General features: G+C 45.8%; 8 protein-coding genes across 15 annotated transcripts; 4 read left to right on the top strand and 4 right to left on the bottom strand.

Moving 5' to 3' along the window:
- The first annotated feature begins 4,081 nt into the window (after positions 1 to 4,081).
- Positions 4,082 to 5,527, top strand: MYMX (myomixer, myoblast fusion factor). Its single transcript, XM_023503014.2, has 2 exons — positions 4,082 to 4,578; positions 5,201 to 5,527. The coding sequence occupies exon 2, from the start codon at positions 5,227 to 5,229 to the stop codon at positions 5,452 to 5,454; it is 228 nt and encodes a 75-aa protein (XP_023358782.1). The 5' UTR covers positions 4,082 to 4,578; positions 5,201 to 5,226; the 3' UTR covers positions 5,455 to 5,527.
- Positions 5,528 to 7,612: 2,085 nt separating this feature from the next.
- SLC29A1 (solute carrier family 29 member 1 (Augustine blood group)) lies at positions 7,613 to 38,270 on the top strand. 4 transcript variants are annotated; one of them, XM_031964768.1, is made up of 14 exons: positions 7,613 to 7,927; positions 18,743 to 18,857; positions 20,197 to 20,278; positions 22,182 to 22,263; positions 24,782 to 24,978; positions 26,065 to 26,204; positions 27,696 to 27,830; positions 27,956 to 28,053; positions 29,168 to 29,246; positions 34,535 to 34,629; positions 34,959 to 35,067; positions 35,495 to 35,580; positions 36,311 to 36,513; positions 37,634 to 38,270. In XM_031964768.1, exons 3-14 carry the CDS (start codon positions 20,250 to 20,252, stop codon positions 37,743 to 37,745), a joined length of 1,365 nt encoding a protein of 454 aa, XP_031820628.1. In that variant the 5' UTR covers positions 7,613 to 7,927; positions 18,743 to 18,857; positions 20,197 to 20,249; the 3' UTR covers positions 37,746 to 38,270. The 4 variants fall into 4 exon arrangements, with proteins under 4 accessions (XP_031820628.1, XP_031820627.1, XP_003769133.1 ...); XM_031964767.1 differs by lacking the exon at positions 7,613 to 7,927 and adding an exon at positions 11,389 to 11,489; XM_003769085.4 differs by lacking the exon at positions 7,613 to 7,927 and adding an exon at positions 15,545 to 15,563.
- A 20,182-nt stretch (positions 38,271 to 58,452) lies between these two features.
- Positions 58,453 to 64,711, top strand: HSP90AB1 (heat shock protein 90 alpha family class B member 1). The gene is made up of 12 exons (XM_012549073.3): positions 58,453 to 58,756; positions 60,426 to 60,572; positions 60,898 to 61,104; positions 61,193 to 61,352; positions 61,475 to 61,608; positions 61,760 to 62,065; positions 62,329 to 62,494; positions 62,609 to 62,799; positions 62,934 to 63,081; positions 63,183 to 63,451; positions 63,738 to 64,071; positions 64,322 to 64,711. The coding sequence occupies exons 2-12, from the start codon at positions 60,426 to 60,428 to the stop codon at positions 64,429 to 64,431; spliced, it is 2,172 nt and encodes a 723-aa protein (XP_012404527.1). The 5' UTR covers positions 58,453 to 58,756; the 3' UTR covers positions 64,432 to 64,711.
- SLC35B2 (solute carrier family 35 member B2) lies at positions 64,541 to 69,805 on the bottom strand. Its single transcript, XM_031964766.1, has 4 exons — positions 69,729 to 69,805; positions 69,060 to 69,253; positions 68,790 to 68,944; positions 64,541 to 66,415 (listed from the first exon to the last, which is right to left on the bottom strand). The coding sequence occupies exons 1-4, from the start codon at positions 69,737 to 69,739 to the stop codon at positions 65,477 to 65,479; spliced, it is 1,299 nt and encodes a 432-aa protein (XP_031820626.1). The 5' UTR covers positions 69,740 to 69,805; the 3' UTR covers positions 64,541 to 65,476.
- Positions 69,806 to 71,671: 1,866 nt separating this feature from the next.
- On the bottom strand, positions 71,672 to 80,517 carry NFKBIE (NFKB inhibitor epsilon). Its single transcript, XM_031964765.1, has 6 exons — positions 79,791 to 80,517; positions 77,109 to 77,211; positions 74,159 to 74,381; positions 73,720 to 73,808; positions 72,744 to 72,983; positions 71,672 to 72,346 (listed from the first exon to the last, which is right to left on the bottom strand). The coding sequence occupies exons 1-6, from the start codon at positions 80,129 to 80,131 to the stop codon at positions 72,281 to 72,283; spliced, it is 1,062 nt and encodes a 353-aa protein (XP_031820625.1). The 5' UTR covers positions 80,132 to 80,517; the 3' UTR covers positions 71,672 to 72,280.
- A 10,456-nt stretch (positions 80,518 to 90,973) lies between these two features.
- TMEM151B (transmembrane protein 151B) lies at positions 90,974 to 96,691 on the top strand (the record flags this gene model as incomplete). The annotated part of the gene is made up of 2 exons (XM_031968619.1): positions 90,974 to 91,425; positions 92,725 to 96,691. Coding segments are annotated over 2 exons (1,557 nt in total), but the record flags the coding sequence as incomplete, so codon positions are not given.
- A 308-nt stretch (positions 96,692 to 96,999) lies between these two features.
- TCTE1 (t-complex-associated-testis-expressed 1) lies at positions 97,000 to 113,059 on the bottom strand. 2 transcript variants are annotated; one of them, XM_003769114.2, is made up of 5 exons: positions 112,750 to 113,059; positions 104,785 to 105,039; positions 100,740 to 101,308; positions 98,498 to 98,947; positions 97,000 to 98,056 (listed from the first exon to the last, which is right to left on the bottom strand). In XM_003769114.2, exons 2-5 carry the CDS (start codon positions 104,939 to 104,941, stop codon positions 97,850 to 97,852), a joined length of 1,383 nt encoding a protein of 460 aa, XP_003769162.1. In that variant the 5' UTR covers positions 104,942 to 105,039; positions 112,750 to 113,059; the 3' UTR covers positions 97,000 to 97,849. The 2 variants fall into 2 exon arrangements, with proteins under 2 accessions (XP_003769162.1, XP_031820623.1); XM_031964763.1 differs by having other exon boundaries at positions 112,757 to 113,059.
- A 947-nt stretch (positions 113,060 to 114,006) lies between these two features.
- On the bottom strand, positions 114,007 to 131,541 carry AARS2 (alanyl-tRNA synthetase 2, mitochondrial). Of its 4 annotated transcripts, none has more exons than XM_003769087.4 (22): positions 131,066 to 131,361; positions 128,075 to 128,266; positions 127,265 to 127,410; positions 126,563 to 126,730; positions 124,554 to 124,698; positions 123,311 to 123,456; positions 123,033 to 123,141; positions 121,756 to 121,794; positions 121,493 to 121,604; positions 121,066 to 121,193; positions 120,418 to 120,568; positions 119,686 to 119,858; positions 119,168 to 119,281; positions 118,857 to 118,997; positions 117,504 to 117,641; positions 117,290 to 117,399; positions 117,008 to 117,116; positions 116,711 to 116,833; positions 116,366 to 116,476; positions 115,698 to 115,781; positions 115,311 to 115,421; positions 114,007 to 114,765 (listed from the first exon to the last, which is right to left on the bottom strand). In XM_003769087.4, exons 1-22 carry the CDS (start codon positions 131,321 to 131,323, stop codon positions 114,601 to 114,603), a joined length of 2,973 nt encoding a protein of 990 aa, XP_003769135.1. In that variant the 5' UTR covers positions 131,324 to 131,361; the 3' UTR covers positions 114,007 to 114,600. The 4 variants fall into 4 exon arrangements, with proteins under 4 accessions (XP_003769135.1, XP_031820620.1, XP_031820621.1 ...); XM_031964761.1 differs by lacking the exon at positions 131,066 to 131,361 and adding an exon at positions 130,766 to 130,806 and having other exon boundaries at positions 114,601 to 114,765; XM_031964762.1 differs by lacking the exon at positions 131,066 to 131,361 and adding an exon at positions 130,542 to 130,641 and having other exon boundaries at positions 114,601 to 114,765.
- Between the last annotated feature and the right edge of the window lie 8,103 nt (positions 131,542 to 139,644).

Raw genomic sequence — 139,644 nt, 5'->3', positions numbered from 1 at the left:
CAAAGGTCATTGTTGAAAAATTATCTGTGCATATGTTTTGAAAATAAAAAGCTTTAATAAAAATGTAAAAAAAAAAGAAAATTGCTTTAATAAACTAAGTACAGATATTTTATTTAGTACCTACTATGTACAAGGCACTGGAATTATAGAACAACAAAAAAAAAACCAACCTGAAGTTGAAACATATATCAGAAATAATCTAAGTCAGTGTCAAATCTGTCCTCTACAATATCCTACATAGGTGGTCATTTAGACTTTTCCTTGAAGAACTCTAGTAACAGGAAATTCACTATCCATCTCACCAAACTGCTTAATTTATGGACATCTCCAACAGTTAGTCAATAAACATTTATCAAGTGCCTTCTAAAAAGATAAAAAAAAAAAAAAAAAAAAGCTTACATTTTAACTAAGAAGACAACACAGAAAAAGGATATTAAAAAGAGGGAGAAGATATTTCAGCATGAGAGGACAGTAGAGAAAGTCTGGTGGAGTTAAGTTAGCAGGGCTGTGTTACTCCAGTACAGAACATAGTGTTTGGCACTAGTATGTCACTAGTAACTGTTTGTTGATTGGTCAATTGTCTTTCGAAGAAGAGAGTAATGAATTTGATGACCTCTAAGATTCCCTCCTACTTCTTTTTTTAATTATTATTATTTTCTGATTATACATGTCTATTAATTTTTTAATACTTTTTTTCATGAATCATAGTGGGAGAGAAAAATCAAAACAAAAGGGAAAAACCATGAAAGGAAAAAAATACAAAAAAAAGTGAACATAGCATGTGCTGATTTACATTCAGTCTCCATAATTCTCTTTCTGGATGCAGATGGCATTTTCTATCATAAAGTTAATTGGTTCCCTCCTACTGCTAAAACTTATTCTACATTAGTGTATTCAGAATTCCACCTGAGAGCATGGGAATAGCTCACCCACATCTTATCTTGGTCATTCAATTGGGCAATTCCTAAAGGAGCAAGTAAGCTGATTCCCAGATAGTACTAAAAATGGATCAGCTCAAAAGTTTCCTGCACTGTTTTCCTGACATACTAGGTCAAAATGATTTCTCTTCACATAGGTCTTTCAGGGCCCCTTTATTATACTAATAGTCTAATCTATTCACTATATTCTGTGTTGTGATTTGTGGCTGCTGAGTCATTTCAGTTATGTCCAACTCTTCCTGACCATTTGGATTTTTCTTGGCAAAGATACTGGAGGGGTTTGCCATTTGCATCTCCAGCTCATTTGCCAGGTGAAGAAACTGATGAAAATAGGATTGAGTGACTTGCCCAGGATCACACAGCTAGTATCTGAAGCCAGATCTGAACCTGGGGAAATGAGGGCTGATATTCCAGTTATTTCTCCACTTATCTTGTCCCTATTTTGTGATATAATTACTTTATCATCCTTCCTAAATGCATCCCTTTCTATTCATTCCAAAGTGGGCAATTAATAAGTAATTGTGAAATTAATTGCTGCACTTCGGATCCTTCCTTTCAAGCTCCTTGATGAGTTTCCAGTTTTTCTTCAAGGATGCCTTAACATGATCTTACCTGCATAAAAATGAGAGAGGTGGAAGGAACACTGTGTGATTTGCCCTGAAATCAGCACTCCCCTGGAAGCGGCCCTAATACCATATGTGGAGATGCTGTATACCCTATCCCTAGGTAAAGTACATGTAGCTCCCCATGATATTAGATGTTGGAAAGGACCTTAGAGAGAGCAGCTGACAGGACTGACTATATATTCCTTCTGTGCTTGTCTAGGCAAACCAAATCCTCTAAGTAGGGTACAGAAATATCTGTAGGCTAGGAAACTGGGATGCAGAGAAAAGAGATAAACAAGTGTAATAAGTTTCATTTTCTGGATTAAGGCCCAGGGACTTCTAGCAAGTATAGAAATATAAGAACTGGCAAGGACCTCAGACAAAGCCCATTGATTCCAACTCTCCTCATGTTATAGTTAATGAATTGGAGGCCCCGAGACTTAAGTGACTTTATCCAGTACCACACAATTAGTAAATGTCTGGGGCAGGATTCAAACATCAATGTTTCAGACTAAAAGTCTAGCTCTCTAATCACTAAATCTTGCCAAGTTTCAAGTCTCTTCAAATATAAAAAAGTATCTGCTTGGTGGGGCAGGGAAGACAATCTCTAAAGTAGCATCCATCTCTAAATACTTTGATCTTAGGGTTTTGTCCAAGGTCATAAAATCTGTGTGATTCCAGAGTCAGTATTTTTCCTCCCACATCCATGGCTTCTTCAATGAATACCTGCATGCCAACTATTAGTAAAATACATTCCCATAAAGAAAAGAATGTTATATACATATATATGGAAAGTAAGTAGATATGAACTTGTGACTAGCACCCATGTTTCTTGATTATCCTGTCTTTCTAAAATAAATATTTTATTGAAGTACCTTTTTTAGTTTTTTATAGAAATGTGTCCAATATTTTTTCTTTTGCCTATCCTTTTTGTCCCTTAGTTTTTTAAAGTTTTAATATATTTTTTCAATCACACGTAAAATCAATTTTTAATACTCATTTTTTGAAATTCTGGATTACAAACATGCTCCTCCCCTTCCTCCCTCCTCTTCTCCCTGCTTAAGAAAACAAGTAAAATGATATACATTATTGCAGTCATGCAAAACATTTTTCCATATTGTTTTATATATATATATATATATATATATTTTTTTTTTTTTTTTTTTTTGGTGTGGCAGTTAAGGTTAAGTGATTTGCTCACAACAGCTAGTAAGTGTTAAGTGTCTGAGGCTGGATTTGAACTCAGGTCCCCTTGACTCAAGAGCCAGTGCTTTATCTACTGGATCATCTATTTGCCCCTTGTTTTTCATTTTCAAAAAGGATTAGTGACATTACAGGTGACAACTTGGGTGAACTGGATTTAAGTGAGGCAGATTTGCACAAAATTGTCAGCTCATTCTCTCAGAATCAGGACAGTGGCAGGATGAAAGTCAAAATGATGGCCCAGGATGCAGTGATTGACCTTGGTGTCTTCCATGTCTAGCCAAAGTCCAAACTTTATTAACCATTGAAAGAAAACACAGATGGGAGGTCTAGCTAGATGGTGCAGTGGATAGAGTACAGACCTGGACACTTAATACTTCCTAGTATTAACTCTGGGCAAGTCACTTAACCCCAGTTGCCTGAGCAAAAACAAACAAACAAACAACAACAACAAAAACAAAAACAGATTAAAAAAAGAAATGTAAAAAGTTATGTTTTGATTTTCATTCAGATTCTATCAGTTCTTTTTCTGGAGACAGATGATATTTTTCATCATAAGTCCCTTGGAGTTGTCTTGGCTCCTTGTACTGCTGGGAATCGCTGTCATTCACAATTGATCATTGCATAATATTGCTGTTACTATATACAGTGTTCTCCTGATTTTGCTCATTTCATTTTGCATCAGTTCACATAAGTCTATTGAAGTTCTTTTAAAAAATCTATCATTTTCCAATGAAGATTCTGTCACTATCATAAAATCCTTCTTTGATATAAAGGACAGTTAAACAAAACAGTTCAAGACATTGGTCATATAGACAAGGAATGTCTCATTCTATGCATATATCCTCCACCACAACTTGTGTAAATAGCAAGCATCCTTTACATTAGTCCTCCAGAGTCGGAGTTAGTCATTGCTTAAATCAAAATGCTATTGTGATCGTGAAGTCAATTGCTTCCTTGATTCTGCTTACTTTACTCTGTGCCAGTTGGTACAAGTTCTTACATTTCCCTGAATTCATATTTGTCATAAGATTCCATTACATTCATATCTTGCTTGCAGCTTGTTTAGCCACTCTACCCACTTCATTCCCTGCTTTTTGTTAAAACAGGAAGGGTGGCCATAAACATTTGGGGTATATATTATACCTTTCCTCTGTCTTTGATCTTCTCAGAGTATATTAATCAATAGTGGTATTGATGGGGTCAGAGGGTAAATATTCAGTGTTTTCTTTCTGCTACAACCAAGTTCAAGCTGTATTTTAGAAAATTCATGTTTTTCTTCACTTGTCTTTCCTTTGAAAAATGATGATTGTCCTGTCTAGGTCCCTAAGAGACTTTAAGAGAATATTTACTTAGTCTCTACTTAAACCCCCAAGGCATTCTTTCTAAGGGCCCGGCAGAATAGGTAGGAAGTAGAGGAAATTGAAGATGAGCAAAATCCCTCTGGACTGAAGAACAGTGTGCAACAGCATCCAGCTGGACCTCCTTTCCTTGTAATGCCAGCTGCTACCTCAGTTGTGCCTCCCTGCCACTCCCCACTTTCCCCAGCTGTCTCCCCTCCATTAGTCCCCTCCCTATCAAGTTTGTCCCAGCTGTTGTGGGTGGGGCAAGGCTGGTTGGTGTTTCCTCTGCATCCATCTTCCATCCCCTAAATAGAAATTATTTTCTGCCAAGAAGAGAGCAACAAGATCTAGATAGAAGACCCTTCATTTTTTCAGAGGAAAGACAAGCACAGAAATACATGAACTTTGTGAAATACAGCTCAACTTGGTGTAGTGGAAAGAATATCGAATACTTATTTTTTGACCCCGATCAATACCACTACTAGACAGGTGAGAACCTGCCCTGATTTGCTGGGGATGGAAAGGGTTGGAAAGGGTCGATTCTTTGAGATGGGGAGGGCAAGGACCAAAATGAGGGGCAGTTATGGAAGACTCTTCTGTCTTGATAAACCCAATGCACAGAAAATATGGTTCAACAAGAGAAGAGGAACTAGGGAGGAAGCTAAAATGTGTTTAAAGAGGGAAGGTGGGGCTAACTGATAATTGGGGAGGTTTAGTAGAAGGAAGCCTGGGTTGAGAAGATGGAAAAGGCCTAGGGTTTTGTCCTTTTTAAAACTATTTCCTGATGCCAGGCAAGTAATTGAGAAATCTTTGGATCACAATTTTCTCCTCTGTGCAATTAGGAGAAAACTGCATGTCCTTTCTCCCTCAAGAAAAACCAAAGAAGGGAACTGAAGGAAAGTGTTTTGAAAGTATATGGGGGAAAAAAAAAAAAGAGCAATTTCTAGAATTGGACATTACCAGAAGGAGTATGGGTGACAAGATTCTCCTTTCCTCCCCCAAAAACAAACCAAAAAAGGCTCCCTTTCTGTAAAATAGAGGTGTTAGAAATTGAGCCATAATGGGCCTGAGAGGAGTGATCTAGGTCATCCTACCCTTTCCCATTCCACAGTGCTGTGTCCAGCTGGGCCTGCTACCATGCCTGTCCCATTGCTCCCACTGCTGCTCAGAACTCTGCTGTCCCGCCTGCTGCTGCCCACTGCCCGCCTGGCTCGCAAGCACCTCGTGCCCCTGCTCCGACGCCTGGCCCAACGCCTGGGCTCTCAGGAGACTCGCCAAGCTCTCCTGGGCTGTCTTCTTTATGTTCTCAGCGTCCGGAACCAGCCGGATACAGAGGGAAATAAAGTAGAGACCAAGGGAGGCTAGATTTGGGGTGGGGACCCCCAAGACTGAAAAGCCCAAAGGGAAGCTCTCTTCTATCCCTGGGCTAAGAAGGAAGGGAGGAGGAGGAGGAGGAGGAGGAGGAGGAGGAGGAGAGGAGGAGGAGGAGGAGGAGGAGGAGGAGGAGGAGGAGGAGGAGGAGGAGGAGGAGGAGGAGGAGGAGGAAGAAAAAGACCTTTCCAGGAAAGGGACCTTGGAGTCTTCAGATTGTCTTTTTTCTTGAGGTGAGGGTGGGGTGGGAAGGATGCACAGAAAGGCTCCCAACAACACTGGCAATTCTGGACTCCAGCTGTCCCCCCCACTCCCCCGCAGAAATCACTAAACTCTGGTCTCCACTCTTACTCTGCTCAGTGGGGGTGTCGCCAAGAACTGGATTGTCCTGCTTTATCTGGTCTGATTGATTGATGAAGAGGCGAGATTACATTAAAGATTAGAAAGGTGTCTTAATTGGGGGTTTCCCACACCCCGACTTTAGTTTTCAGATAATCCCTTCCCCCAGTTCCCTCTGGCAAAGGCATGTTGGTGGGCTGAGTATGTGCCTGGTCCCAGTGCAACCTGTCTGGTTCTGAGTGCTTGCTGCCTTATCTGTCCAGTGGAAAATGAAAAACAGCTAATTAATTCTGAATCACCCGTGCCTCTTTGTTCTCAAGCCTTCTTTCGCATTCTTTTTCCCCCTTTCTGGATATACTCCCTTATGAAGGCTGAAGGAAGAATTCAAAGTCTAGATTCAGAATATAACCAGGAGGGAGGTCTGGGATTAGAACTCAGGGCACCCACCTTTGTCCTTGTCCCCAGATCCAAGGGAAACAATCTCTTAATTCTGCTCAGACAAATGGCAAGGAAGGGGCTGCTTCCACATTCTATCCACCACCATCCATCCTTGCCAGGACTTTCTTCATTGTGTCTAACCTTATTTGTTCTGCTTTTCTGTGAATCTATTGCCTCAGACTGAGAGTTGATCAGCCTAATTGGGAGATCACTGACCTAATCCTTCATCCTAAATTTTCACTCAGAGGAAAGTGGATTCAAAGAGAGTAGAGTCAAAAATAATCTGCTTTGAGTGAGGGGATGGGTGTCTTTCCAATGAACTTGTAGGGAATCAAAGATAAGACTCCGAGTGACTCTCAGCAACTCCTGGGAAGGTCTCAGATTTGCCAGACTGGAAGACCAGTAAGATTTGGAAGACAAAGAGGATTTTCCCAAGGAGAAAGAGAGGCCACAATTTCCTTTCCTAAAAATAAGAGAAGTAAAAAACAAAGTCAGCAAACATTTAAATTATTAAGGATTTACAGTATTCCAGGTACAGTGATAAGCATTGGAGATAAAGACAAAAACAGGAGACTCTGCTCTAAAGGAGTCCCGCATTCTAACGGAGGGGAATAATGTGCAAAACAACTCTGTACATACAAGAATATATACACCCTAAATGTGAGATAATCAGAGGGAAAGCACTGATTGAGATTTAAGGGTGAGGTGTTGAAATGGAACAGATTAAGCTTTTGAGCCTTTGAAGGAAGCCAAAAGTGGAAGTGATTAGGGAAAGCATTCTAGGTAGGGGAGACAACCTGTGATGAAAAGGCAAAGTCTGGTCCTTAAAGAAGTGAGGAAGCTAGGCCAGGCTGAGCCAAGGACTTTGGATGGATCGAGGAACAATGGGAGGAGAAGAGGAGGAAGGAGGAGGGGGAAAAGAAGAAGAGGAGGAGGGAGGAGGAGAAAGAAGAGGAGGAGGAGGAGGGAGGAGGAAGAGGAGGAAGAGGCTGAGGAGGGAAGAGGAGGAAGAATCTAACTTTTCTGGGAATAGGGATCCTGGATTTTTGACACAAGGCTCCCATAGAGGATACAGGCTTGGGGATATAGGTAAGGACAGATATCCACAAGTATGAAACTGATATCAAGACGTAAAAACAAGATTGATTTCCACATAAATTTCAATAATTTGCTTAGTGTAGAATTCAAAACTCTTCCCCCAGTTTGCTACAAGGAATTGTCACCGAGCTGGAGTCCCAGCTACTTTGTGTAGCAGATACCACCCCAGGAGCCCAAAGCTTCTTCTCTAGGGGACAACTTCTGCCCCTCAGGCCCCGCAAGGGCCGAGGAGGGTCACGGCGGGAGAGGCGTCTCCCTAACTTCCTCCAAGGGAGCGCTTCCCCAGCGTTGCCAGCCCCCGGGCACTGCGGGCCTCGGGGCACAGCGGGGAGTGCCAGCTCTCCCTCAGGGAGCGTTCCCGGGGCCGGCTGACCCCTCTTACTCCGGGAATCATTCTCGCCTGCTAGAACCTCAGAGAACCCGAGCCTGGACCCCTTTCGCTTTGGGCCCCCGCGCCCAGCTCCGTCCCGACGATGGGAGCGCCCGGTTAGACTGACAGACTGGCTCCTCTGCCGGCGCCCAAGGCCAGCTGCGCACCGCGAGCCGCGGCCTTCCTCCCTCCAACCCGGAGCGCGGGGGCGAGGGCGGGGAGGTGAGTGAGAACCCCCGCCGCCGCAGCCCCGGACTGGCCCGGGACGCCCCTTCCTCCCCGGCCCGGCAGCGGCCATGGCGGCCGTGCTGGCTGCGCGGGGGGCAGCTCCGAGCCTGCGAAGGGGCTGAGAAGAGCCGGTTCCCTCCCGGCTGCGGCCGGGGTCGCGGGGGAGGGGGGGAGGTGTTGGCTGGACGCCGGGCGGGGCTGGCTGGCCGCTGGGGACCAGCTTGGAGCCCAGGAGGCGCGACTGCCAGCAAGGAGATGGAGATGGAGATGCAAGTGTCTGGGGGAACAAAAGGAGAGGTTATCTGGGGAATGCAAACCCAGGTAACCTGGGGGGAGATTCGAGGGGCTTTTGGAATGTGTATGAGAAAGGCCCTCCCGAAAAAGTCGGGGCGGGGCAAATGTGGGGGCTTCGGGAACATCGGGGCCAAGGAATCTAGGGGGCCTGCCTGGCCCTTTAGGAAGAGGAGGGGAAATAGGAGTATTTATGCAGGCTTGGAGTCAGGGGAGGAGGCCAAGAGCACAGAAAAGGGACTCCTTCCGCATCAATGTGCGCCCCCCGTCCCCGCCCCTTTTCCAGTGGTCCAGAGGTTGGGGCTGAGGGAGTGGTCAATGGTCTGAGAAAAAAAAAAAAGGGTAGGGCTGCACACCTAAGGAAAGTGGGAAGGTGGGAGAGGGGGAGGGAGGTGAGAGAGCAGTAGGACAGCAAAAAGAAAAAAAAAAAATCACCTCCCCCAGACCCCTGTCTGCACATACTTATTCACACTATGAAAATCGCACGGACATCCAAGAATAGTCTCCAGGCTGGCACCCTCAACACAAACAGGACAGACACAGTCTTCACGGACTTGCCTGGGGTGTGCAACAGCACACGCAGAGCCTGTGACTTACAGGCAGGGTCACTTAAGTCACACATTCCCGAGCTTGGTAACTTGGTCACCTGCACAGAAAGGTTTATAGGCATTGAAGGGGAAAGGTGCCCGGGAAGGACAAAGAAAGATCTGGAGATAATCTCAATCTATCAGGGATGGGAATCAAAGGCTTTAGGGCCAGATTAGGGACGTTGGAGATAATCTATAGCCCCTCCCTTGCCCATCTTCAAGATAAACTGATTTACCCAGTGCCTCCTGATAGGTATTCTTCCCTGCCTCCAACCTCCACAAAACCCACTGCCAATCACCTAAGAGGGAACCTATAGTGAGATGGCGAGATCAGTATTGATTACTGTGAGGTCCAAAGGCATGTGCTTCTTAAGTGTGGTGGACACGGGCTAGCATAGCAACAGAGGGTTTCCACTTGGGACAGCCTCGGGCCTCCCGGGGCTGCCCACCAGGGGGCACCTGTGTCCAAAAACCACCTCTGCAGAAGGCCAGTTTCCTGGGGAGGGGCTGCGGGGGGAGGAATTGCTGGCTGGGTGCCTAGGTAGTAGAGCTGGGTTAGTGCCCAGGTTGGGCGGGATGATGGGCAGCCCTCCAGTAATAACAGCCAGGGCGGTTGACAACCACCCAGCCCTAGGAGAAGGGGGGCTGGTTTACAAAAGAATAAGCCTCCTCCACTCTGACCCAAGACAGTGACCACTTCCCTCTCCTTCCCTTCCCACGCCGGGCCCTCTTTAGACACAACAGCACTGCTCACTGGCCACACCTATTTGCACGGAGGTCTAAGGAGGGGGTCCACGCCTATGAGTCTCCTAGAAAGACAGGATTGTTCTTTCCCTGGGGCTTCCCACACAGGCTGAAGCCAGAGCAGATGACCTTTTAAAGTCAAGGACGTGGGGACCTTGGTGCTATATTATGGAGAATCCGGAGTATTTGTGAATCTATATCTATGCAAGTTTGCTGGGCCTCTGTATCAGAGAAAACATTTGGCACAAAAGATTGAGTGAATAGAATTCCTCCTTCCTTTCTTCCATTAAGGGTGCTTATGTTAGAGAAGTTTATCTCCCTATCTTGGGCTGATTATCTCTGAGGAATTCTTGGTGGTAATTATTATTGTTAATTAGCTTTATCTTACCTCCCTAAAGAGCTGGCGCTTGAATGAAGGCAGCGGGACAATGGTACTGAAGTAAGCTCTAAACATCTTCCATCTCTAATAAAAATAATAGCTCTCATTTATATAATGCTTTAATGTTTGTGAGGCAATTCAAACACATTATTTTATTTGATTTCCCCACCAACAACTTTCTGGAGCAGGTACGATTATTACCCTTTTTGTAGGTGCAGAGAGTGAGGCTGCTCCTCACTCGTTCCTGATAAATACTGAAGGCAGGATTTGAGTTCAGGCCTTCCTGATTCTATACTTTATTATAAACTATATCCCTCTTCCTAAGCTCTTGTCAAGAAGTTGGGGGATTGTTTTCTCAGAAACTTCCCTTATGATCCCATTATCCCCAGTAGGACTCTTACTGTCTGCTGGCTAAATCTAGTTTAATTGATTACTCATTAGCACTGAGATTGGGGCCAACAGAGGGCCTTGGATTTTTAGGACCTCTAGGACCTCCAAAAGACATCCCAATCTTTTTTCACCCTCATTCTCAGTGTGTCTCATCATGGAAGCTAATATGGGATAAAGTGTGAGTCCAGAGCAGCAGCGGGCTGTAATCTAGAAACTCACTGTGACATTCGCCCAACCCGTGTAAAAGTGTGGAGAAAGAATGTGAACAAAGATAATGGGATGTGGTTGAGGGAGTCCCATGTGCATAGAGAACCAAAATGGTATGAAAAGAGTGATCCTGCTCAGGAAAGGATATAGTTACGGGAAATATAAATAAGGGAGTTCAGCTTTGAGGGTCGAAGAGGATGGGGGAAGAGAAAATAAAGCTGGGGAAAAGACGGGAGCTTAGAAAGGAAAACGGTGAGTGCTGGGGACGCCTTAGTGTCTATGGGAGCAAAAGGGGTTGAATCTGGAGAATAAGGGTAACGGAGGGGAGAGAGCAAGTCAGTTAGATCGTGCTCTAACATGCCTACTATGTGCCAAGCCCGGTGCTGAGGGTGGGGGGTGCACAAAAGGCTCCTCCATCCCCCGAAAGGGACAGCTCTCCAGGCTGGCTGACTTTCCTTCCGAAAGTGGCGAACCTGCCAGAGGCGAGACAACATTTAGGGTTTTAGGGCTTGGGGGTTTCGGAGGAAGGCTGGAGGGAGGCTCTGCGGCTCAGGAGGGGGGCACGACAGCAGAAGAGGGGTCTCCATAGAATGGGGTTTCCGAGCGCCCCAGACCGTGCAGACGGAACATTTTCGTGGCGGGAGCATCGGGGAGGTGAGGGGGGCACAGTGCGCATGAAGGAGAGGCGGGGGAAGGACAGTCCCGGAGTTCTGGAGAGGGGGTATCGGGTGTCGCGAGGAGGGGGATGGGGCTGGCTTCCCGGGCTTTGGGAAGGGGGCTGGGGCTGAGCTTGGGGGGAGGAGGCGGCGGAGGGAGAGGGCCGGCCGTGTGGGGCGGAGTTTCTCGCAGTGGGCGGGACTTGGGGAAGAGCTGCTTTGAAGGGGGCCGGGGGTGCGGGAGAGAGGCGCGGGCATCGCGCGGAGCCGCAGCGGAGCTTTGCAGGAGCCGGACCCGGCAGGTGGGTTCCCGGCGCGCACGCGGGGAGGGGCAGGCGGGGCACTCTGGAGAGCGGGGGCCCGGCACCCCCTGAGCGGCCCGCGAGCCCCGGCCCCGCCGCGCGGCGGGCCGGGGGGCTGCCGGGGGGCTGCCGGGGGGCGCGCGCGGGGATTTCCGCCCCGGGGCGTTTCCTGCGGCCCCCCGCCACCCCCTGGGGCAGCCGAGCACGTGGCGGGCGGGGGGGCATCGGAGCCCGGGGCACCGCGCGGCGCCCCGGAGGGCCCGGGCTTACGGCGGGCTCCGGGTTCGCCCCGCACCCGGCCGGGCAAAAGGCGGGGGGAAGCCGGCGGGCGGCGGGTTGGCTGCTGCGCCCGGCGGGTTGGTGAGAGGGGCCCGAGCCTCGCGTTCCGGGACGGTCTGGGACAGTTCCCGTGCGGCTTGGGCAGTGCCCCTCCGCGCCGGCCGGGTCCGCGAGGCAGAACCGGCTCTGCCCAGAGCTTTATCGATCAGCAAGGGCCAGGGATGCCCTTTGGCCCCAGTTATAAAGTGGAAGAGGCCGGAATCGAACTCTGCTTTCGGTGCCCTTTTCTGCCGCCCCCCCTTCGCATCCCCCCTGCCCCGGCGGCCCCTCCTCGCGATCCAGGCGCAGGTGCGTCTGCTCCCGGGGGTCTGGGTCCGGGTCTGCCCCCGCCGCCAAGCCTCGCCGACAAAAACCGCTTTTCCCTGACCCCTCCGGCGAGAGCGAGGGCTCGGCCTCAACCCCAGCCCAGCCAACTCGCGGACGGCCCCCGTCCCTTAAGCCCGGCGTTGCTTGCCAGGCTCTCCTTTCTCCCCTTCCGCCTTACCCTCAGCATGCTTACCCCCGCCCGCCCCGCTTCTGGAGAGGAGGAAATGAGTCTCTGCTTCTTTTATCTCCAGACGCTCGGGCCGGCCACCTTGTCTCCACATGCTATCTCATCTTTATCTGAGCCAACACGTTTTTATCTAGGCTCCTCGATATTCTTAGATGCTTCGCCTAATTGTCTGAAATCTTCCACTAGATGCCCTTTGAAACCCTGGCCGTTTTCTCCTTCGTGTACTCCAGCGTTACTAAGCGGGGCTCTCTTACATTCTGTCTCCCAGCCCCGAGCACAGGGCTCCAGGAAGAAGGGGCCAGGGCAGAGCGCAGCCCCCCTCTTCCCTTCCCTGGCTCCCCCAAAGAAAGCCCCTCCCCAAGATCTCCTTATCGCAGGTCAGTAGTGCGGCGCTGCTTTACCGTTCCCCCGGCCCTAATCCTTGTTTTCACAAACCCTCTCACCTACCACTAACCCGTCTCTTCCCCGTTTCTGCTAATTCCTAGATCAGCACTTCCCACCCAGTCAGCACTCCCCGGTTAAGTTCCAAATCCTGCCCTGTCTCCGTGTTCGCATTCGCCAGCCCAGGTGTAGGTACCCCTGTGTGTTTTCTGAAAGGTTTCCTCGGCCTCTCAGCTCCTTCGGAATTGGGAAGCCGGTGTTCTCATGGCCTTCCCACCTGCTTCGTGTCATTGGGAAGTTTGTAGGAGTCACGGGGAACTACTGGGAGGGGGGGGCATCTTTCTGGGCACGCTGGAGCGGACTCAGAATGCAGGGACAGAGGGACTTGGGGAGGAGGAGTCTGCCCTGTCAGAGGCTGACTCCATGCAACATCTCCCCTCTGTCAAGTCTCAGGCTGAGGGAGCCCAGATGCTCCTGGCAGCATCTGCTCTGTTTTTGCTGTCCTCTCCCTCCCACCCTGGCCTGCTTGGCTGCTGGTGGTAGGGGCGGATAAAGATACAAACAGTTCCTGGGACTTAGATAAAAGCAAGGAAGAAGAGGCTAGGGCAACTGGAGCTAATAGATGATACTGAGAAGCGTGGCAGGATCGGGCTACTAGGCCTGAATTTTTTGGCTATTTGTAATGTGGAAGAGAAAAGGAGGGGAGTCCAAAATATATGCTCCCTTCCACACTTCATCCTTTCCAAAGACAACTCGGCTCTGCCTGTAAATCTCCCCTCCTTCTTTCTGCCATTGTGGGTGGGGTGCAGGGATTCTTGACTGAACCTTGCCTCAGGTGGAACTGGTGGAGCCAAAAGATTCTCCCTTTCTGCCATGTGATGGGAAAATCTGACATTCAAGCTAGCCTCTCCAGAGCAGCGACCCTTCCCTCTTAAACCTGCTCTAGTTTGGCTAAATCTCTTCCTTCTGTAAGAAGGACTCAAGTGTCTCAGATTTGATTCTTCTACCTATTCCGGGAATAATTCTAATTTTAATAGTTAACATTAATAGAGCTGAGCACATTATAATTATTATGTCATTTAATCCTTACAACAGTCCTCTGAGGGAAGTAGTATTATTTTCTCCATTTTGCATATGAGGAAATTGAGGCAGAAGGGAAGTGACTTGACTAAGGTCATATAGCTAAGGCCAAATTGAAGCTTGGGCATCCTTGACTTCAGGCCCAGTGTACTACCTAGCTGCTAAACCAAGACCACTTCATCGAGCTTCCCAAGATGCAGTGGGAGGGATCTTGACACCTTGGACAAGAATATTTAATAAACGTTTACTATGTGTCCAGACACTGTGCTAAGTGTTAAAGATACATAGAAAGTCAAAAATCAGTTCTTGTTCTTTAGTAGCAAACAATCTGGGAAAGGAGAAGGGAGAAGATGCAAACAATTATGCATAAACAAGAGTGTACAGCTTACATTGGAAATAATCTCAGAGAGAAGGTATGAGCCTTCGGGGGACTAGGAAAGGCCTTTGCCCTAACATTTAGCCAGTGGGCAGACATGAGGGGAGAGAGCATTCTAGGCATTCCAGGAGTCCAGTTAAAAAAAAAATTGTTTGAAGATGGACAACAAGGAAACCAATATTATTGTATCACTGAATAGAGGGGGAAAGTAGTAGGAGAAAACAAGAAATCCAGAAAGTATTCTAGTTGTAAAATGCTTTAATGCCAAACTGCACTTTATAGTTGATCCGAGAGGTAATAGGGAGCTACTGGCCTTGGTTAAATAGGGAAGTAATGTGTTCTTATCTGCAATTAAGAAAGATGACTTTGGCAAACCATGAGAGAGAATGAATTGGAGCAGGAAGAGACTTGAGGCAGGAAAGCCAGCCAGCAGGCTATTGCAGTAATTAATCCTGGTGTGAAGGTGAAGAGGCCGTTTGTTGCCTCATCCTTTTCCACAATAATAGCTGACATTTATATAGGGATTTACGCTTTGCAAGACACTTTATGTTTGTCGTCTCCTCCGTCTGTGAGGAAGGAATGATTATTTGCATGAGACTTGCATATGGTTATTGGGATTTCCCTAGTGTTGCGGTATTCTTGGCCATTTAAGGGAAATAGTTAGCCTTATGGAAGCAGTGAGGTCGTACGGTGGATAGAACACTGGTCTGATCCAGAAAAACTTACCTTCCTGGGTCCCAGTCTGGCTTCAGATGCTTATTAGCTATGTGGCCTTGGACAAGCCACTTACCTCTGTTTGCTTCAGTCCCTCGTCTGTAAAATGAGCTGGAGAAAGAAATGCCAACCGCTCCATTATCTTTCAAGAAGATCTCAAATGGAGTCACAAAGAGTACTTTATAGACCGAGAAGTTTAAGCCACAAGGTTGTGAAAACTCAAATTTAGAGGGGACCTCAAAAGTGTAGGTGAGGAGTGAGAGCCAGTTGAACATCTAGTCCACACTAGACCTGAGCAGGAATCCCCTCTAAAACTTCTTCAACAAATAGTCATTTTGCGTTAGCTTTAGATCTCCAGAGAAGCAGCCCATTTTACTAGTATATGACTCCCTGAAACTTTTCCTTATCTCAAGCCTAAAAATGTGTTTCTTTCTAATTTTACAATCATTGTTCCTGGTTCTGATCTCTGGGAGTCAGAAAGAACAAATCCATTCCCTTTTTTTTTTTTTTTTTTTTTAGTGTTAAAATTATTTATTTTTATTTTATTAGGATTTATTAAGATTAAAAATGATACAAAATTGGTTTTTTTATTTCATTCCTTAAATTTACTGTACATATTTTCTTCCCTTTTTTCCTTTCTTTCTTTTTTAGGTAATAGGGTTTAAATAATTTGCCCAGGATCACACAGCTAGTAAGTATCTGAGACTGGATTTAAATTTAGGTACTTCTGATTCCACGGCTGGTGCTCTATTCATTGCACCATCTAGCTGCCCCCTTGTATATTTTCCAGGCAACAAAAAGGACCTTTTTTTTCCCTATGGGTGATGAATATAGTCTAAAGCTCCGTTGCAGTTCAGAGAACACACAAGTACAAATCTGTTCATTCCCTCTTCTATATAAGAGCCCTAAGTCTTCTTTTTTTCTGGTTAAAATATTCCTGTTTCCTTCAGTTAGTGACTGACATGTCCCGGGAGCCCTTCATCATCCTCATTGGCCTCCCTCTTATTCTTGTAAATTGTATAAACTTCATAAATGCTTATGAAATGGAATCTTATAGATGAGGAAACTGACTGGCCAGGATGTATGGGGGGTGGTTCAGGGAAATTAGCAGGAGGTCCAGGGGAAGAAGCTAAGCAACAGTACACATTTTTAGTGCTTGAGTTTGCAAAAAGCACTTTTCTAACCACAGGCCCTGTTTGACAGGTGGTACAAGGGTTATCTTCATTTTCCTGATCAGTCAGTGAGCCCTTTATTAAAACACCTGTTTATGCACCAGGCATGTATTAAACCCTGGCATGAGCTCAAGGCTTTTCTAATTGTCTAATTGTCCTTCTCTGAGCGCTGGCCAGTTTCTCCACAGCCTAAAATAGGATAACGGGGCAGCTAGATGGCACAGTGGGTAGAGTGCTGCACTTGGACTTAGGCAATGCAGATCTGGCCTCAGATACCAGCTGTACTGATCCTGTGTACCTCAGTTTCCTCATCTGCAAAATGAGCTGGAGAAGGAAATGGCAAATCACTGCAGAATTTCTGCCAAGAAAACCTGAAATAGGGCCAGGCACAACTGAAAAGACCCAATATTAACAAAAAAAAAATTGCAATATGATGATAATGACCAAGCTCTTCAAGCCCTGATCTGAAGGACTTTATAGTCTACAGGTCCTGGGCCAGTGTTTCTCATGTCTCACAACTGATAATTGATAATGAGTTCTTCAGAGACAGAGAAAGTGCTGTGCTCTATAAGAAAAGCAGCATTGAAACAGGAAATGTTCACATTTAGACCTCCCCGTCCCAAATATTTGTATGGATTCCTTGTGCCTGACCACAATGGTGGAGATTTATGACCTCACATTGGTCTGGTGGCCACAGTTGGACACAGCATACATTATTTTTTTTTTTATTTAATAGCCTTTTATTTACAGGTTATATGCATGGGTAACTTTACAGCATTAACAACTGCCAAACCTCTTGTTCCAATTTTTCACCTCTTACCCCCCACCCCCTCCCCCAGATGGCAGGATGACCAGTAGATGTTAAATATATTAAAATATAAATTAGATACACAATAAGTATACATGACCAAACTGTTATTTTGCTGTATAAAAAGAATCAGACTCTGAAATATTGTACAATTAGCTTGGGAAGGAAATCAAAAATGCAGGTGGGCATAAATATAGGGATTGGGAATTCAATGTAATGGTTTTTAGTTATCTCCCAGAGTTCTTTTTCTGGGCATAGCTAGTTCAGTTCATTACTGCTCCATTAGAAATGATTTGGTTGATCTCGTTGCTGAGGATGGCCTGGTCCATCACAACTGGTCATCATATAGTATTGTTGTTGAAGTATATAATGATCTCCTGGTCCTGCTCATTTCACTCAGCATCAGTTCGTGTAAGTCTCTCCAGGCCTTTCTGAAATCATCCTGTTGGTCATTTCTTACAGAACAGTAATATTCCATAATATTCATATACCCCAATTTATTCAGCCATTCTCCAACTGATGGACATCCACTCAGTTTCCAGTTTTTAGCCACTACAAAAAGGGCTGCCACAAACATTCGTGCACATACAGGTGCCTTTCCCTTCTTTATAATCTCTTTGGGATATAATCCCAGTAGTAACACTGCTGGATCAAAGGGTATGCACAGTTTGATAACTTTTTGAGCATAGTTCCAAACTACTCTCCAAAATGGTTGGATTCGTTCACAACTCCACCAACAATGAATCAATGTCCCAGTTTTCCCACATCCCCTCCAACAATCATCATTGTTTTTTCCTGTCATCTTAGCCAATCTGACAGGTGTGTAGTGGTATCTTAGAGTGGACACACCATACATTAACCTGGATATAGTGATGTCATTTTGGTCCCCTCTGAGTATGAAGGACAACAGTCAACTAATCCTAAGAGTGGGGAGATGGGGAGAAGAGGCAAAGACTATGGACAAATTTCATATATAGAGAATATGTACAGAAATAACTACAAAGTAATTTGGAAAGGGACAGAGGCATTAGGCATCAGAGAGATCAGAAAGGTTTGGTATAGAAGAAATGCTCAAGTTTCAGAGGAAATTAAATGCTCTGAGAAATGAGCAGGGGCTGCATACCAGGTGTGGGAGACAGCTAGTGCAAAGGTAAGGAGGCAAAAGATAGAAGAACCAGAAAGTACTGGAGAGTGTATGGGGAGTGAGTAATGGGGAGTATACTGGAGAGGTAACAAGGGACCAAGTTATGAAGAGCTTCAAATGCCAGGGAGAAAGGAATTTATATTTGATTCTTGAGGTATCTCAGTGGATAGAGCCCTGGGTCTGGAGTCGGGAGAACCAGAATTCAAATTCAGCCTCAGCTATGTGAACATGGGCTACTCAATCCACTAGAGAAGGAAATCCCAAACCACTACAGTAACTTTGTGGACATTCTAGTCCATATGGTCACCAAGAATCAGACACAGCTGAACAACAGCAGCTTGAGGTAATGGGGAGCCACTGGAGTTTAGGGACATCTGGTTATATGGGCAGATGTGAAGTACAAGTTTTAAGTGATTTATTACATGGAGTTGTACAACCAAAAACTGCCAGGAGGTGGGATACAATGTCAGATTATCTAATTCCAAACTCAAGATCCGTCGCTACCCACTTTCCATGCAACAGTTCCTAGTATATAATAAGTCCTTAATGATTATTGGCTAACTGAATGTAAGTCGTTTGAAGAAAAGGTTTGGCTGTTGTTTCTTGACACCCTATTTGTGTTGCTGCAAAAGTCCTTATCTCTCCTGAGGAGAACCAAAGAGTATTTGTTCCATTATCTCTTCTGCACACCTAGTCTTCCAAGAAAGGGGCCTCTAACTTGTTTCTCCTTCCCTTTCCCATATTAGGCTAAGAGTCTGCACTGACCCAGCTGAGAAAGCCTTTCTTTGGACACAGATACCTTGTGTTCGGGCTCGTCTAGAAGGGAGAAGAAGGCTGCTGGATCCCAGGCTCCGACCCCAGGTGTGTACCCAGCCTGGGGCTGTGTTGGGGTGGGGGTGGAAGAGGAGGTAGGATTCTTTCCCCCAGGACAAGCTGATCCAGACCTCGGAACCTGACCTCATGATTGGGACAGGCCTTTGCATGCATGGCCAAGCACTGTGTTTCCCTCGTTTCTCCAGCAGCCGACGAATGGGTCCATGCCCCCTGCTGCCACCTGTTCATCCCGGGTCCATTCCAAGTTGGGGGAGGGAAAGGCGAGCTCTAAAGCAGAGAGAGACCTTTTAGGATCTAGAAAGCTGTGACAGTTCCCCTTTCCCCACTTGCTACTCTTCTTCCCCTTCACCTCTTAGGGCCATGGTAGAAAGAGGAAGGGGAGAGGGGCCTGACTCAGTAAGGAACTGAGAGAGCAGCTCTGGCCAGGTGGGGGTGGGGAAAGTCTGTTTTTTTTTAAAGGCTTTCTGAGGGCAGGTCAGCGAGATAAAATAAAAATTTGGAGGCCAAGATAATCCTGAGATGTGTGAAATGTATTCAAGTATTTGAATTTGGAGGAAATTTCTGGAATGGGGAGAAACAAAACCCTGAGGGTGGGGGAGAGAACAGAACAGTGTTAGAAAATTAGGCTAGGAATCACAGAAATTTAACTGGGAACTGAGTGAGAAGGACAGGGGCTAATGGAAGCCTCAGTCTAGAAGTAAGACCCTCTTAGCACCCCCTCCCTCCCAGGCCCAGGAGATAGGATCTTTGGGGGTGGGGGCCAAGTCCCTCTGAGAAGAGAATTGTGTGGCTGTTGTCTTTTCGACCTTCTTTGTCCTTTAGCTTCTCGGTCTGTTTTGTAGCTTCCTTCTGACTCCTTCCCTCCCATGTTATCTCTCCATTGGGTCTTCTTTATCTTGCTTTCTCCCCACCTCCTCCCCACGAGATAGGGACCTATCTCCCTGGTCTCTTGTCCTTCCAGCCTCCTTTCTCGCCTGTCGCTTCTTTCTCTTTCCCTTCCAATTACCCCCTCCCTTCTGCTTCCTCCCCTCCCGTTTCCCGGCTACAGACTGCTCCAGAGCTGGATAAAAATAGCGGAGGCAGTGGCGGGGAACCAGGTATTGCCACAGCTTGGGGAGGAGGTGGGGGGGCGAGCTCCCGCGACTGTTTCCTTCGGTGGCTGGCTCAGCTGTTCCCAGGACAGGGTTCCTTTTGAAGGGGAAGTAGGTCGGGCAAACTAGGGACCCTTTGGGAAGTGGGGAAGGGGTCAGACAGGGACAACTCCGACAAAAAACAGTGAAGTTGGGAGTCAATCTAGTGCTTGGTCTCTGTGGGAGAAGGAAGGGTCTGGAGTGGCGGGGATTTACGCCTGTTCTGTCCCTCCAAGGACCCTCAGACTGACAGAGCTGGAAGCCGCGTGAATCCAAGGGCTGCACTGCCATGACGACCGCTCACAAGCCACAGGACAAGTATGGGGGACTCCTGAGAAGGTTTCCGATGGGGGTGGGGGCGGGGGCAGGGAGAGCTGGAGAAGGGCTGGTGACGGGGCTCCCAGGGCCCCCGCTGTCCACGGGCTCTTCCTGCTGGACACCTGTGAGTCATTTGAGCCCAGACCAGCGGACGAGGAAGAAATCCACCATCTGAGCTGTTTACTGGGCGTTTGGGCAGTGGGTGACAGGCATGTGGAATGGCCTGGGCCTCTCCCCATTCCGTCACAGTTTCCAGCCTGCTGCTGGCTCCCCTCAGCCAGCCTCCCTTGGCTTTCGGCCTCCCCCAGTGGGGAAGGATATTTGGCAGCTCCCATTTCTCCCCCTGCCAGCACATCTGGAAAACTTTCTCACTGCTACCACCACCACCACCACCCTTCGTGACTCTCTGGGACCTCTTTCTTAGATAACCTCCCTCCCAGTTGTTTGTCTTCCCTCTTTCCTCTTTCTGGATTCTCGTTCCCCTTCCCTCTATCTTTATTCACTCTTTCCTTTATCGCCATTTCTTATTGCCTCCCTGCCTTATCTCTAGACTTCCTAATCAAATTTCCTACCCCACTTTATCCCCCTGCCCCTTTTATGCCTGTGCCCCCTGCTCCATCTCTGGTCATTCTCTGCTCACCCTTTGGGGGATCCCTCTTTCCTCTGGCATCCCATGGATCATCGGGGACCCATCATTCTTTCTCACCCCATCATCCTGCTTGGCCCTCTTGGTTTCCAAGTCCAGCCTCCCTGCCTTTTGGTTAGGAAACAACTCAGACTTTTTCCTCTTGGAGTTCTAGCCATGATCCCAACCCTACCCCTGTGGTTCAGCCTGTCCCAGACAGTGGTTGATATGGGGGTGGGAGTATTGCAGCCCTAATGTGAGTTGGAGAATAGCCCTTTCCTCCACAGACCAGGAAAACCTTGACTGTTAACCATATTTAACCTGGTAACATCCTATTGCCCAACTCCCTGGTCCCCCCGGACAGTCTGACCAACAGAGCTGGTTCTGGGTGGAACAGAAGGCAAACCCACACCCTGACCTCCCGAACTCATTTCTCCCACCCACCCTTTCCTGCAAAGTCTAGGCAGAAGCACCAGGGAGCTTGGTTTCCCTAATTTTACATCTTTTGTAGGGAACCGTAGATATTCCCCTTCCCTCCTACCCCCCATAGGCAGCAGCATAATCATTTCCAGCTGAAAGAGGAAGGAGGGTTATTTGCTGTGTATTTTGTTTTCTTGCTCCTCTCTCCCCCATCCTCCTCCTTTTCTTTTTCTGTCGAACTGTATGGGATAGAACTGGAGTTCCCAGCCTTTAAGGTCCCTATGGGCCAGTGGGGGCTGGGAACCAAGGCCCAGATATAGTGTCAGCCTGTGTCGGTCCCTTGGATGAAACTTGTCTTTCCCTGGATTTAATACGTTATCTCCCAGCTTTCTGTAACCAGGCAGAGAGAATCTGGGCAGGCAAGAAGTACAGGTGATAGGCTGAGTACATTTAGGTGTTTACCTTCCTGAAAATACCGAGATCAAGTGCTCTGTTTTCCCATTGGACTCCTCACAAAAGCTCCGAGCACTTTTCCAACCATTATCTCTGTCTTTATTCCCCTCTAAGGGAACCAGGAAGGCTTCCCTCGTTATCTCTCTTTATCTCTCTCCTTGTCCATGGGGGGTGGGAAAGGCTCAGTCTTTATTTCTCTTTCATGTTTATCCCAATCCACAGAAGACAGGAAGGGCTTTCCACATGGCCCCTTTCCTTGGGAAGGGATCATCTGGAGAGGAGACAAAGCCAAGGGAAGAGTCTGATCACTCTCAATAGACTGGAGGGAGCTGAGGGTAAAATGAGGACGGGGTAGGGTCCAGAGACATCCCTCTCAGCCATCCCATCTCTTTTTTCTTCCTCCAGGTACAAAGCCGTATGGCTTATCTTCTTCATGCTGGGCCTGGGCACCCTACTGCCATGGAATTTCTTTATGACTGCCACCATGGTGAGACATAGGAGAGGGGAAAGCTGGGGCAGGGGACAAGGGGGTGGGCACCTTCTCCAGGGGCACCATGGGAAGTCAGTGTTCAGTAAGGCACTTGGAGGAGGTGATTTGAGGATGTGGCTGGGTAACATGGCCATCCTGGAAGAAGGAGGGTGCTCCTATCCACTGGGATAGGAGAAGGAAGAGGCAGTGTTGCTGAGCAGTAGAAATTACCCTGGACACAGAAATGTGGCAATTTGAGTTCTAGTCTTTTTTTTTTAATAGCTTTTATTTTTACAAATACATTCGAAGATAGTTTTCAACATTCACCTATGCAAAACCTTGTATTCCAAATTTTTTTCTCTCCTTCCTACCCCTCCCATAGACAGCAAACAATGTTTGTTTTACAATTATTCTAATGAGTTCTAGTCTTGACTTGAGCAATATCTCAGAGACTTGGTTTCCTTCTCTGAAAATTAGTGAATTAAACTAGATCAGAGATTCCTTGGGGGGAGGGAGGGAATGGGCAGGGGAAACAGTTAAGATTAAGTGACTTGCCTAGGATCCCACAGCTAAGTGTCTGAGGTCATATTTGAACTCAGGTTCTCCTGATTCCAGGACTGGAATTACCTAGCTACCCCTTGGATCAGAGTTTCTTAACCTGGGTTCTTTGCATTTATTTAAATAAATGCTATTTAATTAAATAAATACTGATATATATATATATATATATATATCAGTAACTGTTTCAATACTTTTTTTTTTTTTTTTTTTTTTTGCAATCCTATGTATTTAAATGCATTTTATGCATTTAAAAAACAAAACAAAACAAACAAACAAACAAAAAACATTGTCCCAAGAAGATAGGATAGAATTCACTGATTGCCATCGGGTCCTTAACAGGTAAAAAATTAAGAGCTTCTGGCCTAGATGATCTCTTTAAGGTGTTTTCCATGTCATATTTCTGTGATTGAGGAAGTAAGTTTATGTGTAGCCATCATTAAGACCTCTGAAATTCATGCTGATGTGGTGACCCCTAGTTTCTTGCAACTCCGACATGCTCTAGTGACTTGGAAAAAGCTGATTTGAGTTCAATCCAGGTGATGAAGTGGACTTTTTGTCCAGTGACCAGCTCACCTCCCCCACCAGAAGGCTCATTACCAGCTACATTAGCTACAGCCAAAGACCAAATAGAATATTAGTTTTGAAGTCTGGAAGACAAATTTGAATCCCACTTCTTTCTGACCTGGGGCAAGTCTCCTCATCTAAAAATGTGACTAATTCCAGTTCTCTCTTTCTCTGCAGCAAATAAAAAAAAATACAACAGGGCTTCATGTGGCCTTGTTTCTGCCTCTGGAGAGATTAGGAGAGGAGATGTTCAGTTTTATAATTTCTGTACAATTTTTTTTTAACTCCACCCGTGATTCATTGGTTATAGGAACCTCCCTTGCTGATCCAGTAACTCATTTATAAGGAGCTGGCTAGGAGCTTGGAAGTCACTTACCCCCAGGTTACACAGCCTCTGTGTCAGAGGGTGGGACTGGAATCCAAGTCCTCCTGACTCAGCTTCTTGCTCTATAAATCACCTCACTATCTGTCTAGACTGCTAGATTTGTTAAATTGTGCTCTTTGTTTGTTTGTTTGTTTGGCAACATAGCTAATATGGAAATAGGTTTTGCATGGGGGGAAAAAAGCAAAAAACCAAATGTCAACTCTTGGTACCCTATATTTGTGGGATCTCTGCTCAAAGCTCACTAAAAGGAGAAATGAACTAGACTTCCATGTTAACCAGGAGGAAGGCCTCCCCTGCCTGTTGGGTGGATCATCTAAGAAGGATTTCTGGGAAGGCAGGAACCAGAACCAAAAAGACAGGGGTGGATTATAATCTGTACTTGTGAAAGAAATAACAATGCAGGTGAATGAAGACATATCCAGGGAATCATACATAATTCAAGCAGTCTCTCCATTTTAGACGTGAGGAAGCTGAGGCTCACAGAGGACGTGATTAGGGGTCACCTAGCTAGGAAGTGGTAGACCCAGGATTTTGTGTCTGGGTCTTCTTCTGATTCCAAATCTAATACTCTTTCTACTAATAGTTTCCTTCTTCTTTTATAACTTAGTAGTTTTCAAAAGGGCCTTGGGACCAAAGTAGCTTTTTTTTCCTTTAAAAATTAATAAACCAACATGACTTTCATGGTAATGTTTTGCATAGCTTCACATGTGCCTTCTTAAAGAGAGGTGAGGATAAGAAGGAAGGGAAAGAACAAATGTAAGAAATTGTTTTATATGTAACTGGGCAAATAAAAATATTACATATTTTTAAAAGAGCTAGCAAAAAAATTAGTGGAGTTACTTTTTTTTTTTTTTAACATATTTTTGCAAATCTTACTATTGTCTAGCTTACTACAAGATAGCCTAATTCTCATCTGCTTCTGCTTTCAGTCACTTGTGAATAGGCTTAGGTTTGCTATTGAGTCTATGTGCATGTGAATCCTCTAATACCTGTTGAATATTCTTCACTGTCCACCTCTCTCCTCAGTACTTCAAAAGCCGCTTGGGCCCACCCCAGAATAATTCAGTTTCTTTGTTGGAGGAAAACGGGAACCTCCTGGGTAGCACATCTCCACCCCCACAGGCATCTAGTTTCCTGGATTCCATTTTCAACAATGTCATGACCTTATGTGCTATGCTTCCCCTCCTGGTCTTCACCTGTCTCAACTCCTTCCTGCATCAGAGGTAATTGAACCCTTCTATGATTCATTGCCTTTCCCTCTGCCCTAACTCCTTGCTTCAGAAGTGGAAAAGCACCCGCTCAAGCTCACCAACGTCAAAGAGCAGCTCTGAGATTTTGGTCCAGGCCTTCCTTCTGACAGCCATCATCACCTTTTTGGTTTTCTGTGGGATGGCAAAGAGGTGGGAAACTTCTAGGGCAAAATGATGTGTTTTTTCTCCCATGTGTTGGATGTTTTTGCTCAGTTGTTTCATTTTATAGCAAGAGAAGATTCAGTCTCAGAAGGGGCTTAGAAAATTTTTCTTCTCAGAAATGATTATGAAATAAAGACAAATTACAGTTATATCTTCCACATCATGACTTTCCCCCATTAATTTATTTTGACTTGACATCAACAATTAAATGGGAATTTGTTGGGAGTATCTCGGAAGCCTCAGAGAACACGCAAAGGCCAACAAATGACCAAAAAAGTTTAGAAATTCAAATGCATGTGTAGTATTGGATACTACATTTAATCTAATAAATGGGGGGATAGTATCATTTAATAATATAATAATTCAGGCTTCTTCTCTGGTATGAAAGGAAAGCCAAAAATTTTTACACAGATTTTCCAGATCTCTGGGGCATTGTGCCCTTAACCCCCAAGATGTGGAAGGAATGACTGTATATCAATAATTTTTTTTCTAAGTAAAATGAGGGAATTGGAATCATTTCCCTTTGATAATGGTTTAAGGTTTACAGTGTCCTGCCTACATTATCTCATTTCATCTTTATAAGAACCCTATGATATAAGTTACTTTATTCCTATTTTCAGTAAGGGGGAAATCAAGAATCAAACATTGTAGATATTTTTGACCTGCTTAGTGATTTCCAAGTGGTCCCTTTAGTTTGAAATCCTTTGAATTTATTTCTTGCCCACTCTCCACCACACATTTCTTTCCTGCTTATCTTGAATTCTTTTCATCCCCTTCTTCCCTGCTCAATACCCCCCCCCCACCACCACCACCACCACCATGTGACCCTGAGGACCTATAATTTCCCATCTCAGCTTTAGAGAGAGGAAACGTTGATCCTCCTTTTTCCTTCTGCAGGATCCCCCAGGCCCTGCGGATCTTGGGCAGTCTGGTGGCCATCTTGCTGATGTTTGCCTTGACAGCTATTCTGGTAAAAGTAAACCTTGATCCCCTGCCCTTCTTCGTTCTCACCATGATCAAGATTGTTATCATCAACTGTGAGTTCTCTGGGTGGGGAGGGTTTGGGGAGAAGAGAGCAGGCTGGGGAACCTAGGGAGTTGACAGAGAGCCAATGGACACTTTCTTAGCTTAGTTTTTCCTCCCTACCTCATTGGTTAATATTTCTTCCCTATCCATTTGCTATTCCATATAGAGATAAGCATTGTAGAACATTTATAAAGGGATTACAACGCTAAGCCCTGGGAATATAATCTTATCTAGCAAAAGAGTTTCTGCCCTCAAAGGAGCTTATATTCTAATGTAAAAAGATACACAAAAGGGGAGCTGGAGAGGGTTTGGTGGGAAGTGCACTGTGTGGAGGTGCACTTATAATACTTAATACTTCTTATTAGAAGTGGTATGGAAACTTGGGTCCATGCAAGATGAAGTAAAAACTCCCTGGAATCTCTAGACCTGAATCCACAGCACTTCTCTTTGCAAAGTGGATCTTGGGAAAAGGAGCCATTTTTTCCTTAGTCCTTACTATTTGTTATTGAGTTGTTTCACACCCCATTTGGGATTTTCTTGGTAAAGATAGTGAAGTGGTTTGCTATGTTCTTTTCCAGCTCATTTTATAGGAATGAGGAAATGTAGCAAACCACATTAAGTGACTGGTTTAGGGTCACACTACTAGTACGTGTCTGAAGGCAGATTTGAACTCTATTATCTTTCTAACTTTGGGCTGGGCCTTCCATTCATCCACCCACATATCTGCCCTTCCCACAGTATATCTTCATTTTCCCAATTATTTGAATTGATGCCGCCTTAGATTTCCAGACTCTGAGAAGCAGTCAGTAATCATTTATTGTTTACTGTGTATTGTCCTAAGTGCTGGCTTTGCAAATATGTGCAAAAAAAAAAAAAGACAAGGTTTTACATTTTATAAGGAAAGACTGGAGAAGACTGTATTCAAAAAGAATATTGAAGGACCATAGTAGGAAAGGCAGGATTCCGGGTTCTCAAGACATGATGGAGATTACAGGGAGTGCTGCCTGGTGGGAAAGGGAGAAATGTTTGCTTGGGTTTCCTCCTGGAGAGAATAGTTATGGGGTGACCAGGGGCTTTCTCTGTATCCTCCACAGAATAGTTATGGGGTCACCAGGGGCTTTCTTTGTGTCCTCCACAGAATAGTTATGGGGTGATAGGGGCTTTCTCTGTGTCCTCCACAGAATAGTTATGGGGTGACCAGTGGCTTTCTTTGTGTTTCCACAGAATAGTTATGGGGTCACCAGGGGCTTTCTCTGTGTCCTTCAGTCTTTCACTACCCTTTGTGACCCCCTTCTGAATTTATTTGCCTTTCCCTGGTCCCCTCTCCACTATTCAGTTCAATTCATCAAATATTTACTAGGTCGTCACTGTCTGCTAGGCTCTATGCTAACACTGGGAAAAGAAAGGCTGTCCCTGCCCTCAGAGAGCTTGCAGTCTTCCTCTTATCTCATCAGAGGGACTTCTTTCCATGCCTTTCCCTGCCTTTCTTGTGTTCTCCTTAGCATTTGGAGCCATTCTCCAGGGCAGCATGTTTGGCCTGGCTGGCCTGCTGCCCGCCAGCTACACAGCTCCCATCATGAGTGGCCAAGGCCTGGCTGGAACCTTTGCTGCGCTGGCCATGATCTGCGCCATTGCCAGTAAGTTCTTTCCACCTCTTTGTGACTCCCTAGAAGTGAAGGGGAGGGGAAGTGGGTTTAGGGGACGGGTTGGGGGTGGAGGCTCCGCAGGGATCATTTTTCTCTTTTTTACTCTACCTCCCTAGGTGGTTCACAACTGGAGGAAAGTGCTTTTGGATACTTCATTACTGCCTGTGGAGTCATTGTCCTTTCTATCTTGTGCTACTTGCTCCTGCCTCGCCTGGTAAGATAAAGGGAAGGAGTCAGTCCTTTGGGGGATCCTAAACAATAGTGACAGTGTGGTTTGGAAGCTGGGTTTGGTATCTGGCCACCTAGGTTTGAAATACTGACTCTGCCACTTAAATCAATCACTTCTCTCTGTGTGTATCAGTTTCTTGATTTGTAGTAGTAAGTAGTATAACAATAAAAATAAATAGCTAACTTCTATGTAGTATTTTTAAGGCTTTCAAATATTATCTTCACAATAACTCTGGGAGATAGGTATTACTATTATCCCCATTTTACAGATGGGGAAAATGAGGCAAATAGAAGTTAAGTAACTTGCTTAGCATCACACAGCCACTAAGAATATGAGCCTTGATTTAAACTCAGATTATCCCGACTTCAGACCCAATGCTGGCTATAAAATATGGGGATAGAGCTGCCTACGCTCCCTATTTCTTCTAAGAACTGTACTTCTCCTCCTCCCCTGAAAAAAAACCCTATATACAATCCTCCCCCTTTAGTACCATTCTGCTTCTAAACCAGTGATAATCAAACTTAAATAGAAAGAAGACCTGTATTAGCTGCACAATCCTGGCTTAGAAAGCCACAAATTAATATTATCTATATTGATTATTTATTTCATTAAACATTTTTCAGTTATATTTTCTTCTAGTTTGGGCTGTGAGTTTGACACCTCTGCACTATGTCCTTCCTCTCAAAGTAATCAGCTGCCCTAAGGGAATGTCTGCCAGCAGACAAATGATCCCAAAGACCTTTCCCTACCTTGGTATTTTCGGAAAAGAACAGTATGTTTGTCCTCCTTCCACCACTGCCCCTGGGGTACAAGGACACTTATGGTGATGCTGCCCTCTCCTGTGTATTACTATTCCAGCTCCTCCAAACTTTGGAAAGGACAGAGTGCATGTTGGTCAGTCATTTCTCAGTGCTCTTACATGTAAAAACAAACAAACAAACAAACTTATTCCCTTCTTTCCCTAGAAACATAAAACAAAATAAGGGGGTTGTATTAGAGCACAGTCCTAGATCTGTAATCCTAAAAGTAGATGATTGGAGAGTTAGAAATTGGGGAGAAAAATCTCAGTCTGAGGTCTCCTTCTCTTTCTCCCTGCCAGAAATTCTACCAATATTACCAGCAAGCGAAGATGGGGCTTCATGGGGAGCGAGAAACCAAAATGGATTTGATACGAAGAGGTACCTGGGTCCCAGAGGAGTGGGAGGGAGGATACTCTGAGAGAATACATACCCAAAGGAGAAAAAAGGGATTTTTTTATTTGCTAGGTGCTGTGAATGATACAGAAAAAAAAATATATAGTCTCTGGGCTAGGTGATCACAGAAGAAATACAAAATATGGCTGTATTCTCTGCTCCCAGAAGAGACTGAAGCAGCTAGATTAGCTTGAATACTGAGCGACAACAGGGCAAAAGCCAGTCTGTGTCTGCCATAAATGCTCTACCAATATGGCAAGCCCTTAGGGAGTGTGCAGAGTGTGGTGGTGGGAAATTGTCCCAAGAGAGAACAAATCAGACCATGTCTGAAACAGCAGCACACAGCAGGTGAGTCAGGCCTGTGAGTGGCTGCTAAACCTATAGTTAGGGAGGCCCAAGCTTAAAAACAAAGGAAGAATTAAAAAAACTCAAGAGATGGTTTCTGGGCTAGGTGCTATGAGGAAAATGTATGACATGATCCCTGCCCTTGAGAAACTTATCATACCTGGGAATACATTTATGCAAAATAACTTGGGGGAAAAACAGTTATATGTTGAAAATTGCAAGATTCTGACTGTCCATACAAGGAGTCTTTAGAAAAAAGGTCTAGAAAAAAACCATCTTGTAAGGCTCAAACTTGGATGCTTTTTCCTACAAAAGTCTTCCTTGGATTAAAGTATTCTCCTTACTCAGAAACTCACGCAGCTCTCTCTAGTGTGGGCTCATCACATAAAAGTGTGTGGGACAGTGCTTTGCGTACATGTGCTAGACTGTAATCTTCATCAGGGCAGGGATCTTGTGTTGTCTAAATTCTGCGCATGCCCTGGTTCTCCCTTAGCAGGGCTCTCTTTGTAAATGAAACTTTTTAAAGAAAGAAAATGGGACTCCTCACAGATGTTTGTGGTTGTATTGTCTAAGGCCTCTGGGAATAGGTTGAACTTGAAAGATTGGTAGGGTTTATTTGGAGGAAGGAAGGAAGGAGGGAGGGAGGGAGGGAGGGAGGGAGGCATGAGCTAAAGAAATTGAATGAGGAGAGGCATAAATTATAAATAATACTTATGTAGTATTTTATTTATTTTTCTATTTTATTGAAAAACCCTGAGTAATAGGGATGGGCAGACAGATATGGGGACTGTGAATGAGTGAGGACTTAAGGGCCCAGAGAGGGGAATTCAGAGCTATAAAAGCTGAGACTTGAGTCACATATGGCAGCAGACAGTTAAAGCAGGGATCAGGTGGAGGGAAAGCTGTAGAACACTGACTGAGGGGAACACCAAAGGAGGAGCAGGAAAGACTTGAGTAGATCTGGAGCTGGGTCCTAGGTGGGGGGATCATCTTTGACTATCCCTGCCTCCCACAGGACCTTGGTTTGAAAGTAAGTTTTAGGCTCAGGGCAATAAGGGTAGGTATACTAGAATATTGATGGGGAACTAGAATTAGAAAGGTAGAATAGAATAAGGCAGAATATGAAGAATACAAATCTCAGGTGGGGAGAGAATATGAAAATCTGAGAACTGCTTCTGAGGGAGGGGGGGAAAGCAGCAGAAGGACCTGGGTGTTGCTTACAGGATGGCATCAGTCCCAGGATTGGAGAATTCAGTTATCAGAAAGTACAAAACATGAATAAAGCCCTAGAAATCAGCCTGGTCAGTGTTGGCCAGGATTTGGCAACTGGGAGGTTGCTACCTCAAAGAGAAGTGCAGTCTCCAGCCTCGATAGGTACTATGCCGATCACTCCGTGGATAGTCCCCCTAGGGTCCAGAGTCCATATGCTTCCCTGAGTGTTTAGTGAGGAGCCCTTTGCACATGGCTCCCATCTCTTGGGACATGTGTAGGTAAGTGACATCTTGTTTGTATGGCTTGAAACATCAAACGGAGGCCATCCCACCAGCATCTCCTGCAGGACTCCAAAAGACCACTAGTTCACCTACTTCCGTGATAATCTCAGGGACAACATAGTCTGAGGTCCCACAGAAGGTCCAGATCGTGTTTCTGGAGTTGATGATGTTCTTGTCCATCCAAAAAAACAAATCCATGATCTTGATGTATCCATCTGTGTCCAGCATCACATTATTCAGCATCAGGTGCCCGTAGGTGATGTCCTGGTTGGGCAGGAAGACAAGACCAATGGCAGCTTCCCTCAATAGGACCTGCCCAGCTGCTGAATATGGTATATGAAGTCCCTGTAAAACCTGTCCAACTGCTGAACCCACATTCAGCAGGAGTGAATGAGATCCAGGTAGGATTTGCCAGCTGCTGAAATGTGGAACAGGAGCTCCTCGCCCATCCATCACAGACTCCCTTACAAAGTGTAGACCTCAAAGGTAGAAGAGAATATAGTCCCCGTGGAGCAACCCCCCAAGGCCAGGATGGGCTTCTTTACCCGATGCCTGCACAATCACACCCTTCTTTAGGATCTCTTCAGATCTCGGATGTCTCCTCAGCTAGCATCTCTTGTCAAAGCTATCTGTGATGAGAACCATAATCATAGTGGAGTTGGAGATGGCTGAAAGGGGCCAAAGAAGCATCCATTGGAATCATGGGGTTGGGGGAGGGACCCAGACATACTCGATGCCACAATGTGTAGCATTTTAAAGTTCAGAAGGATGATTTCCTCACACCACAGTGAAAAGTAGGTAAGATTTTTTTTTTTTAACTGAAGCTATGATTCCAACGGTTTTCCTGGTGAGGAATTTCCTCTACCAAAAGCAAATCCATTCTTGCTTTGAAAATTACTGTCTTAGTGATGATTCACTTGAGGCATGAAGAGAATAAAGGAACTTGCCAAACATCATACAGCTTTTATAGAGCAGATGTAAATAGGTCTTCTTAACTTCAGTGAAAGTTGGCCCTTTATCTGCTAAGGACTAATGGAGTCAACTCAGATAGAAACCTGATCATTCACTTAAGAGAAATTACCAATTAACATTATCTGTTTTGTATTGTATTTTTTCATTTTATTGTGTTAAAATATTTATCAGTTACATTTTCATCTGGTTCTGGCTCATTCAGGAATTTTGCTGAGGTCCTGAAAGTTTGACACCTCTGCACTAAGTAACACTTCCTCTTGAGTAGTGCTACTGTCTTTGATTTACTTCTGGAGGGAAACAGAAGCTCAGAAAGAAGGGATTTCCCCAAATTCACAAAAGCAAGGAACTCAAGAATTAGCAGGGACCTCAATCGGTAGTTAATCCAGCTCCTCCACTTTTTACCCTGTTCTCACATCTGAAAATTGAGCACTAGATAGATGACCTAAGAAATCCTCATCTACCGAATGGTCCTGAGTCTCCCATTTCATTTTCGAATAGCTCAGATTATCAGGAGGCTTTTCCTGACATCAGATTCAAAACTGACTTTGTGTGACTTCTTCCATCCATTGCTTTTAGTTCCTGCCCTTCGAGTTCAAACAGAACAAGTCTAGCTCTTTGCATCCTTGGATATAGCTCTCTTCTGTCATCTGTCATCTTGGTTGATTAATCTCTCAAAAATATGTTATTTCCTCTCAACCATCTTCTCCTGGATACATTCTACCTTTTCTTATCTTTCTTAAAATACATTGCCTGGAATCGAACTTGGTACTCTAGAGATGGACTGGCCAAAGGAAGAAAATTGTCATCTTCATCTCTTTGTTTTGGACATTGGACTGTGAACCCTGAAATGACAGGAGTTGGTTCTTGGGCTTTCTTTGTGTCTCTGTCTTCCTCCCCAATTCCATGATGAGAACCACGATGACGATGGTAAAGTTGGAGATGGCTCAAAGGGTGATTTCCCTTCCAGATCCTTTTGGCTACTTCAAGTCTCAATCAAAATCCTACCTTTTCCAAAAAAGAAGCCTTTTGAAAACTTTAGACAGCCCTTGGTGCCTTGCCTGTGTGATTATCTCCAATTATATCCAGTTTATGTTATCTGTAGCTGATTTTTAGATAATTACTTGCATGTTAACTCCCATTTGATTAGGAACTTCTCAAGGGCAGAAATTGAGGTGGGGGAATGGGGAGTCTTTATATCCTTAAGGCTTTGCATAGTGCCATAGTAGGCATTTAAATGTTTGTTTACTTGATTTGGATATCATGCATCTTTTAGTGCTTTCAGTATTATCAATCAATAATCATTTATTATCATTATGCTTTATTATGACCTTTTTGTTATGTCACCAGTTATGTCACATATCAAAGACTTTAGAGCTTGAAGGGATGTAGAAGGTGATAATTTGTTTGGAGTTACACAGCTAGTAATAGCTGAGGTGGGATTTGAATTCTGGTCTTTGTGAGTCCATTTAAACTCTGTTCTTTGTGGGTCCAAGTTCAGCATTCTCTCCAATAGACCATAGAGTCCTTTGACTCCAAGTCCTATTCTCTTTCCTCTTTCCCAAAGAGGAGTAGAAGTATAGTATATTTGTAGGACACTAAAGAGACTTCTGACTAGAGTAGAGGGGGAAGGAATAAGGGGAGGTTGAGTAAAATACTCTGGTACTCTAGTTTTACTTCACACGTGTATATGAAGGGCATTTGGTGGTAGAAGGTCTAGGCCTGCAATTTCATGTCATTTTAATAGGAAAATTCCTTATTGAGGAACTTCCCTTTGCTAATTAAGATCAATAACTATACTACAATGACTATAATCTTAGAGGACTGGCCTAGAGGATAAGTGATTAACCCATAGCCAAAGCCAGTATTTGTCACAGGGAAGATCTCAGACTTCTTGACCTAGGCCCTGCTATCTCTTCACCATAGTGAGCTCCCTCTCCAAGTGTTTTATAGGGAAATATCTCTAGTAGGAAATTAAAGAGGGGAGCCTAGAGGAAGCAAGAGGTAATTTCAGTGTCTTAAGTGATGGTTGGTAGCTGAGGTTCTAGGGAATAGCTGAGAACATGGAGGTTAGTATCAAGTGGGACGATGAATTGGTTGTCTTTTAGGGACCATCTCAGGTTCTCTCTACCCAATGACCTGAAATCTTGCTGATGGCACAGGGTAGGGGTAAGGTCTGAGAAGTAGGCTCCACTTGGGAGATCATTCCAGACAGTGGAAAGAACACTTGGCTGGAGTCGCATGATGAGTTCAAATTCCACTTAATATCTGTGTTACTTTGGGAAAGATTCCTGAGCTTCAGTTTCCTAATTTATAAAATGAGTGGGTTGGGGGGCTGGGAATTGGACTAGAGGGCCTCAGAATTCCCTTCCAGCTCTAAATCTATGATTATATAACACTATAAAAGAGAATAAGTTTATTTTTCTCCTAATTCAGGACCTTATATTTATCTTATCTTTTTCCCAGGAGAGAACTCTACCAAGACTGCAGGAGGGATATCAAAGCCCAGCCCACAGACTACTTCCTATGAGAAAACTTCCATCATAGCTATCCTCAAAAAGGTAGACAGGGATCCAAGGCCTGGGTCTTCTGCCTCCGTAGCCTATCCTTCCCTATCCCCACTATCCCCTTGGCCTTGACTCTTTTCTTCTCTCCCCCTCATTTTCAATCTATGACTTTCCCCATTTTTGACCTTTTGTAATTGATGACTGGGTCCAGAAGAGAGATTTCCATTCATTTCTCTTCCCCTTGTCCTCATCACTCCAGCCCCATCCCCCTCCTTGCCCACCACACGTCCAAAAATGAGACTGAACCACCAGCCCTCCATCCATCCCTTCACCTGCCCCAGTGCCCTCTGGACGAAATCATCCCCTTTTCTTCCGATTCCCAGATCTGGGTTCTGGCATTGTCTGTCTGCTTTGTCTTCACCATCACCATCGGCGTGTTCCCTTCTGTGACCGCTGAGGTCCAGTCCACCATTGCAGGGACCAGTGACTGGAGTGAGAGCTGGAGGGCAGGGTGGGGAGGGAAGGACTGGGTGTGGAATTGGAGGGGGAGGAAATGGAATCCCAGAAGGAGGTTTAAAAAAATAAAAAAGCTTTCACTAGGATTTGGGAATCTTTTGAAAAAATAGGGAACTGGGAAACCTGCTTGTTTTGGTTAATGACTTGGGGTGGGGTGGGTCAGGAGGGTATCCCTAACCCTTAGCTCCCTGTTCCCATCTTTTTATTCTCCTATCAGCTCCCTAAAAGTAAGAAGCAGGGAGTATTGTACAGATGGTGAAACAGTGAGCTTAGGACAGTGCAGAGATCGACAGAGTCAAGACTAGAACTTGTGTCCTGCCTCTTTATCCCACCCCTCCCTGCTTTGGGTCTCCTACCCTGTACTTTTCCCTAATTTCAAACTTTTTCACCATCTCGCTTCCAGACAAGTATTTCATTCCTGTCTCCTGCTTCTTCATTTTCAATGTCTTTGACTGGGCTGGCCGGAGCCTCACGACAGTATACATGTGGGTAAGTAGGGCTTGTGGGGGTGGAGATGTTGTAGAGTAGGATTTTGTTTGAGGATGGAACAGTAAATAAAACATGTAGCTATTTATGGGAAGGGGATCTAAAGCTGCCCCCTCCTGCTTCAAAACTGGCCAGCCAGGAATGTGTGGTGGGTGGGGCGAGGGTTTGGGGTTTCTGGTCCAACTTCCTGGACTAGAAGCTTATGGCCCAGAATAGTGTGTGTGTGTGTGAGAGAGAGAGAGAGAGAGAGTGTGTGATCTGTACACACATGTGATCACTTGTCCTTGCCGGTGGGTGGTTAGTAAGCCAGGGACCACTTTATGGCATATGCTATATGGCATATGGCATATGCTCCTCATATCTGGACTATTCCCCTGCTTCATCTCTGACATTTAGAAGCCTTAGTTTCCTTCAAGGCTCAGCTCAGCTGCTTTCTCCTGCAGCAAGCCTGCCCTAATTCCTCAATTCTATTTCTGCTTAGTGCCCCATTCCCCCACTTATTCCATATTTGCTCATTAGGTCTGTGTTATTTTCACCTCAATAGAAAGTCAGCTTTTAGAGGGCAGGAATAGTTTTATCTTTTCGCCTCCAACCTAGGAACTTAATGTTCATAAATGTGGAATAAATGAATGAGTGAGTGGTAAATGCAGGGTCCCTGAGTTGGGGACCCTCCCTTGGGAGAGGACTCCCCTCTCCTGGGCAGGCAGCAAGACTTAAGGGCCTTCCTCCACAGCCGAAACAAGAGAGCCAATGGAAGGTTCCTGCCCTGGTGGTGGCGAGAGTCGTGTTTGTGCCCCTAATGATGCTGTGCAACGTTCAGCCGAGGAATAACCTGCCCGTCATCTTCCACCATGACGCCTGGTTTATTGTCTTCATGATATTCTTCGCCTTCTCCAACGGCTACCTCGCCAGCCTCTGCATGTGCTTCGGCCCCAAGTGAGTGGGCAGGCCCGGGAAGGTGCGAGGGAGGGCAGGCTCTGGCCGCTGGATCCGGGAGGCCCGCTGGCCAGTGGGTCTTCACAAGTCGCTGTCCTCCACACCCTGCCCATGGGAGTTCTGAGTCGGGCAGGATGGAGGCGGGGACAAAAGCAGAGAAAAAGGAGAGCCCCTTCTCATTGGAGGGAGATGGCCTCCTCCGCCTAGGATTAGCTGTATCTAGGGCCAAGGTCAAAATAGAGGGAGATAAGGAGGAACAAAGTCTGAGCCTGGGAAGTGCCGCCAGTGGCCATCAGCCTCTGCCAGTGGGAGTGCCCGGCTCCATCCTGCCCTCTGGCCCACCGGCATCCTCAGCATTCATTTTCCTAGACTGTCAGCTGTTCTGGTTGCTAAAGGCAGGAAGTAACCCGACTTCCAGCTCGGGATTCTGGGAAGGGTAGTTTATTTGCTGTGATGTTCAGGGTGCAGTTTCAGGTGAGTGGGGTATCCCGCGCCCTGCGTACAGCCTGGGCTTAGAGAAGAAGACTGGGGGTGGTAGAATCTCTAGGAGAAGGTTTCCCAGGGAAGAGGGAAGAACAATGGAGACTAGAGCAGCAGAGGCCGCAGGGGATGCTGGGGCTGGGTTGGAGGGGAGAAGTTCTATGAGCCAGAGCTAGCTGGGGACCAAGTTGGGAGGGGTGTGTGTGTGTGTATGCTGGAGTAAAAGGGGTTACTCTGAGGAAGAGCTATGGGAAGAGTGCTCTAAGCTAAGGGGGCCAGGACACAATCATCCTGAATCTGGGAGAGACCATGAATTTTTGGAAAACTGGATTTGCAGTTCCAAGGACCTCTACTCAGATCTCACCTCTGATAATTACCATGGGCAAGTTGCTTTTTATTCCTCTGGGCCATGGTTCTCTCTTCTGATAAAGGAAGATTAAACTAGATGGGCCTTTCCAATTCTAAATTGAGAAATTTAAAAAATGAGTCAATCAAAATAAGTATCAGAGGTTTGAAAGCTGGATGACATGAAGCCTTGGGGGGGGTGGGTTACAGAATTTTTCTGGGGCAGGGGAGGAGGTCCTGGAGGCAGGTGCAGGAGTCTTGAGATGACCTTGCCTTTTGTCCCATCTACCCCCAGGAAAGTGAGCCCTTCAGAGGCGGAGACTGCAGGTGCAATCATGGCCTTCTTCCTCTCCCTGGGCCTGGCCCTGGGTGCCTTATTGTCCTTCGTGTTCCGGGCTATAGTGTGACCACTTAGAATCTTCCAGCCACCCTCCCTGCCCACCTGACCCACTGCTGAGCTCTCTTTTCTCACTCCCTGTGCTGGAGGCAGAAGAGCAGAACTCCTTTGGACACTGGGAGCCAAATAGCTAGAGCTCTCTTGTCCTGGAGAAGGGATCTCAGAGGACAGCACAGAGAGATCATTAGCTTTCTGCAGTATTTGACTGACTGACCGGCCGATGGAACCCATCTATGGACAAAACAGTGTTTATCCCCCTGCAGCTCTGTGTGTGTGTCTGTCCATCCCCATGTCCATCCCTCTGTATGTCTATATCCAGTGTCAGGGTCCAGTGGATGAGATGAAGCATTGCTTTAGGGTCATTTTTTCTGACCATGTTTTTCCATCCATCCAACCCCAGCACTTTCTTTATCCTCAGCCTTTCACATAATGTCTTGTGTACAGTGCCATTTATTGCCTTTTTTTTTATACTCAAGACAGAAACCAGGTGCCCTTGAAGGCATCCAATAAATCATTCAGGATTTTTTTTTGCTCAGTGTTTATCAACTCCATTCTATGGGAGGTGGGTGGGGGAAAGGGAGAGGACTGGGTGGGCCTGTTGTCATTTAGGTGAGCATGGGAGGAAAAGGTGTTCCTAGATGATCATGGTGGGGAGGGGGACAATAGAGGAGTACTAAAGGGAGAACAGGAAATCCAGTGTAGTGTGTTATATTTTAGTCTGGACTTAAAGCTATAGACCTGCCTTCTCTTTCCTCTGAATTCTCCTCTGTTAAATGACAGGGACAGACGGAGTTGGTCTCCCCTCCTAGCACTGTAATTGAAGTGTTCCCAGATGGTACAAGCAGGGGAAGGACAGACTTAAAGCACCAGGCTCTCCTCTGTTTTTACTCTAGGCTAGATATTTCCAGGCTTTAGACTGCCCATTCCCTTCAGGGAATCTTGGAGAGATAGCAAGGCCATAGCATCTAGCTCTGAGGACAGCTGGGTGGTGCAGTGGGTACAGGGCCCAGGCCTGGAGTCACAAAGGCTCATCTTGCTGTGTTCAAATCTCAAACATTAGTATGCTGTGTAACACTGGTCAAGTCACTTTGCTCTGCTTCAATTTCCTTTTTTAAAATGTGCTGAGAAGGAAATGGCAAATCACTCCAATATCTCTGCCAAGAAAACCCCAAATGGGGTCACAAGGAGTTAGACATGACTGAAAAACAACAATAATGACACAACTCTGGAACCAGAAGGAATCTTAAATACCGTTGAGTTTCCAAGTCCCTCCTTTTACAGATGAGGAAACTTGAGGGACATGAAAATGGAAGTGATTTGCCAAGGTCACACAATAAGATTCTGAGGTGAGATTTGAACACGTCTTTTCAGTCCAATGCCCTATTCCTGCCACAAGCCATGCTGCCTCTAAAAAAGTATAAAGAACCTCCTTTTGCCTTTTTCAGTGATACCTTAATTCCTTCTAATCTCAAGTCCAGAATATTTCTTTTATCTGCCTGTCAGATGAGCTCTGACATTTTTCTATGAGAAATATCGTCATCTGAAATATCTGTCTACAAAACTCAGAGGAATACCTCTTATTTTTCCCTCCTTCTCTATCATCATCCCCCACCCAGTGCCCCAGAGGTGAACGAACTCCAGGCAGGCTCCCAGACCCCCCAGCTCCTGGCTGAACTCCTACGATTCCTGTACTGAAGGAGTCAGAGGCTGGGCTCAGGCCTCCAAAAGTTTGGCATCCATCCTTGGCACCTCAGCTCACACTTCTGCTGCACTTCCTGGAGAACAAGGGGGCCTGTGTCTCCCCAGAATGAGGGGGCTAGCCAGCTTGGCGCCCTAGGGTCCAGCCTTGGACCCTTTCCCATACCCCAACAGGCTTGTGTTGGGAAGGAAGAGTTGGGGCGGGGGCGAAGATTTAGGTATCAGAGGAGTGACTGTAGATGGACAACCTGGGGGGCTCAAGTCTCTTGAGTTTCCTTGAACTTAGTCCCTTTTCTTCCCCTCCACAAAAGGGGAATGAAAAGGTCCTGGCAAAGTTCAGCAAAGTATTGCCATCCATCTTCCAAAGTTTCTGTATCACAGAGAGTGAGTGGCAGAGGGACACAGGCAGGCCCTGCCCTTGGGTGGGCTCCCAGACACACTGCAGACACAAATATACAGGTCATACACACACAGTGGGGAAAAAATACCTAAGACGGAAATATTTTTGCTGGCCCTAATTTCAAAGTTCAGGGAATGACTCAAGGAGATTGTGCCTCTCCCCTCTGTTCTGAGCATAGCCATCCTGATGGTTTATTTATCTAACTGAAGGCTCCTGTTGCATTTGCATAGGACTTGACCACTTAAAATCCATTTTTCTCTGCGATTGCCTTTTAAAATGTAGAATGAGTGCTATGCGGCAGATCCTGGATCCCTAGAGTTAATTATAGTCAGACAGGGGAGATTAAAGAAGAAAGCCATCATTTATTTCTTCTTACCAGTTCTAAAAAGTTTCTTGAAGTTGAGATTTGAAAAGCGACTTAAGGGATTTGGGATAATAGAAAGGTAGAGAAGAAATCTGGAATACCAGATGAACTCTGGCTGCAGTCATCTTCAATGCCCAAACTCCACTTCCTCAGAAATACAAGCCCCAGCCCCAGAAGAAAACCATAATGGCCACCATATCCTAACTTCCTTAGCTGCTTTTCTATTTATTCCCTTAGGATCCACCTAGCTGAGCTCTTGTATTTTCTTGTCTAGGCCCTTGATAGTCAGAAGATAGGAGTTATTATTCCAGCCCTAAAACAGCCACATTTTTTTCTTTTAATTTTGATGGATTTTTTTTTCTTCTTTTCCCTTTAATATTACATTCATTTCTGAATGGACCTTTCCCCAGTGCCCAATTTTGTCATGCCATCCCTTAGAACTAAATGAAATGTAGCTGGTCATGCCATCCCTTAGAATAGAAAAAGGAAAAAAAGAGCAATTAATAAAAAATAATCAATTCCACATCTGACAGTATATGCAATATTCTATGCCCACACTACCCTACCTTGATGGTATAGGTAAGAGAGATTCTTGTTCTCAGCTTTTCTCTGGAGGACTTCAGTTTGCAGTCTTTATGTTCTTTTTTCATAGTGATCCTTATGTATATTGTTTTCCTGGTTTTTCTTTTATCACTCTTATCAGTTGTCTTGCCTGTGTTTCTTAGAATTCTCTATAGTCCCTATTTCTTTAGTTCTGAATATCTTTGGCATTTATATTATATTCATTATTCATTTCTAAATCCATACTTGGATTCTCCCCTTCTCCCCAGAGAAGCATTCTTCTTTAGGAAAAAGAATTTAAAAAAGAAATAAAAGAATGGAAGATAATTCAGCAAAATTAAAAACAGTCTGGTGGTGTATAAAGAATTCCATATCCATAGTTCCCCATCTCTGTTTTCTTATCTCTGGGGCCAAGATTGGTCATCGTAATTACATTTGGTGATTGTGTTGTGGTTCATTCACTCTGCAGTTATTGTTAATGTAATTTTCCTGGTTCTGCTGACTTTAACCTACATCAGTTCACCTAAGTCTTTCAAAGCTTCTCCGAATTGTAAGTGTTCTTACGGAGATGTAATATTCTGTTCTACCCAGGCGCTACCATAGCTTGCCTAGCCATTCGCCTGTTGAGATTCATCTACTTTGTTCCTAGTTCCTTGCTTCTACAAAATATGCTACTGTAAATATGTTGCTGTGTAGGACTTTTTCTTTCTTTGACTTCCTTGGGATATACACTTAGCAGGGGGATTTCTGGATTTGGAACTGGATAATCTAAAGCTACCCTTTAGGCTAATTGCAAATTTCTGCAACACTAATTCAGTGTGTCCTTTAGTAAAGGCTTCAAGAACCTCACTTTCCTCTTCTGGAAAGTTTTTTTTTTCCCTAGAAATATTTAAATATTTTATTTTTTCCAATCACACAGAAAGATAATTTTCAACGTTTATTTTTTGAGAAAGGTTTTGAATTCCAGTTTTTTCTCCCTCTCTCTCCTCCCCACGACAGCAAGGAATCTGACATGTATGATCTGACATATATACACATTCTGGGTGCTATCCTTTGGCTGCCAAGATGCGGCTGTAGTTTATGGGCACTAGAGGGCACCATGCAGATACCCTGGAGTTAAGACTAGCTAATTATAATCTATAACTAACATTTATCTGGCATTTACTATGTGCCGGGCACTGTGCTAAGTGCATTTGGCAATAACCCTGGGACTGGAGACCTGTGTTCTATTTTATGTGTTATCTGTTAGCTCACAGAACCTGCCTCTTCATCTCAAATTTTAATGGTTGTGATGAGACTCAGTTTTCATGAAAAACAGATTAATTAACAAATCCAATAAACATTAGTTAAGTGCCAGCTATTTGCTGATCTAGTGGCTAGAGTACCATTAGGAAGATTCATCTTTCTGAGAGAATTCAAATCAGGCCTCAGACACTTAGGAACTGTGACGTCCTGAACAAGTCACTCACCCTGTTTGCTCCAGTTCCTCATCTATCAAATGGGCTGAAGAAGGAAATGGCAAACCACACCCGTCTCTTTACCTAGAAAACCCAAATAGGGTCACAAAGAATCAAACACGTCTGAAAAAAGATTAAACAACCACAGTGATGTAGTCTGTGACTGACATGAATGAAAACTGAAAGTCTTCTTTCAAAGAAATTATAATCTTAATCGAATAGGGGCTCTTAATCTTTTTTATACCTTGGACCTTTTTGGCAGTCTGATAAAGTCAATAGAACTCTTTTCAGAATTATGTTTTATTTTTATTTACATATATTATGTAATTGTATTATTCCATATTACTAATAATTATATATTATGATAATACAATATTGTTATTTAAATTTAAATCTTAAAGGGACCCACATGTGCAAAAATGTTTGTGCCAGCCCATTTTGTAGTGGCAAGAAATGTAAACTGAGTAGATGCCCATTAGTTGGAGAAAGGCTGAATAAGTTATGGTGTAAGGATGCTCTATTAAAAAACATCAGCAGGATGATTTCAGAGAGGCCTGGAGAGACTTACATGAATTGATGCTAAATTAAGTAAGCAGAACCAGGAAATTATTGTACATGGCAACAACAAAATTATACAATGATCAATTCTGATGAACATGGCTCTTTTCAACAGTGAGGTCATTCAGGCCAGTTCCAATGATCTTGTGATGAAGAAAGCCATCAATACCCAGAGGGAAGACTATGGATCACAACACAGCATTTTCACTCTTTTGGTGGTTGTTTGTATTTTATTTTCTTTCTCATTTTTTTCTTTTTGATTTGATTTTTCCTGTGCAGCAAGATAATTGTATAAATATGTATGCATATGTTGGATTTAACATTTTTTTTAACCATGTTTAACATATATTGGATTACTTGCCATCTAGGAAAGGAGATGGGGGGAAGGTAGGGAAAAATTGGAACATAAGGTTTTGCAAGGGTTAATGCTGAAAAAATTATCCATGCATATGTTTTGAAAATTAAAAAGCTTTAATAAAATTAATATTAAAATTTTTTAAAACCCTCCTGCATCACAGGAACATAGATTTAGAGCCAGAAGGTATGTTGCAGGCTATGTCAGAGATGAAAAAAATCAAAGCACAGGGAAGTTGTGCTTTGTAAGATCACAAAGTTAGGAAATGTCAGTGCCAGCATTTAAATTCTTTCCATTGCTCCAAAATTAAATAACAAAACAAAGGTAAGATGTGATTGGGAGGGAGGACAAATCTCTATGGTAGCTGTCCATCCAGGCCCTATAATGTAAGTGATATCCTTAGGACAAAATATTATGTAAATGGAACTACCTAGGAGAAGGGTATGGGCATAAGGGAGGAGACTCATGGCTGCCTATTCTTTAGACTTCAGTGAGATTACACTGAGATTACCAGGAATGTTCTCAACTTTATAATCTGTTTATTCAGTTATTGTTTTTATTTGGGAGTTGTAGCACGTTAGGATGTGCCCGACAGAAAAGTGATATATTTTTCCTACATTTACTCTTGTTCTCCAGGTGAACCTTCAGAGTTGTCATCTTTTTAAAAGGAACCAACATTTTTTTTCAATTAGTCACAGTTAGTAAGCATTTAATTTTTAATACTTTGTTTTTTCCCCAATAACATGTAAAAACAATTTTAACCTTCGTTTTTTACAATTTTGAGTTTCAAATTCTCTCTCACACCTTCCCTCACCTCTCCCATCACTGAGAAGGCAAGCAAACTTGATAAAAGTTACACATGTGCAGTCATACAAAACATTTCCATAATAAACATTTATTAAGCACCTACTATGTATTAAGCTCTAGGGATAAAAAAAAAAAAAAAAAAAAAAAAAAAGATGCAAAAGACAGCCCCTGCCCTCCTAATGAGGAAGTCAACAGGCAAATAAATGTGTATAAACAAGCTATAGCCAGGATAAATAGGAAATCCTTAACAAAGGGAAGGCTTCTTGTGGAAGGTGGGATTATAGACAAGACTTGAGGGAAGTTAGAAAGTAGACATGAGAATGGGGAGGATTCCAGACATAGGGTCAGTCAGAACTGAGAGGACGATGTGTCTTGTCCAGTAGTAAGGAGGCCAGGGCCTCTGGAGCAGTGGGAGGGAGTGGGGCTTGATGACAGAAGGCTTCAAATGCCAAAAAGGAATGTATATTTGATCTAGGAGGTGATAAGGAAGCATTAAGGTTTACTGAATAAGGGGGTGCTTTCGCCAAAGCTCAATTTAGGGAAATCACTTTGACAGTTGAATAGAAGATGGATAGGAGGGGAGACATGTGGTGGGCAGATCTAGCTACTGGTTACTGCAGAAGTCCAAGGATGAAATGGTAAGGGTCCTGTATCACAGGACTGGCAGAGAAGAGCAGGTAAGTAGCCAAGAGATGCTGTAAAGGTGAAACTGGAATCCCAAATAGGGGAGGTCATTTTCAATTATCGATAAGCAGTTATCGATAAGCCAATAAAAATGTATTAAGCATCTGCTATATGCCGGGACTAATCTAGATGCTGGAACTACATAAATTAATAAGAAACACCTTTTTTCATGGAATAGCTAGATGATTCAGTGGATAGTAGGGGAGTCAGGAAGATCTGAGTTCAAATGTAGCCTTAGATATTCACCAACTCTGTGACCATGAGCAAGTCACAACTGTTTGCCTCAATTTCTTCACCTGTTAAGTGAGCAAAGAAGAAAATGGCAAACCATTTGTGTCTTTGCCAAGAAAAGCTAAAGCAGGTCATAAAGAGTCAGACTCACCCAACCAAGCCTTCAGTTTTCCCTTTATATTGCTCTGCTCAGATTAGAGAGAGGAGAGAATAGAGTCACAAATAACCCCCAGAGATAATGCCCCAAATTCTTATTTAATTCCAGAATTGCATCCTCTACCCACCCTAAACAGTCCCCCCCCCCCCCCATTCTGTCCGGTTCTGGCTGGTGTCATAGCTCTGCCTTCCCTGGGGCCTGACAGACTGGGGCAGGTGGCACAAATGTGTGTGTGTGTTCTGTAGAAGCTCCCAGAAGTGCCCTAGTCTGGGATGACTCACAAAGCAGAGAATAATAGAATTGGCTCTCTCTTATCTATGAGGAGCTTGGAAGGAAAGAGGGAGAGAAAACAGGAGACTTGGCCAAAGAGCTGAGAGGGACATAAAATCATAGATTTAGAGCTAAGAAGGGGTTCTTACAGGTGGGTCATCTAGGCCTCCCCACCCCCTGTATTTTTACAGAAGAGGAAACTGAAGACTAGAGAAAGTAACTTTTCCAAGATCTCACAGAACAGAATTTGAATGGTAGTCCTTTGACTCCAAATCCAGCCCTCTAGCCTGGGAGTTTTTAAGCCAGAAATCCACAGACCGGGCCCAGAATACGTGGCACTGACAGGTTTCAGGGAGTCTATGAACTCAAAAGGAGAAGGGAATCTGAGCTTCCATTAACTCTTGTTTTCCTCTGTAATCTTTTATTCTATTATATGCATTTAAGTATATTATTCTGAGAAAAGTCCCTAGGCTTAACTAGACTGCAAAGGGTTTCCAGGACAAAAAAGATAAAGAGCCCTATTCGTAGTCTAACTCCTGAATTTTAAAAGAATGTCATTAATGTTGTTTGTTCTTACGTCAGTTTTTGGAAACGACCCTGTTCCCCTTTTCCTGGTTACAAAACACAGTTGAGCAAAAACACTCAAAGGGATTGGGGCCAACAGGAGAAGTGACTTGTTCTCTAGAACCAATGCTAAGCCTCAGCTCTCCTGATAGATTTATTCCCGTCCTTTTCCTTTGCTGCCTGTGCTCCGTCCTGGTTCAGGGGAGAAGATGTTAGCCCTGTGCACTAACCCAACCTGGAGAGACTCCTTTCTGGTACCCCGCATGACGCAAAGCAAGAGGCCCGGGATGAAGGACAAGTTCAGGCTGAGCAAAAGGAGCCAGAGAGAGAAAGGAGCGCCAAGCCTTCACAGAGCTCCTGGGCTCATGGGGGGAACTACAGACAGCCGCATTCGGCTTCTGTCTCCCCCCCCGCCCGAATAGAGGATAACCTCAGAGGGAAAGCGCGGCATCCCGGTTGCTTGCGGGAGGGACTGGAGCTGGGAGATGGAAGCAGCCGCGGAACTGAGGAGGGAGCCATGAGGAGGGAGCGCATCCTAGGCCTGCGAGCCGCCAAGAGGCGGGGTCTAGTTTGAGGCAGAGCATGGAGATCGCTAGGAGTAAAGCGGCCGGATCAGAAAGGCGTCACAGAAAGGGGCCTTCAGGGCAGAGACCCGGGGGCGGGCAGAGACCCGGGGGCGGGCAGAGACCCGGGGGCGGGCAGAGACCCGGGGGCGGGCAGAGACCCGGGGGCGGGCAGAGACCCGGGGGCGGGCAGAGACCCGGGGGCGGCGCCCGGTCCGACGGGGGCGACCCCAGAGTTGGAGGCAGGCTCCTTCACAACGTCTGATCCTGCTTTCCCCGCCCGCCCGCCCGCGTCTCGGTTCCGCCGCTGCCCGGGGGCGCGGCCCTCCGCGCGCCTCCGCTTCCGCGTCTGCGACCTTGCCGCTCCGATAGGCTGAGACGCGGGCTTATTTGTGCCGACGCCCTCCGGGAGGCAGCGGCTCCCGGCGGTAGCCGCGCTCCGGGCCCCGCCCCCCACTGCAGGGGCCGGGCGGCTTGGCCCGTGCAGAGGACCCGGGCACGGACCCTCTCGGCCTCCCCCGCGCCTGCGCCCCTGCAGCCCTTCCCCGGTCACGGACGCACCTTCCCGGCCTGTGCCCGCGCCGTGCCCCTCAAACTCCCAGAACTTTGTGTCCTGCCACTGTCCTTGAGAGGGAGGGACGGCCCGCGTCCCTGTCCTCATTTCGCGGCGGGGGAAGAGGGAGGAGCTCCGAGGCGCCCTCCCCTGGAACCCTTCTTTCCTCTGACATCAGCCTTGGACTAGCTCACAAAGGTCCTGAGGCTCCCCCTGGAGGACGCTGGGCCTCCCTGCAGCGAGCTAAATGGGTCACTGCGATCCCTCGGGCTACTTTAGGGCAGGCTGGTTTCGTTTCCTCAGGCTAGCTCCCAAGCAGGAAAAAGGAACCAAGGGACAAAGATGTCTCCGCTTCCCTTCCTCTGGGCGCCCGCCTTCTGGCATGCGCAGTCGCCTCTCTCACGGTCCACGTCCGTAGAGGCTGGCTGCGAGCTGTCTGTCCATTCATTCATTCATTCATCTCGTGACTACAGTAGCCTCTTACCACCCACTCTCCGGGTATCAGGTACAGGGAGATGAGAGTGAGCTTCTTAAGACCTGAGCAGGTCTTGCTCAGTCGGGCTCAGTGTGGGTTTGCGGAATCGGTTCTCATCTCCTTTTAAAACTCTTCCTATTTTTCCTTAGGGATCCATCAGTAATACTCCCTTATAACTGTACCAAAACATTGCATTCATGTGCCTTCATTCGTTTAGCCATCTCCAAGTCAGTGGACATCTACTTTATTGTTAGTTGTTTTTGAAATTGTGTATAGTAACAAGAAACAAATTTTGCAACAGCACCAGGAATATTTTTACATAATTCACTCTTTACTATCCTGATGCTAGTGATTTTTTTCAATTTAATTTTATTACAAACATCCACTAATAGGCCTTTTCATGCATATCCATGAAATCGTCCATTGTCACAGAAGAACAGAAGCAAAACTTCCCTCCAAAAGACCACACTGCCAAAATCTGACCGGAAATAATAGAAGGGTAGAAGGTGGGACAATGTCATTCTTCGTGCAAAAACGGTATGATAATAAAAAGGAGTATACTTTTCTCTTAGCTGTATATGCCACAATTATAGAAAGATGAGGGGCACTCCTCTGGACAAAACTGACAATAAAAAAGAGTATGGTATTCTCTCAACTGTATGTACATGGCACCTTGTCAAAAATTAACCAGAAAAAATAGACAAAAGGGTGAGGCGGGTTGGGGTGGAGGAATGCTGTGGCAAAATCACTTCTCAAAACAAATTTGGAATTGTAGTGTAATCCTCTCTCATGCCTGAATTAATTAGCCTAAAGAATGCTTCTCCCCTCTTCTCCCCTTCTGAGAATAAAATAATAATAATAATAATAATAGCTCACACTTTATGTAGCATTCCGCTTTTTTTGAGTGGAAATTCAAGTGCAAACTTTTCAAACCTCAGGTTGCTTTATAAGTATGAGTGATTGTTATTATTACCCTGGAGAGATGAGTCTACAGGCTTTTCAGCAGCATCATATATTTCAGTGTTTTCACACAGCTAACAGAAAAGTCCTTACTGATAAAACTGCGTCCCTCCTGCTTTATCACTACATATACTCACATAGACCGCACTGATTGCCTCTTGCTTAGTATGATGATGTGGGTACAAGATGTGACAAAGACTTGCCATATCTGGTTGTAAGAGAGGGGTGATGACAACACTTCAGCCACTCCTGCCCAAACACTCTGACAAGCCGATAGGAATGCACCTGACTAGATAGGGAAGAGATGGGAAATAGAGAAGGTTTTGGTTTGGGGGCTCTTTTACCTCTTCTTTTCTTCCTGTCTCACCCCACTAGGTGCCTCCCCAATGTTCTAATTACAACTGGGAACTTTGATCTGAGCTAGTTAGAAACTAATCCATGCTAAAAATGGTCATTGAAATGTAACTTCTCTTCAGCAGGTATTTTTATTTGAATGGGGGGCTTCGTTGTTCAGATCATTTCAGCCTTGTCTGATCTGTTACTCTATTTGGGGTTTTCTTGGTAAAGACAATGGAGTAGTTTGCTATTTCCTTCTCCAACTCTTTTTCCAAATGAGGAAACTGAGGTAAACAGGGTGACATGATTCATCCAGGATCACACAGTTATCATCCAAGATTGTATCTGAATTCTGGAAGATGAGTCCAGATGCTCGATCCACTACACCACTTTCAGGAACAAAGAAAAGCTTTTTAAAAAATGAATGGAGGCAGCTAGGTGGCACAGTGGATAGAATACCAGCCCTGAAGTCAAGAAGACCTGAGTTTACATGTGACCTCAGATATTTAACACTTCCTAGCTGTGTGACCCTGGGAAGGAAAGTCACTTAACTCCAATTGCCTCAGCAAAAAATAAACAAACAAACAAATAAAAATAATGAATGTCTAGGGATGAAAATGAAAATCTAATAGGAGAGACATAGAGGGGAGGAGGGAGAAGAAGGAAGTCTCTCTAGAATTCCTCAAATCAGACCCTTTGCATTCTTTTTCAAAACCTTCAATAGCTAGCTCCTCATTACCTATATAAAAAAAAAATAATTTCTTACCTTGCCATTTAAGGTCTTTCATTATATCTGTCTTTCTAGACATATTCCATACTGCCCTTCTTCACAAATTTTATCTTCAAATCAAACTGGATTGCTAGATGTTTCCCAAACTGGACATTATGCCTCCAGCCTCTTACCATGATATTCTCCCATAGCTAGAGTATATTACTCTCAAATCCCCTGGGAAACTTTCCCTGACTTCCAATCCCAACCTCAAATTATCTAGTATATACTTAAATCTGCATAGCTATAACCAGGAGAAGTAACTTTATTTCAGTGTAGGAGTATTTTTCTTTTAACTTAAAAGTTTTTTTTTAACATACTTTTATCTTCTCCTCCTCCTCCTCCTCCCCCACCTCCTTCTCTTCCTCCTCCTTCTCCTCTACTACTAAATTAGAATTTAACTACTAAATCACAGTTATAGATTGCTATTTATGATGCAGGGAGTATCTATCTGGTGTACCAGGTTCCCTAGCTGATGAAATTACTGATCCTGCAATCATTCCTATATTACATATAACAGAGGCAAAACTTCTCTCCATAAGACCATACTGCCAAAATCTGACCAGAAATAATAGAAGGGTAGAAGGTGGGACAATGTCATTCTTCTTCAAATCAGACTTGTTGGTAACAACTGTGGTAGAACCATTCAAAAGTAAATAAAGAGCGAATTGTATCCCATTTTTGTAATTGTCAGATTAGGAGTTCTGAACTGCTGTGGGCTAAGTCAATCAAGTATCCACACTAAGCTGTCTTAGGAGAAAGAAAGAAAGGAAAGGAGGAGGGAAGAGAGGGAAGGAGGGAGGAAAGAAGGAAGGAAAGAGGGAGGGAGGGAGGGAGGAAGGAAGAAAAGGAAGGAAGGAGAGAAGGAGGGAAGGAGGGAGGGATGGAAGGAATGAAGGAGGGAAGAAGGGAAGGAGGGAGGGAGGGGAAGAAGGAAAGGAAAGAGGGAGGAAGGGAGGGAGGGAGCGAAGGAAGAAAGGAAGGAATTAAAGAAGGAAGAGTAAAGAGCATGGTGTTAAGATAACTCTTGGAGTAGTTAAGATAGCACATAATAAGCAATATATGTTATATATCATCATGGCTGGGATTGTTTTGTTCATAATTATACACCAACATCTGGTACTATGCCTTACACAATAATAAAAGAATATTATATGAACTAATAAAAAGTGAAATAGGCAGAATCAGGAAAATGTTTTCCATAATCATAGTAAGTAGAATTAACAATAAAAGGAAACTGAATACTAGAAAATTATAATGACCAAGTTTGACCCCAGAGAAGAGAAAAATGTATCTTGTGCTGAGGAGGTGAAATTTATGTTTGTGAAATTTGCTGTTTGAAATCTGATTAGTTTTATTGATTTTTTTTAAAAAAATCTATGTCACTAGAAGGTTCTCTGGATAGAAAATGGGGGCAAAGATATATTTGGAAATCAATGTTATTTTAAAAATAGATAATGTGAAGTACTTTGCCAACTTTAAACAACTATATTGCACCAGTTATTTTTATTACTGTTGTTATGTTTGCTAAGTTTGATGTCTTTGAGCTAAACAAATGGTTTTCCTGACCTCTGTCTCATAAATAACCTCATCTTATATAAGAGCTTTGATTCATCCTCAAGCAATATTAAGTCCTTGCACACTTTTTGGTCTGAAGATCCTTTTACAATCTTAAAAATTGCTAAGTTCCTTCTAAAGAGCTAATCCTAAAGAGTGGATTTACCTATCAGTATTTACCATATTAAAAATTAAAATGTCTTGGAATAATTATAAAAATATTTTAACCACACAGACCCCCTAAAAACATCTTGAAGACTCCTGCAGGTCCCTGAACCACACTTTGAGAACCAGGGCTACAATTTGCTTTATGATAGTAACAGCTAGCATTTATATAGTACTTTACATTTTGCAGAGCACTTTACAAATATTATCTCATTTGGTTCTTACAACAGCCTTGGTAGATAGGTGCTATCATTATCCCTATTTTATAGACAAGGAAATGATTTTCCCAGTTAGAAAATGTCTAAAGCCAAATCTGAATTCAGGTCTTCCAGAGCCGTCAGATCTAGTGCTTTATCACACTGAATCAATTAGCTGAGAATGTATGGATTCATTTAGCCTTCACAGTGCCAGTGAAATATTTTGGAGAGCAAGAAAGATCTATTAAGTAAGTCATCCTCTTTTTAGTATGCTCTCTCCTAGCCTTTAATCTCTCACTAGAATAACCTGGATTTGAAACTTTGATACGGCAATTAAATAACATGGTGAATTGTGGCCCTTACTTAGAGTTGGAAAGACCTGAGTTCAAATTCTATTCATTCATGTAACAATGGGAGAAAACAAAATAAAACACAAAACACCACCACCACCACCACCATCAAAACCTCTCTCAGACTAGTTTCTCCATTCGTAAAATGGAGAAAATAATAGCACCTACCTTTCATGGATGTCAGGAGGATCAAATGAGATAATATATGTAAGATGCTTTACAAATCTTTAAATTGCTAAATAAATGTTTTTTTTTAATCACCATCATGATAATTATTATTATTTTTCCTACAGGGACTTTTAATATGTCTAAAAGTGTTCCATTTTCATGTTCAAAACTTTAAAAAAAAAAGTCCTTTATCTGATCTGTGTTTTGTTATTCTATCTTTGGAAGAACCTGACAACCCCTAACATTGTTTTTTGTCTTCACTTTGATCTTTAGTTCCTCCCCATCTTGGTTCATTGCCAGGTTAGTTCCCTTGTACTGGCTATACTTTCTTCCCTTCCTTATCTTGATCCCTTGGTGAATCAGTTTAACTCTATACTCAAGTCCCTTGTCCTATCCATGATCCCACCTTACCAAACTTGTTTTCAATTAATCATTCATACCCATTGGTCTTCTTTACTTCTATTTATTTGCAACTATTCTCTCTTTTTCTCTCTTCCTTTCACTTTTTCTATTTCTCCTCTTCCTCTTTTCTTCCTTTTCTCTCTTTTTTTCTATCCCTTTCTCCCTCTTTTTCTCTCTCTTTTTTGGTTTCTCTTTTTTTGTTTTTATCCTTTCCTCTTTCTCTCTCTCTCTCTCTCTCTCTCTCTCTCTCTCTCTCTCTCTCTCTCTCTCTCTCCTTCTTTCCTGCTGCTTAAGTCTCCTCCATCCTTATAAAAATCTTTACTTGATCTTGCCATCCCTGCTAGCTATCCCTCGGGGGAAGAAATCCAAACCATGTATACACTCATTGCTTCCCCTTTCATTTCCTCTCCTCTCACTTCCATCTAAACCCTTAGCAGTAAGACTGTCTCACAGTATTTAATGCTATTGATCATTTTTACTTCCTAGATATTCAACCTTCTCTGGGATTTTTTTTTTTACCTGTTTTCTTGGTTCTTTTCTTAATTACTCCTCAGCAGCCCTTTCTGTTTTTTTCTATGCCTATGGTGCCCACATATTGGGGGGACTCTGTCTCAGGCCTTCTTCTCTCTCATCACCTTCCATGGGTTCAACAATCATTTCCACAAAGAGGAGATTCTGAAAGCTGTATACCCAGACCTAGTTTCTCTCCTGAGTTCCAGTCTCATATCTACAACTGCCTTTTTAAAATCTTGAGCGACGGTCCCATAAGAATCTGAAACTCAAAATGCTAAAAAATGAACTTATTCATGCCTAATCCTGAAACCTTCTCTTCCAAATTTTATTATTACTGTAGAGGATGCCACCAATTTTCCAATCACTCAGACTCTTGTTCTCATATAATCCATTGCCAAATCTTATCATTTCTACCTTCATAACTCTTATATATGTCATGTTTTCTCCACTCACAGAGCCATTGTCTTATGGGTATCAGGCCTGAGTCTGGAAAACCTGAGCGGCCAAATCTTGCACAGATACTTTTTTGTATAATCCTATAACTTCTCACTTGGATTATTGTAGCAATATAACTATAATAGCCAAAGCAAATTTTTCTGAAGTGATTTGACCATGTCACCTCCCTACTCAATAAACTCTATTAGGATTTTTCCAGGAAGCCTCCAAGATCCTTAAGTTCCTGGATCAAGATACCTCCAGGATCAAATATAAAGTACTTTTATATTTAAAGCTCCTTATATACTGACCACTTCCTACCCTCTCAGTCTTGTTACACTTTACTCCCTTCCACAATTATCCAGCAACACTGGCTTTCTTGCTGTTCCTCTCTCACACAGGAAATTGTTGTTCAGTCATTTAAGTTACTTCTGACTCTTTGTGATCTCACTTGGGGTTTTCTTGGCAAAGATACTGGAGTAGCTTGCTGTTTCCTCCTCCTGTTCATTTTATTTTTTTCTCTTTTTTAATAATAGCTTTTTATTTTCAAAATATATGCAAAGATAGTTTTTAACATCCATCCTTGCAAATCCTTGTGTTCCAAATTTTTCTCCCTTCTCTAGCAGCAAGTAATCCAATATAGGTTAAACAGGTGCAATTCTTCTAAACATATTTCCACATTTATCATGCTGCACAAGAAAAATGAGATCATAAAGGAAAAAAATGAGCAAGAAAAAAAAAAAAAAAGGAAGCAAACAACATTGTGATTCACATTCAGTCTCCATGGTCCTCTTTCTGGATGCAGATGGCTCTCTTTATTACAAGTCTATTGGAATTGGTCTAAATTACCTCAATGTTAAAAAGAGCCAAGTCCATCAGTTTTCATCATCACATAATCTTGTTGTTGTTGTGTACAATGTTGTCTTGGTTCTACTTCACTTAACATCAATTTGTGTCTCTTCAGGCCTGTCTGATGAAATCATCCTACTGATTATTTCTTACAAAACAAAAAATTTCTTGCCAACAATTCCATTATATTCACATACCATAACTTATTCAGCAATTCAACACTTTCTAGCCATCCACTCAATTCCCAGTTTCTTGCCACTACAAAAAGGGCTGCTACAAATATTTTTGCACATGTGAGTCCTTTTCTCTTTTTTATGAAATTTTTGAGGGACACCCCTAGTAGAGACACTGCTGTATCAAAGAGTATGCAAAGTTTGATAGCCTTTTGGGCATAGTTTCAAATTGTTCTCCAGAATGATTGGATCAATTCACAATTCCACCAACAATGTATTAATGTCCCAGTTTTCCTATATTCCCTCCAACATTTATCATTACCTTTTCCTGTCATCTTTGTCAATCTGAGAGGTATATAGTGATATCTCAGTGTTGTCTTCATTTGCATTTCTCTAATCAATAGTGATTTAGAGCATTTTTTCCTGTGATTAGAAATGGCTTTAATTTCTTCATCCAAAAATTTTTCTTATCCTTATCCATTTACCAATTTGAGGATGGCTTGTATTCTTATAAATTTGAGTCCAATTCTCTATATATTTTAGAAATAAGGCCTTTATCGGAACCCTTGGATGTAAATTATTTTTTCCTCAGTTTTCTGCTTCCCTTCTAATCTTGGCTGCATTGATTTTGTTTGCACAAAAACTTTTCAATTTAATATAATCAAAATAATCCATTTTGCATTTCATAATATTCTGCAATTCTTCTTGGGCTATAAATTCCTTCCTTCTCCACAGATCTGAGAGATACACTATCCCCTGTTTATATATAAATCCCCTAATTTATATATAGTGTAATCCTTTATGTCTAAATCATGAATCTATTTCAATTTTATCTTGGTATAGGGTGTTAGGTGTTAGTTAATCCTAGTTTCTGCCACACCATTTTCCAATTTTCCTAGCAATTTTTGTCAAATTGATCTGAACTCTTAGTCCAGAAGCTGAGGTCTTTGGGTTTATCAAACACTAGATTACTATAGTCACTGATTATTGTGTCTTGTGAACTTAACCTATCCCACTGATCAACTACCTCGTTTCTTACACAGTACCACATGGTTTTGATTATTGTCCAGCTCATTTTATAGAGGAGAAACCTGAAACAAACATGATGCAGTTACCCACCTAAGGTCACACAGCCAAAATCTAACATTATCTAAGGCCCGATTTAAACTCAGAAAGACATCCTAATTTCAAGCCCATTGCTCTATTTATTGTTCCAGAAGAACTAAACTCCATCTTCTGTCCGACATACCTGGGGTGCCTTTGTCTCTCTAATTTTCTAGGTTTCCATCTGTAGAGGGCTGGAACTCTGGAGAAGTATACTTGAAAGAGGAATACTTACAACAAGGTGTTAACTCAGTGGAATTGATGAGATGATGGTTCTCCCGTAAACATATCCTTAGTACTTAGCATGGTGATGTAATGGTTCTCTAGTTCACACATAATCAGTATGCTGTATCCTCCTGATGGCTCTCCTGCACTCCTCCGCTAAGATCAGTACTGGGTCAGACCGTGACAGACACAGATTGTAAAGGAGACAGACCGTGAAGAGGCAACAAAGAGTCTAGACTCTATTCCTGCCCATTCTCGCGGTGTTCATCTTGCTGAGACCAAGGCCCATCCAAAGGACCTCCAGAAAGCTAGCCTGCACATCACACCATCAAGTCAAAATCTTACTAGCAGAATACCCTAGCTGATTGATTTCCCATTTCTAGAGCTTTCCCTTCTGAGGTCACACTCCATCTTCTCTCTTATGATCTATTTATTTATAAGTTGTTTCTCCCAGATTGGGAGCTGGCTTTTTGAAAACAAGGATCATTTTTTTTTTACCTTTTTTTGTAAGCCTAGCACTTAGCACAATGCTTGGCACATTAATAAATGTGCATTGCCTTGACTAGATTTGATTGTGCTCTATCACTATCCTAAATTCTGCCCCAGACAGCTCCATCCTCTTATCACTGTCTGTGGGAATTGGAGAACTCACTGTACGCAGACTTCTGCATCACTGTTCCCATGCTCTCTATTGTATCTTTCCCAGAGACATGAATGTCCTTGGAACTTCTCAAATCATTCTCTAAAATCTATTTTAATCCCCAAACTAGTAACATCTTGAGCCACAGCGATCTTCCTGACAACCACCATTGGCACACAGTATTTGTGAGTGGCTGAGTCCTGCCAGTGTGGGGAGGTGAGGTTTCCTTCTAGAGTTTGTTGTGTTTCTCACTCACAGACCTCTTTCTGAAAGCTAAGTTACCAAGGCCTTTAATTGCATGGGCTCTTCTCACCACCTTATAGTGTGGAGGAGAAGGGGGATGGGGAATAGTGTCAGCTTGTGTGAAATGACTTTGCATTCTTTACCCACTGTGGGAAAGGCCTAAAGCAGACTAGAGGGATCCTCTCAAATCCCTGGACATTTTGCACACCTTGGGGGAGATATTCTTCCCTCTTCTTCCCGAGATAACAGAGAAGAACCAGAAAGGGAAAGATACTGGCAGCTGCTTCTAAATTACTCTGGGAAGAACTCTATTTCCCAAGCTAATCCCCACTGCCCTTGGGGTGGTGAGTTAGCGGGGGTGAGGAGTGGGGACTGCCTTAGGATTCCTTTCCAGGCCCGGGCTTCTTACCGGGGGAAGCGGCGGAGAGGGTCGGAGAGGGGCAACAAGCTTTCAGGGCATCTGTCCCCTCCGTCTCCAGAGCCTCAGTAAGGGGAGAGGTCGGAGGAAGAACAAGAGGGTTGTGGGTGGGTGGAGGTAGATCAGAGGATGGGCACGGATGAATTCGCTCTAATCCTCTCTGGCAGGAATGGTGAGCTGCAGGGGGAGCCACGGACGGGGTTATGACGGGGAGGTCACTGAGAAGGGAATCGAAGGAAGGAAGGGGAACAAGCGCGCACTGGGTGCCTGCAGGGTGGCGGAGCACGGGGCAGGGCGCTGGGAGGAAAGGTGGGACGGAGGGCACAGAAAATGCGGGCGAATGGGGATGCGGTCTGAAGGATGCGGAGGATACAGAAGATGCGGGGCCGGGCGCTGGCGTGGGGGATGGGCCCAAGGCCCGCAGGGAGCCCGGCCAGTCCGGGTCCGCAGTGGCGCCTCGGCTCGCGCTGCCCAGGCCCGGACCCAGTTCGGGGAGGGAGCGGGGGTGGGGGCGCCGGGGCGGCGGTGCGCGGTGGGGTAGATTGGGGAGAAGGGGTTAGAGACACGGGGGAGGGACCGAACTCGTGGGAGGGGAGGGGGCGGGGAGAACACTAGACTGGCGTGGAAACTGCTGGAAATGCCGCAGCACCGTAGAGCCGCGGCTTCCGCCGCCGAGCTTCTCAGCAAAGAGTCCCAGGCAGCCGCCCTTCCCCCTGCCCCTTCTTCCCGTGCTGCTCCATCCGGTGCGTGGAATTAGCCTGGGCTTTAATCCTTTCTCCTGTAATTATTTTAGGAGGGGGGATGTTTTTGCGGGATGGGCTGTAAATTAACCCTAGTCTCTAGCCTCCAAAGATGCACCTCCGCCATAATCCCCCTTGCCCTCCACGTGTGCCCCCTCCCAGCTGCTCCAACGCCGTTAAGAAAAGAGTCCCCGGACTGTTCTCGGGCGCGACCCCTTCTTCTTCCCCTGGCGGATCCCACGTGGGCTGAAGGGAGCCGAGGCCACCTCGTGGTTCAGTCCTTACCTCTAGAGAGACTGGGGGTGTGTGCGAGGCTAATTTAAGGAGGATGCCTTCTCCGGAGGCAGATGACGCCGAGGGTCTCGCGACCCTTAGGCCAGGTCTTCGCCTCCCCCCCCTGAGACCTCCTGGCCCCCGTCCCAAGCCTCCTAGGAGAGCACGGGGAAGGGTCCCGAGCCGCGTCGGACCTGCCCCCGTGGACTCTCCTCGGATTACGTCATTCCTCCAAAGAACCTTGTTTTAATCCTAGCTCAGGGTCAGGATCCCTGAGCGCCGGGGACCGACAAGCCAAAGCTGCTCAGAGCCTGCCTTTTGGAAGCTGTCAGGCTGTAATGGGTTGGGGCGGAAGGGGGCGGGAAGGGGAGAGAGGAGAAAGGAGTAAGCCACCAGTGTCCAATCTACAGACGTAATGGGCGGCTCGTCTCCCGGGCCCGTGCCTCAGTTTCCTCATGTGCAAAACAGATACATAATCTCTAAGGAAGGTGCTTCCAGTTCCGGGAATCCCGTTTCTAGCATCTGGGCATGTGTGCGTGTGCTCGGTAGGAGGGGGAGGGAAGCAGATTGGAGAGAAAGTCGCGGGGAGAGCGCAGACACTGCAGGTGCGCAGGCTGTGAGGCGGCCCCTTTAAGGCGGAAGGATTCGCCTGGGAAGCTCCGACGCTGTCGGTGCGCTGCCAATATATAGAGCGGGTGGGGGCGGCCGGCAGCTTCTCTTGTGCCAAGCTCCTCTCGGTGCTCGGTCTTTGGAGCCGCTGAACGCAGCACTTCCCTGAACCGGCCCTCTTAGCCGCAGCCACTCAAGGTGACGTATTCCCCACCAGCTAAATCCGTTTAATACCTTTTTTCTTCTTTTCCTATTAATTCGTATTCACCACAACCGAAAAGGTCGCTTAAGGGTTCCCCACCCCACCCCCACCCTCTCCCCCCACCCCCCATCCCCGCAGACCGTTCAGACCTTGGCTGTTTTCGGCAATGCGCTTTCTGCCTCCCCGACCCCCTTTCTTCCTCTCACGTCGGGGGAGAGTTCGAGGAGGGAACGACAGGTGCGCGGGGGCCCGTTGGTCGCGAACCTCGTTCCCAGGGGGAACGGGTTAGCACGTGGTGGCCGCGCCGGTCCCCGCGGGGCGCTGCCATGTTGAGCTCGCGCCGCCACTTCCGGCGGCTACGGAGAGCGAGAGGGGCCCTCGGCGCACCTGGGGGGGGGGGGGGATGCGGGGGTGACTCAGCACCGGGCTGGGGGGCGGATTCCTCGGCTATTCTGGTCCTTGTTTTACGGTTGTATCACTACGGATATCTTGGCCGTTTAAGTATCTTTTTCCTGTTCATTTTTTTTCTCGGCCGTGATTGTCACCTTTTTTCAGTTCGCAGTGGGGGGGAAGAGGCCTAGTTAAAAAAGGGAGGAGCAGGTTCTGGAACATTCCCGGGCTCCCTCCCCCTCCCCTTGCATCGGGCCCAGATTGTTCTGGAAGCTTCTGGAGCCTTGCGCCCCGCCCAGGTGCCCGGATGCAGGGATGGCGCCCATGCCCCCAAGTGGGGGTGGTGGAAACATCGTGCCGCCTTCCCCCCCCCCCCCCCCCCCCCATGGGGGTGTCTCCTTCCCCGGAGACTTGGATAATCAGCCCATTCCGGACCGCCGCCTTTCCCGCGGTGCCTCGTTTCATTCAGAGGAATTGGACACAAATGCTTGGGGCTCTTTGTCCGCATCCTTTGTCATCCCTTGTGCCAGATCTGGCCGTTATCCTGGTTCTCCCCCCCCTCCCATGCGGGGGCGGGGGCTGCTGCCCTTACATTTGGTTACCTTGTGTTGAGTGGCGTGAGGGAGGGAGTCAGGCAGGCTCCACCCCGAGAGCCTTCTGGGGAAGCTGCACTAGTCTAGCAAGTCGGAGCTTTCCAGATGAACTGGGCCCTAGGGATGCGATGCGTGTTTCAATCTTACACTAATTATTCTTCATCTCACCTAGCTGTGCTAAAGCTCCTCCCGTTTTGTTAGTGTGTATTGAGTATTGTATACTTGCTGGGGGAGAGGAGGGCATTTTAATTATTAGCGTGTCTTTTTAAACTGAGTTGATAGGCTTAAATTGGATTTTTCTTTATTCTATTTCTAGTTCTAAGGAATTTCAGCCTAGGTTTTTTCCCCAAAATATCAGTAAAGGCTCTAGGCTATTTGTAAAAGAATAAAATCTTTAGAATTAATTTTTTCTCCCCATGCCAAAATTACTGGGGTATTTTGGTGGCCTTCGGAAAGTATAAAATTGTATTTCCAATACCTCTTAGTTTAATTATAGAGAATTTATTTATCTTTCAGGATTCTTGAAGTTATTTCAAAACAACCAAATTTAGTGTTTGTTTTTTAACTGCTTGATTATTAGGTAACTAAATCTGGCATATAGATAGGAATTATTGGTTTTTCCCAGATAAAGGAGGCCACATGATCAACCTAGATTGATAATTATATCCCTTTGTTTTTGAAGATGCCTGAGGAAGTACAGCATGGAGAGGAGGAGGTGGAGACCTTTGCCTTCCAGGCAGAGATTGCCCAACTTATGTCCTTGATTATCAACACCTTTTATTCCAATAAGGAAATCTTTCTTCGAGAGATCATTTCCAATGCCTCTGATGTAAGTGCTACCATTGGTAATGTTAAAATAATCTGGAGAGGGGGAGGGGATAAGACAAAGGTGGTTGGTCTCCTGTTTTATCTTGTCACTTGTGGTTGCTTAGTTGCAATGCAGTATGGAGAAGGATATGAGATTGTGTCATGAAAAAATTAAGGCTGGTCTAAGACGTGCTGCAAATATCTTGATAATTGAATCAATGAATACAAACTTGACTAAATAGTATAATTATAGATGGTCAACATTGATGGTATTTCAGAAGAAATGGAAAGTCAACCTCTTGAGTTATTGGCATGTTTTGTAGGCATGGTTCTATTCTCTCTCCTAGGCCCTGGACAAGATCCGATATGAAAGTCTTACAGATCCTTCTAAACTGGACAGTGGTAAAGAGCTAAAGATTGACATCATCCCCAATCCTCAAGAGCGTACTCTGACTTTGGTAGACACTGGCATTGGCATGACAAAAGCTGATTTGATCAATAACTTGGGAACCATTGCCAAGTCTGGCACCAAGGCTTTCATGGAGGCATTGCAGGTATGACATCTGCCATTGTATTTGGCACCAGGATTCCTTGATATAAATCTTTTCTTTATATTCTTAATTTCTTTGTTCTTTCACTTAGGCTGGAGCAGACATCTCCATGATTGGTCAGTTTGGTGTGGGCTTCTATTCTGCTTATTTGGTGGCAGAGAAAGTAGTTGTTATCACCAAGCACAATGATGATGAACAGTATGCCTGGGAGTCTTCTGCTGGTGGCTCTTTCACAGTCCGTGCTGACCATGGTATGTAGCTTGGCTTTATTTTGAATTGAATAAAATTTCTTTTAATTAGAATGTGTAGGTTAAGAAACTTTGGTCTTGTTTCTATTCCAACTAATGTGACGCTGGTTAAATTTTTATTTCAGGTGAGCCTATTGGCAGGGGCACCAAGGTGATCTTGCACCTGAAAGAAGACCAGACAGAGTATCTAGAAGAGCGGCGAGTCAAGGAGGTAGTGAAGAAGCACTCACAGTTCATTGGCTATCCCATCACACTTTATGTGAGTACAAGCTAGCTTTTATGTATTCTTTTTTTTTCTAAGCATAAGTTAATCATAAAAGACAAGTGGTTTGAAAAAATCATTCAGATTAATTTTTGATTTGTGCAGACCTAATTCTCAAACTGAACTTTTTGTTTTTGGTTGCCCCTAGTTGGAGAAAGAACGAGAGAAGGAAATCAGTGATGATGAGACAGAGGAAGACAAGGAGAAAGAAGAGGAGGAGCCAGCTAAAGATGAGGAAAAACCCAAGATTGAAGATGTAGGATCTGATGAAGAAGATGAGGGTAAGGACAAGAAGAAGAAAACCAAAAAAATCAAGGAGAAATACATTGATCAGGAAGAGTTGAACAAGACCAAGCCCATCTGGACACGAAACCCTGATGACATCAGCCAAGAAGAATATGGCGAGTTTTATAAGAGCCTCACCAATGATTGGGAAGATCATTTGGCAGTAAAGGTAAGAAAATCTTGAGTGCCAAATGGTGGGAAAACATATAAAAAGTACATTTGGTACATACCAGATGAAATGCAAAATGCACTTTTACTGAATTATTAAAGAGCTGTTTTCAGTGGGGTATCATTGAGACTTTAGCAAGTTATATTTGGGTCTATCCTAAGGTGTCCTCCTGCAGGGTTTTTCTCCTTGGAGAAACCTTAAACTTCTGATTTCAAGTTTTTTGAATCAAAGTGGGGGAAAATTTTTGTTTTTTGCCTCCCTAGCATTTCTCTGTGGAGGGTCAGCTGGAATTCAGAGCTCTGCTCTTCATCCCCCGCCGGGCTCCCTTTGACCTCTTTGAAAATAAAAAGAAGAAGAACAATATTAAACTGTATGTTCGCCGTGTATTCATCATGGATAGTTGTGATGAGCTTATTCCTGAGTATCTTAGTAAGTATTCTTGTTGGGGATATTCTTTAATGGGCATTGTTTCCTTTGGGAAGATTTCAATTTCTATCTTGTAACAAATAGTGACTGATTCTTTTTAAACTTGCATTTTCATAGATTTTATCCGAGGTGTGGTGGACTCTGAGGATCTGCCCCTCAACATTTCCAGAGAGATGTTACAGCAGAGCAAGATCTTGAAGGTCATTCGTAAGAACATTGTCAAGAAGTGTCTAGAGCTCTTCTCTGAACTGGCAGAAGACAAAGAGAATTACAAAAAGTTCTATGAAGCCTTTTCGAAAAACCTGAAGGTGAGCATTTCTAGAGGAATACTTGGATGAATTGAGCAAGAGAGATTGCCAGAGAGGATAGTGGCATTAGCTGAGCTTTTATATGTATATTACAAGTGTACTAATTTGTATTTGATGTCTTATCTTCCCCAAAGCTTGGAATCCATGAGGACTCAACCAACAGGCGCCGTTTATCTGAACTATTACGTTATCACACATCTCAGTCAGGAGATGAGATGACTTCCCTGTCTGAATATGTATCTAGAATGAAGGAAACCCAGAAATGCATCTACTATATCACTGGTAAGCAGAGACTGGATCTTCCTAGCTTGACTATGTTGACACACTGGGATGCCTGGTTAATTGGTATACGTGTTGGTCTCTAATCACTTTATAACTTGCAGGTGAGAGCAAAGAACAAGTGGCCAACTCTGCTTTTGTGGAACGAGTACGGAAGCGTGGTTTTGAAGTAGTATACATGACAGAGCCCATTGACGAGTATTGTGTGCAGCAGCTAAAGGAATTTGATGGGAAGACCCTGGTCTCTGTTACTAAGGAAGGGTTAGAACTTCCAGAAGATGAAGAAGAAAAGAAAAAAATGGAGGAGAGCAAGGCGAAATTTGAGAATTTGTGCAAGCTAATGAAGGAAATTCTGGATAAGAAGGTTGAGAAAGTAAGTGGAACTTGGGAATGATGATGTATTCTTCTGGTCCTTGGGAATTGCTTCTCAGTTGTATCCTAGATTTTATGACCTTTGGAATAATTGCTAATTGAATTGAAATTGGCTAATTTTTGGATGGTGGGGTGTTTTTTTTTTCCCTTTTTAATTTTAATATTCTTGTCCTTGGGGAAGGAAAGCTATTTCATAATTTAGTATGAACTTCTGATAGATGCTACTCCACGGGATATTCTGTACTTAGACTACTATTTGAAAATAAAAATTTTAATGATGTTCTTAGGTCACAATCTCCAATCGTCTGGTGTCTTCACCCTGTTGCATTGTGACTAGCACATATGGCTGGACAGCCAACATGGAACGCATCATGAAGGCACAGGCATTGAGAGACAACTCCACAATGGGTTACATGATGGCCAAGAAGCATCTGGAAATAAACCCTGATCACCCAATTGTGGAGACTCTCAGGCAGAAAGCTGAGGCTGACAAAAACGACAAGGCTGTGAAAGATCTGGTTGTGCTGCTTTTTGAGACGGCTCTGCTGTCTTCAGGTTTCTCCCTTGAAGATCCCCAGACTCACTCAAATCGAATCTACCGCATGATTAAGCTTGGTCTTGGTGAGTATAATGTATTAATTGCCATGAATCAAGTGTATTTTAAAAGACTAGTGGAGGGGCTACACTGGGTCTATGTTAAGGAGGACTTGCAAATTCCACCTGAAACCCAAGTGTATGAGCCCAGGGTTTTTAAGTATGTTTCAAAGGGGACCTGATTGATTTTGGTATTTTGTTCTGTTCTTTTGATAAAGGAACTCTTGAGGGTTGGAAAGTTTGCTTAACACATGGTGTTATCTATTTTTCTCCCTAGGCATTGATGAGGATGAGGTGACAGCAGAAGAACCCAGTGCTGCTGTTCCTGACGAGATCCCCCCACTTGAAGGAGATGAAGATGCATCCCGCATGGAAGAGGTGGATTAAACAAACCTCTGCATCAGACCCCTACCCTCTGTATAGTTCCCTGTGTTTTTCCACAGCAGCAGTACAGGCCCTGTCCTGCCTGGCTCCATCTGCCGATGTCTATCTAGTGTTTTTTTTTTTTTCCTCCTGTTTTCCAGTGTATTAGGGCAGGGCTTACAGGGTCCCTGTTCCCCCTCTCCTGATATGGGGAGTAGGATGTTGTGTATTGTGGGCTGTTAATGTTTATTTTGTTCTGAAATTAAAGTATGCAGAATAAAGAGAATGCAGTTTTTACACGGAACTCTTGTAGCCTTGATTTACTGGACAAAGGTGAACATTAGGTTAAGAAAGGGAGACCCCACTATTACTTGAAACCTGAGTTTATTTCTCCTGGGAAGATTTAATATATTTTACCCACAATCACCAAAATTCAAGTTTCATTTGAAGTGCAGGTCTGCTTGGCAGTGAGGTTGTAACTGGTAGACTGGTCCACACTCTTAACCATTCTGTTCCCACCCTGTCCCCAATGCATACACAGGGTCCATCCCCTTGCAGCATTTTTTAATTGAGTAAAAGTTACATTTTTAAGTACCAAAAAAATTGGGCTTAGCCCAATAAGGAGTAGGCAATAAACTGGTTTGGTGAGGCCATCTTCAGCAGTCTTCACCCCCCTCCCCCTTTCCTCCCTGGGGACCAACAGTAACCTAGAACCCTTGTGCTTTTCTCACCAGAAGAGAACATTAAGAGCCAGAGCTAGGTGATGAAATTGTGCTGGCCTGGCACGAAGGAGGGGAGATGTAGTGGAGGGAACAGTAGAAACCCGTCAGCAGGGTTACAATAACAGTTTAACAAACTGAATACTGAAGGGGGAGGGCTGGGTTCATAAGAAAACCAGTACACCTTGAAATCAGGACTCATGATTCTTAAGGCAGAGGTGGAGGTTGCCCCCAGGCCCCAACTTTTGCAGGAGCTGGTGTGTGACTTTAGAATAAACACTTCTCCAGCCATAAAAGGAAGAAAAATCCAAAAATAAAGGGTTACTTCTTCCTAAACATTTTTTCCTGTCTCAGACCTTTTGTATTGGAGCCTCATTGGGAGGCACCTTCTTTCCCCGCTGCTTCAGGCGCCCTTTGGCATACACTCTTAGGAAAAGGGCAGCAAAGACTACTGCCATGCCCAGACCCCCTACCACAGTGACTGTGTGGCCATAAATGAGACAGGAGAGAAAAATTGCAAAGGCTTGGCGCAGGGTCATGATAATGGTGAAGGTGGCAGCACCAAACTGCCCAATGGTATAGAAAATGAAGAGCTGGCCAAAGGCCGAGCAGATGGACAGCAACAGGGCGTGGGCAGCAAACTCTCCGTGTCGCCCCATGAACCTTATGGCCTCCACCAGAGCCCCTTGTTGTATCAAGGAGCCCACTGTGAGGAGGCAGGAGAAGAGATTGACCCCAAACATCATTTGTACCGAGGACATCTTGTAAGCAAATAGGGCATCTTGCCAGTTGGAGGTAAAGCTGTCAAAAAGGATGTAACCAGCAAGCAGGATGAAGCCAGAGAGGGTGGTGGCTGGGGAAAAATAATGCTCAGGCCCATTGGACAGCAGGAACATGCTTACCCCAATAGAAATGAGGCCAGCAGTCAGGTATTCCCAGTGCTCATAGCTGCGATGGGATACCAATTTGCCCATTAGCATTACAGGGATCACTTTGGAGGCCTTTGCCAGCACCTGTGTAGGGAAACTGACAAACTTGAGGGCCTCATACTGGCACCAGCTGCTAAGGATATTGGAGAGGCTGGCAAAGGAGTATCGGTACATAGGGGCCCCGTGCCGGGGCTGTTTGCAGAGCACACAACACAGGCCAGCCACTGTCAATGCTAGCACTCTGTTCATCAGCACCAGGAACTGGGAGTCAGTGAAACGTTCTCCAGGCATTTTATCTGTAGCCCCATAGTTTCGTGTCATTACTCGCTCCTGTAGTACACCCCAAGTCAGATATGATACCTGGGAGAAATGGGAGAGAAAAGTTAGGAACCCATTCAGAATGTACTTGGAAGAAGAGGTCAAAAGTGGGGAGGAGAAATCTACAGAGTGAGGAAGAGAAAAAAGCTGGGAAGGTAGGGAAGAGGTAAAATTAATCTAGGAAACAAAACAATGGCAATCCTCCCTTTCCAGAGAAAAGTCAAAAACATTAAAACACACGATTATCTTTTGCTTTTAGAGTCCCCTCTCAGTTACAGGATCATTCTCACTCCACTTATATGTTTGAGCCAGAAATTAATCGACATGTAAAAACATATCTGGGAGCATTTTGTTTGGTTGTGTTTCCAGATAGCCTTAAGTGACAGCCTCACAAGTGACACCCTGAGGGACTGAGAAACTGGAAAAGCACAAGCTCCATCTGCAGGATTTATTCTGAAAATGTTCTAATCACTGCTTGGTTACTGTGATTTTGCCCTTGTTATCTTCCAATTTTGAACTACTCATCTAACACTTGCATTTCATTTTTGATTCTTCAAAAGCTTGCCTAATTTGTCTTGATAAAGTGAAATCATAATGCTTTTAAATTAAACAGTCAACATGGGGGACCTGTAGAAAGGAAGACTGTACTGATGTGTACACACACACATGCATGCAGCACACACCTTTGTCAAACAGGTATTAATGAGCACAGCTAAGTGACCTAACTTCCCACCTGTTTTCTAAACACTGTCCTAAGGTCACAGAATAAAGCACCTTAACATCCAACAAATCTCCCTACCAGACTTCCATGACTAGTATCATATTTGGGAAAACAGATCTTAAAGAGAAGGGGAAGAACAGGAAGGTTGTCCACACAAGCCAAAAACATCCACCATCTTCTTTCTCCTTGAGTCTTCTCTATGTCTTAATGATACTCTGCTCTCCTGATTCTCCCTCTTCCCTGTCTCACTGCTCTTTCCTAATCTCCTTTAGTGGATCTGGTCTAAGTTATGTTCACTAATGGTAGGTGTCCTCTTCTCCACTATATTATCTCACTTTGTGATCTCGTTGGCCTCTTCTTCACTATCCTCCTGCAGGCCCCTATTACTCACAACCTGTCTCTACTCCATTTTCTACTCAGGTGCCGGAATGTTCTTGTCACACCCTTATTCAATAAACTTTAGTGGATTCCTGTGTCCTCTAGGATCAGATGTCAAATGCTTTAGCATTTGAAGCTCTTCATAACCTGTCCAGCCAGCTTTCACCTCAGCCACCCATGTGATCCAGTGACACTGGCCTTTTTGCTGTTGTTGAATAAAGACACGTCCCCCCCCTCCCAACATAGGGTGGGTTTCCCAGGCTGTCACTCATGTCTGGAGTACTCTCTCTGCTCCTTTCTTCCTGTCTTTTTCCAAGTCCTAGCCTAAATTCTGCCCGTCTTCTACCTTGAAATCCTTCCTGATCCCACTTAATTCTAGCACTTTCCCTCTGTTGATGTTCTCTCAATTTGTTCTAAATATGTTTGTATATAACTGTTTAACATTGTGTCTGTTAGATGTGAACTCCTTGAGGGTCAGGAACTCTCTCTTACAATGCCAATAGTGTCTGGCACACTGTAGGCATTTTAATAAGCTGCAGGAATGCTTACTCTCTAGCCCAAAGTTACAGTTTAAAGCACAGATTAGTAGGGAAGGAGGTATATAAACCACCTCCCCTCACCAGTAAGAAACGGCACATTAAATCTGCTACTGATAAGCACCATGGTGGTGTGGAATGATCTGAGAGCAGAGCCCTGGGTTCCAGTCCAGGTTCTGCCACAGTGTGTGATGAAATCTCTTCATCTCTCTGGACCTCAGGTTCTTCATCTGTCAAACTGAAGGCATTGTACTAGATGACATCTAAGGTCCTTCCCAGCTCTGAGTGTCTGACCCTTTAAGTGACTGAGAATCAGCCAGCCAGCTCTCCTCACTCTTCCCTCACTGCCCTTGGGAGAGAGCTCCCTATCCGAGGGGGCAAGAACATTATTACAGAGGGCAGCTAGGTAGATGGCAAAGAGGAGTGCTGACCTTGGAGGCAAGATCTCAACTCACATCCTGTCTCAGATAGCCTCAGTTTCTTCCACTCTAAGATGGGGAAAATAAGGGTTGTGGCTGAGGATGAAAGGAGAGGAAGCATGAGCACCCCTCCTCGCTAATCAGCCAGGGTAGTGCCTACCACATAGTGCCGACACAGCAATCAGGTCTTCCTTCCCAGTCTGACCGGTCAGTCTATACCCCAACTCCATACTGCCAAATGTTTGTGGGGAACTAGGGCACAGTCTGGGGGCTTTATGGCTCACTAATGGCCAACAAGTCAACCCAAGAAAGCCAGGCCGTCAGCACCTCACCAAGCACCCCCTCACGCACAAGTGACCTACCTGAAGCCCCCCAGCACAGAAGAGCAGCTTGAGGACCTGCCGCGTCCTGGTGGTTTCCGCCAGCTCCGGGCGGGTAACTGCGGGGGGCTCATCGGAAGGCTTGAGCTCATTGCCAAAAACACAGTCCCGGATAACAGGGAAGCAGAGGCCGCGGCCTGGGGAAGGGTTGTGGGGGTCAGGCTGCGTGCCTCAGTTTCCCACCTTCCCCTGGCGGTCTCGGCGGGCCCAGGACCCCCCCCCCCTCAATCCTGTCCCACCCCTCCAGCACACCTGTCTCCAGGTAGTTCCTCCGCTTTAGGTACTGCACCAGGAAGTAGCCAGGCACCAGGAGGCTAGCGTAGCCAACGGCGTTCACCAGGAAGCGGACGAACCAGAACTCCGTCCAGTGCTCGGGGGCGGCCTCCAGGGCCTCCCCCGCCATCCCCAGAGCGGGGAGGGCGGCCAGCACCCACACTGCCCACCGCCTGCGCGGGAAAGGGGAAGCTTGTACGTACGTGTCCGTCCGGGGGACACTTCCCCCCGGCCCCGAGCCCCCACACTCCTCCCACGCAGCAGGACGGAGGGGAACGGGAGGCCCCCCGAAGAACCTCCTTCCCCGCCGCCGGAACAAAGATGCTCTCTTTGGGGTGGGGAAGGACCAGCCAGCAGGGCGCCCCTCCTTTCCCTCCCTCCTTGCGAGGGACGGGCCCGCCCCCCGGGCCACACAAGCCCGCTCTGTTCCCCGGCGCGGCTACCGAGCATCCGTCCGCGCCGCGGCCAGGCCGCGGCCTGGCCGCCCCCCAGCACCATCCCGGTCCTCCCGTCCTCCCTCTCTCCTGCCTCCTCTTCGCCCCCCGCCCCCCGGCCCTGGCCGCTTCCTCCTGCCCGCTCCGTTCCCAGGGTGGTCACGTGGAGGATGAGGGGGTGGGTCACGTGGGGGGCCCGGCCGCTCGTGCTCACCTGCGTTCCATGGTCGCGGCCGCCGAGGGGGAAGGGAGGAGGGGGATCCGGGGCCCACGGGGGAGGGGGGGAGAGGGAAAGGGGGAGGATTCTGAGGATCCCGGGAAGCCGCCGCCGCCGCCGCTTCCTCCTCCTCCTCCTCCCCTAGGCTTGAGCGGCCGCCGGAAGTGTCATCCACCAACCTCCCCGCCTCCCGGGGCTCCCGTGGCTCCTGCCACGCAACACAGCCTCAGGCCGGCACCGCCCCCGCTGCAGCGCCGCCCGACGGACGGGAGGGGGAATGCAGCCTCGGGGGCCGGCGAGGGCCCTGTCTCACAGCACCCCCTCGTGGTCTATGGGGAGAGCTTCAGCTCCGCAGCTCAGAAAAGGCCGCGTTCAGCACCCGAGTCGGCTTGGGGCCTACCGGGAGTCTACCCCAGCTGCACTCTCCTGGTTTACGAGAGAGCTTTAAAACTCCACGCGCCTGAGCCAGCCCCAGAGACCACCAGAACCCTGTTCCGCGGCGCCACCTCGTGGCCCGGAAGGGAACTTCAGCTTAAGGCACATTTAAGAGTCCGAGTTGCCCCTTCTCACGGGGAATTTGCAACCCCCTTCTCCACTACCTCGCTTGGGGTCCCCTGGGAGTCCCGAGAACGTTATCTTCCAATTTGGCTCATCCCCCTCCACCCGTTCTTCCTCGGGAGCAAAGAAACTTTTCTCCTTCCAACATTTGGAATCTTAATTTCCTTCTATAAAATGAGGAAGTTGGTCTAAGAGATTTTTTTGTTCTTTTCAGGCTTTGAAATTCTAGGCCCCATTTGCTCCTTTCGCTGAAGCCTGCAGGCTCTTGCTCCATTTCAGACTCTAAACAGATGCTCCCTCAACACCCCACCAAACCCCCAGCATGTTTCCCAGTCCCAGCTAAAATTCCGCCTTCTACAGAAAACCCTTTCCATTCCCCTTAATTCTGGCCCCTTTCCTCTGTTGGGGATGTCCAATGTGTCCTGTATGTCTTATAGAGAAGGATGCTAGCAAGCTGTCTCCAGGAGATTGCAGACTCCTTTAAGGCTAGCACTGTTCTTGTGATCTTAGGGCCTGACACCAAAGTTGGCACCTAGTAGGTGCTACACATGCATACAGTCATGTCGCTTCCTCCCCTCCCCTCCCCACACTTATTTTTCTTCATGCCCCAATGGAACAAACTAAAAAGACCTTTGGGACCTTGACCAAAGCATTTTTTTCTGAGCCTATTTCTTCATCTGTGACTTAGGAGGGGAGAGGGAATAAATTTTTATATCAGTACCTTCTATGTGCCAGGCACTGGGCTAAGTGCTTCATACATACATCATCCTTCTTTGATTGTCAGAACCAACCTGCAAAGTAGCTGCTATTATTATCTTCATTTTAGATTTGGGGAAACTGAGGCAGACATCCAGGATCACCCAGGGAGTCAATATGTGAGGTGCAATTTGACCTGAGCTCTTCCTGCCTCCAAAGTCAGCACTTGGACCCTCTCTAATACTCTTGCCCTGCTTGGATAGGAAATTCTCCTAAGGACAGGGGCCCTTTCTGTTGTTATCTCAAAGTACCAACATGCTAGACAAGGTGGTTACGCTGGCAATGACGGTGGGAGGGAAGGGTCTGAAGGAAAAGTAAGGAGGGCTGTTTACCTGATTCTCAGTCAAAGGAGATTTTAGAGCTGGGAAAGATCTTAGATGTCATCTAGTTCAGTTTGACAGATGAAGAAACAGACCCAGAAAGATTCAAGACTTACTGTGGCAAAACCTGAATTGGACCCCAGAGCCCTTACCCTAAATCCATAGCTCTTTCCATTATACCTAAAGGCTCTCTCCATCCCTTTTTGTCTTTCCTTCCCTTTTCTATCTAGGATTAGTCCCTGAGCCTTCTGACTTATCTGATTTGCTGAGAAGACATTTTTATAAATTGAGAGAAGATGGGGGACAAACAGTCAAACACTCTGCTTTTTTTTAGTGTCATGTCATTCCCCCTTCTCAAAACACAGTCCAGGATTTCTCTCAGAAGTCTGTTAAACAACTCTTTCCTACTATCCTCAATAATAAGATGAGGTTTTCCTACAGGACAAACTCCTGCTGATGCTTCATTTTCTTCCCTCAGCCACCTACTTCAGGCTTGCTCTGGAAGTGTTCCCAGTAACAGTGTTACAGCTCCTGGGTAAACCAGCATGGGTTAAGTCTCTGGTTCCATATTTGTAAAGGGGAGAGGACTCCTGCTGTTGCAATCATTTTGCCACTCCTTCCTGTGATGAGGAGTCCAAGAAAGTTTATTTCCTCCACAAATCGCCTCTGTGGTATAGTTTCTTTGTCTGCTCCTTGAGATCTGAGTCCCTCTCAGCTCAGAGACTCTTTAGCCTGTAGTAGTAAATCCCGTGTTTCAAGAGGCTCTTGCACCCACGCCAACCCTCCTGTGGTAGACTAGGAAGACAGACAGAGGCCAGAGCAGCTGCTGTTCATCCTTATGAGCTGAAATACAGGCAGTGGCCTGGTTATGGAGGTTGAGTTAAGGAAGGAGGCCATAAAGACTCAGACCTGGCTTCAGTCAGTACATAGCAGTGGCTTCCCAGAAATCTTCAGGTCATCAAAGGGTAGGAGAGTAAGAGGCTGGAGGGAGAGAAGAGAGAGAGAGAGGAAAGTTAAGGGCTGGGAAAAGCACAAATGGGTCAAGGGTATGGGCTGGAAGGAGGAAGATGGAATCCCCAAAGTCTGTTGGAATGACCAGAAGTCCAAAAGCTACTGTTCAATTCCACTTCTCAAGGATTTTTTGAGGGAAATCAAAAATTCATCAGAAATCGTCTCACCCCATGGGCCAGCCCCATGCATTAAGATTTACAAAGCAGATGTAGAAGGTCAGCACTAGAAAGGACTTTGGGGATCATATAACCCTTTCATTTTATGAAGGAGAAAAGTGAAGTTCACTCAGAAGGCCAGAGCAGAGCAGAGAACCCAGGTCTTCTTACTCCTAGTTTAGTGTCCTGTACAGTGGGAGAGTGGGACTTACATCTTCAGCAAGGTCCTGTGGGGTCTCATCTTCAACATTCCGAAGCAAGGAATCAGCACCTGCCTGGCACAGAGTGGCAGCAATGCCCGACAGGTGGCGCCCAGCGGCCAGGTGGAGGGGGGTACAGCCATTGTGCATTCTGGCATCTACCTGAGCCCCTGCCCGAAGCAGGAAACGCACCAATGCCCTGTCTTGAGTCTCCACGGCCAGGTGAAGGGCAGTCTTGCCACTGGTGCCCTCCTGTGGGGAATTCCAGATATCACAGAACAATCAGTTGGTCAACTAGCTTTTCTAAAGCACTTACTAAGTACAAAGTATTGAGAACACAAATAAAAGGAGAAAAGCACTCAATGTGGCTTCTGAAGCTGAGATGCAACAAAGTACGGGTCTATTCTCTGCTGCTTGTGCTTGTCGTTGCTAACAACAAACACCAAGAAAACAAAGGTCTTCAGCTCCAGCCATCCATACTGAAACCGTCAGTCAACAAATAATGAAGCAAATAGATAATAAGTTCTTGGCAGTATTCTTTCCAAGGCTGTCCAAACTGATAATTAATTTGACACACATTTCCAGAGCTAGCTCAGTGTTGGGAGGCTCCGAAGGAAAGTGTGAGAGAAGAGATATCAGACCAACTACCAAAGTGAAGGTCCACAGACCTTGTTGTTGTATGTTGGTGAAACTCGGACAGTATACCAGCACCATGCCAGGAACCCGAGGTGCTTCCCTATCTGGCCACTGGGCCCAGCTGGCTCTGGAGGGGAAAGTGAGGCCAGTGACCTTGCACAGCCTCCCTCACTTACACATTCACTTGCACATCATGGCATCTCCCCCCCCCCCCCCCCCCCCCCCCCGTGATGTCCGGCTCCTCGAGGCCGGGACCCTCACTCCCACAACACAACACCGCCCAAACCAACAACAGACACTCAAATGAGAAGGTGAGATTGACTGGGGAAGGAGACGGGCCTGGCTACCTCACCTGGATGTCAACGTCAGCTCCATTCTGGAGAAGCAGTTCCATTAGCTGCCGGTTTCTCTGCAAAGTAGCAAGGTGTAGGCAGGCCAGGCCTGGGTAGGAAGGAAAAGGAGGAGCCAAATCAGCACTTCCATCATGTAAGGAGCTCCCGTAAGAAACAACAATCCTTGTTTTGCACTTTATGCATGTTATTTGAATCTCACAAGTATGAAGCAGGTATATTATCCCCATCTTACAGATGAGGAAACTGAAGCTGAGGGAGTTTAAGACGCCTTCTCCAGGATGACATGGTAAGTGCCTGTGGAACCCGAGTATTCTTGTCTTCAGGCTCAGGCCTAAGAGTCTTTTGTTGTGTCTCTATTTGTTCTCTTCCACAAGTGAGTAACCAACCACCCCATCCCCACCTCAGAAGGTATCCCCTTTGGCAGATGCAGCGGCCCACCTTGCCAGTTTTGCAGCCGAAGCTCTGGGTGATGATGCTGGCTCCGACCTCGATCGGATGTGGCCTCCAAGAGGTAGCGAGCACAGTCCAGGTGTTGGTGCTGGCAGGCCAGGTGCAGGGCTGTGTCCCCATGCCTGTCCTGCAGGGTCCGGCTTGCCCCTTTCTGCACTAGCGCCCGGACTGTGTGGGGCTGATCCAGGTACACTGCCAAGTGCAGGGCTGTCTGTAGGCAGGAGATTGGGGAGAGGGAGGTGAGGGACGGGGATCTTATGTTACCTCTATTCCCCTGCCTCTGGACAGCTCTTACATCCCCTACAATTTCCCTTCTTCATTCTCAGTAGTCAAATTATCAGAACAAGTCTATATGGAGCATCCTGAGGGAATGGGTCAACTTCCTTTTCCACAGAAATTTCACCAAAACCTCACTTGTGGGTTCTCCTGGAAAGTGGGGCAGGGGTAGGGACAAAAATATAGCCCTTTGGCTTACCATGTATCACATGTTTTAGTATTTACAAAGAATTTTTCACAATAACCCATATGACAGTGAGGGACTAAACCTGGGATTTCAATAGCAGAGTGAACTTGTGGGTGAGGAAACTTGCTTGATCAATACAAGTTCATCCTTTCTTTACAACTTAATCTTTTTGTTTGTTATTGGAGGCAATAGGAGTTAAGTGGCTCTCCCAGGATCACAAAGATAGTAAATGTCTATCCACTGGACTATCTAGCTGCCCTTCCCATTTATTATGTGAGAGAGTTGACTAGGACAGGACTTCTTAAATATTTTCTATTTGTAACTCCCTTTTGCCCCAAAATGTAAATGAATAGACATATGAAATAGGTACACAAATCAAACATTTGTGGGAAATAAATACAATCAATTCAATTATAAGTCCACATAAGGGGTTGCCACCCAGTTTAAAAAGCTGAGGTCTAGAGCACCGAGAGGGAAGATAGATGATACAATAAATAGAATAGGTGACTAGAGTCGGAAAGATTTGAATTCAAATCCAGTCTTAGATACTAGCTGTGAGACCCCAAACAAGTTATTTAACCTGTTTGCCTAATCCATTGGAAAAGAAATAATAAACCACTCCAGTGGTTTAGAGTAGCTAGGTGGCACAATGGATAGAGCCCTAGGCCTGGAGTCAGGAAGACCTGAATTGTTAACGAAGCTAAAGCTCAGAAGAAGCTGGTGAGGGTGTGAGTCTGGATTGTAAAGGCAGCCCTACTGAGAGGCCCCATTTCAACCTCCAAGAAAACAAGCCTCATGGGAGACCAAGCTCAAAGGAGCTTATTACTCCTTTCCTGGGGGGAGGAGGAGGGAGAGAAGGGGATAAAAAGAAGGCAGAATTGGACTTTCCCTCTCTCTGGATGACTAGGATTATGGTCTTGGAGGCAGGACAGACTGTCCTAAGTATTAGGATGCAGAAGCAACAATACCAATCTAGTTTCCATACAAATATCTCCTCTGATTCTCAGATCAGCCCTGGGAGGTAGGTACTGTTATTATCCTCATTTTGTAGATGAGGAAACTAAGGCAATAGCAATCTTTCCCCAAGATAGCTACCTTGATAATCTGAATTATAAGTCTGATGCCAGGGCACATCTCTGCTCAAGAAGCTACAGGGGTTCCCTTCCTCCCTCTGCTATAGGATACAATACAAACTATTTCCCTTCACAATTGGGTGCTAGGCTTTTTTCTCTTTTTTTAAATTTTGAATTTATCTGGTCTACTTTTCCAGGTTTATTGTATAGTCAGATTCTCTACTTGCTGTCACCCATCTATCTCTATGCCTTTTGCCCAAACTGTCACCCTAAACTTGGGATATACACTTTCCTCATATGCCTCTCCTTCTTATAAAATCTCTTGTTCTTGTTCAGTCATGTTCAACTCTCCCTGACCCTGTGGGCCATGCTATCCGTGGGGTTTTCTTGGCAAAGATAATGAAGTGGTTTCCCATTTCCTTCTCCAGTGGATTAAGACAAACAAAAAAAGGATCACACAGCTAGAATATAATCTTGAGGGCAAAGGCTGGTCTGCCAGCCCATACTCAGGGCTTCATAAATGCCCCCCGAATGAACAATCAGGCCATGGCCCCAGACTTTCTGAGGTAGAATTTTAACTTCAGATCTTTCTGATTCCAGGACCAGGACTCTCTATACACTGAGCCATCTAGCTTGTTCATAAAATAAATAATAAAATCCTCATGAGATCCCTAGCTTCCTTCAAAGTTCAGTTTAAATGCTACAAGTTCAAAGTTCAGTTTAAATTCCTACAAGAAGCCTACCCTGATTTCTACTATCACCCATCCCCTCCCCACCCCAGACATTAGGGACCTCCTCAAAGAAACCACTTTGTTATGTATTTTATATCTACTTTCAAGTGGTAGAAGAGGTAGCTATAGCCTCATGAATGAAAAACTGGCCTTGCAGCCAGGAAGTCCTAGGTTTAAAACCCATCTCAGAGATTTACTAATTATATGACCCTGAGTAAGCCATATTAACTCGTACCTATCTGGGTCAGTTTCCTCATATGTAAAATGGGGATAACAGCACCTGCCTCCAGAGGGTTGTTGGAAAGATCAAATGATTTATTATGTGAACAGTGCTCCAAGCATTCAGACTACGTGATGAAGACAAGGCATCTCTCTAAGAAATGTAGGAGATGTTACTGCCCTGGCTGAGGGCACCTCTTCATCCTTGCAGGGCCAGGCCCTATGCTTCCTGAGTTTATGTTGTTTCTTCCTAATAGAATATAATCTTGAGGGCAAAGGCTGGTCTGCCAGCCCATACTCAGGGCTTCATAAATGCCCCCCGAATGAACAATCAGGCCATGGTCCCAGACTTTCATACAAGAACTAATCAAGCCTCTCAGGTCAGGGAGTCATCTGTAACCTGGGATGGGGGGGGGGGACCCTGGCACATTGCTCATGCTTCATCTACCCACCTGAAAGAGGTCATTTTGTATGTCCAGGACTTCCTGGGGCAGCAGAGCTAGGCAGCACAGCAGCACAGTAGGAGCCTCATGGATCACAGCCAGGTGTAAGAGCCTGAGGGGAGGGAAGGCAGCTATGAGTGTCAGAGTGCCCAGGATGGGAAAGATGGGAGGAGACTGGGCTGTGAGGAGTGGGCAATCCTGGAACTCCTATAAGCAGGTAGGGATAGGAAGTGAAAGTCTGAGAGAGGAAATAGACAGGAGACAATGGATTTCCCCTTCCCTAAAGGATTCTGGAGGGTTGTAGTCAGGGTGAACCTTGATTTGACTCCTCTCTTGCTCTACCCTGCCCCCTTTGTTCCCGCTCCCAAAGTTGCCAACTAACCAAAGTGAAAAGGGGGTAGGGAGTTTCCAGGACCCAATCCTTCCCCGAGGTTCCTACTCCACCCCAGAAAGTAGAAGAAACAACAAAAAAAGAAGTATCCACTTTACCCCACCTTCCTCAGAGGGCCCACATACATCATCCCCAGAGACAAGGGGTTCCCATGTAAAGAACTCCCTGTTCACTAATTATAGAGCATCTGCACTCACAGCCAGAGCACCAAATCTGCCAGTGCCTAATACAAACACTAGGTGTCTAGGGTGACTAGGGTGCCCAGGTGGCAACCTGGCCCTGCTTGCCCATGATTGCTCCTCCTAGCTTTGAGGTTAGACACCCAATATTAGCAGACCCCAGAAGCAGAAGGCAGTGGGTCTATTTGAAGGAACACTGTGGTGTAAGAATTGGCTTAGCCCACCTTCCTACTATAGCAGAGGATAAGGAGGGGAGATAGATGGGAGGGAAAGTCCCAGGGTCTGGGGTTTCCCCCCCAACAGCTGGGAAAGGAGAAGTGGAAGGAAGGGGGTAGGGATGGCTTGGACCAGAACAGCTGGGGCGGGTGATCAAGGTAGATGGGTCTGCAGAGAGCCAAGCCTGGGGTCAGGGCTCAGCCTGACAACAGGGAGGGAGGGCTGAGGCTGGGACAGTCCTGGGAGGAGGAGCAGGCTCTGGAAATCCCCTTTCTGTTCTGGGCTGTACTCTCTGGGTCACATTCCAGAAGCCACCTCCCTCCTTCCCTCATCTCCCTTCCTCCGACTTCCTCTTTTCCCACTTCTCACACCTCCTCTAGCCTAGACACTTCTGAGGGGAAGTACCCCACCCCCTCTCCCCCCAGGACGACAATTCCATCAGGGGAACCCCTCTAGGGAACAAACCCAGAATTCTCCACACTTAGCACGCTACTCTCTTTACTCTGTCTTCTTTCTCAATTCTTCTGAGAACCCCAGAAGTTGTCTCCAGACCCTCATTCCAGTAAATCTAACTTTCAATTCTATATATTACTTTAGGTTTAACCCCCTCTCTCCAACTTCATGAATATTATCTATACTCTTTAAGATAGCTGTCCAGTGCAATGACTGAGGGCTAATGTCAAAATGGTAGGTTATGGAGGAGACATCAACCTAGACAGAGGTGGGTTCAGGTCTAGACAAGCCCCCCAGTTTTCAGCAACGTGGGTGAGCAAGTAGGATCTCCCAGTGCTCCAATTTCTCTAGAATTCTGCTTTGCATAGATCACTCATCTTATTACCCTCTCCCTCATTGGTAAAGCTATCTGTGCAAGCTTTGTTACCCACTCCCAGAATTAGGCAGGCCACTTTGCATTTAGTGGATGCTTCTGAAAGGCTGGCTGAATCTGGAAGTTGGAGGGGGTGGAGCAGCAAGTCTCACCCTTAGCCCTAGGCAAGTACACTCAGCCTTATACCCCAGCCTATCCTGCTTCTCCAGGGATTCAGGCAGAAGGAACGTTAGGCCTAAAAATTCCCAAGAGTCTCCAAGAAATACAATGGGACAGCCAGTCTTTCACCCCTCCAGATGTCTTCCCCCACAGCCCACCAGTTGTCCCTCCTCCCCATTCCCACCAGACCATCATACACACATAGTTTATACTCCCGTGCAGCACCTGGTGCTGATGGAAGATTTGGGGGCGGGAGGGGGAGCACAGAACACTGACCTCATCCCTGACTTCCCCTTTCTCAACCTCGTCTAGACCTTGCCCCGGTCTCTCTGATGCAGAGGAGTTGTGTCCCCCTTCCCCCTTCCACACACGCCTCAGCCCTGCTCTTTGCCCTCCAGGGGCCTCTTTCCCCTTCCCCCAGGGCTTGGAAACTCCCCCTTCTGTAACCCTCCCTCCCAGTCCCCTCATTCAAATCCAGGGAAGCTTCACTTCCTGGGACTGGGGTGTCCGGAGCTTGGAGGGGGGGAATAATTATAGGTACAGAACCAACAGGGCTCCTCCCTCTCACCCCCTCCCCAGTTCAGAAGGAGGCAGGTAAACTGGCTGGTTCTTATCCTTAACTGGCACTGCAATGCTGTCTCTTAGATCTGCGTGGCGGAGCTGCTCAGGAGGCTCCGTCAGTGGCATGGGTCTTACGGACAGCCCAGGGAGCACGTGAGGTTCCGGGGTCTGGGCAGGGGGCAGAGGTCGGAAGGGAACGAGCGGTGGCGTCACTAACGCCCCCCCCGCCCCCCCATGGCTCCTTGCTTTTTGGAGGAGCACGGGGCTGCCCAGTGAGGGGGCGCCACCGTTCACGGAGCTCCGGCCGGACAGACACGGGGGGAGGGGGAGGGGCCCGGGCCATGGGGACCCCGACTTACGTGTCTCCATCCTCAGAGATGTAGGTGAGCGCCTCCAGCTGCTGCGGGCACAGAGTCCCCCCCCGGGCCTCGGGCGCGCGGGTTTCCCCGCCCTCGGGGCCCCCCAGCGGGGGCAGAGGCTCGGTGATGGAAGACGAGCCGTAGGCGGAGTCCATCCGCTCCCCATATTCCTCTTTCGGGTCCTCCTTGGTCCCTGAGGGAGGTCGGGACGGGGGGCGGCCGTCCGGGGGTCCTGAGGGGAGGGAGGCCTCGGGCAGGGAGCGCAGAGAGCGCCAGGACTCGATGCCCGAGTCGTACTGGCCCTCGTCGGGCTCGTCCGGCCCCTTCCCGGGCTCCGACATAGCTCGCGCCCCGCGGCCGGCTGCGCTCCCTCTCGGAATTCAGAGGCTTTCCTGCGGCCAGCTCGGCCGGGCCGGCGGGGTGCGGGGCCTGGGCGCTTCCCGAGGCCTCCCTCCCAGGCTGCGAGCTCTACGGGCTGCAAGGGCCGCCTGCGACGCTGGGGCGGTTTCCCCGGCCAGGGGGCCCCGGAGAGATCGGCGGCCCCGGGCTGGAGGCTGGGGAGCTCCGGCTGGGATGCGCCGAGGTGGAGGGAGGGCAGGATGGCGTCGGCGGCCGCTCTGAGCCTGGGGACACCTTCGTTTTCCCTTTCCTGCTTCTCAGACGGCCGGCTGCAGCCCCAGCTCCGCCCCGAAGCGACTCATTGGCGGCGCCCGGGACCTGAGACCGCGGCCGGGGATTCTCCGCCCCGGGCAAGCCCCGCCCACGGGCACGCCCTTCTCTAGGAACGCCCCGCCCCAGGTACGCCCTGCCCGTGGCACGCCCCGTCCCCTCTCGGCCCCGCCCTCGGGACCCTCGGCGCCCAGAAACACCCTGCAGAAGAATGGCAGGGCTCCCAGAAACTCCCAGGAACACCCTGCCCCAAGCCACGCAGTGAAGGACAATAACTATTTATCGAGCAACTGCTCTGCGCTCCGTAGGAGATGAGTGTAGGTGAGAGGGGGTCCCTACCCCCTAGAGCTACCCAGGAGCTCTCGCAAACTCCCTGCGGAGGGCGGAGGGCGTCTTTGTCCGGGCACCCCTCGCGCCTAGCACAGTGCCTAGAGCACAGCCACAACTTCATAAAAACAAACAAACAAAAACAAAATCTTGTCGAACGATTGACGATAGAATAAGACATCAACTCATGTTAAGGGTGGAGGCGATTCAATAAATCTATCCCCATTCTTTAACAAGATGAAAACAAACCTCAGTCAACCAGTCTGACCAGGTGGAAATGTTCTAGACTTGCCTGAATGCTATTCCCTTCTGCAGGAATGACTTCCTTCTCTCACCTTCCCAAATGGGTTCTTAGCCCGAAGAAAAAGGCGCCTGGTCTTTGATGTCTCAGCTCCCGGTTCTGAAGGTTTCACTGTACTAACCGAGGCACCCTGGATGGAGGCAATCTAACACCCCCAAAAACACTTACTCTAGGTCCCCACATTAAAGAAGCAATAACGTGTCATATCGAAGCTTGTATTATAAGTAATTACTCATCCCTGATGTACTAAACCAGTTCTTAATCCACTCCAGAACCCTGCCTCCGCCTTTTTATTCGTTCACTAGATGAATATGTTTAGAAATGGAGGAGATGAAAACATCATTTAAGCCATAGTCCCAGATCTCTCAGACTCTTTATTGATTTACTTAAATGTTTATGAAAAGCTTATAGGTAAGGTCCTGTCCTTACGAAGCAAACCAACCTCCTCTCTTCAATTCAGAGTGGGAAGCTTGAATGGATCTCCAAAGCTTTTCTTTCACCACTCCCTCTTCCTGTTTCTTTCTACCCCCCCCCCCCCTTCCTTCTCTAGTCTTATAGTTTTGAAGTTTGAGGACATGAATCTGTTAGGAGGTGGGGGAAACTCGTGCTTAGACAACAGTTCTCAAAATAGTGTTCATAAGGGGATGCCCCTGCTTTACTCCTTTGGGACTTCTTCCCCCAATATCACGAGGATGTATATGCTTGTATTTTCCTAACGTGCATTTTCCCCCCGTTGATAAGTCTTTATGTAAAGAAGCATAATAACGAACTATTTAAAAACTGTGATACACTCAAATGAGGATATGTGAGAGGAAACTCCCAATATACTCTATTATAGAGGTGGGAGATCCACAGGTGTTAAACATAATTTTGCATTGCCCATATTTTTGGACTTTCTCACTTTATTAATCAATTATGCAGACTTTCCCCCTTCTCAAAAACAAATAAACCCAAAAATCAACACTATTTGTCATATGGGATAGCTGGGGGACTAAAGGGAGGGGAAGAAGGAAACATGGGATATTACAGTGATGCAAGAAATAAAAAATATCAAGATTTTTTTTAAGCTTCAATATTTACATCCTGTAAGAAAGAAAACTCCTTAAAATGGTTGATTGCTTTAAAAATAGATTATTATTGTCTGAGGGATGCCTGTATATATTTTCTCTGTGTGTCTCTGTCTCTGTCTTGCAATCTTTATTTTACGTACCAAGAAACTTAAAAAGACCTGCTTTCTTTAAAGTGGCTATTTATCTGAGAGAGTTGGGGGGAAGAATGAAGGCTCTGAGAGAGGACCCTCCTAAGTCAAGAAGTTAGATCTTTGCAATGAATAAGGAGGGGGTACAGCTTCCTCCTCATTGTGGAACCAGAGATCACTAGCTCCTGCCCCCTTCTGGCTCTTGTGAAAAGGAAGCTTGATGGGCTCTCCAGTGGTTCTCAAACTTGTGTTTTCAGTATCTTTATCCTATTAAAAAATTATTGAGGATCTCTCCAAAGCGTTTTTGTTTATCTGGGTTATATTTATAGACATTTACCATATTGGAAATAAAAACTATTTTTGAATTTGCAGACTCTCTAAAAGGGTTTCAGAGACCCCCAGGATTCTCTAGACCATACTTTGAGAGCCACTGGATACTTTTCCCTCCCAGACTGACCCTCATCAGGTGGTAAGATCTTCCCTTCTGGGGCTTACTTGTTTTATTCCTATTACCTCCAAAGAACCCCTTCCTCAGTTACCTCCCCCACACTGTTATTCTAATCCATCTCAGCCTGAGCTCTTCCTAGGCCCTGAAAGTCACTGTCATTTTTAAAAATTTTCCATTTCATCCTAGATACATTTATTGAAGCTTGGCTTTCTAATTTAGCAAATTGTATTTTTATTAATACTCTTTTTATATCATCCTAATTTCTCAACATACCTTCTCCCTCTTTCCCTAGGGGGTCATTCCTCATAATAAAGATTTTAAAAATCCTAAAAGTTGGTCTTGTCTGACAGTATATGCAAATATTTCATACAATATTCCCTCCTTTCTGCATAGAAAGGAAGAAGGTCCTATCTTTTCTTCAAAATATCTCAATTCTTGGTACCCTCCCTGTTGTTGGCTGCTTCATCTCTCACAAATTCTGAGGTACAGTGACAACAGAGAAATTGGCATACTTCTTTCTCTTTACTGTTGTTTTTAGACCTTACCTCTATCAATAGGCAATTACCTTTACAATTCATTTCATCCAACCAGATTCTTGTTGGAGTCATCCATGGACTACCAACCAGGTTACTCTCTCCAAGGAGATTTATCACAAAACAAATACCTCCTCACCATAGAGAACAGGATTTTCTGGCATTAAAAGGTGAACATTTATACAAAATCATCTTAAACTCAAGAAGTTCTGTGCCTGACTTTGAAGGCTTTGCCCCCACCTTTACCCACACCTTCTTTAAATATTGTGACCTTCTATTTCTTTAGTCTCCTCAATTTTCATAATCTTTCACCAGATTACTTCAACTACTCTCAGGAATAGGTCTCCTCAAACTGAATTTGCCCCCAAAGCTAGAATTCTCCTGATTCTTCTGCATAGAACTCTAAGGGGCAAGGGAAACCAAGGCTTGATCTCTCCTAAATTTAGTATCTATTCCAGGTACTTAGCCCTTTCTCCAGAATTGAGTTTACATTCCCAGTATCTTTCTTCTATTCTTAATATTAAGCTGCAATCCCTTACATTTAGTATCATCCCCAAACTTTGGACCCCATGGCCAGCTTTTAGTCTAATCTTTGCACTATTGCCCCTATTACCACTACTTGTCTTCTTTACTACAAAATTTATTTTATAGTCTCTGTACTTGGCTCAATCCCAGCATTTAGCACACATTCCTCAACACTCACCCTTCTTTCCTTAAGCTAGGAGCATTTTAGATTGGTCTTACTAGAATTATGATCTTTTTATAAGAAATATTTATCCACTATCATATCTCCAGTACTAAAAACCAGCCTTTTCCTTTTCCTCCTGTGCTCCTCATTCCAGGAATTATATCCTAGAAGAATGTCCCCCTCCCAGCAATCCCTGATCCAGTCCTTCTTTCATCCACAGTGAGAGAAAAACCAAATCAACCCATGTTTATTAAGCACCTACTGTGGGGTAGGCATTATGTTAGGTGATGGAGATACAAATATGGTGGTCATTGACATCAAGGGTCTTACAATTTTACTGGGGAGACAGCATATATAAAAGCAGGCATATATATCATATCCACAAAATAAATTGAAGGCATTTTTGGAGGGCAGACCCTAGTAGTTGAGGAATCAGGAAAATCTGTTTGTAGAAGGTATATAAATTGCTTTTACTTTACTCCCCTAGTTGATTTCTCCCCCATCACTGCAATTGGGGTTAGGATGAAAGGATGAATTATGCAACATATAGAGAGGATCCTCATGGATGAATAAGCTTTGGTATTGGTGAACTAAGTGAACTAATGTGAAGAATTGGGATCAGACTCCATCATGAGATGTTTCCTTGGGAGACCAAAAGAAGATATGGGTGAATGGAGAAAGTCTGTCTCCCTTGCCTGATACCATATTCCATTAAGGTTGGGAGAAAGACCCCATTCCGATGGGGTGGGTAGGGAGAGGAAATGAAAGTTTGATTTTATATAAATGTTCATCTTTTTAATGCCAGAAAATCCTGTTCTCTCTGATGAGGCATTTATTTTGTGATAAATCAAGCTATATGTTAGAGCAGGGATAGGAAAGTTTCTTTTTCTGCCAAGGGCCATTTGGATATTTCTAATAGTGTCTGCAGGCCATACAAAATTATCAATTTATAGAACTCAAGCAGTGGGAGCTTATTATACTTAGTTTTCAGCTCATTAGACTTAGCAAATGATTTCATGAGTCCTATATGGCCCAAGGGCCAGATATTCCCCACTCTCATGGTAAAAGCCCAAAGCTTCTGGTGGATAGTAACATAAGGGGAATGTGATTTAATTTTAAATCTTATCCAGGGGTGCACATATGCATCACTCCAGTTTCCTCCTTGCTATCATTACTTTCCATTTCTATAGCATTTTGTTGTTTGCTAAAACTTTAATAATCATAATGTATATTTAAATAATGTATTTAATTAGCACAATAAATATTAAATAATGTGATTAATATGTAAATAATGTGTTATTTCATTATGGGATGGTTTTATCCCATGACGTCTAAATTTTAAATCAATAATCTCATTTGGGGTTCACAACTTTCTGAGGAGGGTAGTACAAATATTTATGGCTGGGGGGGGGGGAGGCAGATTCTGGACTAATGACTTCATTAGTGAGACTCTCAGCTTTTGACAACTCTGTCCTTCAAAGCAGATAGATAATTTATGTTCAACTTAGGGTGTTGAGAAATTAGGTGATTTGCACAAGGTCAAATGGCTGCCATGTTTTGAGGTAGGTCTTTATAACTCCAGAATTTAACTTCTATTCCTTATATGAAGATGCTTGCGAGTATCATTCATTGTAACCATTTTACCGGTGAGGAAAGTGAGACTTCAGAGACATTAAAAGACTTGCCTAGTCATACACATTGAGCGGAAGAGGTGAGACTTCAGCCCAGGTGTTTTATTCCAGTATCATTCTACCCTTTCTGTTATTACAGTCTGCCCCACACCCACTCCCTCCCTCCCAAACACATAACAGGGTAGCTAGAAGAATAAAGGACCCCCCCCCCAAGTGTTCCAAGATCCTTGGCCTTTACTGACTGAGACGCAGAAGCTCAGGACTGAGCCCTGTTCCATTTCTTCCTTCCCAGGCAATGAATGCACCTAGAGACAACATCCAGATGTTGGAACCCTCTGGTAGCCCCATCTCTGGCCGCATGAGGTCAGCATAGTGCCACCCACTGTCTTCTCAGCTCTGCAGCCTTGAATCCCTATAGAAAACCAGACTAAGGGGCCAGTTTTATTAAGCTGAAGGGGTGTCACCTAAGAAGGGGGAGAGGGGAAACCCTCTTCAAGTCACAACATTAGTGAGAGAAAATTTTTTTGGGGGGATGCTCTGTTGTCTTCCCCCCAAATCTCGTCCCCAGACCTTGGATTTTCCCAGCTCTATGTACCCTTTACTTCATTTGTTTTCCAATTCCTTAATCCTCCCCCCCCATACATACCTCCGCCTACCCCATCTAGCTTCTCCATGAGAAGCACGACTGTTGTCATGACAACCAGTTGGTCAGTAGGCCCTACAGGCAACTCCAACAAGAACCCCCTACCCCATCCTCCTCCTTCCTAAGGCGAGGGGTTGGGAAAGGCAGGGGAAAAAATACTCTTGTTTTTTAGGCAGACAGAAATAGAAGTGAGAATAGTCACCTAGGTTATCTGTCCTCAGGCCATTACTCCAGCCCCGGACCCCATTGATAGGAGAAAACAGAAGGAAAAGAGCAAGTGGAGCTATTACTGATGGCAGACATGGAGTTCGGTTATCTTAGAGATATGAGATAGTCTGTCACAGGGTTAGGGTCAGGACTTAGCCTTGAACAGGTTAGAGTGGATTGACAGTGGAGCTGCAGAGTGCGGCTGGCTGTGAGAAAGGATCTCGTCCTGGGACCTGGGGTGAGGGACACTGGAACAAGGGACCAATGTAATAAACCCTTCCAACTCCTACACCAGACCTCCTCCCTCTTTCCCCTCTCCTTAGCGCACCATCTTCCCTGTATTGACACTAAGGAGGGCTAGACTAAAGGACAGGGAGGGGCGATCTTAGGAAAGCCAAAGCCACTGAGTCGGTCTCAGATTCTAAAAGGCAGGCAAATTTTCTCTCTCCCAGGACAACGGGCCACAGAATGTTAGAACTGAGCGGGACCTCAGAGACCATCTACTTTAACCCTCTCGTTTCACAGATGAAGTGAGAGAGAGATCCGTGGAAGGGAGCGACAAGAGCAAGAGCACTCGGCTACTGACTAAATGTGCTGCTCATGCAAGTTTTCCGGTTCCAGACGCTGTGGCTTGCACAGCTACTCCACAGAAGTGAGAGGGGAAGACTGGGGGACAACAGGAAAGCGAAGACCAGCTTGACACCCTCAAGGGGCTCCTCCTGTCCCTACGGGGCCGGGACTATTCTGTGGGAGCCAGAATATCTCACAGGTTCTAGAACTCCAAGTGACCCAGAGTTGTTTTCCGCTCATTTCCCCCGCCGCCACTCACACCGCGACCTCTGGACCGGCGAAAGCGAAGGAGAAATAAGAGGGGTGTGCATATGTCCAAACCCCCATTATGGTAGTCCGGGAAATGCGCTCTAGGTGTCCGCCTACAATGTGACTTTGGCGTCCTCTCGCTTGCCCACAGCGCGCTTGGTTTCCTGCCTCCTAGTCTCCTTTCAATGTCATTCTCACCCCTTTTACTCCCCTCTCCCCGCTAGTCTCTCCGTTCAGCTCTTCAGCAGCCTTTAGAGAATGCTGGGGAAGGGGCGACCTCTGCCCGCCCTCGCGGAGACTCGGGCCGGTGAGGAGAAGGGCTCTCGGCTGGAAGAAGGGATCAGAAAAAGGGCTGCCCGGTGCAGAGGGAAGAGGGGTTTGGGATCCCCCGGTCGCAGCTCTCCTTTACGAGGGGTAATTGTTAGGTGGGACTTGGGGGGGCGGAGTTGGGGGGATGGAGGCGGGGCTCGGCCGCGCTGGGAGGAAGAGGGGGGGCGCACTGGCTCGGGCTCCCCAGCTCGAAAAAAGGCGGCGGGGCGGAGGGAGGGGGCAGGCCAGGGAGGGCCTCAAGGGACCCCCCATCCCGCCCCTCCCGCCCGCCCCCGCAGCCCTTGCCCCCCATCCCACCCTCCATCCCCTAGTGCCTTTCCCTCCGCAGCCCGGCCTCCCCAACCCCAGAGCCCCCCGGCTCCCTCCCCCGCAGGGGGAGCAACCGGGCCCCGCCCCCCCCCCCCCCTCCCCTGCCTCCCCGGGCGGGATGCCCCCCGGCCCCGGCCCAGGGGGCTCAGCTCCCCCCCCCACCCCTGGCCCATGCTCCCCCGGCTCCTGGGGAGAGGCGAGCGCGGCGGCTGCGGCGGTAGCGGCCCCGGGCCCCTGGAGGAGGCGGCGGCGGCGGAGGCCCGCCCGAGAGGGGGCCCTCCCCGGCCCCCTTCCTCCCGCCGCCTCCTTTCGCGTCCTCCCAGGGATCATGCCCGACTCCCTCTCCGTCTCTCCCACCCCAAGCCCGCCTGCTCCCCACAGGGCTCCACCGCGGTCCCGAATGCCGCTTCTTGCCCGGTCCCCTTCTTCTTCCTCAGGACCCTAATGGGGTCGGCTAGCACCTGGCCTGACCCCGAGCGCGACCCCCGCTCGTTCCGCCGCAGCGCGGTCCTCTATCCCTCCCCCAGCCCGCCGGTGCGCCGGCCCTGCCCCCGCCCCCCCCTCCCCCCCACCCCAGGCTGTCCGAGGCACCCAGAGGGGCAGCGGCGAGGGGCGGGCCTCGGGGTCCGGGGAGGGGGAGGGGCGGCGAGGCGGGGCTGGAAGCGGGGAGTGGAAAGCGTGTGTTTTGGGCGGGGGACAGGTGGGTAATCTGCAGTTGGTGGTTCTGTCCCGGAAGGAAAGGGGGAGAGGGTCCATAGCAGTGGGAAAAACGACTGTCAGGGCCCGTGGTGGAGAGTGGTATCCTGGGAAACGCGGTTAGGTAACAGGTTACCTGGACAGTCTCCGCGCGCAAGGGGGTACAAAAGACGAAGACCGAAGGTTCTCCCCGAAGCTCACCCAAGGGGTCGTTAGGCTGCATCCGAGGGAGCGCGCAGTCCTCCTTCCCCAAGTTTCCCTTGCCCCGGACCCAGACAGAGCTTCTCCCCAAACATCAGTATGGTGTGTCTTAGGAGAGTTTTAGGCCAGGTCATTGGGGCGGGGGAAGGGGCAAACCCCCCAATTACAGTTGAGGTTAAGGGAGATGAAGGGTCAGAAAAGGTCCCCTTCCAGTGTCCACTCCACAACCACTAGCCTGATGGGCAAAATACATAGAGACAAACACAAGCACGACAGCCCCCACCCTCCCAGCCGCCTGCTGATTCTTGAACATATATACACTGATGTGTACATGGGATGAGCATATATGCACGTGCGTAGATTTGTACAGACTGCACACACACTTGCCAGTATAATTATGCACCCAAATATGTATCCAACCCTCTGAGAATATACGGTCCCAGAAATATACATGCACATGCACACAGACATAGTTATGCACACATGCTCACTCATACTTTTTCCATGTCCAGGTCTTTTCTCAATTTCAGTCATGAGCTCTTCCTCACTCCAGATTTTGCCTTAATTTATCCCACCCTTTCTGAATCCTTCTATCCTTTTTCTTTCTCTCCTTCACTTGGTTTTCCCTAGAATGTCCCTTCTTGTTCTGACCTTCTCTGAACTCATTCCTCTTCTCTCTCCTACCTTAGCTAGAACTTCAGGATCAAACTAGTCAGTCAAATGAGGGAGGGAGAATCCAAACAGAAATAAGATAATGAAGGATGGGAGACTCAAAAGTGCAAGATGAATCTTAATTTAAGCAATCACTTCTATAAAGTAATGCCAAAGGCAAAGATGCTTCATTTACTCAATTCAGCAAATGTTTTCCAAACATCTATAGCACTGTGCCCTCTCTCTGCTAGGTACTAGTACAGAAAGATGACATCCCAGTTCCTGCCTTCAAGGAGTTTGCTTTCTAATAGAATATATGCACAACTAAGCATAATTGAAGGCAAAAATATGGTTAATATAAAGGACAGGTTCAAATGAGTTTTGATGAGAAAGTCTGAGGACAGAGCATTTCCAACCTTAGGGGAGGTGGTATTAGAGTTGGGCCTTCAAGGGAGGAATTTCAGTAAGAGTCAAGTGGTACATTTTAGGCATAGGACCTAAATGAGTACAAGAACCACAAATGGAGAACAGGACAAACACCTGAAAAAGGAATCTCCCACCCATACTAGTCCTTTCTAGTGTGTTTTGGTATTTCTAGTTTTTGGGGCTCCAATTTTACTTCTTCAGCTGTGTTCTTATTCTCTGGGGCTTTCATTTGCCTTGGGACTCCAGACTTTCTCCCTCTTAAAGTATGCAAGGCAAAGTAGGAGAAATATAGGGACCTAAGACAGGAAATAGGAGTTGAAAGGAAAATCTTTATCATCTACTAGTTTAGAGTATATTTTTCACTCACTGCCCCTTTCCTTGCTCCCTCATGCTCATGACTTGACTATACAAGCTGAGGATTTGGGGGTGGGTGGGAGAAGCACACTTAGAAAGGTATATATCTATAATAAGGCTAGACTATGTATGTGTGTGTGTGTGTGTGTGTGTGTGTGTGTGTGTGTATGTGATGGAATAGTAGGATTTTTCCTTTTCCATTCCTCTTCTCTTCCAGTCTGGGGCACCTGGAAGGGCATGGGCATGATGCCCATCATGGAATGGGGAGAACACCAAGAAAAGCATTGCTAATTATTTCTCTCCTGTTTTTCCATCTTCCTCCTGCCTCTCCCATTTCATCTTTTGTCTTTTTTTTTCCTTGCCTTTGTCTCTGTGCTATTCTGTATCTCTCCTCCTGCCTGCTTTTTGTGTCTGGGTTTCTTTTTGCTGATGTTTTTCTAATTTCCTTCTCTGTGTATGATTTTGTTTCTGGCTTCTTGTTCTGTTTCTCTCTGCATCTCACTGTTTCCATCTCTCCTTTTTCATTTCTGTATCTTTTCTTATGTCTGTATCAACCTGGACTCATCTCCCTTTTGGAACTGCTTGTTTTCTTTATTGTGGCTGTTTCTTTGTCTTCTATTTCTTTTTCTGCCTCTATGTCTGTTTTTTGGGGTAATGTTTCTTCTTTATGTATTTGTCTGCTGCCTTTTTTTTTTTTTTTGGTTGTGTTCTTGCATCCCTCCCTTTCTTCTTCTGCCCCCCCCCCCCCCCCCCCCGAGCAGCAGCGCCCAGTGCAGCCCTCCTTCACCAAGTCTCTCTGTCGTGAGTCGCACTGGAAGTGCCTGTTGCTGTCACTGCTCATGTACGGCTGCTTGGGAGCCGTGGCCTGGTGCCATGTCACTACGGTGACTCGCCTCACCTTCAGCAGCGCCTATCAGGGCAACAGCCTCATGTACCATGACAGTCCCTGCTCCAATGGCTATGTCTACATCCCCCTGGCCTTCTTGCTCATGCTCTATGCTGTCTACCTCGTGGAATGCTGGCACTGCCAGGCCCGCCACGAGCTGCAGTACCGTGTGGACGTGGGCAGCGTGCGAGAGCGTGTGGGTCGCATGCAGCAGGCCACGCCATGCATCTGGTGGAAGGCCATCAGCTACCACTACGTACGCCGCACCCGACAGGTCACCCGTTACCGAAACGGGGACGCCTATACTACCACGCAGGTAAGGGGGCAGATCAGGGCCATAGGCCCCAAGGGACTCGGCGGGAAGAGGCTGATACTCGAGGGAGTGAAAGGTCACTATTGCTGGGGAGTGGGGAGGAGTGGAGAGTGGGAAGGTGATGGAGGGAGTTCTGGGGAAGAGTTAGCACTGATAAAATGGTGGTAATTTGAGTGTATGCCCTGTCAGACCAACTGAGAGCATTCCCCCCAAGGACTTCCTCTATTAGGACATCTTGGGAGTTACAAGAAAGAGAGAAGACACCATTATTCTCTTGAGTAGATTCTGCAGTCTGATGAGGGAGTCCACACTTTCAGAAGGTTGCCAAACATCTCTCTGCTAGGTACTAGTACAGAAAGATGAAATCCCAGTTCCTGCCTTCAAGGAGTTTGCTTTCTAATAGAAAGGGGGAAGGCAGAGCCTGTCCTATGGAAATTTAGTTCAAGCTCAGGCATCATGTGTCAGGGGGTTTCAGTGCACTAGATGCCCTGCTGGGTACCGAACAAACAAAACCCATACTGCTCCTCCCGGCAGTGGGCTTATATTCCCAGTCTGAGGGGGGAAAGATTGCCTTCTGGGAGTTCATTGTCCGATAGTGAAAGTCATTAGGCCCAGGGGAGACAGTTGCTGTGATTCAGTTTTCACTCACTCAGGGATCTCTTGACTTAAAGACACAGCCAACCGCCCCAACTTCCCATAGCTTACTTTCTAATTGCAGAGAGAACACGCCCACAAAGACACCTTATCACCCTTAAAATTCGGGAAAATTAGGAAATGCGAACAAGCTTTGTCCGTTAAGCAGCAAGGGATCCCCCGTGCAGAGATCAGAACAGAGTACTGAGCCTGGTCGGGGAAGTCTTCCGGGAGGGAGCATGACGGGAGGAAAACAGGGGGGAGGCCATTGAAGGGCCGAGGCGAGGATGGGGAACAGCCGCCTCACAAGTGCGGGGAGAGGAGAGCGGTTCTGAGGCGGATGGGAAGGCCCAGGCTGGGCAGCGGTTCTGAGGGGGATGGGAAGGCCCAGGCTGGGCAGCGGTTCTGAGGCGGATGGGAAGGCCCAGGCTGGGCAGCGGTTCCGAGGGGATGGAAGGCCCAGGCTGGGCAGCGGCTCTGAGGGGGATGGGAAGGCCCAGGCTGGGCAGCGGTTCTGAGGGGGATGGGAAGGCCCAGGCTGGGCAGCGGTTCTGAGGCGGATGGGAAGGCCCAGGCTGGGCAGCGGTTCTGAGGGGGATGGGAAGGCCCAGGCTGGGCAGCGGTTCTGAGGGGGATGGGAAGGCCCAGGCTGGGCAGCGGTTCTGAGGGGGGTACCACGAGCGCGTGAACACGCACGTGGCGGAGGCCGAGTTTGACTACGCGCGCTGCGGCGTCCGCGACGTGTCCAAGGCGCTGGTGGGGCTGGAGGGCGCGCCGGCCACGCGCTTGCGCTTCACCAAGTGCTTCAGCTTCGCCAGCGTGGAGGCCGAGAACGCGTACCTGTGCCAGCGCGCGCGCTTCTTCGCGGAAAACGAGGGCCTGGACGACTACATGGAGGCGCGCGAGGGCATGCACCTGAAGAACGTGGACTTCCGCGAGTACATGGTGGCCTTCCCGGACCCGGCGCGCCCGCCCTGGTACGCCTGCCCGTCGGCCTTCTGGGCGGCCGCCCTGCTCACGCTCTCCTGGCCGCTGCGCGTGCTGAGCGAGTACCGCACGGCCTACGCCCACTACCACGTGGAGAAGCTCTTCGGGCTCGAGGGCGGCGGCGGCTCCAGCCCCAGCGGCGACGAGCCCCTGCCCGCGCTCACGCACCGCCTGCCCCGGGTCAACACGGTGGACAGCACGGAGCTGGAGTGGCACATCCGCTCCAACCAGCAGCTGGTGCCCAGCTACTCCGAGGCCGTGCTGATGGACCTGGCCGGGCTGGGGACGCGCTGCGGCGGGGGCTACGCGCCCTCCTGCCGCTACGGCGGCGCGGGGGCCGCGGGGGCCGCCCCGTACCGCCGCAGCTGCGAGCACTGCCAGCGCGCCGTCAGCAGCTCGTCCATCTTCTCGCGCAGCGCGCTCAGCGTCTGCGCCAGCCCCCGCGGCGCGGGCGGGCCCGGGGGCCCGGGGGGCGGCGCGGGCGGCGGCGGCAGCCGCTTCTCGCTGGGCCGCCTCTACGGCTCCCGCCGCAGCTGCCTGTGGAGGAGCCGCAGCGGCAGCGTCAACGACGCCAGCTGCCCCACGGAGCAGACGCGCCTCTCCAGCCAGGCCAGCGTGGGCGGCGGCGACGACGAGGACGAGGACGAGGACGAGGAGGGAGGGCCCCCGCCGCCCTACCACGACGCGCTCTACTTCCCCGTGCTCATCGTGCACCGGCAGGAGGGGTGCCTGGGCCACAGCCACCGGCCGCTGCACCGCCACGGCTCCTGCGTGGAGACTTCACTGTGACCCTTCCCTCCCCCGGCCGCCGAGAGGGCGGGGCGGCCTTCCCGCCACACTGTCCGAGGGACCCCAAGCCGAGGCGCGCTGGGGGGGGGGGGGGGGGGATGTGTGCGTGTGTGTGTGTGTGTCTGCGCGGGGGAGGGGAGACCGACCCAGGATCCAGAACCATCCCGGCCAAAGCGGCCCCTCCGACCCCGGGCAAACCCTGGCTTTCCAAGGGCATTAAGCGGCGAAGCCTCACCCGAATGGGCTTGGGACCCAGCCTTTCCCCAGCTCTTCCGACTGTTACATGGGGTCCCGGATCTCCCCCTTCCGCTCGCTCCCCCACCCCCTCCCCTGTGGGCCTCCTCCGGGGCCTTAGGCCCGAAAGAAAGGGCTTCCCCTCCCCCGCCCTCCCCTTTGGGGTCCGAGAACTCGGCGGAAGGAAAGGGTTCCCGAGTGGATGTGAGTGGGTCTCAGCACTCTGGACATCCCTCCTTCAATTCCATGGGAAATTCTGAGATCCCCCCTCTCTGGCCGCTTCCCGCCCTCCCCCACCCCAGGCCGTCTCTTTTCTGCCCCTCTCTCTCCTCGAAACCCCCTGTTTGTCTTTGTGGCCCCAGGAGTCCCGGTCCCCAGAGGGACGCTCCTCCCAAAGACATTTCCTACCTTTGGATCTCTTTCTTTGGCCCTGCAGGAATGAGACCCACTAGTAGGGAGAGAGGGCAGCTGGGTTCCTTTCCTAAGTCCTTTGGGCTTCCATTTCTCCCCCTGGGACAGAGGTCCGAGGCCTTCCCTAGAGGGGAAGGCTGAGTGGGCGAGACCCGGGATGCTGGCCAGGAAGGAGGGCAGAACAAAGCATCTGGGCTGAGAGGGCTTACAGGGAGAGGAGCCAGAAGAGAGGAGGGTGTCGTTTTGAGGGAAGAACCTGGACCAGGATGGAGAGGGGAGGAGCTGGGCTTCCTTTTGTGCCCGAGCTGACAACTTTGTCCTAAGCCTAAATTGGAGAAATGCTGGATTCCAATGTTTGGGGGCTCTTCGGGATATATTTATACCCAATCCCAGGCACCCCTAGCCCTACGAGCTCGGGTCACTGCTGTATATCCTCGGTTCCCTTAAGGCAGCAACAAGCCCTGCCCCCGTTTTATTCTCCTGCTGTCGGTAGCTTAGCAGCCTTTCATTCCTGCTGCTCCTAGACTCTATTCACTAACCTGGTCCTTGAGTGCGAAAGGGCCCCAGCACTTCCTGTGTCTGGTGTTTCAGCCTGCATGTCTGTGTGCTACCCTCTCCTCCCAAGTGTCTGTCCCCCGCTCAGCTCACCTCGGCTGATCTAGAGAGGCAGAAGCAGTCCGGACATGAGTTACTGTAGGTCTTGAACTAGAACTTCCTTTCCCTTGCTTTCTCCCATCTCCCTCAGAGGACACCTAGAGGTAGCGCCCCTTCCCCCCGCCTTGGGCCCAGCAATGTCAGTGCCCCCTCATTGTGGCCTCCACCTATGCAACATCATTTCTGTCCCCATATCCCTCCTCACTGGAGGCTTGGGGAAGGACAGATTCAGGAGGCACGGTTTCTGAGCAGCTTTTCTAGGTGTTAGAGCCTGGCTCTGATTAGATGGGTGTGTGGGCATGTGCCTGTGTGTATGCATCGAGGGCTGAGAGGCCATCCACTAGGTTTCTATGGGAACTGTTCTCCCCATCTTTCCCCCATTGTCCAACCCACAGTCAACCCACGTCTGTACCCCCTTTCTCCTCCTGTCCCCTTGGTCTGAGCCATCTCTTCATCCCACCTAGAAGACATGTCAGATCTAGGTGGAGAGGCAGAGGATTCTCTCCCCCCCCCCCCCATACACTTCATGGCCAGTCCCATCCCCTTCTTTGTTGCACCTACTGTCAACTCGTGAAACATCTTGTTTCTTCAGAAGGAAGGGAAAAAAACCATTACACCCATTCTCCTCAGAGAGGGCCTGAGTGGTCATGGTGGAAATGTAGAATGCCCTTTGTCTGGAGCTGAGCCAAGCAAAGGGCATCAGGACCTGGGCCTCTCATTCCTTGCCTGTATCCACCCCCCGCCTGGGGGGACACACACATACATACACACACAAAAAGGCAGACTTAGAGAAATGAATACTTTGGTTCTTGCTTGGTGAATCTGATTGGCAGGAGAAATTCAAACCAGTGAAATTAATTAATCTCTAAAATTAAACCTTACACTGAATGTTCTCATTCCTCTGATGAGGAAGTCTGCTAGCAGCACACACACATGCACACCCACACATTCACACTTGCACAGAGATGGAACCGAACTCACAGAGGCAGGCACCCAGATGGGCCGGGCTGCGGGACTCCCCCATGCACACTCCCCACTGGTGCTCTGCTAGTCGCCGGCTGGGTGGCAGGCAGCTCCAGCCGTGCCTCCTCCAACGCCCTGCTCTGGGGCCTTGCCCGACTGACACATCGGCGGCTTTCTGTCCGGGAGGGAGCTCACCTTTGTCTGGGCTTCCAGGACTGGGCGACAGGGTAACAGGATGGGGAAGACTGTCATTTCTCCATTAGTTTCTTTGACAAATACCAGGAGAGGCAGGAAGGGAAGAGCTTGTCTGTTTCCCAGCCCTCCCCACAACACAGGGTAGGTAGGTAGAGTGGTGGCAACCCTGGGAAGAGGGAGGTAGTGGGATGCAGGCATTTACTAGCTACACATATGGGGGAACATCTGGAAAGCTCAGTGTGGTGGGGATGAGGGCTAGGGGCTTCGGGGGGGGGTTAGGACAGTACTCTGTCTATTGGGTGCATCACGCTGTGGCCTTTTTGTAAAGGATCTCCAAGTGAAAAGATTGTACAAACCAAACGTGGAAAAAATAAAGTTTTCAGATGACTCACTGACTTCCCTCAACAGCTTGGTACCTCCTTCCTTCTTTCCTCCTCAATCCCTGCCCTGCGCCTCCATTTACAGCCTTTTTGGATAGGCAGCTGGTAGCAAAGTGGGACTTTGGTCCAGATTTAGGGGATGCCACGTAAGCCTTTCCAGCCAGAGGTTTTTCTTCCCTCTAAACCAGTGGTTCTCAAAGTATGGTCTAGAGAATCCTGGGGATCCATGAAACCCTTTTAGAGGGTCTACAAATTCAAAAATAGTTTTTATTTCCAATATGGTAAATGTCTATAAATATAACTCAGATAAACAAAAACGCTTTGGAGAGATCCTCAATAATTTTTAATTGGATAAAAATACTGGAAACAAAAGTTTGAGAACCACTGCTCTAAACCTTGCTCCACTCTCATGTGATACCCCTTTGAGAAGGTGGTGTGTGGGGGGGGGAGATAGGAAGATAAGGATTGCAATTTGATCTATACTATCTCTTCGTCCAAATTTATCACCCATGGATAGTTCCCCAAAAAAACTAGTCTTGTTCCCCCATTGTCTGTGAGCAGTGGCTCAGTCAGGGGAATGACTGAAGACAAGCACAGAGCTGGAGAGAGGAAGATAACCTTGGCTGGGCTGCAGATAGCAGATGGCAATCAAGCACCCCAAAGGAGCCAGCTCTGTGCTTATATGTAGGTTGGAAGACATGTTTATCAATGCCTCCTATTGGGTTCAAGGCAAAGAATCAGGGTTCAGCACGGAGTTAAGGAAGGCGGAGGGACAAGGAACGAGGTGACTAGAGGGCAGCTGATGAGTGGTGGCCCGCATGAGGGAGATATTTATAGCCCATAGATGTCTCCTGAATTCATCTCCCCTCCAGAGTTCTCTAGCCATCCTAAAATTGTAACCACTGTTTCTTTCTAGTGTCCCCAACTTTTCTATCTGGGACCCTCCTTGCTCCAAGTCTTTAACCCCAATCCCCTTCCCTAATTCCTTAGCAGATTTTTTCCTTTCTCTTCCTTGGAGTGGGGGTGGGTGGGAGCTGAAGATGAATGGGAACAGGACAGGGGCTTTATTAGAAGAGTGTCTTTGGGATGAGTCTGGTCAGTAGGCAAGGGGATTGGGGGTCAATGAGTGAAGGAGGTGGGACTGAGCAGCAGGTGGACGCCTAGGATGCCAGTCACCCTTCCTTCAGCTTGCAGCACCACTGGTGATACTGTTGACTGTTAAATGACAGCAGGTAGGCTGTAAGGTCCGAAGACGGGCAGCTTCTCGGTTGGCACTGAGGGCCACGCCTATGAGGTATTCACTCTCCTGGCCAATCTCAGACATCCTCAGGTCAAACTCCATTAGGGTCTTGTTGTCAGACATGCCCTCCAACAGCTGCTTCCCACCATCCTATGCCATGGGGTGTGAGGAAAAGAATTTGGTAAGAGCCGGGAAACTCTTAGGGAAGAATATATTAGAGAGGTATTGTCCTTGGGGGCACCCATCTTCTAAGAAGGGACACTGTGAGCAAGATATCCAGGCAAGGTACTTGCCCTTTGGACCTATTTTCTTTTCTGTAGAATGGGGAATTTGGAATCCATAATATCTGGAGAGCCTTCTTTCATCACTCTATGATACTATGGATCTGCAAAGTGTCCACCACCCTTTCTCTTCCTCCAATTATTCTCCTCCTCTGCCATCCTTGCTGTATCATGTTGGCTTGATCTATTTAGGCTGGCGTCAGATTCAAGCATAGCGATAGCACTGAATGCTGCTGTACCATCTCGCCACTGAGCCTTTGCCCAGCGACCCCCTTGCCATCCCTTCCTAAAGCCCTCCTTGCTGACTCACCAGACCAAAGTGGTTGCAGGAGAGATTGATGCAGGTCAGAGTGGTGTTGACAGACAGCACCTGGGAGAACAGAGAGGCTGTGGGCTCCGAGAGCTCGTTGCCTGCCAGGTTCAGGCTGGTGAGGGTTGAGTTGGTCTGCAGGGCATGGCCCAGGGCCTGCCCACCCTCATCCTCAATGCAGTTGAGGCGAAGGTTAAGGGAGAGAAGAGTGGTATTGTAAGACAGAGCATGGGCCAGTGCCTGGGCCCCTGCAGCTCTGATTTTGTTGTTAGCCAGGTTGAGGATCCGCAGCTGACTATGGTTGATCAGCTTGGCCGCAGCGCGCATGCCCCGGTCCCCAACACTGTTGTGTGACAGGTCTAGCTCCATCAGGGCCGGGTGGTCCAAGAGGCTCCGAATCAGCACACGAGCCTTGTCATCGTCCACTTTGCTCCGAGTCAGCCTGAAGATCTGAGGGGGCAGAAGAATTTTGGGACATCACTAGGTGGGAACTTGTCCTATCTGATCTTTCTAGGAGGAAATGAGGTGAGGGAGGGAAGCAGTCTGACAGTTCTGTCTCATAGTCAGACTTCCTGGAACTGGACTCTGAAGGTGGAGGGCATTTCTCTTCTGAACGGGAGAGTAGTACAGGACGGGGATAGGTGACAGGCAGAACTAATTAAGACTTCCCTAGCTTATTATCAGGTGCTCCAGTTTCCTTATCTGTAAAAATGAGGGAATTAGCAGCCTCAACTGCCTCTGGATTTCCTTCCAACTCTAGATGTGGGATACTGGGGAAATGCTGAGAGGGCTTATCGCGGGGAAAAGGCTTTGCGTGATCGGTCTAGTGCTGGATTGTGTGTCTCGTCTCAGGAATAGCCTGTCTTGGAAGAAGCTCATTAATTTTTTTTTTTTTAACACACTGTGGAAAACCATCTTAAGTAGTAATGAGGATGAAGTCTGAGCTGGGAATAGAAACACAAAGACAAGATGAAGGTTTTCTAGAAGTGTTCCTATACCGAGGCCATCTTTAGAAGGAGGAAGTTAGAGCGGTCTGTGTGCACCTGTGTACATGTACATTCCTCACACATGTGCAGGTGTGAATGCATATTCATGCATATCTGTGTGCCTATGTAGGGATGTATCTGCATACATGCGTATACATTGCACTGTATTGTTCATTGCACACGTGTCTCTGTGTGTACATGTGCAGCAACAGACATGTGCAGGTGTGCGTGCACATTGGTCATGTGTGTGAGCATGTGTTGTGTGGTGTACATGTGTGTGCGTGTTGATGTGTTGCATGTGTAGGCATGTACATGTGTGTTGCACATGTATGTGGTGTGTACCTGTGTATATAGTAGAGCAGGGGGAAAGTCAAGAGAAGGTGATAAGAGGAAGGAAAGAGAAAAGAATACAAAATGAGGAAGAAAAAGGGAGAGAAACAAAAGGAAAAGGGAGATAGCAGGAAGGAGGAGAAAGGGATCAATGGACAATAGATTTACAATAACAGTAGCTAGTATTTATATATATATATATATATACACATATAAACACTAAATTTTGCAAAGGATTTTATATAACTATATATATGATTGTGTGTATATATAAGTATATGGAATATGTAAATTATCCTCATTTTGCAGATGAGAGAATTGAGGTTGAGGAAGGTCGATGCCCTGGGCATTACGCCCCAGCAGCAAGGTGGTTCGCACTTAAGATGATAAGAATTTGAGCTGAAAGGGACCTTGGGGCAATCTGCCTCAAACTCTTACATTACAGATCCGATAACTGAGGCTCAGAGGGATTAGGTGATTTGCCTGTAGACACAGAGCTAGAGAGCTCAGGCCTTCTCGACTCCAAACTTGCTGCATCTTAATAGGAACATAGAAAGGACTGGGAAAGAGGAATAGGAATGTTTGTGGTTGAGTAAGGAAAGGAGCAGAAAGGAAAAGAAACCCCTCCCATGACATGGGTTGTCATGGAAGAGCTCTGAAGTCATAGGTATAAGCTCTCGTATTTAGAGCTGGAAGAGACTCCAAGGATCATCCAAACTAAGCCTTTTTATAGATGGGGAAACTGAGGCCTGGAGAGGGGGACCAATCTGCCCACAGTCGCAGCTAGCTAATGTCAGAAGCAGGACTGGAAGCCGGGGGTGCTGGTTCTAAAGCGGCCACACCGTTCTCTCCTCCGGGTGTGCCCCGTTTCCCCGCCAGCCTGCGGCTCTGTGCAAAAAGGGCAGGCGGGAAGGGGTCTCGACCACCTTGAGGGTGTGGCAAGCCTTAATTGCGGAGGCCAGGGAGCTGCAGTCCCGGGAGGTGAAGAGGAACAGGTTCCACTCGAAGTTCATGCCGCAGTCCTTCACGGCGAACACGAGGTCCAGCTCTTCCAGCCGCCGCAGGCCGGCCAGCAGGTCCCCCAGCTGGTAGTGGTCCATGTTGACCTCCTCCAGCTCGTTCTCGCTGGCCGAGTCCGACTGGTCCATCTCCTGGAGCGCCTGCTCCAGCTTCACCGGCGGCAGGAACTGGTCCACCTGGAGCCTCACCACGTAGTCCTGGCAGAGGGGCACCATGTCCAGGATGACGTTGGGGTCCGTGGTCCCCGGGATGAAGAGTTTCAGGAGGTCCTGGAGGTGCCTCTCGAAGAACATCCGCTTCCAGCTGTTGCCGTACATCTCCACGTGCCCCACCGGCCAGCGCTGGGTGCAGCAGCGGCGCCAGTAGGTCTCGTCGCTGATCAGGTTGGCGACCACCCTCAGGGGCATGTCCGTGGACAGGCGGTCCAGCACCTTCCGCTGCTGCTCGGGCTTGAGCTGTGGGAGGATAGGGTTGTCTGTGGAGGAAAGACAGAGTCGAACCAAAGGCCGTCTTATCTGTAGGGAAGCGGTCAGCTGGCGTTTGTTAAGCTCCTACTGGAAAAGGGGGGCCCGGAGAGGGGGGGCTGCCCGGTGGGGGCAGTTGTGGCGAATAACGGGACAATGCTGGACTCAGCGTGCGCTCAGACCTAACCCTGGCCAACTCACCTAACGTCTGTCTGCTTCCTATAAAAGTAGAGCTGGTAATAATTGCACCTACTATGTGCCATAATTACACGAGGATGATGATGTTATAACAAGAGCACTGTGGCTCTGAGAATCACCTGAGATGACAGACACTAAATCTATTTGCCAATTTCATTTTACCTTTTCTTTTTTTCTCAATTTCAATAACTTATCTTCCTTTTTATTTTTTGAAGCATTTGATGATTTCTTCTTTTTTCAATAGTATTTTATTTTTCCAAATATATGTAAAGATAGTTTTCATATGTTATTTATTTTTATAGGTTATGGGGAGGCAATAAAATAAAAGTTACTGCTTTCAATAAACTTATATTCTCTGTCTTTCTGGCTCTGTTTCTGGCTCTCTGGGAACTGATCTCTCTAGTCTTAATTAATATTCACAGATAAGTAAATATATATATATATATATCATATACATAAAACAAAACTGGTTGGCATGGAGCACTAGCGTCTGATTTTAAAAAATTAAATCTATTTTTATTTTATCTGCCAAAAAGAGTGATTATTTTTAAATTAATTTTTTTTAATGAACAAAAATTCAACTTCTCTCACTCCCACATCCTTCACCATTCTATTGAAGAAAGAAAAGAAAAACAAAACACTTGTAACATATAAGTTTAATCAAAGAAAACAAACTTCCAGATTGATCATATCCCAAAAATAAATTCCTCAATCTGTGCTCTTATGTCATTGGAGGAATCTGGAAAGGTCTCCTGGAAGGGAGGTAGAGATTCTAAGAGGAAAACATTCTAGGCACGAAGGAAAGGCTGGACAAAATAGAATGTCTTATATGGGGAACAGCAAATAGATCAGTTTGGACTAGATCATAGGTGATAAGCTGGGAAAAGAAGGAAGGGAATAAGCTTTTATAAAGCACTGTTCCAGGCTCCGTGTTAAATATTTTTACAAATATCTCATTTAATCCTCACAACAACTCTGTAGAGGTGCTATTATTATCCCCATTTTCTAGTTGAGGAACCTGAAGCAAATCAAGGTCAATCAAATTGTCCAGGATTATAGTAAATGTCCAAGGTCACCTTTAAACTCAGGTCCAGTATTCTATCTATTATTAGTAGCTGCCTCAGATCTGATCCCTGAGTCTGGATACTGCAAATTCAGGAAAATTCGATTTCTCCTTACTCTCTCTCTCTCTCTCTCTCTCTCTCTCTCTCTTTTTCCCTTTTTCTGTCTGTTTCTGTCTCTCTTTCTTTCTCTGTTTCTGTCTGTCTCTGTGTCTCTTCTCTCTCCCCCTCCCTTCTTATCTCCCATCTCTCTGTCTTTCTGCCTCTGTTCTTTCCTCTCTCTGTTTGTCTGTGTATCTGTCTCTCTGGAACTGATATCTCTAGTCTTAATTAACATTAATAACCTCAAGGTAGAAATTCTGTCCATACCTCAAATTTTAATCTCCTATTACTTTTTCTCTTCCTCTTGCCGCCTTTTTTCCTATGCCAGATCCACTAACCAAATCTGAGCATACTTTCCCCCCGTCTTTTTTTTTTTTTTAAGATTTATTTATTTGGGGGGGGAGAAGAGAAAGCAATATAAATTCAGAAATATCACGCTAGGCCACTGGAAATCAGATGTCTGTACAGAAGGAATATACCTAATATAGAAGGCCTAATAGTTCTATTTCTTATTAACTTATTCCAGTTCAGCTAAAAGTTTTCTATCAAGGAGGATTAGTAAAGATATCACCAGAGTGGAGTATAGTTAGTAAGGGAAGGCTTCCAGGAAGAATGAAAGTTTGCTTTGAAATGTTTTGTTTTGACAAAATCTCCCTAAGTGGACCAGGCTGGAAGTGGACCAGACTTGGAACTGGTCTTCATTGAAGCATTCATTACCCTGGTCTCTTTTTTTTTGATTGAGGCTCATCAAAATAGTAACTGCTCTCAAGGAGCACAGAAATCCTACGATCATAGAACTAGATTAAGAAGGGACTTCAAAAGTCATCTAATCCAATTCCTCTCATTTTATAACTGAGCAAACTGAGTGATGAGGGCAAGATTTGAACACAAGTTCCTCAACTTCCAATCCACTGCTTTTTCCACGTATGACAAATGGGGAGTCCTATAATCATGAGATCCCAGATTTAGAGCTGGAAGTAGTGGGAAAAAATCTTAAAAAGCCATCCATTCCAGTCCTCCTCATTTTACAAACTGAAATCAAGGGAGGTTAAGGGACTAGCTTAAACTTACAGAGATAGTAGATATTAGAGATTAGGTACCAAGTGAATCCTCAGTTCACTTATGGATGTATCTCATTAGAGCATCTTCAACTCATCCTTTACTGTCAATTTTTTTTTCTTACTTTCAACATAGAACACCTTGTCTAAAAATATTTCTTGTGCCAGCTTCTCCTTTGAAACTCAGATTTCAGGGCAGCTAGATGGCACAGTGGATAGAGCACGGGCCCTGAAATCAGTAGGACCACAGTTCAAATCTGGCCTCAGATACTTAACATTTAACTGTGTGACCCTAGGCAAATCACTCAATCCTAACTGTCTCATCAAAAAAGAAACTCAGATTTCAGGGGGGTTAGGGCAAGGGTTGGTCAAGAGGATAAGGAAAAGCATTATAGGCAAAAAAAAAGAAAGGCCATTAAGGCAACAATTCCTGGCTAACAGAGTACATTGGCTTAGATGTGTATGTATTTACTTTGCTATATTTTCATTAAGTTGCTCCCATATATTGGCTTGTCAGGACTTTTTCCTGCTTTTACACACAAACTCCCAAACAGAAGTAATTTTGTTTCTTCCATGAGTCTGGGAGCTCTTTAAAGGTAGAGACATTATTTGTCCCATTAGACTGGATGTGCCTTGTGGACGGACAGAGCTTATCTCTTTTGTCAAAGGTAGGGACTGTGTCTCCCCAGTTAGACTGGGAATTCTTTAAAGCTGGTTTAGCTTTTCCCAGAACTGGAAAAATTTCTTCTGAGCAATCCACAGGTTCACTAAAAGTCTTGATGGTTAGTTCTGGGAAGGAGGGTCCCTATGAAGTGAAGATTGTTGAAAACAATGTGATAGCTGCTGAGAATTGGGGAAAGTCCCAGGGCCAGGAGTGGAAAGCTAAGGACACAATCTTTGAATACCCTAGTCAATAAGCACCTCCCTAACTTAATAGGATAAATTCCCAGGAGACCTTTGCACGGTACTTAGGGATTCTAACTATTGTAGCCAAATCCCCTTGGTTTTTTCCTCCCAGCTGTCTAGAGGACAGCCTCCCTGAGGTGAATAGGGATAGATGGCACTTACTTTCAAAATTGTCGACAATATGCTGCAAGCAGAGCTCAATGAGACTGGGTATGATTGTCAGAGTCCATTCTGGGTCCTCTGCAATGATTCTACGCATCCTGCGGGCGTTGGAGGCTGGGTTTGTTGCTGCAGTCTTTGATGGTGGGGGGATTGCCATGGTTACTTAGGGGGAGGCTGGGGCTGTGACACAAAGGGTTCAGGAGTTTGGGAGACTCCTCAAGCAGAAAAAGCCAGAAATGAGTGGCTGCTGAGGTCCTAGAGCAAGAGATAAGGTTAGTGTCAGTAGCTGGTACATTGCAGGGACCCATAAAATGCTTGATGATAATAATGAATATGGAGATCAAGCTGGGCTATGGCTAATGGGGCACTGAAGCAGAGAGCTTAGCCCTCCGTGGAGTCTTTTTTAGGTCAGTATTAAGATACAGGAAGAGCCAGAGGGAGAGGAGAAGGCACCAAGGTGAGAGGAAAAGGGACTGAGAGATACAAGGATAAGTTAGGGAAACATCAGAAGAAGGATAGAGAGGGATATACGGTATACTGAGGGAAAGAGGTGGGGATGGGAGTCTGTGGGGGAAGACCGCAAACACACACATACATCTTATACGTACATATAACAGAATGAAGATACTAGACTTAAGAGGATTTGGGAATGACTTTCTTTAGAAGATGTAATTTTATTTAGGTTTTCAAGGAAGCTAGGGAAGCCAGGAAGCAGGAAGCAGAGCATTCTAGGAAATGGGGAATAGTCAAAGAAAATGCAGAGTTGAGAAATGTTGTGTTGGTGTCAGCCAGGGCCTTCATCTATAGCATCATGAGGACAGGAAGCTGGGCTGAGGAACTTCTCCTATTAATGCAGATTGATTCCTTCTCTGCACTTTGGAGTTGAGAGTGTGGCCTGGGGTTCCTAAGAGATTGAATAACTGGCCTGGAGTCACATAGTATGGGTCAGATCAGACCAGAACATGTCTTCCAAACTCTGAAGCTAGCTCTCTTCATTATGCAATACTGTCTTTCACCTTAGCATTAAAGAAGCGAATTTCTATATTCTTAAGTAAATGTAACACTTAAAAAATTATTAAAGTTTTAAGATTAATAGGGGATTCCTTTAGTTAGGAGTTTGATTTACTTAACAGAAATTTGTTTGTTTGATTGAAGGAGATGTCAGGGAAGGGGTGTACTGGGTAGATGGGTTGAAATCCACTATGGAATAGGCTTTGGGAGGAAAATCTATTGCCTTTACAAATGTGGATGTACATGGGAGCATACCTATGACTGTGGAGGCAAGTGTATCTGCAATCTTTCTATATGCAAAGAAATACAAATCTCTCCACGTATCCCCACCCTGTGTCCAAGCCGTCAGGACAGAAGAGAAGGTTCTCTTGCCTACTTCTTTCCCCTAAATTGGTCTTGGTTCCTCCCTTTATTATTAAATATTTTTATTTTCAAAAGACGTGCATAGATAATTTTCAACATTCACCTTCGCAAAACCTTGTGTTCCAAATTTTTTTCTCTCTCCCCCACTCCCTCCTCTAGACAGCAAATAATCCAATGTATGTTGGATGTGCAATTCTTCTATATATATTTCCATAATTATCATGCTGCCCAAGAAAAATCTGGTTTTTCCCTCTTAATATGAGCTTGGCTTTATGAGCTAGAACAGAGCCAGGTCCAGGTTCTGGGTGGATGGATGATCAGAGTCCCTGCCCCAGAGTCCAGAGGTTAGTCACAAGCTGGAGAAGATTTCTAGGTCAGGCCTTTTCATTTCTTTGTTTTTTCTCTTCATTTCCTTTCTCCAATCCCATCCTTCTAGAGTTAGAGTCTGACTCAAGACCTCCAGTCGATCTATCAGTGAGACCTACTTCATGCTGGATACTGAGCTAGATGCTGGGGATTCGTGTACAAAGAATAGTATGATTCCTATTCATAATGAGCTGACATTCTAAGCTCAGCTTTCTGGCTTGGGAGGAAAGGGAGGAAGGAGTATGAAGAGTAAGGGAGGGTTACCTTTGTTTCACTGACCCCTTGTCTGCTCATGCTTGGGTCCTGACCTAACAACTCTCCTTGAGAATGGGTCAGTAGAGAGAAGGTGGGTGAGGTGGGTGAGGGGAGAAGGCAGCAAAGGAGGCCCCTGGTTTCTTCTTTTTTTTCTACAGACTTTCAATATCTCAGATAACAGCAGGCATGCATTGGCGGTGAAAATAGAAGTAAATTTGGGTCTGAGATTCAGGGGACGTGATTGTGCCATAAGGATATCCTCCTCTGCCCACAAACTGATATCTTTCTAGCCTCGCTTGTGGGGATCCTGGTCCTAGGAGCTAGGGCTGGAACCGGAACAGGCTGGAGCCCTTAGGACCCCTGTGCCCTCCTCCGCAAGCTCTGACTGCTTCCCCACTTTGCCTGGACTCCTTTTGAATCTGTTTCTCGGCTTCCTGCCCGGCAGGGAGGGCTCCTTTGAACCAAGCCACCGTGTTCCCTGGCAGAGAGAGCACAGCAGATGGTGCTGCCCCCCGTCTAGTCCCACTCGGTGGCTAAGTGCTGGCTGCAGCACCTTCACCACCTAAGGAAGGGAATTGGCCCTGAGGAGTCAGGAGGGGGAGCCCATGTGGAAGACCCATAGGAGGGACCGATTATCTGGGAAGCAGAGAGCCTGTTCTGTTAGAGCAGGAGGAAAGGGGAAAAGCTGGGGTTGGGGTTTTTGCATTTTGATGCTCAAAATGGAAATGAAATTCAGATTCATGCAAATTAGAATACAACACATGTAACTACCCAGCCTAGACAATTTGAATGACAGGACTGTGGGGAGGTAGTGGGGTGGGGGTGAAGAGAGAGAGGTCTATGAGTGAATAGGATCTGTAAACAGGGATTGGGTCTTTTGGAGGAGGACGATATTTCTGAGAAAGGATGGCATTGAAGGGAGGGAGGGATTCTGTGAAGCTGGGATGGGGTTTTATGAAAAGATGAGGTCTGATAACTAAGGGACTCTGTTAAAGGAGGATAGAGTTTGTGAGGAGGATTGGGGTCTTTGAACAGAAATCTCTGAAAGGGGTCTATTTACAGAGGATAAGGTTGGTGAGGTTGGGGGTCTGTGAAGGATGGGTTTTATGAAGAAAGGGGGTTTGTTGAGGGAGGATGGGACCTCTGAGGAAGGTGGGTTCTGTGAAGGATAGGGTTGATGAAAGTGGGAGGTCTCTGAAGAGGCCTCTTAAGGGATGATGAGGTTTGTAAGGATGATTATGGTCTATGAAGGAAGGATAAGTCCGTTAAGGAGTGAAGAGGTCTTTGAAGAGGAGCGGGGCTTCAGGTGGAGCCAGCAATCCCTGAAGTGGATGCTCTTCTAGCCCCCAGGACATCTATTTTGGCTTGGATCAAGGGTCCATGAAGGAGTGCGTGGTCTCAGAGATGAGACAGTCAGAGAAACAGTTCTGCTCCAGGCTGGGGTCTTCCTCTGAGATCCAAACCTGTTTCCAGTGTATGAAGACCTTCTAGGAGCTGGCTAACTGCAGGGTATCCAAACCTAACTCTCCTCCTAACACATCGTGCCCGGAGGCTGTGCCTATAGGGAGAATACCTTCTCACTTGAGAGAACCGAGATTCTTCCATTTAGGGAAACATCTCTGCCAGTGCAGCAACTCCAAGTTCCATGTACCTATCTGTTGTCTACAGTATTTACACATGGGGGTGACCGCATGTCCTAGTTTGGCTGACGATCCTGATTTCAGTGACCTGCATTCAATGTGCAGGGAAATGTCCTCTCAGTCCTTTATGTAACTGCTGACAAACCGGGGTACTGAGAAGCAAAGAGGAGGAAGGAGAACTTTCTAGGTATGGGGGACAGCCAAAGGAAAGATATGATGATGAGAGGTGTCATTGCTTACGTGAGAAACAGGAAGCAAGCTAAATGTGGTTGGACAGTAGAGTTTGTGGAAGGGAGTAATATATAAAGATGTTCTCTCTCCTCACATGGTCACCACCACTTGACTCAGATGTTGCAATAAATTTTGCAATATTTCCCTACAACAAGGGACTTTCCCCTGACCAGTTTCCAAGGAAGGAAGGATTTCCTAACAAATAGAGCCATCCAAATAATGCCTTCTTATCGTGTGTGACCCTTTCTCTAATCTTCTCATAAATTCTTTTTGGGGAAGAATGCTTTTCTCCATACTCTAGGGCCCTTTTTTCTTTTTCTTTCCGGCATTTCTAGACATGATATAAGCATTGATAGAGCACAAGCACTGTCCATTGGTTATCCTCCATACTTATGAAATGACTGGCCCACCTTTTCCAATCATAACATTTTTCTGTTGCTATTTTCTTGGCTACTTCTTGGTCACAGTTGCCTCCTACCCATGCCCACAATTACTTTCTCTATTGCCTTTTGGGGGACCTGCAACTTTACTTCTTGATTGTGATAATTTCTAGAAACATAATTTCAAGGAACATCTTGCTATTTCTTCAAAGCAATTCAGGTCTTCTTTCCTCCTCTTATTCTTTTGTTTCTCTGGGCCCAGCTTGCTGTTAATCCAAATTCTCTATTCAGGATGGCCCAACTTGTTGGGCTGTTGATTCATCTGCATATGATGGAGACACCAGATAGTCTTCATCCATTTGGTTTTTGCGGACTGGATCATTAAGCTGAATTCTCTTTGAGGTGCTGTGGAGCTCACATAAAGGATCTTGTGATGTTTTGGATGTTCTTAATGGAATCAGTACAATGTCACTTAAAAGAACCTCACCATCTGTAAAATACACTTCTATTTGGACTTAGATACTGGGTCTCCTTCAAGATGGTGGCAAATATTTCTGTTGTGCATTTCTCTATATAGTTCTCACTTGATATTGATAATCAGAGGGTTGTCAACTTCTACTTGAGTGGGTTTAATTACTGAAGTTATTCATGCTATAGAAGAAGTTATTTATAGTTTAAAAATACTTCTTCTGGAGCACAAAAGCCAATCTATGGATCCTTTCAATTTATATAGTTTGTTAGTCTCCATTGGGATACAGGGCTCTCTGCTTACCTTGGATGCCACGATTAGTGATTTTAACAATACTTTCTCCCTAAAATACCTCATTCCTGTGAATTTCTAATTAATGTTCAAACCTAGGTCACTCTCCCTGTTTCTTTCCCTATTCTTTCTGAGCTGGAGTTGCTAGAGAAAACCAGTTTGATGCAACACAATTTACATTTCTAGGATCAACTTCCATTGTATAGTTATTGTTCCTGGACTAACCAAATACTAATCTTTTGTGGATTTTCCAGTACTCCCCTTCCCACATCCTCAGTGATTCTAGACATTCAATACCAAATTTTTCTCGTCTTTTCTTTTCCCAAGATGACACGGCCTCCTGTTTGACTGACCTGACTTTTCACCTAGGTTAGTGGAAGAAGTATGTCTTCATTACTAAGCTTAATTCAGTGTCTTCAACCTCCATATTTACTTGTCTTTTCTGGAACTTTGTTCAGGCAATTATCTAGTATCTCAATTATATCTTTATTCTCATTCTCTCCAGTGGTTCATTCCTTTCTGCCTAAAAACACTCACATATTTCCCTAATATTCTTCTTTTAACATGGCTGTCTCTGCTGCCCCTAAACACCCTTTCATACTTTAAAGAAATTTGAGCTTTATCATACGCTACTAAAAATGCATTCTTCAAGGTCACTAACAGCTTCCTGATTGTGAGACCCAACAACTTCCCCCCCCAATATTGCTTCCTTGACTTCTCTGACACTCCATGTAATACCTTGTACATAAAAACCTGGGTTCAAATGTTCTCTGACTATGTGACCATAAATCACTCAACCTATCTTTAGTTTCTTCATCTGTACAATGAAAGGCTGAAATTTGTTGGCCTCTAAGGTTCCTTTCAGCTCTAAACCTATAATCTTTCCTTACTCTCCTACTTTTCTAATTGTTCCTTTTATGCTTTCTTTTCTCCTTTTCTGTCCTTCAAGATTTTACCATTGACCCTCTTCTCTCTTTACTCTTTAAGATCTCATTTACTTTCATCTGCTCACCTCTGACCACATGACTTCCAAACCTATTTCTCCAGCCTTGACTTCTTCCCCAAGCCCCAGTCCCATATTTCAAAACTGCCTTTTGAACATCTCTATTTGGATGTCCCACCTATATCAATCTCAATGTGACTAAAAATGAACACATCCTCTAAATGTATTTCCTTGCCTAATTCCCCTAAGATAACATCACAGAATGGAAGAGTAGGGGCAAATTTAGGTGATTCTTGACCATCCGGGGTTGATTGCAATTGGGTGACTCGGAACAGAAGAATAATTCTATAGCATCTACCATGTGCCAATCACCATACTGTGTTTTACAAATATTATTTTATTTGACTTTCACAACAATCCCACAAGGAATGAGAAAACATAAGCTGAGTGATTGATACTAGGTCATGTAGCTACCAAGTATCAGAGATCATATTTGAACTCAGGACTTCCTAAGTTCAGGCACATCACTCTATCCATTGTATCTAGTTACCTCTATTCCCATTTTCCTATATTGTACTATATTATACTATAACCAGGGAGAGCTGGGATCTGATGAAATAATCCATATAACTTGTGGGGAGGGCTATGTGGGGATGAGAGTGAATGAAGACAGTCAAGGAAAATGGGATGCAACCTAAGTTTTATCACCAGTAGCAAGACAAGGGGCAGATATGGAATTCTGGCTGGAAGGAATGAGGAACATATGGAATCATGGAAGGTATCTTCATCTGATTCACTGCTCCCATTTGACAAATAAGGAAATTGAGGCTTGGACAAAGTGACTTTCCCAAAATTCAGTAAGAATCTCAACTCATCTCTCTACTCCAAATCCAGTGCCTTTTCTATTATGCCATGTTCATTTCTTTCTTCTTTCTCCTTCCCACCCCCAGAATACATGGGTTTAGTCTCTTTCACCCTAGCAAAATTGTTTCATAAATGTGATAACACATGTTTATACAGCACATTATAATTTACAAAGGGCTTTCCTCACAACAGTATCTGTAATACAAGTATAATTTCCATCATAAAGATGAGACAACAAGCTTGGAAGCTGAATGATTTGCCAAGGTCACAAGCTAGCAATGGACACAGCTGAGACACAGTCAGGTTTCCTGCCTCCCATCCGTGGTCCTTTTTACCACATTACACTGTGAATCCAGGTTACCTGTCCTCTAGGCTTATGGCTCTTGCTCAAACCGCCTGCAACTCCAGCAGGCTCAAATCCAGAACTGACCCAAAATGAATGAGGGCTTTTTTTTTTTTTTTTTTTTTTAACCTTCCTCACTCTGCCTCAAACACTGGTGACTCCTACCAGGCTTTTCTTCTCAGCTTTCTAAAGGTCACTGCAGTGCCTGTCCACCGGTCTTGTGAGGAGATTAGGATGCAGCAGCCTACTCTGTAGTCAAGGGAAAGAGACTGCAGGGAGGGAAGCGGGGAAATTCTGGGTTTCCCAAAGGGGCCTCTGTCCCAAGGGATGTAGAAGCAGAGCAGGAACAGAACAGAGGCATGAGTATTAATGATGTCCCCAGGTCCTTTGCACCATCTTCCTCCTCCTTTCATAAGCAACCAGCCCTTCCCGTTTTACTGCTAAGTAAATAACCATTCCCTGGGGACAAGGGAACCGGCATCTTTCTTCACCTGTGGAGTGATCTCAAGGGGCTGCTGCTGGGGCTACCAGACTTTCCTACCTCCTCTCCTTTAGCCAAGAGGGAATAGGGACCAATTCAGGGAAGCTGTAGCACAAAGAGGTTAAGTCTGAAACCACCAGTCATGGAAGAGGCCAGAGGGTTAAAAGGTGGAGATGATGGCAGGATAGGATTCTTTTATCCAGGGGGAGATAGAGTAGGCAGGAGGAAGGGAAAGGGGATCTGGACAGGGTGAACGACAGGGACATGGGCATAAAGGGAATGCAGGGCACAAAGACACCAACTGGCCTCCCCCCCAAGGTCTCCTCACCGGCTACCTTGGTCGCCTTCAGTTTAGTTGGGACCCTCTGCCTGGCTCTGTCTCCATGGAGACACCTCCCCTCCCCCCCACCGGAAGGCTCTCTGCATTGGTTGCCATGCACGCGGGCTGTTGTTAAGGGAAGGAGTGTGCGAGTGAGCGCCTGCGCAGTTTTAAGAGTACTGTATGATGTATACCCGTGTACTTGCAATGTGTACATGTGGGCTTTGTCCCTCCTGAGCACACCTTCATGCTTCCCATAGGACTGTAATTTATTCTTTTGCATGTAAGGAGCTAACTGTAAGGACTTATCTCAAGTCTATTTTCTTTAGATAAACTAGAAAAATGGGTGTTGCCAGGGTAGAAGTCTACATCTATTGAGCCTAACCCCTGCTCTTCCCCCTTCTGGCCAACCTCAGGGGAAGTTGTGGAACAATTTCCGTAAGCAGGGATTCCCAACAAGGTTTGTGTATCTCCCTTCCCCCTCCTCAGCAGTCACAATAAACCCTGGCACCTTTGTGCAGTCCTTTCCCTCCAAGAGGGAAGCAGAGAGTGAATCCTAAGCCCCCAGCTTCTCCTCAGCCCAGCCCCACCTAGTCTCCCCAGAAGAGGTAGGGGTCTGCTTCTCATTTTCTAGGGGGTAAGGCCACGGCCACAAGATGGGCACAGTGGAGGAAGGGTTAAATCAGCTTCTTTCCCTTCTTTCTCACTGCCCCCCCCTCCCCCAATGAGCTCATGTCCTTAATGAGGTTGGGAGGGAGGAGCAGCCTGGACGTGACAGAAGACTTGGAAGCCCCAGAGACATAGGCAGGGCAGGAGTAAACAACAGAGGGGCCAGGCGCTGGGAACTTTGGAGACAATTGTGTTCACAGCAGTGATTAATCAATAAGTCAGTAACATCTTAATTAAAATGAGAAATCAGCTGTCAAGTAGACTACACCATGGAGGGGCCAAACTCCACTTGAGGAAGCGAGACCTTTAAATTACAGCTTTGGACACCAGGAGGCAGGTGGCCCTTTTAAATTTTGATGTTCAGCCATCCATCCAGACTCAGTTGCAGGGGAGTCATCCTAGCTGGCTCCCTTCTCCCTCATTAAAGCTCCAGAGAATGCCCAGTTTCCCAAGCACTTGGTGGTAAAGTCTGGAGAAGACTGCCAGAAGCCAGATGCTTAAGAGACTTTTAGACTGAGGAAGAGAGGCTATCATTTCATCAGGGAGTCCTGTTGTGACCTTGGATGTCCTAGAGAGGACCAGCAGGAGGGACTCAAATGCAGAAATGTTGTTTAATATTCAGTCTGATCTGAGTTTCCCCAGAATTCCAGGGACCCAAGACCCTTACATTTTTAGTTTTGGAGACCAAGAGGGCTGGGCTCCTCCCTGTGGCTCAGCCTGGTTTGAAGCCATCTGCAGAGACTCTGAATCAGTGGGGAGCAAGGGCTCAGATCCTAGGCTAGTCCTAAGTCCCTCCCATCCCCAAGGCAGGCCTGAGGGAACAAGCAGAAGTGATGGATGCCCAGAGCAGTTTGAGATGGGAGGGGAAAGGAAGGGCCCTTTCCTTCCTAGTAACAGCCCAGACAGTTTCCTCCTCCCTCTGAGGTGAGGGAGGGGCAGTCCCAAAATGTCATTATTCTCCATATATTCCTTTTTCCCTCTTCCCTGAGCTGTGAGGGAGCAGTTATTCTTCTGGGATCATCGAGTCTCAGAGCCCTGCCCCACAACGGGAAAGCTGGCCCAGACAAAGGACCAAGAGATAGTTATGCCGTGGCTCTTCTCATGTTCCTGCTTCTGTCTCCATCCCTCGTTTCTTAGTTGTTAGGCACTGGGCCTCCGACTCCTGCTCCACTTCACCCCCAAAGTCCTGGGTTAGAGCTGGCTGAGAGCAAAGGATCGGGCAATGTTCAGCATGGCCTCCACATCACCAGTGTTGCCCGTGCCCTGTGCCACAACTCGGGAGCCCCAGGCCTTGCCTCCCATCTGGCTACACACAACCGATGCCCAGGTTTCAGCAGTGAAGGTAGGGACTGCATCCTAGAGAAAGAACAAACAGGAACTGACCTTCCTACTGCCCCTCACCAGCAGCACAAAGCTCCAGAAAGGAACTTACTGGTGTGCCCTTATTTGTGGTTGGTTTTATTAGGGAAATCATGTTAGAAGTCAGATTTAAGACAGGGAGGGGAGACAATGAAAGCTATTACTTAGCCCTTGGGTTCACAAGACTCAGAGCTTCAGGGACTAGGGGTTCTGTCCCTGCTAAGTGACAGAGTCATAGAACTTCAAATCATAAATGCAGTGGAAGAGAACATGTGAATATTGTTATATACTGGGATGAGTGACTGAATAATATTTTCTTTCTCTTGGTGGGCAGTGTTTTTAATAACAGGAAAAATTCCCTTCCCTGGATTATCTGTGAATCCCTTTCCTGTAGCTCCTCCCCATCCCAACTATTATTGGAGAAGAGAGATGGATAAAGAGATGTCAACATGGGCCAGATGACATCTCCCATTTTAACTATTTAGCCAAGAAAGGAGAGGTGGGATGAAGGATGATGGCATACCTCTGCCCTGTCCACTCACCTGAGCCACCTGACAGGCACACAGGACCTTCCCTGGGGCCTGGGCACTGAGCAGTAACACGGAGGTGCCAGGGACTTGCTCACACAGCTGTTTCGCCACCTTCACTAGCAGCTGGGAAGGTAGGGAGAATCATCCTGAGACATGGCGATTCAGTGGCCCCATGGTTCCCTTTGGCCCTTTCCTTCACTAATTACTGGTCTTTCCCACTAGTGTCCTCTTGACCCCTGGTTCTTTTCTTTCTAAAGATCCTCACCGCCACAATTCTTATTTCTATTACCCTTGTCTGTATCCCAGCTTCTTCCCTCCTTTCTCCTGAAGCTCAGCCACTTCCTCTGTTCCCCTCCCTCTTTAGGAGACCCCGTCTTCTGACTGCTCCCTATGACATACTGAGAGGGACTCAGCCGGGACTGCATCTATAATGAAGGGCCCCACAGGGTGTCTCTCCAGAAGCTCCTGGGTTTTTGCTGTGGCCTAGAGAACAGAGAAGGGAGCAAGGGAATAGAGAGAGAAGAGCATGTTATCTGAGTGCGAGGTTGGAGAGAGGTGGAGAGGGACAGTCCCAAAATGCTATCATTCTCCATATATTCCTTTTTCCCTCTTCCCTGAGCTGTGAGAGAGCAATTCCCACTCCAGGTATTCTAGCCTGATCTCAGCATTATTCCTTCCACTTATCCTGGCCCGATACTCCCTATAGGTTCTGAGAAGCATGGCAAGGATTCTGAGGTGGTTAGCCCTCAGTGTTCTGCAAAAACTGTGTAAATTCTGTTTAGGACTTCCACCATCCTAGGCAAGCTGCTTTTTGATAAGCCTAGGCCCTGGCCTCTTTCTCCGTTCTGCCTTGACTCCACATCATTCCAGACCTCCTTATTCTGGAAGTCTTCCTTATGACCAAGATCTGACTTCCCCATTTCCCACCCTGTAAAACTGCTCTGGACTGGTCTGGGCCAGTTCTGTGATGTATGCCGTCTATGTGATGGGGAAGCCACTTCTCTGCACATTCCAAGCTACGGGACAGGGCTCTGCCCCCATGTGCCCCCCACAGACTGTTCCCTTACCAACTCCACCTCCAGTTTTCGGATGGCAGTGTTGGCACGACGCTGCAGCTTCTTCAGGACCGCCTGCAGCTCTCGACGCTGCCACTGGGGCATCACAACTGTGTCCACTGTCTGTGGTCAGAGAAGCCAGCATCACACCTACATTTCCAGTCTAACAGTGCTCCAGAACAGAGGTAGGGTCTGGGCCCAAAGCACCCACTCCAACACCTTCCCACTCAAAAATTCCCAGCAGAGTGTGTCCAGTCTGGTCCCTCTCTGTTAACCTTCTTGGTAAGAGACAGGGGGACTTGAGATGGGCTTGGACTAGTAGAAGGAAAGGGGTAAGAGACAGTACATAGTCCTCACATCACTGAGCCGTCCCACATCCTTTGATAATTGCTGAGCCATTCTGATATCCTGATTCCCCTGGCTCAATCGAGCTACAGTTGCTTCAACCTCTTCAGCCAGATTCTGACCAACGTCACGGGCCTGGCAAGTGGAAAAAAGGATTATCTATTAGCCACAATTACTCTTAAGATGACCTTCCTGTACCAAAGATCTTAGGGGCTGTTGTGCTTTTTCCAGACTGCCTTTCTCAGCTAGGGATCCCTTCTCTTTTCACTTTCAACTGTCTTTTCTCGCTCTTCCCGTGTGTTCACTGACCTGCTGGGCCTGCTCTCCAGTGACAGCCACCAAACGGATGATGCCCTTGGACAGCTGTCGTTCCCCCACAATAGTCAGGTCTCCTATGGCCCCTGTGCGTAAGAGGTGCCTAGGGCAAAGGAAACAGAGATGGTTTGAGGAAGGGCATTCAAGAGAAAAATCCAGATGTCCGCTTTGGAAAATGGGTAAGGAGAGGTGGAAAGGTTAATGGAGACATGGAAACACCAAGACTTAGAGGAATGTAAGGCACAGGAGGCAATGGGACAGAATGGGGTGACTCACGTGCCACAACACAGTTCTACGGAGGTATGCAGTGCAGCCTGAGAGGTAGGGGCCAGGACACTGGCTACTGGTACCCCCACAGACACCACCCGAACAGGATCAGGGTATATCTGTGGCAGATGGAAGAGTAGGTACATTTAAGATCCTCATCTCAAAGAAAGAAGCTTTTCTGAATCTTCTACTGAATCCTTACCTTTCTTACTTTCCCTCTTACCTCATTAAGTGATCGTAAACCTGGAACTTGGGTAGTCAGCTCCAGAGCCACCTCAGCCATATATACAGGCTCATCCCTCCCCACAGCCTCTTGGATAGTTTTCTCCACTGTCTGAAGCTGCTTGGGTGTCAATGAGGCCTGGAGAAATAAGGAGAGGAGAGAGTGACTCCCCTGGATGTATTTCTTCATAAATAAGCATTTATGGTAGGTGGCTCAATAACTGGTGGATCTGATGATTCTCAAAACCAGTGAATCATATAAGAGATCTGTTAATCAAAAACTGAACTCATTGTTATAAGGTGATCTAAAGAAGAAAAGGACCAGATTTCTGCCTTTAGGAATCTTATAATCTACAAAGTAAAGGAGCTCTATTCATAATCATCACCTAAGTAAAGAGAAAGGCTGAGATATTGGATGGCTACCCAGAAGATTCCTGAAGGGGTGGGTTTTGAGCCAGACACAGAAAGAATAGAAAGATATAGGTGGGCAGAGAAAAGGGAAGTGATCTCTAAAATGTATTAAATAAGCAAATTATGTAGACAGGAAGAACAGATGCTCTTTCACCTTCACTCAAATTAGGTCTGGTGTGTCTTCCATGAAGAACTCATGGAATAAAACAATGTCGGAGCTAGAAGGGAACCACATAGCCTACCAATCTCATTTTGAAGGAGGGGAAACAAAGATCTAATTAAAGGTATCTATCTGTAGATGTTTTATGTATTATTATATAATATTTATGTATGTATTATGCAATATCATTGACTTCCCTATCTTCCCATGTCACACAATCAGAGCAGGAAAAGATTCCAGCGGTCTATTCCAATCCACCCCTAAAAGCAATGCCCTCTAGAACTCTCCTAACACGTGGCTTTGAAGCCTCTGCTTGGAGACCTCTACATCTAGGGCCCACAACCTTTTCTTTTTTTGAAACAATTGGAATTAAGTGACTTGCCCAGAGTCACACTTGCTATTAAGCATCTGAGGCCAAATTTGAACTCGGGTCCTCCTGACTTTAGGGCTGGTGCTGTATTCATTGAATCACTTCTTTTGAGCACCTCTCATCAGGAAGTTCTCGTATCAAGCCCAAGTCTGCTCCCTCCTTTGTCCTCTTGGACCAGGGAGAATAACTCTGGTCCCTGGTTCCCCTGCCAATCCTTTGGAAGATGGTTACCATGTCCCTCCCTAAGTCTTCTCTCCTCCATGCAGAACATCCCCACTTCTTTTAAATGATCCTCATATGGCAGGGGCTGTACTCTTTCAGGAGTCTGGTATGCCCACCTCAAAATTAATGCTTGTGCCCTTCATACTACCCCCAGACCCACATACATTCCCCCAAAACCTTGTCCTGCTTACTAGCGTGGACACATCAAAGCGAAGTCTTTCAGGACTGAGGTGGGAGCCACACTGCTCAGTGCCTGGGCCTAGCTCCTGCCGCAGAGCCCAGCTCAGCAAATGGGTAGCTGTATGTTTCTTCATGCAGCCCAGACGCCATTCCTACAATACAAGAATTCTCACAATTAACCTGGGAAAAGGCGGTGAAGGGAAAGAGGTGAGCAGGGAGGCAGGTGGGGTGTGGTCAGCCAAACAAGTTCTAGGACATCCTTCTTCCCTTCTGCTCTTAGTCCCAAGAAGCCCTGAAAAGTGGGGTGGTAGGAAGGCCTTACCTCATCTACATACAGCTGTACCTGGTCTCCCACCTTCAAGGTTTCAGGGGCTATCACCTCATGCAGAATGAAACCCCCATACGTCTGGGCCCCAATGACTGGGAACAGCACATCCTCAAGGAAACACAGAAAGATAAGATCCTTCACTTTCAGTCTTCTCTATGACCCCATCTCCTTCCCTCACAGCTCTACTACCAGCAGAGCAACCAAACTCTCAGGCTGATTCCCTCTGGGATTCAGGGTAGATGAAAGGGAGAGGGGGATCCAGTCATGAGGATGTATGCAGAGGGACAATCAGCAGATATGGGGTGGTGGTGAAAATCATGCTATGGGATAGTGATGAATAAGACAATTTCTGCTCTCAAAGAGCCTACAGCTGGTAGAAAGGATATCTTGTATCTTACAAGAGGTGGAAAGCAATATTATAGAAATTCACAGAGGAGAGATGAGTTTATAAAGCATGATTGGGGAAGAACATGATTGGGGAGAAATCCGTGGGGTAACAGAGCCTGGCTCACTTGTTGCCCTTTGCATATCAGGTAGCCACGGTCAGAAGCCTGGCCCCCTTGCTCAGCATAGAAGCAGGTCTTATCCAGGAGGAGGCCACAACGTTGACCCCCTCCAACTGAGTCTATGGCCACCCCATCTAGGCTATACAACCGTATTATCTCAGCTTCACAGGTTCCAAATTCTGCAGGGAAGAAGAGGAAAAAAAGAGTCAGTGCTAGGAGAAGGAAGGTAAGCTAAGATGGACATTGGGTTTATGGGGAGTTTGCTGATTCATGAGGGGATTGGACTAGACCTGCTCTTCAGGACCTGGGTCTGCGAATTTAAAAAAAATTTTTTTTTGATAACTGTACTTTAACATGATCGGTTTCTTTTGTGACTATGTATTTTATTGATTTAAAAACATTATTTTGAGAAGGGGGACACAGTTTTCACTAGACTATTGAAAAGGCCCATGATAGAAAAAAGGCAAGAACCTATGAACTGCATGGTCTCTAAGGTTCTTTTCTGTTTTAGGCCCTAAGAGATTTAGCCATCCGTTCCATTCTGCTGGGGAGGCAGAAATGGGTGATGAGTCCACAGCGACATCTGGTGGCTCCCTCTGAACAATGGGTATGGTAGTGGTCATACCTTTTTATCAGGACAGCTCCCCCACTGAAGTCCCTTGTGAGTAGAAGGGGGAGAGAAGAAACAGGTCCCTAAACTATAATCTCCCTCACCCTTCTTCCCACACGGACTCTCACCATAACACCCATTAGGAAGCAATGAGTAATTATACTTGGAAGAGTCATCCGTTGGGGGGACCCCTTGCTTCCGCAGATGGCCCAAGGCATGGACATCCAGGCACAATTCCAATTTCTCCGCTGGCTTTGCCTGTTGTGCTTGGCTCCGACGCTATAGGGTAAAGTAAAGAGGAGAGTAAGGGCTAGATCCTCTAGTGATGGGATGGTATTGAGGGACACCTTGACTCAGGATATAACAGGTCCCAAAGCTGAAACAATCTCGGTGTTCTTAGAACCATAGCAACTTCTTGCCTCTCACTTCTATTTTTACAATAGGAGAACTTTAGGGAGAAATGAACCTGTCATTCAGCCCCTTTACTCCATGTCTTTACACTGATGGACCCGGCAACTCAGCATTTGCTCTTATTTCTGTCTATGGTTTATGACTAGAGAATATATAGATAAGGTCTGTCTCTCCCAGAGTGGAGCTCGTTGAGGGTGGGGACCAGGTCTCCGTTAGTCCTCCCACTGGTCATAGCCTTCCACACAAAGGGATGTTTAGGATAGGTGGAAGACACCCTCCTCCCCCAGGGGACCAAGAGAACATCTGAGGAAGTGACTTGGATTCTAGCATTTAGCTAGTTGCGCTTCCCTGAGTCATCCAATTACCTGGGCCTCCTCCTGGGAGAGCTGCTGCAGACCAGCTGAGTCCAGCTGGATACCCTTCTCCTCCAGCATCAGCCCCACCAAGTCCAAGGGCAGCCCCAGGTTCCCAGATAAAGACCAGGCTACTTCAGCTTAAAGAAAAAAGGGGCCAAGAACATAAGAGATAAGACAAAGGGAAGGGAATGGATAAAGAGAGGGAAGGAAGGCCTTCTAATCCCAGACTCTGCTTGGTTCCCAGGCCCTGGCCCGGTGGTCTCTCAACTCAGTATCAAAGCAAAGCATCTAGATTGGAAGATCCTTAGTATATAAGGATAACCAGAAGCTTTATTTAGGTTACTCTAAGAACATAGAGCCAGAAGTAGGAGAGCATCACACTTTCTGAAGCTGTTCCCTACCCCTACCCTACCATTCTTGCCCAGACCGTGCCTACCTGGGAACAGCTCAGAGGGGCCCAGCTGACTCAGGGTTCGCTCGATGATGCGGCGGCCTCGTTCTAGGCAGGATAGGAAGGCGCCTTCTTCCTCTGTGATCAAGCTGACAATCTTGAGGAGGTGGGAAGAGGAATGAGAGCAAAGGAAGGGAAATAGGTCCGTTTACCTAAGGAGGCTGGGACCCTCTTGCCATACAGCTATTTAGACCCAAGCTCCTCCCTCCATATAAGCCCCACCCTTCCACCCCACCAGAATCCCCTACCTGCGATCTGTTCTTCTGCAGCTCTGGGTAGGCATCTCCCTGGGAGGAGGAAGAAAAGGCATAGGCAGGAAGGCAGGGGTAACGGGAGGCTTTAGATGGTTGAGGATTAGCATGTATAACCACAGTGTGAGATCCTGCCTCCTTCAAGGATCAGGCTCGTAGGCCTTACTCAGAATAGGAGCTGGGCGACCATTCAGCCCCCTACCGCACCCCCAGCCCTGGCCCTAAAACTGATTTCTCAGGCCTTTCTGGGTCACAGGTAGGCTTGAGGTAAGAGAAGCAGCAGCTAAAGCACGACTGGGGCCGGAGCAGGGCAAGGAGACCACAAGGACACCAACAGGTAGGACTGATGTGTTATAATCATGGCCAGAGATAAAACCCAGGTTCTACTCCCAGAGGTGAGGGGGATGGGCCAGGAGAAAGAAGTTCTGCCATGTCCCCAGTCTCATTCACCCTCTCTCCCACCCTCTAGGTAATGCAGAAGGTTAGAGATGGAGGGACCTCAGAACCATTTAGTCTCCCAGTTTCCTTCCAAAGACAAAGAAACGAAGGCTCCTGGAGTGGCTTGCCCAGGGTCACACAGCTAGAACACAGGCTGACCACCAGTTCTGTGCTCCTCCTTTCACACACTAGGCTGTCTCCCTCTGGTCCTGCCATGTAACTAACCACCCTGTTCTTCCCTGCTCCACCCCCTAATCACAGAATTAAGAGAATTAGAAATAATCGTAGAAATAACCCATACTCAAATAAGAAACCCCTCTACAACATTCTCATGAAGTGATCATCCACTACTTTCCAGGTGACCAGGTGGCTCAGTGAATAGGGCATTGGCTTGGAGTCAGGAAAACTCCAGTTCAGATTCTTATTAGCCATGTGACTCTGGGCAAATCATTTCATCTCAGTCTGCCTCGATTTTCTCAACTGTAAAATGGGGGTAATGCTAGCTTCCATCTTCCAAGGAGATGATGAGAATAAAATAAGATAAAGTTTGCAAAATGCCTTGTAAACTCTAACATGGTTTGGAAATGTTTGCTATCATTATAATTATTATTATTACTATGAGTTATGAGATGAGAAATTCCCTGATTTCCTTGTTCACTGGATACTAGATCCTTGGTTCCAGTATATGTACTTTACACTGTTCCTGGCCCTAATGACAAGGAAATTGAGGGGCAAAGAGCCCTAAGTGCCCCAAATTCAGATAGTGTCTAGTCAAATATCACCTGGGTAATCATTTCAGGGGCTAAAGGGGTATTGGGTGGAAGCTCTGCTCTCACCAGAATCTCCACAACAATGGGCACCAGGCTGCTCAGGAAGCCCGGAGGTGCCTGCAGTACCTCTGATGAGAAACGAATGGCTCGGCGAAGGATTTGGCGGAGAATCAGTCTGAAAGCAGAGGACACAGATCCAGAAATGGAAACATCCCCTCTCCCCATCAGTAGGCTTAGATATTGGATGTATCAAGGGATTCTACTCCTTCACCATGATAGCTCTCCAGGTCTCTGTTCTTCCCTCCCCACAACTCTGTAGCCCCATGTGGGCCTTTGAGACTTACGAGGCTCCAGTCATGCCGGGGTAAACTCCATCAGCCATACAGATACTCAGGGTGCGGACATGGTCTGCCACCACACGATATGCCATGTCTATGCGTCCCTTATCTGCCACCCCTACGTGACCCTGGTATGGGGGTGCCCTGCAGCCCTGGATGGTGATGAGAAGCATATCTTGGATCAGCCTATAATACATCATGCCTCTGACCTCATCTCCCCAGACAAGAGCAAACTTGAGGCACATTTAAAATCTGACACAACATGTGTGTGTGTGTGTGTGTGTGCGTGTGTGCATGTGTTGAATGATGGGGTGGATAGGTAGGTAGAACAAGGGGAAGGACAAAAAGAGGCAGAAATTTTCATGAGCTCTATTCATGTGCCATACCTATAGCTGACCACATCACATGGTCTGGCAAGGATGTGGAAAATCAGGATCTCAGTCAATCAAGTTTTTGCCAAGTACCCACTGCACTCAAAAGTAGTTACAGGACTTAATTCATCTCCCTCTGATTTTTATAACCTGTGTGTCATTTAACTTCCTTGGGCCTCAGATTGCTCATTTTTGAAACAGGAGGCCTCAAAGGCCTCTGGAGTCCTTTCCAGTTTTAGCTTTTAAGTATAACAACCCATTACCTGCCTTCAGGGAGCTTAACATTTAGACAGTGGTCACAGGATCTGAAGGGCTTTAGAACTGGAAAGAACTCGAAGAGATCAACCAGTCCAACCTGCTGACCTTATAGAAACAAAAGCCGGGGCCTAGGGAAGGTTAATGACTTGTCTGGGAGATAAGTGGCCAAGCCAAGATTCAAAGCCAAACCTTCGGCCAATCCCCGGGCTCTGCCCTCTATCACATGCACAAGTTGGAGATTGAAAGAGTCCTTCCTTAGGTGATCTAGTCCAAATACCTGTTTTTTAGGTGAGGACACTGAAGTGCCGAGAAGAAAAGAGGCTTGATTGAGGTCACAGCTGTAAGCAGCAGAACTGGGATCTGACCCTTGGGCATAAGACAAGCCCACAAAAGGCAAACAGCACTGAGCAGGAAATGAACCTGCTCATACCAAATGCCAAATCCTTGCCTGCTCTATTGTGGATGTGCTTTGTGACTTTGGGATGGCTATTGTTCTTTATCACTCTGACGTGCCCACAAGCAGGATCTGGGCAGGTTGGGTCTGGGAAAGGCTGAGTTTGGTCTTGGGTCCAAGCAGGACAGGTCAGAAGGATCTCTTAGGGGGCGACGGGGAAAGGTACCTGATGTATAGCTGTAAGCAGCGGGGAGAAGAGATCTGTATCATAAGTAGAATGTTTGTTCTGCAACACGGCTACCAGCCTTTCCAGGCCCATGCCAGTGTCCACATGCCGCTGGGGCAGGGGTTGCAGGCTTCTGTCTGCTTCCCTGATGAAAACAGGTTAGTTACCAAGGGCTTATATGCATTGATAGTTCCCTCAGAAAGATGATTCCCTCAGAGTTCTAAGCATAAGGTAAAATACTAGGGAAAGGGAAAGAGTGATGGTAACAGTGGTAGGGACCTGATCAGCCCTCCCTGCAGGGCTATGCACCAGGACTCATGGCCACCAATCATGACCAACCATCAATGGAGGCAGTCACCTTCTTGTTCCAGTTCTGCACTTCCCATTAGGATTCAGAATTCCTTTCCTAGGCAAGTATATCTCAATGTCAGCCTCTGTTTCTACATATCCTTCACCTTTCTCTCTTGCAACTTTAGAACCAGATAGGATCTTAGAAATCATATAATGCAATGACCTTAAAACTGTTTAACATGAGCTGTGAATAAGGGCTTAGTGAGAAAATAATACTGAGAGTAGTCTTTTGAGAATATTAAGCAAAAAGTTATATGTATTGAAACAACTTGAAAGATAAATTTCTAAGTCTTATACAAATTGTAGTGATTTTAAATGGAACTTCTCTTTCTACTATATTTTGTTGGCATTATATGACTAATGATTTCTGTGGATTCTATATTCTGCAAGTTGATGAATTTGTTTCGATTAATCTTCTTGATTCGACTTCGACTAATCTTAGCATTCTCTAATACATTATCATTTACATTCTTTAATACATTATCTTTAATTTAATTTAATACATTATCTTTAATACATTATCATTTCATCTATAAAAAGTGAGAATTATATTTCTTCTTTACTTATAATAATTCCCCAGTTTCTTTTTCTTATCTTATTATTATATCCAGTATTTCTAGTATGTAAAATAGAAGTAGTGACAACAAATATCCTTGCTTTGCCTTTGAATTTATTGGAAAGGATTCTAGTTTATCTCTATGACAAATAATAGTAGCTTTTGGTTTTAGACATACACCATTTATCATTTTAAGGAAAAGTTCATTTATTTTTTTCTATTTTTTGCTACTGTTTTTAATAAAAAAGTTATATTTTGAAAAACACAAAACCAAAATGTGTATTACAATATTAATATCATAAAAATGAACACTTTAAAAGAAATTTTATAAACTGATGAAGAATGAAATAGGCAGAAGCAGGAAAACAGTTTTTACAATGACAACATTGTAAAAACAACTCTTGAGAACTTGCTTTAAGAACTATCAATATAATGATTCAGAATTTCACAAGGCTGATGATGTGACAGCTCTTTACATAAATTTAAAATTTAGGATGTGGAATGAAATATGCATACATGTATACAGCCATTGAGATAATTTTTTTTAAATTTTGCTAAGCATATTTGTTCCAAGAAATATTTTCCTTTTCCCCCCCTTAACAGGGTGGGGTCAGAGGCAGAAACATATTTTTTAAAAAAATTAGAGATGGGGAGGAGTGCTACAGATATAAACTGTTGTATGCACTTTTAGGTGAGATTACTGTATTATTACTTTTATTTGTTATATTCTTATTACAAGTTATCTCTCATGAAGTAGGAGTGATTTATTTGTCATGAATGACACATTAAACTTTTTTTAAAAAAGAAAAAAAGAGACACATATTCCATATTGCAACAATTTGGTATGAAATTTGGCTTATTTCCACTAAAGTTTATCTAACTCTCCCTTTCATCCTGCTGTTACAGGTTTACCTTTTAGATCTCTGGGATCCCAGAATAACAATCACAGTGTCCATCAATCCATTTCATGCCCAATGTTTGGGAAACCCTAATCCAGTATAGTGTCTTGCCCATATTTACACAGCTAATTAACGGGACCAGAATCCAGGTTTCCTGATGCCCAGGTCAGCATTATTTCCATGATATCATGCTACTTTGTTACCTGTTGTACTGCATGAAGACAAGATTCCAGAGTTCTACCAGTTGGGGAGGACCCACTCCTGCTGATAGATCATAGTGGATTTCAGTACACGGTCCACAAGGTCCTGTCTCACCCATCTCCCAGAAGTTCTCCATTGACCCAAAGGGAAGCACCCGAGTAGAAGGTACCCTAGGTTAAGTGGGGGGGAAAAAACAGCTGAGTGTTGGTAGTGTTAAGTAATCTACAGGAAAATCTAGAGTCTTGATCTATAAATAGCTTGAACTGTGACTTGTCAGCTTCAGCTTGGGGTCTTCTAAGACAAGAGCATTTGTGGATCCTAGGTCAAGTTTGAAAATTATTCTTCTTTTGGAGGCTTTTACTGTAACACATACAAGCTGACTCATCACAATATAAATACCTGGCTGTCACAGAGAACAAGATTATCTGGTGTTTTAAATGTGGCTATTTATACAGAGTAACATTTTAAAATGTCCTTCATTTCTAATACCTTCTCAATGTGTACTGTGCCCTGCAAAAATGCCTATCTTGCTTAATTTTTGCTTAAATCTTGCAAAATCTTAATTTTGACTGTGCTTGAGTACTGGAGATCTTTACTCCTCCCCTTTCCCTTTTTTCCCCAGAGAACCAAAAATACAGGATGCAAGTTGGCAGCTTTCCAAAGGCTAGTCTCATAATTTTAGAACTCTTTAATACCATGCTTACCCCAAGCTGAGCCAGATATCCCTGCTTTCGTAGTCTGGGGCCAACCCCTCAGAAGGGTTACCATCAAAGTAGGTAACCCACAGCCTGTCCTGGGGAATTCCATAGACTTGGGTCAACAGCTCCCAGGCCATGCTGCAGGCCTCTTCCTAAATAAGGAATGATAATTGTTAAGGGGAAATCCACTTCTGTAACCCTACTATATAACCCAGCCCTTTCTTTGTACTACATTCATTTAAATTATATTTCTTGTCTTCCTGAACCCACCACATATATTCTGGTTTCTAAATTTTTCCCTAATGTATCCGCTCCTCCTGAGATGTCCTCCCTTTTACTTTTGGCTTCCATAAATTTTAGGCTTTCTTAAGAACCCAGGTGAAGTCTCACTTCCTCTAAAAGGCTTTTTTTGGACATTCCAGCCTTCAGAAAACCCTACCTCTGACAGAGTATTTTGAGTCTGTATCCTTCATTCAGTAGCTATTTGACATAGGAACATAGGAAATAGGTGCTCATTTGTGTTCTCCCCCGTGTCTACACAAAGGAAGCCTGAAAGACAGAGGAAGGAACAGGGATCTACTGACTTACAACACCTTTCTCTGATAAATCTTTTTATTTTTATTTTTGGTTGAGTCACTTGAGGTTAAGTGACTTACCCAGAGTCATAAAGCTAGGAAGTTTTAAGTGTCTGAGATCAAATTTGAACTCAGATCCTCCTGACTTCAGGGCTGGTGCTCCATCCACTGTGCTAGCTGCCCCTCTCAACTAAATCCTGAATTTTTTTTTTCCTGATTGCAACATCTTCTATCAACTCACCTTAAAGTATTCCCCTCCAAATGCCCAGTTGCCAAGCATCTCAAAAAAGGTGTGGTGAGAAAGGTCTCGGCCCACATCCTCTAGGTCATTATGCTTTCCTCCTGTCCGAACACACTTCTGGCTGTTGGCTACTCGACGGAACCGTGCCAACTCACTTCGAGGGTCCACTGTGCCCAAGAAAATTGGTTTGAACTAGGATCAAAGTACATATAAGTGGATTCCACAATTAATAACTCACACTTTATTATTACACATATAATCTTTTCTCATCCTCACAACCACCTGGGGAGACAATAGTAGACAACAATAGACAATCCCCATGTTTCCATGTAGGTTGCTAAGCCCCAAACAGATTAAATGATTTGCTCAAAGATGGATATGTATCAGCTAATTGGCTGAGTCAGGACCCACACTTAGACTCCGATCCAACCTGTATTCCATTATGTCATGTTCCCACATTGCTAGCCAAGTATAGGAAAGGTGGAAAGTGGGCTCAGAATGACTTCTTATTGGATGGGAGAAAGACACATCTGTTGTTGCCTTTAAAATGAGGATGATTAGCTATCTGATCTCTAAGATTCTCAGTTCTCATCTAATCAACTTTAAAACAATTAATGAATATACATTTGTTAATTGTAGTACTGTCCGTTGGGCACTATGCAAGAATCCTTTCAAAGTATGAAATAATCATTACTCGTAAAAAACTTAAATTATACACATATTCTACATAATATATAGAAGCAGTGCTTGAGCTGTGCCTCAAAGGAAGAGAGGGTTTCTTCAAGTTGACAGCGAGGGTGGGATACATTCTAGAACCAGGAGATGATCAGGATGGAGTATCATGTGGAAATAGAAAGAGGGCCCATTTGGCTCAGAGAGTATGGAAGGAAAGCTAGAAAGATAGCCAAGGATCAGGTTTTGAAGGGCTTTAAAAACTAAAGAGAAAAGTTTATATGTTAACTTAGAAGTGACAGGGAACAACCAGCGATAATTGTGTAGGGTAGTGACATGGTCAGACCATGCTTAAGAAAAATCACTTACATGGTAGTGTATGGGATGAATGGGAGTAGAAAGAGACTAATTCCGAAATAGTTGAAGTAATCTAGATGAGAGGTAATGAGGGAAGTGATCAGAAAGTGAGATAAGGAGATCTTGTCACTGATTGGATATAAGGGACAAGGAAAAATGAAGAATCAAGAATAATTTCAGGATTAAAAATCTTGGAAGCTGGAAGGATGGTGATGTATTTGATAAGTGTTTGGAAGAGGGGAGAGCCTAAGAAAAAAGAAAAGTTCTGTTTTAGACATGAGTTTGAGATGTCTCTGGATATCCAGTTTTAAATGATATATATATATATATATATATATATATATATATATATATATATGCATATATATATATATATGTGGAGATGCAGAAAAGACTGGAAATATAAATCCATACAGAATATAAATTGCATGAGGGAAGGAATTCTATCCCCAGGGTACAGCACAAGGCTTGGCACATAACAGGTGTTTAATAAATAGTGGATGATTGATTCTATGACTAGAAAAGAAGACCCAGAAACAGGACTATATTTTAAAATGGAGACAATTTAGTTTGGTCCTAAAATAAGCTCTTTATTAGGGCTGAGGGGGTTTATTTAGTTAAAAAAAAAAAAAAAACCCAATAAATCCACTGTGTGGCCTTAAGATGAGCTCTTTATTCTGTCAATAAAAAGTTACTATAATTAAAAAAATAAATACTATAATTTAAAAAATAAAAAAAATTAGGGCTGAGGGTTTATTTAGTTAAAAAAAAAAACAAAACAATAAATCCACTGTGTGGCCTTAAGATAAGCTCTTTATTCTGTCAATAAAAAGTTACTATAATTAAAAAAATAAATACTATAATTAAAAAAATAAAAAAAAATTAGGGCTGAGGGGGTTTATTTAGTTAAAAAAAAAAAAAAAACAATAAATCCACTGTGTGGCCTTAAGATGAGCTCTTTATTCTGTCAATAAAAAGTTACTATAATTAAAAAACCAAAAAAAAATGAGCTTTCTTAGGGCTAAGGGGGTTTATTTAGTTATAAATAAATAAATAAATAAATAAATAAATAAATCCACTGTGCAACCAGCCAGTAATAGCAGTACTATTTGCGGCTCATCACTTTTCAGCCCGGTCCGACTCTTCAAAACCCCACCTGGCAAGGACAACGAAAGGTTTGCCATTTGCTTCTCCAGCTCATTTACAGCGGAGGAAGCTGAGGGCGATAGGATTAAGTGCCTTGCCTAGGCTCATACAACCAGTAAGCGTCAGGGTCCAGATTTGAACTCAGAAAGCTGACTTCAGGCCTGGAGCTTTATTCATTGTGCCGTCCCGTTGTAATTATTATTACAGGAGGAGGAGTCGTAGTAGCAGCTACTACTTTACTAAGTAAAGGGACATAGGCCTCTAAGATTTAAAAAGCACTTTAACAGGTTACTTTATTTGAAATTCGCCGTAATCCAGAGTTAGATGCTCTTATATCCACTTTAGAGACAGTGACTGAACGGAGTTAAGTGATTTTCCCGCCGGCTGAGCAGACCCCAACCGTTCCCAACGCTTCCGTACTACAAGAAGCTGAAAGACAGGGGCTGGATCTCCCCCGTGTCTCCGCATTTCCGAGCCTTTCCCCACGAGGGAGTTTTAGTCCTGAAACTGCTCCACCTTTTCTTCAGGCAAAACGCCCGGAGCGTGGAGCACTAGTTCTCACCCCCTCACCCCCCTCTCCCCCTCTCACCCCCTCTCACCCCCCTCTCACCCCCTCTCACCCCCATGGCGCCTAGGTGCCGCCCCGAAACCCCAGGCCTCGCCTCCTACGCGGCTTCTCTTTACTTTTCCCATTCGCGCCTCCCATAAGCCCCACCCTCTCGGCTCCCAACCACTCAGCTTCCTCAGGGCCTCTCCCAAGCCCCGCCCCCCCCAGCAAATCGTGTCTCGCTCCCGGTCCTGAGGTCCCGCCCCCACCTGGTTCATTCCCGCATTGACAAAGAGGAGGCCGGGGTCGCTTCTAGGCCGTACGGAAGCAGAGGGCACTAGCTGGTGGCCGTAACGGTCCCGGAAGAAATGAAGGAAGGCGGTTCTCACGGCCGAGGCCGAAGGTTGAGGAGGGCTGGAGGAAAGCTGGCGGTGGCGCGTCCGGGCTCCTGAGCAGGGCCTTTTCCATGCCGGTACCCTTCGGAGGGCTTGCTGCAGGCGGCCTGTCGCCGCCAACGCTGCCGCCATCTTTCTTTCTGGCAGAAGCTTCTGAGGTCGAGGGTCACGTTTACCGCGAGAAGGAGATGATGGCGAGTGAGGAGGGACATTTTTTGCAGCGACCTCTGCCGGGACCAGGACCTTCACATTTGAGCGCTCTTTCCTCGCCGGAATTCATTCCACGTCACATATGAGATAGACATAAAACTAGAAAGGATTTTCAGTCATCTAAACCAAACTCCCTCCTCTTACAGATGCGGGAAGTGGCTCCCAGAGGTTAGAGTTCAATGAATTGTCCAAGGACAAACCCAGGATCTTAACCATTACAAGTGACACCGCAATAACAGCAACAGGTTTATTTTATTTTCTGGTCGACAGAGAAGTCAGGAAGGCTTTCAGAACAAAGGTAGGGTTTGCGTTTAGCTTTCCCTACCTCCCGGCTCAGGGCTTTGCCTTTGTCGCGGACTGAGCTGCGGCGGGAACCAACCTCACTGAGTCATGGTGGCTGGCGCCTCCTTGTATGTCGCTGAGCTTCGGTTCCCCTCTGGGCAAAACCAGCGTAATCGTGTTTGCATCGCTTGTCTGCGGTGTTGTGCCGGGGCAAGCGCTTCGTAACCGTGAAGCGCTAGGGGAGGGTGAATTATTATGAAATCTGGAGCGAGATTATTTTTGCATTTTTGAGGTCAAAGGAGAGGGAGTGATTTGCCTGTGTTCACGTGGAATAATCAGCAGAACTAGAAGGCAAACAAACCCGTATTTTTTTTTCACTTTTCAGAATGTTTTTTTTTAATTTATTTTTTCAACCTGAAACTTTTTTATTATTTAACTTGAAATGTTTCCTTACTCCCTTTTTACCTATAGCTCACACACTTCTTAAAAAAAAAAAACAAACCACATTTTTTTTTCACTTTTCAGAATGTTTTTATTTTTTTATTTTTACTTTTTTATTATTTAATTTGAAATGTTTCCTTACTCCCTTTTTACCTATAGCTCACATACTTCTTAAAAAAAAAAAAAAAAAAAAAAAACACATTTTTTTTCATTTTTCAGAATATTTTTATTTTTAAATCTATTTTTACTTTTTTATTATTTAATTTGAAATGTTTCCTTACTCCCTTTTTACCTATAGCTCACATACTTCTCAAAAAAAAACAAACCACATTTTTTTTTTCATTTTTCAGAATATTTTTATTTTTTTATTTATTTTTACTTTTTTATTATTTAATTTGAAATTTTCCTTACTCCCTTTTTATCTATAGCTCACATACTTCTTAAAAAAAAACAAAAAAAAACAACACATTTTTTTTCATTTTTCAGAATATTTTTATTTTTAAATCTATTTTTACTTTTTTATTATTTAATTTGAAATGTTTCCTTACTCCCTTTTTACCTATAGCTCACATACTTCTCAAAAAAAACCAAACCACATTTTTTTTTCACTTTTCAGAATATTTTTATTTTTTTATTTATTTTTACTTTTTTATTATTTAATTTGAAATGTTTCCTTACTCCCTTTTTCAGCCTTATTTCCCTTTCTGCTCCCTTTACCTATAGCTCACATACTTCTTTAAAAAAAAAAAAAATCCGTATTTTTTTTTCACTTTTCAGAATATTTTTATTTTTTTATTTATTTTTACTTTTTTATTATTTAATTTGAAATGTTTCCTTACTCCCTTTTTATCTATAGCTCACATACTTCTTAAAAAAAAAAAAAACCACATTTTTTTTCATTTTTCAGAATATTTTTTTTTTATTTATTTTTACTTTTTTTTTATTTAATTTGAAATGTTTCCTTACTCCCTTTTTCAGCCTTGTTTCCCTTTCTGCTCCCTTTACCTATAGCTCACATACTTCTTAAACAAAAAAAAACCCACATTTTTTTTCACTTTTCAGAATGTTTTTATTTTTTTAATTATTTATTTTTTCAACCTGAAACTTTTTTATTATTTAATTTGAAATGTTTCCTTACTCCCTTTTTCAGTCTTGTTTCCCTTTCTGCCCCCTTTACCTATAGCTCACATACTTCTTTAAAAAAAAAAAACAACATTTTTTTTTTACTTTTCAGAATATTTTTATTTTTTTATTTATTTTTACTTTTTTATTATTTAATTTGAAATGTTTCCTTACTCCCTTTTTCAGCCTTATTTCCCTTTCTGCTCCCTTTACCTATGGCTCACATACTTATTTAAAAAAAAAAACCAAAAAAACTATTTTTTGAGTTTAAGCCACACATTCATTCAAAAACCATTTGTTAAGTGCTTAGCATCTTGTAGAACCCTGTGCCAAACTTTGGGGGATGTCGGACCCCGAGCCACAGAATTATAACTTCATCCCAGGGGAGAATGCTTTGTCCATTGTGAGGGGTGATGGAGTTCAGGGTTGGCAGACTCCAGCCTTCGGGCCAGATCTGGCTCGCTGCCTGTTTTGTGCAGCCTATGAACTAAGAATGGATTTTACATTTTTAAATAAGGATTATATTAAAAATGTAACATCATTCTTAACTTGATAGCTGTATCCAAACCAGTGGCAGGTTGGATTTGGTCCAGAGGCCATAGTTTGCAGCTCTCTGGCAGAGTTATATGTAATTTAATGATAACTTTTATTACTGGGGCCTAGGGAGACAAGGCGTGGAATAAGGGAAGAAGAAGAAGGGGGCTGGCTCCAGGCCTTCGTTCCTTCCATGGTGCCTCCATCCTTGGTGGAGAAAGTTCCACACCTGGGGTCTATTTCAGGCCCCTCTGAAGTGGCAACCAACCTGGCAGGAAGAACAGAGGCAGTCCCAGACCTTTTTTTTGCTCAGCATCATTTCCTGCCTTTATTAATTGCCTAATCACATTTGGCCCCATCCTCTTCAGGGCCTTTTAATTTACCACCAATTAGAGAGGATCCAGGTCAGCATAGCCTGTCAGGCCACTAATAGGTAGAGAGATGCCTCTTTTCACAGGCCTCTCATTAATCTGGTAGATTTTTTCCCCCCTTTTTGGACTTGGAAGGGGGAAGGGAGCAACAGAAGTCTGTGATACCTGCTGCCCTCCTCTTCCTTCAGTTAACAAATGGGCAGGTTGCTGAATCTCTCAGAGCCTCAATTTCCCCATCTGAAAACTGATTAAAGGCATCTATCTTGTTCTCTTACTTTCACTTCAGGACTCTATTCCCTACTTTCCCCACATTATTTGTGCTCTTGGCATCTTCCCTTTTCTTTTACCACAGAATACTAGTGGGTAGAATAAGTCATTTTTGACCTTAGCAGGTTCCTCCTGGTGCCAGGTCTGCATCTTGCTTCCCCCCTCCCCCCCCAATGAAGGTTCTTTCAGCATTTAGTCAGAAAGCCATGCATTACTGTGATATTGTGTCAAGTAAATAAATGAAAATTTTGCCACTGTCCCTTGGCTTTTAGAGATGAACTCTTTTGGATACTAAAAGATGAAGTGGCTTCTTTGGAAGTGAGTTCTCATTGCCTGCCCATGTGGTTTCAGAGTAATTTGTACGAGTTTTCCTCAAGCCTTTGACCATTTCCAAATTGCTGACTTCATATTCCTTTGCTATTTCTTGAATGGGGGAATCTTTCCTTTGGTAATGATACATTTTATTTATTTATTTTTAAAATTCCCTGTGCTGGAGCTATAGAAGGTGAGGACTTCATTCTATATGGGGACAGGTAGATGGAGGGCATTCTGTGTGACTCCAGTGTGACCTATTTCTCTCACTGTGGACATGGGGAAACTTGTATGAGATTTTTGCTCTTTTTGTTGTTGTTCAAACCTCTTCTCAGATGTTCTAGAGAGTTTTTCAGCTTTTTTCCTACAAATATGGTAGAAGGTGAAAAAAAACAAATTCCAACCTTTATTAAATTATATATGCAGCGGCACCAAGACCTTTACTCTTAACTCCTAAAAAATATATTACAATACAATAAACATTTATTAAGTGCCTTCTGTGTGCCAAGAATTGACCTGGAGATACAAATAAGTAAAAGAAAGTCAACAGTCTCTAACCTCAAGGAGCTTACAGTCTAATAGGGTAAGCTGAAAAGGGAGTGAGGGTGACAGAAGGTACCCAGTATAGGGGTGTGGGAGAGGGATGAAAATGTTGGAGTCCACACCAAGCAGAACAACTAGTAGCAAAGAAAGTTACCTGGGATTTTTATTTATTTATGTTTTGCTTTGCCCTGTAATTAGAGGGGCAAATTGAATTGAAGAAACAGCTTTATTTGAAATAATTCCAAATGAATGGAATGTGGCCCAGAAGAGCAAGTTCTGGATTTGGAATCAGGATTTGCAATCCACCATACCACATAGCCACCCTTCTGTCTGTGTTACTGCTTTCCTCCACTGAGGCCATGAGGCTGCCTCATAAGGTGGAAGGTTCCCCAGAGCCTGCCCTATCCTCTGCTCCACCTCAGCCAATGAGGCTGAGTCCTTTGCTTAGTTCAAACAGACAAAGATGATTCTGCTTCATCTGCTGCTGCTATCGTGCCTCTTTTCCTTGCTTCACCTCTCTCATCCTCTCCACAGTCTCCTCTGTAACTTCCCTCCCTCCTTTGTCCAGCACACCATCTTAGGAAGGTATAGGGGGGAAGGCAGCAACAAGCATTTGGCCATTGGTCGCTGTAGCATCATTGCTTAATACTAGGACAGGTTTCTCCTTTCACCAAAGCTGCCTAAGAGTCCCAGGAAAAATCATTAAGGTGTTACCTTTTCTGTGATAGATCTCTTCATCCTTCTGCTCCCTGCCTTCTCAAATTACCTTGTATTTAGTTATTATGTGTCTGCTGTATCCCCTCCCTATTCCCACCAAGTTCCCTGGAGGCAGGTTCTTTTTGGTTTTTATTTTCCCAATCTTAGTGCCAGGGCTTAATAAATGTTTGTCATTATTGATCCTGAGGTATTTCCAGAGCAGGAGGTCTGGCCATTGTTGCCATTTTCTCAGTGCTGAAAATTCACCTTACCCTATCACCAGCTACCAAGAAGCCTATGGCAGAGATTCCTCCTGAGAACAAGGATTAGATCACCTATATAGGAGCTACTTCTTTAATTTGGGGTTTTCCTGCCAAGCTTTCTCTCCTGTGGGGCCAACAATCACTCGTTCAGGAGCTCCGCAGTTACCCCTTAACTCATTTTCCATTCCTTCATTGACAGCAAAAAAGAGCATCAGGTCTGAAGTCAGAGGACTTGTCCAGTATCTCTGGCTTTGAGATCTTGGGCAAATCACTTAATTTCCCCAGGCCTCCCCCCTGTAAAGTGAGGGCTTGGAATACATGACCTCTGTAGGTCTTTTAATTCCAGTTCTGTGATTTTATATCGTGTGAGATGATAAAGATTAGTGTTCATAATGTTTGAAACATTATGGCCCTTACCTTTCCCCTCCTCCCCACCCCAGCCTCCTTTCTACATTTGATGGCAGCCATGGAGTTTATGGGCTATTTTCTAAGTCATATTCAGGGTTCATGTGGTTAGTCTAGCAGGGAAGCTGGACAGGGGAATCCTCCTTTTTCCCAATAAGAGAAGTAGGCAGCAAGGATAACTCATCTCTGCTGGCTGATCAGTTATTGAATTTTCTGTACATAAAGTCCTTTTCATGGAAGGTGAAATGTATTTTGGTCTGAAGGATGAAGCAACAGGAACTTTCCTGTGAGTCTTCCTGAGGTACTTTTATTTTGTCTCTTTGATGGAGAGAGGCTCTAAGGCACATTTGTCTTCTTGGGACATGGTTTCTAAGCAATGGGTTTAGATCATTTCTATTATAGTACTATCTTATAAGCCTCTGCTTCTTCCTCTTTTCCAAAGGAGACAAAACTGAAAGGAAATAAAATTTTTCTTTTGTTGATTCTGAATTTAAAATCTGGCTTTGGTTGCTCCAAACCAAGACTCTGGGATTATGCTAACCTGAGTCTATTCCTGGGGCCTGACTCCAGGAGCAACCTCCACTCCTCCCAGGTACTGAATTTGTTCTTAATTTATTAAAATACCCATAGGGAATGAAATGGCTTTTATTTCACCCCACAGAAAGTGCAGAAGATGCAAAATACTCTACCCTGTAAATAGACACAGAAAAAACACAAAGTGGCTCTGAATCAAATTGTCTTTCTTTCTTGGAGGCTCTTACACAGTCTCCCCAAGTTATTTAGTACCATTTTGGATAGTGTGCTAGGCCTGGAGTCAGGAAGACTTGAGTTACAAATCCAACCTCAGCCACTTACTAGCTGTGTGATTCTAGGCAAGTCATTTAATTTTTATCTGTCTTAATTTCCTTAACTGTAAAATGAACATGAAAATAACATCTTCCTCCCAGGATGGATGAGGAGCCTGGGAAACATCACAAGACCAGTCCCCTAGCATGATGTAGTAGTAAGGAATTTCAGTTACCTAGATCTCTGCTAGAGCTTTCACTCTCAGCCAAAAGCAGAGTAGTTAATCATTTCTTGACTTGTTTTAATGATAGTTTCATCCTTCAAAACAGAACCAATCTAATCTCTCTTCCATGTGACAACCCTTAAAATAGTTGAAGATAGCTATCCTGTTCCCAGGCTAACTATCCTTAGTTTCTTCAGCCAGTCCTCCTAAGGCATAGACACAAAACTTTCCTCTATGTTGTTTGCCTTCCTGAAGATTTTGGTCCCATTTCCCATTTTTATGCTGTTAACATTCTATACATGTTGTTGGTTCTCTTCTGTGCCCATACAATTTCCTTATAATGCTTCCCCATGATCTTTTGCAGTTACTCCTTCCCTAATGGCAAACAATTATTTTTAGAAAAGGATTTATCTTTTCTGAATTTTTTTCCTGGTCAGGGCTTTATTTGGTTTGGGGCAAATGAAGTGAGGACTCACTATAAAGGTTTCACCATTCATGTTATCTTTTGGGATGCCTGAAGAGTAATGCAATGCACTAATGCCCTTCATTGGAATTGGGGATTGGAGAATAAAAGAGTACTTTTTAAAATGCTAGGGGAAGATGGAGAGTGAATTGTGTGTACAGTCACAGACCCCCTGTGTAAGCCCATCTGTTCAAGTCCCAACAGGAGACACTGCTTCAACCAGCACCATCAGACCTTGTTAAGTGAGAACTCTCAAATAAGGACAAAGAATTGCTAACCTGTGTCTCTTTGGGGGAAGTCGACGAAATGGGGTATCACTGATAAAATCCTTAGAAAAGGCAGATAATTAGCTGAAGGTAATCAACTGAAGAGGTAGTAGGATAACTCAGTGGACAGAGGACTTTGTTTGGAGTCAGGAAGATCTGAGTTCAAATCTGTTTTCAGATACTCACTTAGCTGTGTGACCTTGGAAAGGCATTTAACCTTTGTTTACTTTAATCTACTAGAGAAGGAAATGGAAAACCCCTCCAGTATGGAAAACCCAGTGAACAGTATTGGAATGTTATAATCCACAAGGTGACAGACACAACTGAACAGCAATGATCAACTGAGGAAGTCATTCAGCTAGTATATGCTTTATTTTATAATCATGATGGTCATTTCCTCTCCTTAATGACCAGTAGAGCCGGGTCCTTGTATGGAGTATCTTTCTGTCTTCCTATAGGAAGAGCAATGCCTTTGTTGCTTAATGTTGAATAAAAGGTAATTAGCTACTTTCTTTCTGATCTTCCAGTCTTATTCACTGAATCCTCCATGAATTATCTGAATAGTTTACTACCAAACAGCATGATGGTAATGGAAAGAGATTTTCTTGACAGAATCCAAAATGAAGATTTAGGTCAAAGAGCAAAAACCATTAAATTGGGGAGACTGAGAATGGTGGATGGCTTGAAATGACTCAGCCAGTCAGGTAGCAAGCATTTATTAAGGGCCTACTACTATATGCCAGGTGCACTTGTTTTAAGTACTAGGGAGAGACAAAAAGGCAAAAACAACTCCCTGCTCCCAAGAAACTCAGTCTAATAAGGAAGAAACTGTACTAACAACTGGGTAAAATAAGGTATATACAAGATAGATTGGAGATAATCAATAAAGAGATTAACATTAAGGAACATTGGGAAAAGTGTGTAGAAGTGAGATTTTAACAAGAAGCCAAGGAGACCCGGAGGTGGAAAGGAAGAGGGAGAAGATTCCAGGCATTTGGTACAGCCAGTGAAAATGCTGATTTACAGCCGGGGTAAAACCAAGTGGATGTCCCCATTAAGTCACGCCCCAATATAGTGAATCAAATGCTACCTGGCGACCTAAGGAGGGGCAAAACAGTCCAAGTTGGAAAAAATGGATCAAAGAATCCCTGCTGCTCAAAAGTGATAATAAATGATGACAGCTAGGAACAAAGAACGGTTATTTCTATTTTTCCTTCTAAGAACGATCTTTGCATTAACAAAGTCAGAACAAAATGGTTAATGAGGTGA

This window comes from Sarcophilus harrisii, chromosome 4 (genome assembly GCF_902635505.1).
Source record: "Sarcophilus harrisii chromosome 4, mSarHar1.11, whole genome shotgun sequence".
NCBI classification, from domain to species: Eukaryota; Metazoa; Chordata; class Mammalia; order Dasyuromorphia; family Dasyuridae; genus Sarcophilus; species Sarcophilus harrisii.
The sequence above is the reverse complement of the archived record's forward strand: the minus strand, read 5'-3'. Positions and strand labels throughout refer to the sequence as shown.

Coding starts and splice junctions, on each gene's coding strand:
- SLC29A1 (XM_031964768.1), top strand. CDS start 20,250: ATGACGACCGCTCACAAGCCACAGGACAA. Junction 24,979..26,064: donor AACTCCTTCCTGCATCAGAG/GTAATTGAACCC, acceptor TTCCTTCTGCAG/GATCCCCCAGGCCCTGCGGA. Junction 36,514..37,633: donor TGCATGTGCTTCGGCCCCAA/GTGAGTGGGCAG, acceptor ATCTACCCCCAG/GAAAGTGAGCCCTTCAGAGG.
- NFKBIE (XM_031964765.1), bottom strand. CDS start 80,131: ATGTCGGAGCCCGGGAAGGGGCCGGACGAGCCCGACGAGGGCCAGTAC. Junction 77,212..79,790: donor ATCTCTGAGGATGGAGACAC/GTAAGTCGGGGT, acceptor CCCTCCCCTCAG/GCTCTTACACCTGGCTGTGA. Junction 73,809..74,158: donor TCGGCTGCAAAACTGGCAAG/GTGGGCCGCTGC, acceptor CTTCCTACCCAG/GCCTGGCCTGCCTACACCTT.
- SLC35B2 (XM_031964766.1), bottom strand. Junction 68,945..69,059: donor GAGGAACTACCTGGAGACAG/GTGTGCTGGAGG, acceptor ACCCTTCCCCAG/GCCGCGGCCTCTGCTTCCCT. Junction 66,416..68,789: donor TCTGTGCTGGGGGGCTTCAG/GTAGGTCACTTG, acceptor CATTTCTCCCAG/GTATCATATCTGACTTGGGG.
- MYMX (XM_023503014.2), top strand. CDS start 5,227: ATGCCTGTCCCATTGCTCCCACTGCTGCTCAGAACTCTGCTGTCCCGC.
- TCTE1 (XM_003769114.2), bottom strand. CDS start 104,941: ATGGCAATCCCCCCACCATCAAAGACTGCAGCAACAAACCCAGCCTCC. Junction 98,948..100,739: donor AGGCTTGCCACACCCTCAAG/GTGGTCGAGACC, acceptor CTGCCCCCTCAG/ATCTTCAGGCTGACTCGGAG. Junction 98,057..98,497: donor CCTGCAACCACTTTGGTCTG/GTGAGTCAGCAA, acceptor CCCATGGCATAG/GATGGTGGGAAGCAGCTGTT.
- HSP90AB1 (XM_012549073.3), top strand. CDS start 60,426: ATGCCTGAGGAAGTACAGCATGGAGAGGAGGAGGTGGAGACCTTTGCC. Junction 61,609..61,759: donor GCTATCCCATCACACTTTAT/GTGAGTACAAGC, acceptor GGTTGCCCCTAG/TTGGAGAAAGAACGAGAGAA. Junction 63,452..63,737: donor TGGATAAGAAGGTTGAGAAA/GTAAGTGGAACT, acceptor TGATGTTCTTAG/GTCACAATCTCCAATCGTCT.
- AARS2 (XM_003769087.4), bottom strand. CDS start 131,323: ATGGCGGCAGCGTTGGCGGCGACAGGCCGCCTGCAGCAAGCCCTCCGA. Junction 123,457..124,553: donor TGCTTACAGCTATACATCAG/GTACCTTTCCCC, acceptor ATCACCATCCAG/GGCTGCAGGGCACCCCCATA. Junction 119,282..119,685: donor TGATATGCAAAGGGCAACAA/GTGAGCCAGGCT, acceptor TGTTTCCTTGAG/GATGTGCTGTTCCCAGTCAT.